The sequence below is a fragment of the Heterodontus francisci genome, chromosome 9 (genome assembly GCF_036365525.1).
Source record: "Heterodontus francisci isolate sHetFra1 chromosome 9, sHetFra1.hap1, whole genome shotgun sequence".
Classification (NCBI taxonomy): domain Eukaryota; kingdom Metazoa; phylum Chordata; class Chondrichthyes; order Heterodontiformes; family Heterodontidae; genus Heterodontus; species Heterodontus francisci.
In genome coordinates, this window is record NC_090379.1 from 9,562,864 (window position 1) to 9,707,042 (window position 144,179).

The 144,179-nt window shown below is 45.5% G+C and overlaps 1 protein-coding gene across 1 annotated transcript; it reads right to left on the reverse strand.

The window, feature by feature from the left end:
* Positions 1 to 7,482: 7,482 nt before the first annotated feature.
* On the reverse strand, positions 7,483 to 90,901 carry LOC137373305 (cytosolic carboxypeptidase 2-like). The gene is made up of 19 exons (XM_068038127.1): positions 90,884 to 90,901; positions 83,991 to 84,045; positions 77,086 to 77,268; positions 74,656 to 74,811; positions 73,963 to 74,070; positions 67,929 to 68,076; positions 55,830 to 56,612; positions 54,788 to 54,947; positions 35,909 to 36,035; positions 29,910 to 30,010; positions 25,775 to 25,902; positions 23,944 to 24,001; positions 16,633 to 16,728; positions 15,228 to 15,350; positions 12,950 to 13,078; positions 11,136 to 11,324; positions 8,410 to 8,507; positions 8,252 to 8,361; positions 7,483 to 7,595 (listed from the first exon to the last, which is right to left on the reverse strand). The coding sequence occupies exons 1-19, from the start codon at positions 90,899 to 90,901 to the stop codon at positions 7,483 to 7,485; spliced, it is 2,883 nt and encodes a 960-aa protein (XP_067894228.1).
* Positions 90,902 to 144,179: the final 53,278 nt, after the last annotated feature.

Consider the following 144,179-nt stretch of genomic DNA (forward strand, 5'->3'; position numbering starts at 1 on the left):
TTTTCTCATCGCCCTACTAGTTGTTTTGCCAATTATCTTAAATGAGCCTCTTCTGGTTATTGACCCTCCTGCCAATGGAAACAGTAAAGAATGAAAGAATGTCTCAAGGTGCTTCTTGCAGTGACACATAAAACTATATTGAAGTTACAATGCAGAAACAGGCTATTGGCTCAACCAGCCCATTTTGTTTACCCTCTCACAAGCAAATAGCCCTAACTACATTTGTCCACCCTATTCCCCTATCCTTTCAACCCTTTTTCTCCAGCTACCTATCCAATCTAATGAAGGTTGGCAAAAGTCGAGAATTTCCTTGGAGATGCTCCATCTCCACTGCCAAAGTGAGCAGGGTTTCCAATGCACTTCCAATGAAATTATGTCAGTGAAGTGGGAGTGAGAAAAGTCTCAGCCAAAGGGCTAGATTTTCAATCCAGGGTCAGGAACCCAACACCCAGATCATTTTCAGGTCCTGACCCCACACTGTGTCTGCATCGCTGATGCAACGCTATCTTCAAATGCAGATCAACTAATTGGGCTGGAGGCGAGCTCAGCAATGGCCTAACTTTAATGACTATTCTTATGTTTTTTGGAAGTTTTGACTAAATTATTTCTTCCCCTTCCAACATCTGCTTCGACCCTATCTTTTTAATACTATCAATGATCTCCGGTCACTACCAAGAACAAAGCTGGTGTCTTACTATTTGTACAGTGATGTAGTCTTATGCTTATTCCTCCAGACACGGAGTCATCACACACAGAATCTTCACCTGTCCCGTGCCTAGCCTGCAGGATAGAGGAAAAGATAAGTCGAAGAATAGAAATATATTGTACCTTTCCAATGTCCTAAAGCATTTTACAGCCAATTAAGTTTTTGAAGTGTAGTGTTACAACCAAGGCTGAAGTAATGCACTGTTAATCCAGTCCCACTATTCCACAGGTCACAGCATATTAGTAAAGTTTCCCATCTACTGGAATATAGCCAAATTAAACACTTTTTTTGCCCCCCAGAATAAAACATACAAAACCAGGTTTCTTTAAACAACAACAAAATTAACTATTTATTAATAAAGCAAGTCTTAAACAATAATGAGATAACTCTATATGTGAAAGAATTCTTTTCAAACTTCTTATTCTTCCTAACACACACACACACACACACACACACACACACACACACACACACACACACACACACACACACACACACACACACACACACACACACACACACACACACACACACACACACACACACACACACACACACACACACACACGGTTAACCGGTTTTTAAAAGGATGTTTTGGATTACAACCGTTTCTTAGAAATAATAAAATAATTAGGTTTCACGTTCTAGTAGGATATTTCCAGGTCAGTGAGGTATCCCAGAATCGAATAGTCAGATGCCACTCGAAGTCTCTCCAGGCAAGGTTGATGAACAGTCTGTGATGTGTCTGCAGCAGGCGACACATAGATCTTTCAGCAAAGGGTGTAGCAACAGGTCTACTTGGGTTTTGAAATAGCAGTCAAGCAATAGAAGCTTTCTTGAGCTTTCAGGATCTCCCAAAACACGAGGCAACAGGAATCACTCCTGAGAAAGAGATTTTTCAGGGAGCAGTAACTCTTCTTTTCCTGGTGTTTTCCTCTCCAGGGGTCTTTATTCACTCTCCAGGCAGTCCACAGCCACCATCTCAAATGTAGAATTTCTTTTTAGAAGAGAGGAAAGCCTTCTTTTTCAGGGAGTGGTCTTTTATCTGGTCTGCAAAACACAGGTCCTAGTCAGTGTGTTCTGCCTCCTGCCTGCCCAGGTTACTGGTCTTTTACACAGAAAAAGTGAAACTGAATGCTAACAATAAGTCATGTGACCTGACATTTCCCTTGCTGGTGTTTGGAAAGATCTCTTGCAGTCTGTCCCATTCAGTTCAAACACCAAGTTTCAGCATTCAATATTCACAGAAAAATCCAGTTTTTAAACACACACAGAATTCTCAGCTTTCAATAAAAGAAACAAAACTCTTGTGACAGTAGTCACTGATGTAATGCAAGAAATGCAGCAGTCAATTTGCACACAGCAAGCTCCCACAAACACTGATTTGAAAATGGGCAGACAATCTGTTTTAGTGACATTGGTTGAGGGATAAATATTGGCCAAAACACCACGGAGAATTTCCCTACTCTTCTACAAAATAGTGCTATAGGACCTTTTACATCAACCTGAGTCAGCAGTCAGGCCTCAGTTTAATGCCTGATCTGAGAATGCTGCACTCCCTCAGGACTGCAATCAAGTGTCAGCCTGAATTATGTGCTCAAGTCTCTGGAGTGAGATTTGAGCCCACAGCCTTAGAGACAATATTGCTATCAATTGAGCCACAGTTATACACAGAATCAGGACTGCAATGCAATAATCCATCTTCTAACCAGTGCTTCCTTTGACTGCAGCTCCCTTCGCGTGTTATTGTCTTTTAATTTTCACATTAGCCATTTACATTTCTTCTGTTAAGATTTCAAACAGATCTAACAATTCAAAACTGGGCATCCATGAGGAGCTGTGGGCCATCAGCAGCAGCAGAATTGTACTCAACCACAATCTGTAACCTCATGGCGCAGCATATCCCCCACTCTACCATTACCATCAAGCAAGGGGACCAACCCTGGTTCAATGAAGAGTGCAGGAGGGCATGCCAGGAGCAACACCAGGTATACCTCAAAATGAGGTGTCAGCCTGGTGAAGCTACAACACAGGATTACCTGCATGCCAAACAGTGGAAGCTTTAGGGAAGGAAATCTGCTGTCCTTACCTGGTCTGGCCTACATGTGACTCCAAACCCACAGCAATTGGTTGACTTTTACATGCCCTCTGAAATGGCCTAGCAAGCCACTCAGTTGTATCTAACCGCTACGAAGTCAATAAGACATAGCCATATTCACCGAATCATACCTTACAGACAATGACCCAGACACCGCCATCACCATTCCCGGGTATGTCCTGCCCCACCGGCAGAACAGACCCAGCAGAGCTGGCGGAACAGTGGTATACAGTCAGGAGGGAGTTTCCCTGAGAGTCCTCAACATCATGACATCAGGTCAAGCATGGACAAGGAAACCTCCTGCTGATTACCACCTACCGCACCACCCAACCCCCAGCCCCCCTCAGCTGATGAATCAGTACTCCTCCAGGTTGAACAGCACTCGGAGGAAGCACTGAGGGTGGCATGGGCACAGAATGTACTCTGGGTGGGGAACTTCAATGTCCATCACCAAGAGTGGCTCGGTAGCATCACTACTGATCAAGCTGACCAAGTCCTAAAGGACATAGCTGCTAGACTGGGTCTACGGCAGGTGGTGAGGGAACCAACAAGAGGGAAAAACATACTTGACCTCATCCTCACCGATTTGCCTGCTGCAGATGCATCTGTCCATGACAGTATTGGTAGGAGTGACCACCGCACAGTCCTTGTGGAGACCAAGGCCCATCTTCACATTGAGGATACCATCCGTCTTGTTGTGTGAGACTACCACCGTGTTAAGTGTGGTAGATTTCAAACAGATCTAACAATGCAAAACTGGGCATCCATGAGGCGCTGTGGGCCATCAGCAGCAGAATTGTACTCAACCACAATCTGTAACCTCATAGCGCAGCATATCCCCCACTCTACCATTACCATCAAGCCGGGAGACCAAGCCTGGTTCAAAGAAGAGTGCAAGAGGGCATGCCAGCAGTAGCACCAGGCATAACTCAAAATGAGGTGACAACCCGGTGAAGCTACAACACAGGATTTACCTGCATCCCAAACTGCATAAGCAGCATGCAATAGACAGAGCTAAGTGATCACATAACCAACCGATCGGAGTTAAGCTCTGCAGCCCTGCCACATCCAGTCATGAATGGTGGTGGACAATTAAACAACTAGCAGGAGGAGGTGGCTCCACAAATAGCCCCATCCTCAATGATGGGGGAGCCCAGCACATCAGTGCAAAAGACAAGGCTGAAGCCTTTGCAACAATCTTCAGCCAAAAGTACCAAGTGGATGATCCATCTTGGCCTCCTCCTGAAGTCCCCAGCATCACAGATGCTAGTCTTCAGCCAATTCGATTCACTCCACGTGATATCATGAAATGACTGAAGGTACTGGATACTGCAAAGGCTATGGGCCCTGACAACATTCCAGCAATAGTACTGAAGACCTGTGCTCCAGAACTTGCCGGGCCCCTAGCCAAGCTGTTCCAGTACAGCTACAACACTGGCATCTACCCAGAAATGTGGAAAATTGTCCAGGTATGTCCTGTACACGAAAAGCAGGACATATCTGGGCAATTACCGCCACATCAGTCTACTCCCAATCATCGGTAAACTGATGGAAGGTGCTATCAAGCGGCACTTACTCAGCAATAACCTGCTCACTGATGCTCAGTTTGGGTTCCACCAAGGCCACTCAGCTCCTGACCTCATTACAGTGTTAGCGGGAATGAATCTAGAAGAATCACTCGACACTCAGGTCTGCTCCAATGTCAAACAGTTTATTACGCCAGCCAGCGGGGAGCAGGTCATTGGGCTGTCCAGATGCCTCTCCACCGAACAAAGGAAAATCCACAACAGATATACAGTTACTCAGCCCATCCTGGCTGGACATGATCCAATCATAACGGTTATTGATTACATACATTACACATATTACCAATTAGATTACTCATTAGGCATCATGTGGCTACGTGATCAGCTCATGCAAGCCCCCTGATCATCTTGTGATGTTTCCCAGACCCCCTTATCAACTATCCCTGAGTCTTCACAATGAATCCTTTTACCTTTATCAAGCCTGCATTCCTGATTGCTTCGTGCAGTCTGCAGTTACACAAAGCAGCTGTCTTATACACTGATAAAAGGGGTCCTTTTTGGTCAGGCTGATTGTCTGTGCTAAGCAGTACCATGCTCAAGGCTGCAAGCTAACAAACTTGTCCCACAACGCCTGGGGTAAATACTCCATTTTGTAACAATATGTGGCTATACTTTCAACTTGTATATGAGTATATATATATATATATATATATATTCACTAGGATTATATGAATCTACTTATTCAAATAACATTTAAACAGTATGATATTTACTGCAGGTGCCTCTGCGCTTGGGAATACCCTACAACAACAGCCATGGTTCAAACATAGACAAAAGAACTGAACTCAAGAGGCAAGGTGAGAGTGACTGCCTTTGACATCAAGGCAGCATTTGACCGAGTATGGCATCAACGAGCCCTAGCAAAACTGGAGTCAATGGGAATCAGGGGGAAATCTCTCCACTGGTTGGAGTCATTCCTAGCACAAAGGAAGATGGCTGTGGTTGTTTGAGGTCAATCAGTCAATCATCTCAGCTCCAAGACATCACTGCAGGAGTTCCTCAGGGTAGTGTCCTAGGCCCAACCATTTTCAGCTGCTTCATCAATGACCTTCCTTCAATCATGAGATCAGAGGTGGGATGTTCGTTGATGATTGCATTATGATAGCACCATTCACGACTCCCCAGATACTGAAGCAGTAAAAATGCAGCAAGACCTGGACAACATTCAGGCTTGGGCTGATAGGTGGCAAGTAACATTCGTGCCATACAAATGCCAGGCATTGACCATCTCCAACCAGAGAGAATCTAACCATCTACCCTTGACATTCAATGGCATAACGATCGCTGAATCCCCCACTATCAACATCCTTGGAGTTACCATTAACCAGAAACTGAACTGGCATAGCCATATAAATACCATGGCTACCAGAGCAGCTCAGAGGCTAGGAATCCTGCTGCGAGTAACTCACTTCCTGACTCCCCAAAACCTGTCCACCATCTACAAGACACAAGTCAGGAGTGTGATGGAATACTCTCCACTTGCCTGGATGGGTGCAGCTCCAACAACACTCAAGAAGCTTGACACCATCCAGGTCAAAGTAGCCTGCTTGATTGGCACCCCATCCACCACCTTCAATATTCACTCCCTCCACCACCGACGCACAGTGGCAGCAGTGTGTACCATCTACAAGATGCACTGCAGCAACTTACCAAAGTTCCTTTGACAGCACAGTCCAAACCCACAACCTCTACCACTTAGAAGGAAAAGGGCAGCAGATGCATGGGAACACCACCATGCAAGTTCCCCTCCAAGCCAGACTCCATTCTGACTTGGAGCTATATCTTTGTTCCCTCACTGTGGCTTGATCAAAATCGTGAAACTCCCTTCCTAACAGCACTGTGGGTGTACCTACACCCCAAGGACTGTAGCGGTTCAAGAAGGCAGCTCACCACCACCTTTTCGGAATGGGCAATAAATGCTGGACTAGCCAGCGATGCCCACATCGCACGAGCAAATAAAAAATAATTTAATTTTCTGAAGATGTTGTGCCAGAAGAGAAGCTCATTTGCCTGGAGAGTATATCAAAGATTTCAATGCATGCTAGCTATGAGTTTCTGACCATTTAGGTTGATGGTCAGAAAATAGTAAATTTAAAAATATGAATTGCCAGCAGATAATTCTGGAAGTACAAATTACAAAGATTACCCCTTCATACTTTTTTAAGTTATGAAAAAACTTACATTTATTTCACATCTTTCACAACCCCAGGACTTTCCAAAGAGCTCCACACCAAATGAATTAGATATTAAGTGCAGCTGCTCTCTTATTTATAATTGCAGTACATAATGCAGGCTAACACTTCAAGACACATTTGCCGTGGGTGAATAAACAGCGCTTGTTTTAAGCTCTAGTCTATGTGCCAGACCACTGAGTCCTCGGCTTGCTTCAGCTTGTTACATAAGGTATTGATCTTTCCGCTGTTTGGTGTTTGTGGCTGTGTGCAAAATAGCCACCACCTTTACCAAGATGAGAATAGTCACTGCCTTCAAAGTAATGCATTACATTATGCATGAAGTGTCTTGTGGTGAGTATGGGAAACATAATAAAACACTATGGGGGGGGTGCATTTTCTGAAAACCTCTCCTGCTTTGCTGCCATAAAGTCAGCAGAAACCTTGGTTTTCACAGGTGAATGCTGTTTCCACTAAAGTTATGACATCAGAGCTGGACAATCTCGAAGGAAGTTCATCCGCATTATAATTACAAACTTTTTTCTTAAGTCTATTTATTTATGCAATAAAACTTTGATATCCACTTATCCTTGGTAATCAAAGAGAACATAGGAAGTAGGTACCTCTGAAATGGCAGTACTTTCTTCAGTGTTCAAGAACGCAGGGACCTTTGGGAGAAAATGAAGACAGCCCAGGATTAGCCATAGGCTATAATTACCATTGCAGAATGGCACAGACATCTTCATGTGTAGTTTTATATATTACATGGCATTACCTAGAATTTACAGCACACAACAGGATATCCAGCCTAACAGGTTTATACCAGTATTTATGCTCCACATGAGACTCTTTCCTATTCTATTCCTTTATCCTTCATTTGGTAATCTAGCAGGTTCAGCCTGGACCACTTGACTTCTGACCTCATTTGAGCGTTGGTCCAAAACATGGACAAATGAGCTGAATTCCAGAGGTGAGGTGAGTGTGACTACCCATGACATCATGCAGCATTTGATCGAGAGTGGCATCACGGAGCCCTAGCAAAATTCAAATCAATGGGAATCAGGGGAAAACGTTTCACTGGATGGAGTCATATTTCGCACCAAGGAAGATGGATGTGGTTTTGGAGGCCAATCATCTCAGCCCCAGTACATTGCTGCAGGAGTTGCTCCGGATACTGTCCTAGACCCAATCATCATCAGCTGCTTCCTTATTATGTCATAGGTGGAGATATTCAGTTCCATTCACAATCCCTCAGATAAAGAAGCAGACCATGCTTGCATGCAGCAAGACCTGAAGAACATTCAGGCTTGGGCTGATAAGTGATAAGCAACATGCATGCCACACAAGTGCCAGACAATGTCCATCTCCAACAAGAAAGAGTCTAAACACCTCCCCTTGTCATTGATGAATTCCCCACCAACAGTATCCTTGGGGGTCACCACTGACCAGATACATAACTGGACTGACCACGTAAATACTGTGGCTACAAGGAAAGGTCAAAGGCTGGGTATTCTCTCGTGAGTAATTCACCTCCTGACTCCCCAAAGCGGGAGGTGGGGGGTGCCATTCCAGTCAATGGCAATAGTTGTCACCGCAGCAAGATACCACCCCCCACAGCTCTCACCAAACACTCCCCTACCCCTTCAACGGGGCCTGCCTGGCTGGCCCCGGCAAATCCAACCCCACTTACCTTGGCTCCACGGCCTCCTCCATCTTTGTTGCTCTGGGCTTCCTGCAGTTCCAGCGGTGTCCACTGCTCTCAGTGGACTGGCCAGCAGCTCTTGGGGAGGGATCTTTTCCCTTAAAGGAGACACATCTCCGACGGCAGGAAGTTAATTACCTGCCCACTGTTGAATTCGGCCGTGGGTCCGATAAGGGGCCAAGGTGGGGTCGACCCCTTTCTTCCGCTGGAACTGCAGGAATAATCTCGTCCAGCTCCCAGTTTGCTGTAAGAGTTCAGTTAAAAGTCCTGTTAGTTCAAAACTTGGCCCATTTCTGGTGATTGTCAATTTACAAACTGCCTTTACAGAACAGCCGCTTGATCCTTTAATGTCCGTTTACTTTAAGTTAAATGCATTCTTGCTGCAGGACTGACTAGAGGACTGGTGGATAGCTAACGTAACACCTATATTTAATAGAACATGTCCAGGGAATTATAGACCAGTCAGCTAAACATTGGTGGTAAGAAAAATAATGGAATCCCTACTAAAGAAGAAAATAGAAGACTACCTAGAAACAAAAACTATAATGAATAGTCAGCATGTATTTCAAAAGGGAAAAATCTTGCTTAACCAACCTTATTGAATTCTTTGAGGAGGTGACAGAGAGAGTAGATAATGGTAATGTCATAGATGTAATTTATTTGGATTTTCTAAAGGCCTTTGATAAGGTGCCCCATAATGGACGAATGAATAAGGTCAGAGAATGTGGAATCAGGGGACAAGTAGCAGAATGGATTGTTAGTTGGCTCGAGAAAGAAAGCAGAGAGCGGGAGTAAAGGGTAGTTTATTCACAGTGGCAGGGGGTGGGTAGTGGTGTTCCACAAGGATCAGTGCTGGGACAGCTGCATTATATTAATGATTTGGCCTTTGGAATCAAAAACACAATTTCTAAATTTGTGGATGACACCAAATTGGGGGAGATAGTCAATACTGAGGAGGACTGCAACAAATTGCAGGTGAACAAAAATAGATTTGCAGAATGGTAAATAATTGATAAATGCAGTTCAACACAGATAAATGTGAGGCAGTAAATTTTGGTAGAAAGAATAAAGAGATCACTTATTACTTGGAAGCTGTGAGTCTCGGTGGGGTAGATGAACAAAGGGATCTCGGAATACAAATACACCAGTCACTAAAAGTTGCACCACAGGTTCGCAAGGCTATAAAAAAAAACATGTAATAGGCTTTATTTCTGGAGGAACAGAATTGAAAAGTAAGGAGATTATGCTAAACCTGTATCAAACTGTGGTTAAACCACATTTAGAGTACTGCGTGCAGTTCTGGTCATCATATTATAAACAGGATATAGAGGCATTGGAGAGGGTGCACAGAAGATTTACAAGGTTGATGCCAGAAGTGCGTGGGGATACATATCAGGAAAGGACAAACAGGCTGGGTGTCTTTTCTCTTGAAAAAGGAAGGCTGAGGGGTGACCTGATAGACGTCTTTAAAATTATGAAAGGTTTTGATAGAACGGATACAGAGACAATGTTTCCACTTGTGGGGAAGGATAGATCCAATTACCCCCAGCAGCAACTACACCTTCACTTGTACCCGCTGTGGGAGAATCTGCTGGTCATGGATAGGCCTGACTAGCCACCAGCGGGCCTGCCGCCTGCGAAGAAATGCCAAGAGATCCAAATTTAAGGGACTTATCTCAACCATTGAACTCCTGTAGCCAAACTGTAACTAGCACTTACAAGCTAATGATCCGTGGGTTCTAGTGTTTTCGGGTGGACACCCACATCCCTTGGAAATGCTAATCTCAAATACAGTTTCATGAGGGCAAAGCTCATTCACCAATCTGATGATGCTGATAAACCAGAATCTTACCCATCGAAACACCTTCATGTGTTAACGGACTATTCACGAACCCAAGATGTGGAATTGTTGCAAGATTTTAAAAGTTAGAATTAAAAGCAGGATGAGTTTGTGTCTATCGTTGTCGTGGTGTGATTTTTGTACTATAAGAAATGTATGTTCATGGAGAAGAGCAGTGACTTGCAAGGATAATCATGGGCAGACTTGATCATCTGCACAGATGGAAACGTAGTTCTCTGAGTGCTCGACAAAGTGAGTGCAGTTCAGAAATTAAGGGACAGCATTTGTGAGTATTGATTTAACTTAAAGGGAGCAGGGTACTGATGTCTGTAAGTTATCCATGGCACAATAAGCTGTTAAAAAAAATACCGAGTGTACTGAGTTGTGAACCTTGACCATTTTCCACACCTGGAGGGGTTCAGGTTGGAATTTAGAGTTAGGAGTATAAGAGGGAGAGGTGGGGATTCACCTGCCTATAGTACTACACCTTTTCTAACAAATTATTAAATATATGTAGTAATGCCCCTGCCAGCTCTTCCCTAGATTCTTTTAACATGCATTGATGCAATCCATCTGAAGCAAAGGTTTTATTCTTTTTGAGTTTGATTAGTTTGTTTAATGCATCCCTTTTTATTTTAAATGCATTTATCTCATCTCATCATCCAATGTCATGTTTAGTGGACAAGACAGACAAGGCTATTACATCCAGCACAAGGTATACTGCAGACCTGCTGCTCAAGCACCCCATATGACACTCTTTCAGGATAGACCACCATTTTTAAAATTGGTTTATGAGGTGAGGGGCGGACTTTCTTTCTGTGTCATTTCCTAAGCCGTTGGGTATGGTTGGATAGCTGCACCTCCTCCAACTTTCCCTTGGTTTGCACTCTCAGGGCCTCCCTTTATGACTGTAACCTCCATGAATAACAAAGCGCCATATCAGTGCGCAGTCTATTTTATTACAATGAAGTCCAAACTGAAAACAAGCCTACTCTTCTTTAACACTGTGCTTCTCCAAATGACTACAAGTACCTTTCCTTCATCCATTGTACTGTTTCTCCGAGGTAAAACCTCAGGACCAGGATTCGATAAGGTGGTTGGTTGCTTTTTCTCTTGCCTATGTTCATACACATGCTCATGCTTTACAAATTGGTCATGGGACTGAGGTTGTGCTCTTATTGTGGCACCTTCCACCTGGCAAGAAGCTGTTTCTGGCTGCATCTATAAGAAAGACAGATTTAAGGTAATTGGTAGAAGGATTAGCGGGGATATGAGGAAAAGCTTTTTCACCCAGAAGGTGGTGGGTGTCTGGAATTCACTGCCCGGATTGGTAGTGGAGGCAGAAACCCTCAACTCATTTAAAAGGTACCTGGACATGCACCTGAAGTGCTGTAACCTGCAAGGCTATGGACCAGGTGCTGGAAGGTGGGATTAGAATGGGCAGCTAATTTTTTCAGCTAGCGCAGACACAATGGGCTGAATGGCCTCTTTCTGTGCCGTAATGTATCTATTGTTTTGTGGTTCTATGGACAGACTTGCATTTCAAAAGCACCTTTCACGACCTCAGTACCTCCCCAAGCATTTTACAGCCATTAAATTACTTTTGAAGTGCTGTTACAATTGTACTGTAGGAAACACAGCAGCCAAGATTCACACAGCAAGATCCCACAAATAGCAATGAGATATTGATCAGATCATCTGTTTAATGATTTTTGGTTTAGAGATAAATATTGGCTAGGACACCAGGGAGAATTCCCATGCTCTTGTTCAAAGAGCACTGCAGCATCTTTTATGTCCATCTGACAGGGTAGAAGGAAACTCAGTTTAACGTCTCATCTGAAAGATGGCACTTCCGACAGTGCAGCGCAACCTCAGTACTGCACTCAGTGTCAGCCTAGAACACTCTTAAGTCTCTGGTGTGGGATTTGAACCTACAAGCTTCTGACTCAGAGGCGAGTGCTACCCACTGAGTCAGTGCAACCTTTGAGCCAATGGTTTGCTGTGGGCACCTTGGTAAATGTTCACACATGTAGTGTTTAGAGGGTGAAGGCCAAAACCTGGCTTGTGCTAGTGTCCTGAGAGATGGCAGTTCAAGCAGGTGGACTCCAACCGTTACCATTCCACTGGGCCCTGGATCTGTGTCCCCACTACTCAGTGAGATGACTGAGACCTATAAGATTCTGAAAACACAGAGACAGCATACATCACAGCTGCCATGGTTTTGAAGCTTTTGGCAAGCTACTCTGAGCAAAGCAACCCTTACCGCTGCTATGGTGCCAATATCCAAGTCACCAACATATTGGTGAGGGGTTTGAAATGAATGACCCAGACGCAAACCGGAAAGAGGCATGAGCCTCATTAGCCCATGCAAATTGGGGGCTGATGACCTCAATAGTGGTCCTAAAAGGGTCTGCTCTGATAACATAAAACAGGCTGGTAATTTAGTTTTTTTATTGGGGGGGGAGGGGAATCAGCCCACCGAAATTGGTACCTGTGATATCCATGCCTGCATGGCTCTCCCACAGGACTGCCTTCCCCCCTTTCCCTTTAACTTCCCTGGATATCCTGAACTCCGTAGTGGAGCAAGTGGAGCAGCCAAATTTTTGAGCCTCTCTGATCAACGAGTTGTTACAACAGCATGGTAATGAGGCCCCATCATTACATTTGTTCAAGTCTCAGTTAAGGTCTCAGACAGTTCTTGCAGGAGGGTTGGGTTGAGTGAGAGGGCAGACTCACTCTGCCCACCTCGTGCCCAATGGACGCAGTCAAGTGACAATTCATCCCTAGGAATGGTAAAAATCTAGAATTTGCAACATTTCTATCTGAATAGTTAAGCATGCTCAAACCTTTTGGAAAGTCTGATGATTGGCGATCTGTACATCCTCTGTCCTTTTGCATTTGCCCCTATTTCTCGAACATTCCTGCTGCTGAGGGACAAACTCTACTGAAGAAGGTTTAAAGTCTTGACAGTCAGCCTAATACAAAGGGAAGGAGGAGAGAATAGTTCAGAGTGGATTGTGGCTAAGCACTGAGTGGTTCAGTGCACGATGCCATGGCGTGGTACAGTGCATTCCCCAGTTCTGGGCATGTCTATGTGTCAAAGAAATCATGCACCTGCCCACTTGGTCGGGTGTACAGACTTAAAATCATTTAAAAGACAAATGATGAAAATCCAAATTGCAATCAATGGGCTGGAAAAATCTAGGGACGAGCTGGGACCTGGGGGGTGTGGGGGAGTCTGTAAAATGGTATGGGAAGGCAGTGGGTGGAATGCCTATCATTCTCCCGCCACCATGCCACTTTACCTGTGGTGGGGAAGGTGAAGGATGGTCCACCACCCAGAAGCAATTTGAGACACTTAACGAACCAATTAAGGGCCACTTCCCACCACCGCTGGCATTTTACCAGCTGTGGGTGGGTCCTCCGTCACGTGGGTGACTGCCTGGTAAACACTGGCAGCCGCCCTGCAGGAGTGGGTTGGGGAGGTTCCCTCTTCTTTGGGCACTCAGTGGCCCATGGAGGGGCTCCCCCCGGTGGTAATGGCCACCCCTGCAACAACCCAACTCCCCCCACAACTACCCTCACCACTTTCTAGCCCATTGTCGGAATCCCAGCCGTAATGGCAAAATTCAGCCCCATGTTTGCAAAACACCTAAGAAACGAATACAAGGTAGGAATTACTGTTGCCGTTAGTTATGAACAAACATTTAACATGGTTGTCTGACATTCTTCTATTTTATTATAAAAGAGGGGTTAATCTGAGTTGGATTAACAACTTCATTACAGCAGCAAATAGATAAATGTTAATTGGGCACATTAGATGTTTCTCTGTCACTGTCAACAACACTACCTTCAATCATTCCAAGTGTTATTTAGTTGCACTGTTGTAACACTTGAATTGATTGGTTTTCCAATTCATGTTACTGCCCAAGTGGGTCAAGTGGAATCTTGTAATTCCATACTAGAACTGAGACAACCATTGTGTTTGATGAGTAAGTTCTTGATCCCTAAGAAAATGTATTTGTAACAAGAAAAGGAAAATCCCCTCAATCCTGTTTCTTCCACAGGCCATGTACAATCTACACCCCGGTATGGATGCTATCCTGAGTCTCTATGCAGAGAAATATTTCTGATTCCCGAAGGCAATCTGCAAATTTCTTGAATATTCATCCATCAGGTACCCTGGTTTGGAGAAATCGCAGCAAGTGTTTGAAAGTGATGACTCCTTATGCTAAGAGAGTCCAAAAGCAGAAGAAAAACAGCTAGGGTCAGAAAAGAAAGAGCTTACATTTTGTACATAACATCTTTCACGGCCTCAGGACATCCCAAAGCAGGATGAAGTACAACCAATGAAGTACTTTTGAAGTACTTATTATGTAGTGGGAGGGCAGGCAACATCAGAAGCCCAGCCACCCTGGATCTTTTTTTGCGAAGCCCAGTGAGCTGGATACAGAGCTGCAAAGCAATAGGTATCAACCCTTTGCTTTCAGCCAGGGAACACAGGGCGGCACAGTGGCACAGTGGTTAGCACCACAGCCTCACAGCTCCAGTGACCCAAGTTTGGTTCTGGGTACTGCCTGTGTGGAGTTTGCAAGTTCTCCCTATGACTGCATGGGTTTCTGCCGGGTGCTCCAGTTTCCTCCCACTGCCAAAGACTTGCAGGTTGATAGGCAAATTGGCCATTGTAAATTGCCCCTAGTGTAGGTAGGTGGTAGGAGAATTGTGGGGATGTGGTAGGGAATATGGGATTAATGTAGGATTAGTGTAAATGGGTGGTTGACGGTCAGCACAGACTCGGTGGGCCGAAGGGCCTGTTTTGGTGCTGTATCTCTCTATGACTGAACAGAGGTACAAGTAGACCTGAGAGGGAGAGAGTAAAAGGGGAATGTGGTGGTCTGGGAGCAGGAGAATGCATAGTTGTCCTCAAGGAGAAGAAAAATTGCAGGGATTATGGCGAAAGAGTGGGACTAATTAAATTGTTTTACAAAAGAGATGGCTCGATGCCCCTCCTTCTATTCTATGTCCTGTGTTCCTGGGCTGCACACTAAAAGCTGAGGGACTGATTTGCATCCTCCTTTCCAAGCAAGAAGAGGGGACTTGTACAATTTGTAATGCTGCACTTACCACCACAATTGCGGCAGAGTCCAGGTCACTGCTATTTTGATAGGGAACTTGAAACAAGCGGTCCTGCTGTTTTCCTGCATTTATTTGTTTTGGTTCCTTGGGTGTCTGTGGTTGCTGTACAAGCTAAACATGAGACATGATGAAAATGTTAATCTGTACTCAGGATATGGGTGTTACTGGCAATAACAGCATTTTTGCCCATCTCTACATTTCCCTGATTCAAGGTTACAACATAGTAAGGTACTGAAATAAAAACAGAAAATGCAAGAAATATTCAGCAAGTTTTATTCTTCTGCCATCGACCTGAAACACTGACTCTGTTTCTCTCTCCACAGATGCTGCCTGAACTGCTGAGTATTTTCCCACATTTTCTGTTTTTATTTCAGATTTGCAGCATCTGCAGTATTTTGATTTTTTTTGGTGTGGACTTGGATCCACATGTCAGTCAGATCATCCCTTACCTGAAGGACATTAGTGAACCCATTGGATTTTTTATAACAAACTGGCAGCTTGAAATGGCCAGTTTACCTGGTGCGACTGTGGGATTTAAACTCTGGAATATTAGTTCAATACCATAACCATTACACTATCATACCCAATAAAGCGGCAGAGCTCACAAATTAGCACTCCCAATGTACAGCTTTTGCACATGCAAAATTTGGTCACAGAAGTTGGTACATTTCTCGTGTTTCCATTCTTTTTCTTGTAGTCATGATTAAAATCGTACTGAAGGTTAACCTTTCCCATCTATGAGTATCTTCTCTTTTTTTTTAACATGTTCTTAGATGAAGGGTGAGACATACAAGCCAGTATTTATTGCCTGTACCTAGTTGTACTGAAGTTATTAAGAGTACAAGACTAGAGTCACATGTCGACCAGATTAGGCAGGGTTATTGTAGGTTCCCTTTGCTTAAGGAACCCACTGCATTTTTACAACTTTTATTTGCCTTATTTCATGGTCTTTGATTTAAGCACCAACCCACAAATTACCAGATCCATTGAATCCAATATCCCCTGCTCTTTCCTCAATTTTTCCACATTCAAGCATTTATCCAATGCCAATTTGAAAGTTACTATTGAACCTGCTTCCACCACTCCGTCAGGCAGTGGATTATAGATTGCAACAACTCACTGCGTAAAACAAATTATTCTTATCCCCCTCCCTTTCTCTCTTTCCATTCATTTGTGTCACCATTCCTCCACATTCTCTCTATCTCTGACCCGTTCTCTTCCTCTTTCTCTCTCTCGTTCTCTCTGTATCTCCCTCACTGTATCGCTCGTGTCTTTCTCTCCCTGTATCTCCCTTCTTGTCTCCCTAATTTTGTATCTCTCCCTCTAGGTCTCTCTCTGTACATGTCTTTCTCTGTATCTCTCTATCTATATCTCTCTCTCTGAGATTCCGCACCTGGTAATGCTTTGCAGTATCCAACACTTTACGGATTAAATAGGAATCTTGTCTTTGTTGTTTGGTTTTCAATTGTTTTTTCCTGTTTGACGCATTCTGCAAAACAGAGGGTGATGCGGCTTATTCACAGTTCAAATGGTGCAGTCAAAGTTTTCTTATTGTCAAAGCCAGTGTATCTCTCTATAAATACTGAGTGTAAAAGTGCCCCAGGTGTTAACTCCATTCAATAATAACACAATGATGTTATAACAATGACACTGCAATGCTAGAACTACAGGGTCCAGCAACCATATTGCGCTATGACAGACCCACTGCAGTCACTCTCTTTCACTCCTTCCCCAGTCTCTGGTGGAGCCCAGGGAGCCTGCTAAAATTATGAAAGATGTACTCATCCCAGCAAATTGGTTACTCAACTACAGTGGCATCACTACTGAGCTTGACCTAGTCCTCAACCAATCTTCAGCTCTAACAGGAGTTGTTGAACAGTAATGAGGATCCGGATGATTTACTCTTGCTTACCTAGCTGAGATCAGCTAGCTGGGCATTTAACCTGGGTTCTTCTGATCTAAATGAGCCTACTGGTGCCATTTAGTCACCTGAGTCTCCAGGGGAGCTGTGTAAATGTTTTAATTAATCCAGGTAACCATGTGAATTCTTCCTTGAGAAAAAAACTCTACACTCTTACAACAGCCTTGCAATGAGTGTGTTAGTGAGCAATTACTTCCACCAGAGTCCAAGTAGAAGTGATCAAGTAGGGCATCACAACAGTGGCCCTAATGCGCAAATTTTGTCAGGGACTCATATTCGAGTTACTTAGCTGCTTAGTGCAGTGGTATGTTTATCTTTGATTGACCTACCAAGCTGAGCCCATCCTGTTTGGCTTTGCCTCTCATCCAATGCCTCTTTCCTGGATGCCCAGTCAAGCTAAGTGCAACAATGCACAACTTCAATGTCCTCCTCAACCCTGAGCTGAGCTTCAAATCTTCACATCCAGTCCATCACTAAGATTGCTTATCTTCCCCTTTGAAATATTGCCCAGATCTGTCCCTACCCCACCACCAGTGCCTCTAAAACCCTCAATCATGCCCTGATCAACTTTATACTAGACTTTTACTAACACTGTCCTCAGAGAGCTTCCAAGCAGCACTCTCGATAAACTTCATTGCATTCAGAACTCTGCCAACTACTTCCTGTCCCAAACCAGCATCCCTGTTCTTGATGACCTCCATTTGTTCCTTGTCCCTTAGTGCATTGAGTTCAACATTACTTTTTGTCAACTACAAATTCCTCCATGGCATTGCTTCTGCCTATCTCTCAAAACTTCACCCAGCTCTGTGCATCCTCCACTCTTTGAACTCTGGTCGACTGTGCACTCCCTTCACTATTTCACCATCAGAGAATCATAGAAAGTTTAAGGAACAGAAAGAGGCCACTTGGCCCATTGTGTCTGTGCTAGCCAAAAAATGATCCACCTATTCTAATCCCACCTTCCAGCATTTGGTCCGTAGCATTGCAGTTTACTGCACTTGAGGTGCATATCCAGATTCCATTTGAATGAGTTGAAGGTCTCTGCCTCAACTACCCTTTCAGGCAGTGAGTTCCAGACCCCCAACAGCCTCTGGGTGAAAAGGTTTTTCCTCATCTCCCCTCTAATTTTTCTACCAATCACTTTAAATCTATGCCCCCTCGTCACTGACCTCTCTGCTAAGGTGAATAGACCCTTCACCGCTACTCTATCCAGGCCCCTCAACATTTTGTACATTTCAATCAGATCTCCCCTCAGCCTTCTCTGTTCCAAGGAGAATAACTGCACCCTATCCAATCTTTCCTCACAGCTGCATTTTCCCAGTCCTGGCAACATCCTCGTAAATCTCCTCTCTACCCTCTCTCGTGCAATTACATCCTTTCTGCAATGAGGTGACCAGAACTGCACAAAGTACTCCAGTTGTGGCCTAACCAATGAGTTATACAGTTCCAGCATAATCTCCCTGCTCTTGTAGTCTATACCTCGGCTAATAAAGGAAAGGATTCCATATGCCTTCTTAACCACCTATTGAGCTGTCCTGCTACCTTCAGGGATCTATGGACATTCACTCCAAGGTCCCTCACTTCCTCTACACTGCTCACTATTTTCCTATTAATCGTGTATTTCTTTGCCTTGTTTGACCTCCACAAATGCATCACCTCACACTTAGAGTCATAGAATTACACAGCACAGAAACAGGCCCTTTGGCCCATTGTGTCTTTGCCGGCCATCAAGCACCTATCTATTCTAATCCCATTTTCCAGCACTTGGGCCCGTAGCCTTGTATGCTATGACATTTCAAGTGCTCATCTAAATACATCTTAAATGTTGTGAGGGTTCCTGCCTCTACCACCCCTTCAGGCAGTGTGTTCCAGATTCCAACCATCCACTGGGTGAAAACACTTTTCCTCAAATACCCTCTAAACCTCCTGCCCCTTACCTTAAATCTGTGCCCCCTGGTTATTTACACCTCCGGTAAGGGAAAAAGTTTCTTCCTATCTACCCTATCTATGCCCCCATAATTTTGTATACCTCAATCAGGTCCCCCCTCAGCCTTCTCTGCTCTAAGGAAAACAACCCTAGCCTATCCAGTCTCTCTTCATAGCCAAAATGCTCCAGCCCAGGCAATATCCTGGTGAATCTCCTCTGCACCCTCTCTAGTGCAATCACATCCTTCCTATAGTGTGGTGACCAGGACTGTATATAGTACTGCAGCTGAGGCCTAACTAGCATTTTATAGAGCTCCATCGTAACCTCCCTGCTCTTATATTCTATGCCTCGGCTAATAAAGGCAAGTATCCTTCATGCCTTCTTAACCACCTTATCTACCTGTGATGCTGCCTTCAGTGATCTATGGACAAGTACACCAAGGTCCCTCTGACTCTTTGTACTTCCTAGGGTCCTACCATCCATTGTATATTCCCTTGCCTTGTTAGTCCTCCCAAAATGCACCACCTCACACTTCTCAGGATTAAATTCCATTTAAATGCCACTGCTCTGCCCATCTTACCAGCCCATCTATATCGTCCTGTAATCTAAGGCTTTCCTCCTCACCATTTACAACACCACCAATTTTCGTGGCATCTGCAAACTTACTGATCATACCTCCTATATTCATGTCTAAATCATTGATGTACACTACATACAGCAAGAGTCCCAGCACCGATCCCTGTGGTATACCATTGGTCACAGTCTTCCAATCGCAAAAACAATCCTCGACTATCACCCTCTGCCTCCTGACACTAAGCCAATGTTGGATCCAATTTGCCAAATTGCCCTGGATCCCATGGGCTCTTACCTTCTTGACCAATCTCCCAAGCGGGACCTTTTCAAACGCCTTACTGAAGTCCATGTAGACTACATCAACTGCTTTACCCTCATCAGCACACCTACTCACCTCCTTGAAAAATTTGTGAGGCATGAACTCCCCCTGACAAAGCCATGCTGACTATCCTTGATTAATCCCTGCCTCTCCAAGTGGAGACTAATCCTATCCCTCAGAATTTTTTCCAATAGTTTCCCTATTACTGATGTTAGACTCACTGGCCTGTAATTACCTGGTTTATCCCTGCTACCCTTATTGAATAATGGTACCACATTCGCTGTCCTCCAGTCCTCTGGCACCTCTCCTGTAGCCAGAGAGGATTTGAAAATTTGTGTCAGAGCCCCTGCTATCTCCTCCCTTGCCTCACATAATAGCCTGGGATACCTCTCATCTGGGCCTGGGGATTTATCAACATTCAAGCCCACTAAAACCACTAACACCTCCTCCCTTTCAATGCTAATTTGTTCAAGTATATCATAATCCCCCTTCTTGATCTCTACAACTACATCGTCCTTCTCCATAGTGAACACAGATGAAAAGTAATCATTTAGAACCTCACCTACGTCCTCCAGCTCCACACACAGATTGCCACTTTGGTCCCTAATGGGCCCTATTCTTTCCCTGGTTATCCTCTTGCCCTTAATATACTCATAAAATGCCTTGGGATTTCCTTTATCTTACCTGCCAGTGTTTTTTCATGCCCCCTTTTCGCTCTCCTAATTACTTTTTTTAAGTACCCCACTATACCTTCTGTACTCCTCTAGTGCCTCTGCTGTTTTCAGCTCTCTGAATCTGCCATAAGCCTCCTTTTTTTATCCTTATCCAATCCTCTATATCCCTTGACATCCTGGGTTCCCTGGACTTGTTGGTTCTACCCTTCACCTTTACGGGAACATGTTGGCCCTGAACATTCACTATTTCCTTTTTGAATGACTCCTACTGATCTGATGTAAACTTTCCTACAAGTAGCTGCTCCCAGTCCACTTTGGCTAGATCCTGTTTTATCATATTGAAATCGGCCTTTCGTCAATTCAGTACCTTTATTTCGGGTCCATCTTTGTCCTTTTCCATAACTACCTTAAATCTTACAGAGGTATGGTCGCTATCCCCGAAATACTCCCCCACTGACACTTCTAGTACTTCTCCGGCTTCATTCCCTAAGATTAGATCCAGTGCTGCCTCTTCTCTTGTAGGACTTTCTAATTGCTAGCTCAAAAAACTCTCCTTGTTGCACTTTAAGATTTCTGTCCCCTTTAAGTCTTTTGCACTAAGACAATCCCAGTTAATATGGGGAAGTTGAAATCCCCTACTATTATTTCTCTATCATTTTTACACCTTTCTGAGATTTGCCTACATATCTGCTTCTCTATCTCTCCCTGACTATTTGGAGGCCGTTAGTGCACTCCCAGCCAAGTGATTGCCCCTTTTTTGTTTTTAAGTTCTACCCAAATGGCCTCATTTGAGGAACCTTCTAAGGTATCATCCCTCCTTACTGCAGTAATTGACTCCTTGATCAATAGTGCAATTCTACCTCCTCTTTACACCCCCACCCTGCCTTCATATCAGCAGATTCTATACCCTGGAATATTGAGTTGTCAGTCCTGCCCTTCCCTCAACCATGTCTCTGTGATAGCAATAATATCACATTCCCATACGTTAATCAATGCCCTCAATTCATCTGCCTTACTTGTAAGACTCCTTGCATTAAAATAGATGCAATCCAGCCTTGCATTATTCGCTTGTGCCGTAACAGGTCTATATTTGCTCTGCCTTCCAGACTGACTTAGTTTCTCTTCTATATTTGACTGTGCATCACCCCCTACTGTACCCCCACTCTGTATCCCATCCCCCTGCCAAATTAGTTTAAACTTCTTAAACCTCTCCAAGTTGAATTCCATTTGCCACTTTTCTGCCCATCTGACCAGACCATCAATATCTTCCTGCAGGCTACAGCTATCCTCCTCGCTATCTACCACATGGCCAATCTTTGTGTCATCTGCAAACTTCTTGATCATGCCCCCTACATTTACATCCAAATCATTAATATATACCACAAAAAGCAGGGGACCCAGTACTGAGTCCTGTGGAATGCTACTGGAAACAGCCCTCCTGTCACTAAAACACCCGTCAACAATTACACTTTGTTTCCTGCCACTGAGCCAATTTTGTATCTACTTTGCTGCATTTCCCTGGATCCCATGGGATTTTATTTTTTTAACCAGTCTGCCATGAGGGACCTTGTCAAAAGCTTTGCTAAAATCCATGTAGACCACATCAACTGCACTACCCTCATCTATCTTCCTTGTTACTTCTTCAAAAAATTCGATCAAGTTGGTCAAACAAGATCTTCCCTTAACAATTCCATGCTGACAATGCCGTGCTTTTCTAAGTGACAGTTTATCCTGTCTCTCAAAATAGATTCCAATAATTTGCCCACTACTGAGGTTAGATTGACTGGCCTGTAATTATTCAGTCTATTATTCACTCCCTTTTTAAACAGAGGTACAACGTTCGCAGTCCTCCAATCCTCCGGCGCCACACCCGTATCCAGTGAGGACTGGAAAATGATGGTCAGACCCTCTGCTATTTCCTCTCTTGCTTCTTTTAACAGCCTAGGATACAGTTCATCTTCCCTGGTGATTTATCAACTTCCAAGGATGCTAATCCCATTAATACTTCTTCTCTCCTTATGTTTATCACATCCAATACGTCACAATCTTCCTCCTTATCTACAATATCTGCATCGTCCACTTCTTTTGTGAAGGTGGACGCAAAGTATTCATTGAAAACCATACCAATATCTTCTGCCCCTACACATAGTTACCTTTTTGGTCTCTTATGGGCCCTACTCTCTCCTTAGTTATCCTCTTACTCTTAATAATCAGTGGCAAACGCTTTATCCATCTCAACCCCAAACAATAAAACTCCTTCACTGCCCCACTCACTGTTTCTCTCCCTCCACCTTCCATAAAACTATCTCTTTGACTGTGTCTGAATGCATCACCTCCACTCCCTCGAGTTCTAAATAGTGCAACGTGTTTGCAACAATTAGTTGCTGATGGGCCAGGGTCCATAGTGCAAAACACTACCAAGGTTTTCTCCTTTATCTCCCAAGAGGCATGATCCAGTTTCGGGTACAATTCCTAAGCTTCCTGCATCCTTCATGTGCCTCGTCTTTACATATGTGCTCAAAGAGTAAGCATCAGCAAAGGATTCAACCACGCAGTGGCATCACAACCAGGCCCAGTCTGGCTCTCATTCATCGCTATACACTGAAGATGCATATCATTCAGGAGTGGAAACCCTAAATGATTTTCCCCTCACTAGCTCAGACTAAGATCAGCTAACTTAGCACAGAGTCGAATGAAACCTGGGAACTTCTCCTCTGTATGACTTTTATTCATTCTCAAGATGTATCTTCCTGGCAAGGCCAGCATTTATTACCCATCCCTGGTTATCCTGATAAGTTGATGGGAGGCTTGCTCCTTGAACTGCTGCAGTCCATTTTGTATTCTATGTTTCATATACAACATTCGTATGAGACTGGAACTACATATAGGTCTAGACGAGGTAAGAACAGCAGACTTCCTTCCCTTTAGGGCATTAATGACCCAGTTGGGTTTTTATGACAACTGACAGCTTTATGGTCATTTTTACTGACTTTGTGCTTTCAGCTGTTCTTTTAAAGACTGATTTTCCTGGGATGTCATGGTGGAATTTGAACTCATATTCTACTGGATTATTGGTTCAGGCCTCTGGATTACTAGCCCATCAACATAACCACCACACTACTCAATGGCACAGCAGGCAAAGCTTTTATCCAGTAGACCATTTGGATCAGTTGGTACCACCATCGATGAAAAAAGTAGGAGAGAAGATGAGGTAAATCAAGAAAAAGTAGGCATGTTTGTTGAGCAGAGGGCCAACGTTCCTGGGGAATAGGCAGCAATTCAGTGCGTACCTTGCTTCCAAAATGCAAAGGCGGGTCATCAGACTCGGAGCTGTTTGAGCCAGTGGTGCTGCAACGAGAGAGGAGAAAGTAACAAGCTTTTCACCAACAACAACAACTCACATTCCAAGGTATCAGCTGTGGCTCAGTGGGTAAGACTGTCATTGCCTACTCAGAAGGTTGGGGGTTCAAGTCCCACTCCTGAGACTTGACTGCATAATTTAGCTTGGTACTGTACTGAGGGAGTGCTGCACTATTAGAGGTGTAATCTCTCAGATGCGATATTAAACCAAAGCTCTGTCTGCCCTCTTAGCTGTGATCCAGATTATTTATTTATTATTTTATTTTTTATTTAGAGATACAGCACTGAAACAGGCCCTTCGGCCCACCGAGTCTGTGCCGACCATCAAACACCCATTTATACTAATCCTACACTAATTCCATGTTCCTACCACATCCCCACCTGTCCCTACATTTCCCTACCACCTACCTATACTAGGGGCAATTTATAATGGCCAATTTACCTATCAACCTGCAAGTCTTTGGCATGTGGGAGGAAACTGGAGCACCCGGAGGAAACCCACACAGACACAGGGAGAACTTGCAAACTCCACACAGGCAGTACCCAGAATTGAACTTGGGTCGCTGGAGCTGTGAGGCTGCGGTGCTAACCACTGCGCCACTGTGCCGCCCTGTGTGCAAAGATTGAATGGCACTATTTCAAGGAAGAACAGGGAAGTTCTCCCCAGTGCCCTAACCTATAATTAATTCTTCAACAAACATCACTAAAATGATCATTATCATGTTGCTGTTTATGGGAGCTTGCTGTGTGTAAATTTGCTGCTGTGTTTTCCATATTACGACACTTAAAAAGTTCATTGGCTGTAAAATACTTTGGGACTTGCTGAGATTGTGACAGATGCTATGTAAATGCAAATTCTTTATTCCTTTCTACTGAGCAAAGCATGTTTAAGCAGAAAGCTTTACTCTTTTTAATGTAAATCATTCTGAAGCCATTAAAAAAGGCATTTAATGATATGAAAATACACTGTAGATCTCAATAAGGAGAAATTTTTTTTAATTACAAAGAAGGGTAAAACGCAGCAGAAATAGAAACATCACGTCTTGCTGCACTTAAGTTTGGGCATAAATTTACACCCATTCAGAAATAGCATAAATGCATTGCTTGGCCTTTTGCATGGAGAGGACGAACTCGGTTAATGAGCTCAGTAGGGTTTCAGCAGATGTTACTAGGAAACAATGCAAACGATCGAGGAAATTTGCCCATAGGGATGTCCCGGCGTAAAACCAGCATAAATCAGTTGTGCAAGTATTTCCTCGGTGGGGCAGAGGAGGGGGTGATGAAATAGTGCCATTAAATCTTTGTACATCCAGGGGAATGTTAAACTTTTATATCTTGAACATGATACTGAAGCATCAACCATGTGCATGGTGCATGATGTTCGTCAGGTTGGGATCTAGTGCTGTTCCCTCTCCTCTTGCTCTCCTTCACAAGGTGACAACAGAATACTATCAGGAGGAAATGTAATCCAGCTCCCATATAGCATGTGAAAGAGCAACTTAATAGAACTTCTTTTCCCCCCCAAACTCCATTTGGCAAGATGAAAATCAGGAGCTCACTGTATGAGGAATGAACGTGCAACCAGCAACCCATCAATACATGTTACAAAGCGCTCTACAATTCCTAAGACTAAGATATTGCTTGGTATTGTGGCCCTCAAAAAAACGCTAGTGAGTAATACTAGACTAGATGTACAGTAATTGAAGGAGAGCTTTCCCAGTAAGTCATTACTGTAACTTGTAAAGAAATATTGTCATGTACCTGGATTCAATATAGGAGAGGATATCGACAAGCGATGCATCGGAATCATATTTTGCACCAGACATCTCCATGTTGGCAGCAATATCTGCTTTTATTTGATTCTGCAACTGCCTTTTGCATTGGATGTACTGGAGAGAAGACATAGAATCAATTATTTCACTTCGATAAATGAGGGTCAAATTAGTCTTCAGTCATACAGCAAAATGGATGATAACGAATGGGCAGCTCACTTTACACTCAGCCCAATATTTGGGGTGTAAAAACTGATGTCGTTTAATTTTTGTTTTGAAGAGGTGGATATGAACTATGGATAAATCTATATGGGAAGAGAGATTAAGTAGTATGGGATATGAGGTTAGATAGATATTGGGGTAATAGTATGGGATGTGAGGTTAGATACATGTTGGGGTAATAGTACAGAAAATGAGTTTGGACAGGATTTGCAATGGTAGTATTAGATGTGATATTCGATAGCTGTTGGAATGAAGACTATGGGATGTGAAGTTGGCCTAGTCTTAAGGCTGAATAGTATGAGTTGTGAGAATAGATAGATGTTGAGATGAATAGTAAGTGATGTAAGGCAGGATGGATGTTGGGATGTGAGGTTGGGTAGATGATGGAATGTAAGGTTGGACAAATGATGGAATGTGAAGTTAGGTGGATGTTGGGATGTGAGGTTGGGTAGACAATGGAATGAATAGTATGTTGCATCAATATTCTGGAGTTTCTCGACTTGTCCACTGTTGTTAATGTAAAGAACAGTGGGAGGTGGTGTGGGTGACTTCCGCAGATAGTGTTTTAAAAAGTGTTTTAGTTCCCGTATGTTTTAAGGGTCAAATAAATAGACAAACAACAGGTTTTCTTGTAAGTTTTTTAAAAAAAGATAAATATCTTTTTATATAATAACTGAAAATTATTTGTGACTTCACCCACTCACGCATTCACACACAAGAAAAGATAGAGATGGGAGGATAGCATGATATTAGAGTCCAATTGTAAAAGAATTCATTTTTTTTTAAAACCTTTCGAAGCTTTTTGGGAGGAAATCTTTCAGTGGTGCAGGTCTGAATGTTCATTGTCTTGAAAAGGAAGAAGTGTCACAGGCTCCTAGTGGTTAAGCCTCAATCTAAAGTTGATGGTGGAAATCCTGGTTCACTTTCATAGATGGGGAGTTCCAAATCACCTTGCAAGTGTTCTGCTACAGTAGCTAAAAGATGTTATCAGCAGGGCTCATGCTTAGCTGGAACTGTCGCACAGCTGTTCTGGTTGGAAAAGGCTGCTGTTCTCTTTCGCCCTTTCCAGAAAGATACCTTTTAAGGTAGAAACTTATCAGGTTGGTCAGGTGACCAAGGGCTCTCTCTGGGGTGATTCATACAATGTTCCAGGATATGGGAACCATTGTTACATGATGGTGTCTGAATGTGATGCATTCTGCTAAAGTGGTGCTAGTTCACACATATTACTTTAGTCTTGGCTGCAGAGTCAGTCTGTTTGTAAAAGTCTTTGTTAGCTCCATTCCTACAGGTAGGAGTTGTTAGCATGAAATGGGCTGTTTTCCGTTTCAATGTGTTTTCCCCAAAGTTAATTCAGATGTGGATAATTGGTTTAATCTTCAACAGCCAAACATGTTTATTGACAGGAGGGGTCTTCTGACCTCTACTCCATCTTGTCTGTAGCAGTTCAGTTCAACAGTTGTCTTTCATTTCATAATTCCTCCAGTTCATTTCATATTTAACCTCTGTTCCCTCCGTTAGCATGACATTAAATTATCTGACTGTTTATCTGACATCCAGTACTGGATAAGCAGAAATTTCCTCCAATTAAATATTGGGAAGTCTGAAGCCATTGTTTTCGGTCCCCAATCCAAACTCCATTCCCTAGCTACTGACTCCATTCCTCTCCCTGGCAACAGTCTGATATTAAGCCAATCTGTTCGCAACCTTGGTGTCACATTTGACTCCGAGATGAGCTTCCGACCTCATATTCATGTCATCAGTAAGGCAGCCTACTTCCATCTCAGTAACATCACCACTGTCTCAGCTCATCTGATGCTGAAACCCTCATTCATGCCTTTGTTACCTCTAGACTTGACTATTCCAAAGCACTCCTGGCTGGTCTCCTATATTCTACTCCGTAATGTTGAGGTTGTCCAAACCTCTGCTGCCTGTGTCTTAGCTCACGCCAAGTCCTGGTCTTCCGACACCCCTGTGCTCACTGACCTACATTGGCTCCTGGTCAAGCAACATCTTGATTTTAAAATTCCCATCCTTGTTTTCAAATCCCTCCATGGCCTCGGCCCTCCCTATCTCTGTAATCTCCTCCAGCCATACAATCCACGAAGGGATCTATGCTCCTCTAATTCGGGCCTCTTGTGCATCCCTGATTTTGAATCATTTCACCATTGGTGGCCGTGCCTTCAATTGCCTGGGCCCCAAGCTCTGGAATACCCTCCCCTACACCTCTCCGCCTCTCCACCTCGCTTTCCTCCATTAAAACATTAGTCTGACCAAGTTTTTGGGCTAATATCTTCTTTTGTGGCTCGGTGTCATACTTTGTTGTTATAATGCTCCTGTAAAGTGCCTTGGAACATTCTATTATGTTAAAGGTACTATATAAATATAAGTTGTTGTTTCATTTGATATACATTTTGAAGGATAGGGAGGCACTTACAGGAACATATTTTAAGAATGTATATGGGGTCCCCCTAGGAATTAGTTGATAAATGCATTCTCCAGCATGGAACAAAGCCTTGTGCTTGGTTCAGATGTTCTCAGTGCAGCAGTAGAGGTAATACAATTGGCTTCATCAGCCAGAGCTGGGAATGAGAAAAATCACCCCATTGCTGTTCAGTAAAAGAAAGTACACTTGTGTAGACTGTGGAAGGAGCACTGGACTGGGTTAGCTTTTGATCTCCTCCTCCCCCACACACAGAAAGTCTGCTACCATACCTTTTTTCTATCAAGTGAAGAATAGTCAGTGGAGCCAGATACATACAGCAGCTGAGTAAGAGCCAGTCACTTCAGGAAAAGAGGCAAAAAATTGGAGGGGGAAATATTTTTTAAAAGAGGATAGTTATATTGTGGTGATTCTAAGACAGAGAGCAATGTACAAGGTCAATGAAGGGAAGTGGCTTAAAGGGGTGAATATTCTTTCTCCATTCTGTTTTCTTGTGTTAGTTCTGTGCCATTAATCAATATTTCAATTACTTGGAACATTTACAGAATCGCAGAATTACAGAATTGTTACAGCACTGAAGGAGGCCATTCGGCCTATCGTGTCTGCACCAGCTCTCCGAGTGAGCAATTTACTTCGTGCCATTCCCCCAGATTTAAAGAAAGAAGGAAGTTGCAATTATATAACATCTTTCATAATGTCAAAACATCCCAAAGTGCTTTACAGCCAAATAGCGAGAGACTTGAATCCATAACCTTCTGAGGAACTAGTGCTACCACTGAGTCAAGGCTGACACCTCGTTCTGCAGAAGCACTTCCCTTCTCTCTCATAGCTGTCCTCCCCCAACATCAGCCTTCATTTTCTCCTCCAATTTGTATACAGTGCTGGTTTCAGATTCACTGCGGCCTGAGACGATTGGAGGTACTTTGCATTATTTTAATATCACTCATGTCGTCTCAACAATATGGTTCCTTAAAACCTAACTTTACAACAAAATCCTATACAGCCTCTAAAGTGGCATGACTGAGTACTCAGTCTATGGATTGGACCCAAATCCACTGAAAACCAAAAGATCCAATCTCATTTCACAGAGGGTAGGAAATGGTTTCAAAAGGAAATGGACACAAAAGGCTATGCCCAAATTCAGAGATCCAAGAGCAGGCATCAAGCACCAATCAACTTTCTTAATGAGGCAGACAACCTTTATACTCAAAGATATATCCAATATCTGTTCTAACAGATTAGACATTTAATAGGTCAATTAGACAGGGAGAAGTATTTTTTTATCCTCTCTGAACTTAATCCTAAACCTAAAGTGGATAGGCAATGAAGACAGTCCAGTAAATAGACAAATGCCTCCCGTTGTAACATTCAGGAATATGGGGAAGCTTAGAACGCTGTTTCTTTTAACTTAATCACAGCAGGCAGACTACATGAACACATCTTCATTCTGCAAGTTTACCTTGGATTGATCAGGATCGCAGTAGTCCAACAGAGTGTCACAAAACTCGAAACCCACTGACTCCAGATCGTTCACATTGAAATGGATATCCTTACTGTTCCCTGCAATTAAACAATCGGAGTAAAGACTCATATAGCTTCTTTTCAATATCTTGTTCTGTCGGTGGGTAGAGGAAGAATGGAGACTGGGCTTCCACCAAATGTTCACTACCAGTCTAATCAGATATGCCTTAACCATGAGTTTGCTGTATGGGCTTGTGGGGGTGGGGGGGGGGGGGGGGCTGTCAAGCCTCTTCATACCCCTGTGAGACCATTGATATTATGGGGGTAGAGCCAAAGGGATAGGAACTAATACCCCAGGACAAGCATCTCCTGCTCCTAGGTCCTTAGTCAGAACCAAGAGTCTATCTCACCAGGTGCACCTGAAGGAAAGCCCCACCTCGCGGTCTAGGCCAGGGTAGCAGGGGAGCAAGGGACTCCCTGAGGATTTGGGGGCAGAAGAAAGCCACAGTGTATTTATGTAATAGGACCACAATTTGTGTACATTTGCTTCAGGCAGTCACCTGAACAACAGGTAAGACCAGATTAACATCGCAAATAGTCAGAAATGGTCTGGATCTGTGCGAGTTTCTTAACCACTCATTTTTAACTGCCCAGGTTCCCAGTTTCCACGAGGCAACAACTCCATTGTTTAGGTGAATATTGGTAAGAGCGGGCTTCACATTACATAGAATATAAGAAACATAACTAATTTGATTGAGCTTTTTGAAGAAGTGACAAAGATGATTGATGAAGGAAGGGCAGTGGATGTTATCTATATGGACTTCAGTAAAGCCTTTGACAAGGTCCCTCATGGCAGACTGATACAAAAGGTGAAGTCACATGGTATCAGAGGGGAGCTGGCAAGATGGATACAGAACTGGCTCGGTCATAGAAGACAGAGGGTAGCAGTGGAAGGGTGTTTTTCTGAATGGATGGATGTGACTAGTGGTGTTCCGCAGGGATCAGTGCTGGGACCTTTGCTGTTTGTAGTATATATAAATCATTTGGAGGAAAATGTAGCTGGTCTGATTGGTAAGTTTGCAGACGACACAAAGGTTGGTGGAGTTGCGGACAGTGATGAGGATTGTCAGAGGATACAGCAGGATATAGATCAGTTGGAGACTTGGGCGGAGAAATGGCAGATGGAGTTTAATTCGGACAAATGTGAGGTAATGCATTTTGGAAGGTCTAATGCAGGTGGGAGGTATACAGTAAATGGCAGAACCCTTAGGAGTATTGACAGGCAGAGAGATCTGGGTGTACAGGTCCACAGGTCAATGAAAGTGGCAACGCAGGTGGATAAGGTAGTCAAGAAGGCATACGGCATGCTTGCCTTCATCGGTCGGGGCATAGAGTATAAAAATAGGCAAGTCATGCTGCAGCTGTACAGAACTTTAGTTAGGCTACACTTAGAATATTGCGTGCAATTCTGGTCGTCACACTACCAGAAGGACGTGGAGGCTTTGGAGAGGGTACAGAAGAGGTTTACCAGGATGTTGCCTGGTCCGGAGGGCATTAGCTATGAGGAGAGGTTGGATAAACTCGGATTGTTTTCACTGGAACGACGGAGGTGGAGGGGCAACATGATAGAGGTTTACAAAGTTATGAGCGGCATGGACAGAGTGGATAGTCAGAAGCTTTTTCCCAGGGTGGAAGAGTCAATTACTAGGGGACATAGGTTTAAGGTGAGAGGGGCAAAGTTTAGAGGGGATGTACGAGGCAAGTTCTTTACACAGAGGGTGGTGAGTGCCTGGAACTTGTTGCTGGGGGAGGTGGTGGAAGCAGGTACCATAGAGACGTTTAAGAGGCATCTTGACAAATACATGAATAGGATGGGAATAGAGGGATACGGACCCCGGAATTGCAGAAGGTTTTAGTTTAGGCAGGCATCAAGATCGGCGCAGGCTTGGAGGGCCGAATGGCCTGTTCCTGTGCTGTACTGTTCTTTGTTCTTTGTATACAAAATAGGAGCATGAGTCGGCCATACAGCCCCTTGAGCCTGTTCAGCCATTCAATAGGATCATGGCTGATCTTTGACTTGAACCCCACTTTCCTGCCCAATCCCCATATACTTTGATTATTGAATATACTCAAAAACGGCATACGCAATCCTCTTGGGTCGAGAATTCTAAAGATTTACAGCCCTCTGAGTGAAGAAATTTGTCATCTCAGTCCTAAATGGCTGACCCCTTATATAGAAACTGTGCCCCTAGTTCTAGACTCTCCAGCCAGGGGAAACAGCCTCTCTGCATTTACCCTATCAAACCCCTCAGAAGCTTATGTGTTTCAATGTGATCACCTCTCTCTTCAAAACTCCAGAGAGCATCGGCCCATTCTACTTAATCTCTCCTCGTAGGCCAACCCTCTCATCCCAGGACCCCACCTGAGGCAAATATATCCTTCCTTGAGTCCGGAGACCAACTCTGTACACAGTACGCCAGCTGTGGTCTCACCAAAGTTCTATAGCATTACAGCAAGACTTCCTTACTTTTGTACTCCAACCTGCTTGCAATAAAGGCCAACATACCATTTGCCTTCCTAATTGCTTGCTGTACCTGCATGCTAACTTTGTGTTTGATGTAGAAGGATAATCAAATGCCTCTGAACACCAGAATTTAATAGTTTCACATTGTTTAAAAAATATTCTGTTTTTCTATTCTTCCCATCAAGGTGAATAACCTCACACTTTCCCCACATTTTTTTTGATTTATTTGTTCATGTGGGGATTGCTGGCTAGGCCAGCACTTATTGCCCATCTCTAATTGCCCTTGAGAAGGTGGTGCTGAGTTGCCTTCTTGAACTGCTGCAGTCCTTAGCTTGTAGGTACACCCACTGTGCTTTACGAAGGAAGGGAGTTCCAGGAATTTGACCCAGTGACAGTGAAGGAACGGTGATATAGTTCCAAGTCAGGATGGTGTGTGGCTTGAAGGGGAACTTGCAGGTGGTGGTGTTCCCATGCATTTGCTGCCCTTGTCCTTCTAGTTGGTAGAGGCCGCAGGTTTGCTAGGTGCTGTCTAAGGAGCCTTGGTGTGTTGCTGCAGTACATCTTGTAGATGGTACACACTGCTGCCACTGTGCGTCGGTGGTGGAGGGAGTGAATGTTTGTGAATGGGGTGCCAATCAAGGGGGCTGCTTTGTCCTGGATGGTGTCGAGTTTCTTGAGTGTTATTCTAGCTGCACCCATTCAGGCAAGTGGAGAGTATTCCATCACACTCCTGACTTGTGCCTTGTAGATGGTGGACAGTCTTTGGGGAGTCAAGAGGTGAGTTACTCGCTGCAGGATTCCTAGCCTCTGACCTGCTCTTGTAGCCACGATATTTATATGGCTACTCCAGTTCAGTTTCTGGTCAATGGTAGCCCCTAGGATGTTGATAATGGAGGATTCAGCGATGGTAATGCCATTGAATGTCAAGGGGAGATGTTGACATTCAATGGCATTACAATCACTGAATCCCCCACTATCAACATCCCCCACTGTCAACATCCTGGGGGCTACCATTGAACGATAAGGAGAGATGGTTACTCTCTTGTTTGCGATGGTCATTGCCTGGCACATGTGTGGCGTGAACGTTACTTGCCACTTATCAGCCCAAGCCTGGATATTGTCCAGGTCGTGCTGCATCCGAGCATGGGCAGCTTCATTATCCGAGGAGTCGCGAATGGTGCTATACATTGTGCAATCATCAACGACCATCCCCACTTCTGACCTCATGATGGAGGGATGGTCATTGATGAAGCAGCTGAGGATGGTTGGGCCTAGGACACTACCCTGAGGAACTCCTGCAGTGATGTCCTGGGACTGAAATGAGTAACCTCCAACAACCACAACCTTTGTGCTAGTTATGACTCCAACCAGCAGAGAGTTTTCTCCCACCCAATTCCCATTGACTCAAGTTTTGCTAGGGCTCCTTGATGCCATACTCGGTCAAATGCTGCCTTAATGTCAAGGGCAGTCACTCTCACCTCATTAAACCCCATATGCCTCCTTCTTGCTAACTCACTTAACCTGTCTATGTCCTTTTGCTGACTCTTTGTGTCCTCCTCATGGCTTACTTTCCCAACTCACTTTGTATCACTAGCAAACGTTTTTTTTATTCATTCATGGGATGTGAAAGTTGCTGGCAAGGCTAGCATTTATTGTCCATCCCTAATTGTCCTTGAGAAGGTAGTGGTGATTTCATCGATTGATGTCAGACTAACTAGCTTGTAGTTCCCTGTTTTTTCTCTCCCTATTTCTTGAACAGTGGGGTTGCCTTTGCTGCCTTCCAATCCATGGAGATGATTCTAGAATCTAGGGAATTCGGAAGATTACAACCAATGCATCCACTTTCTCTACAGCCATCTCTTTAAGAACTGTAGGATGTGGGCCACCAGGTCCAGGGGATTTGTCAGCTTTTAGTTCTATTAATTTCTACAGTACTTTTTATTTACTTTAAAATTAATTACTTTAAGTTCCTCACACTCATTAGACCCTTGGTTCCCCACTACTTCCATAATTGTTTTTTGTGTCTTGTGAAAACAGACAGAAAATATTTGTTTATCGTCTCTGCCATTTCCTTATTCTCCATTATAATTTCACCTGTCTCAACCTTTAAGGGACCCATGCTTACTTTCCCTCTTCCTTTTTACATACTTGTAGAAACTCTTACAATCTGTTTTTATATTTCTTGCTAGTTTATTTTCATTCTATTTTCTCCCTCTATCATGTTTTGGTCATTCTTTGCTGGTTTCTAAAACTCACCCAATTCAGAGGCTTACTACTCTTCTTGGCAACACTTGGCCTCCTCTTTGAATCTAATACTACCCTTAACCTCTTTAGTTAGCCACGGATGGATTACTTTTCCCGTGGAGTTTTTATTTCTCCTAAATATATATTCATTGAGAATTATGAAATATTTCTTTAAATATTCACCATTGCTTCTCCAGCTTCATACATTTAAATCTGATTTCCCAATCTATCTTACCCAACTCACCCGTCTTACCTATGTAATTGGATTTATTTAATTTTAAGACTCAATTTTGGACTTAAGAACATCACTTGCAAACAATATGAAACTTTATCAATTATGATCACTCTTCTCCAAAGGTCCCTTAATATGGCATTATCAATTAACCCTGTCTCATAACACAAGTCAAGATTAAAAATAATCTAGTCCCTACTTGGTCCTATGATGTATTGTTCTAGGAAACTGTCTCAAATGCATTCCACAAACTTGTTCCCCCATCTACAGTTGCCAATTTGATTTGTCTAGTTTATATGAAGATTAAAGTCCCCTACGATTATTGCATTATCTTTGTTACAAGCTTTTCTCATGTCTGGATTTATACTCCATCCAACAGTGTAGCTACTGCTCGTTACTCCCACCAGTATTTTCATAGAATTTGCAGCACAGATACAGCCATTGGGCTCAACTGGCTTATGCTGGTGTTCTTATGCTCCATGTGAGCCTCCTCCAACCCTACTTCATCGTACACTATCAGCATGTATCTCTATTCTTTTCTCTCTCCTGTACCCATCTAGCTTCCCTTTAAACTCCTTTATGCTATTTGACTCAATTACTCCATGTGGTAGCGAGTTCCACATTCTAATCACTCTGGGTAAAGAAATCTCTCCTGAATTACCTATTGGATTTATTGGTGACTATCTGAAATTTATGGCTCCTAGTTTTGGACATCCCAATAAGTGAAAACATCTCCTCTTCCTCCACCCTATCCAACCCCTTCATCATTTTAAAGACTTCTATTAGCCCTTAACCATCTCTGTTCTAGTGCAAAGAACTCAGATCGTTTGTCTAATTATGTCATAATGGTATGTTTGTATAAATTATGATAGTTTCCTCCCTATCCTCAAGTCCTCTTCACCAAATATTTTATCTCTCTACACCCTGATTTACAAACCCCTGATTTCTAATCTCATAAACAGATTGAGGCTGTTCTGCTCAGTCATGCTGCTCTTACCCAATGTGGAGCCACAGAAAGTTGCCTCTAGGGTGTAACTGTTGGTGATGCCCATTCTCCATGCCACCACACGGCCCGTTCCTTCCTTAGCCCGCTTAATGTGAAATTTACAGTGTTTGAAGGAGAACTGAAATGAAAAGCAGCCAGCAGGTAAAAGTCATATTCATGCTTACTTGTCCCTTTCAGACTGCAGGAAGAAACATTTGAGTGTCTGAGGTTGGCACATTTTAGCACACTCCCAAACATCCTATTTTGTCGCAATCACTATCCAGTTTCTACTAAGCAGCTAGCACTAACAGAGCATAGACAGCAACATATCTGAGTGTATTAAGCTTTAGAGATTGATAGATTTTGGTAGGTAAGGGTATCAAGGCATATGGAGCAAAAGTAAGTGAAGGAGTTGAGATACAGATCAGCCATGATTTAATTGTGTGGCAGAACAGGCCTGAGGAGCTGAATGGTCTACTCCTGTTTCTAATCTGGAATGGGGGAATTCATAAATTATCGAATCTTATAACACAGAATGAGGTAATTCAGCCTATTGTGCCTGCACAGTCTCTTTGAAAGAGCTATCTAATTAGTTTCACGCTCCTATTCTTTTGTCTTGCCAATCCACCACCACCCCCACCCCCCCCCACTTCAAACCTAAACAATTCAGTTCTATTTTTCTCAGATCTCTTATTTGCTGGCTAGTCCTTCTTGAACTATGTAGGCCTGGACATTTGGAAAGGGCTGTTCTTAGCACTGCTGTCTCATTGGTGGATGAATCCTAACTCAGAGGATTGTGATCTGTTGTCATGAACCTGAGATACATGGAAATAATGAGAACACCGATGTCTATATAGCCTATCAGATCACGTAGAACATGAAAACAATGTTGGGTGAAGTAATGGACAATCCAACAATCCTGTAAAAAGCAAAATACTGCAGATGCTGAAAACCTGAAGGCAAAAAAGCTGGAATTACACATCAGGTCAGGCAGCATTAGTGGAGAAAAAGAAGTTACGCCAAGGGCAGTTTCAGGTCCGAAACCTTTCCTTGGGACAAGAAGATATTACAGATGAATAGCATTTGATGAAAGGGACACAACAAGGGAAAAGTTAGAAGGAAACAGAGAAAAAATATACACTCAGGAAAATAAATACTATGACTACAATTCGATAACCCCTGAAAACAGGCTCAAGGATCATGATAAAAGAAAGACTTGCGTTTATATAGCATCTTCCACAACCACTAGATATCTCAAAGTGCTTTGCAGCTAATGAAGAACTTTTGAAGTAAACTCACTCTTGTAATGTAGGAAACACAGCAGCCAATTTGAACACAGCAAGCTCCCATAAACAGCAATTTGATAATGACCAGGTAATCTGCTTTTTTTTATGGTGATGTTGACTGAGGGATAAATATTTGCCAGGAGACCAGGGATAACATTTCAGCTGAAAGACAGCACCTCCAGCAGTGCATTAGTCTTGACCTTTGTGCCTAAGTCCGAGGATTGGTTTGAACCCAGAATCATCTGACTTTGTGGTAAGAGTGCTACCAACTGAGTTACAGCTGCTGGTGATGCTGCCTGCCACTTGCTCTCATACTTACAGCCACCAGCTCAGATACTGACACTGTGCCTACTTTAGAGGGTAGCTTAGAACCGGAATATGCAGTAAGACACCGGACACAGCCAAGACAGGGAACAAGGGTAGCACTCATACAGGAGAGGGAGGTTTCACAGGAGATCTGCTGCAGAGCACTCAGATGAGGACTTGAGGGCCTACAGGAGAGTGCTGATGGGTATGCACAATGAAATGATTGGTACATTGGCAGGCCTGCCAGAAACCCTGCAGTCAATGTCAAGGAACAGGGAGGAATTCCAAACTAAATTGGCACAGGACTTTGAGCAGAGATTGGAGCACATCTTTCCCAGCATGAAAGTGGTGGCCAACTCCATGAAGAACATTTGCAGATCCAACCATGATGCAGCATCTGATGTCTCAGCTTCCATTGCAGCACAAACAGAAGTCACCCAACTGCAGTGGAAGCTCAGACTGAAGTCATGCAAGCTCAGCTTTTTTCCACGCAAGCACAGACTGCTCTTATGCAAGCTCGGCCTGATCAACAGGCACATCTTGCTGCCATCATAGCTGAAGATACCAATATTGACAGGGGCTTGCAGGGTGTCACAGCAGTCCAGCAATCTGTCTTCCAATCCATTGTTAGGGTTGCTGAAGCACTGGCTCAGGGGTAGTATGAAATGGCAGTATGGAGCATGAACTTGCTGTCCTCTCGCGGATGATTCAATCTCCCACCACTGCCAATCCGCAAGTGCCCTTGCTGTTACCTGTCACTCATGTAAAGATAATGCAGTCAACTGCCGAGCTTTCCAGGGCCACAGCCGCTCAAGGTCATCCTGCAAGGCCATCTGTTGTCTCTCTCCTCCATCGAAAGATAGCAGCCTTCCATCAACTGTGTTGCAGGCCCTGGGGAATGACTGCATAGGAGCACTAGGGCAGGCAAAGGCACATGAAAAACAGACACGAAGGGAATGCACAGAGTAATTAGTTGACTTTTGCATAAAATATTGGATGATTTGATTGATAAATTTGGCTTGGAATGTTTATTTTGTGGTGGCTTTAATTTTTGCATTGTGACCAGGTGAACACTATGATGGTCAGTAACAGTGGAAAGGGAAGGTGTGAGACGGTTAGTGAATGGAGAACTGGTTTTATGTTTACTGGATGCATTCGAATGAGTCACTCACATACAGCGTGGCTAGGAAAGGCTGTATTGCTTGCCTCCTCCCTTTCTCCTCCTCCTCCTTCTCTTCCTCCTTCCTCCTTCTCCTCAGAGGGTCAGCTTATATCTGTTGGCAAAGGTAGCATTCAGCAGACCACCATGAATCTGGACAATGCTCATGCACTGAATACTACAGAGCACCTCCATAGTGGCCCTGGCAGCAGAAAGTTTAATTGTTTAAGCATCCCAATGATCTATTCCATCACATTTGATGTGGCAGTATGGTTTTCACTATATGCATGCTAAAATGGTTACAACACAGACACTGTGGGTTACACACCAGTCAGGAAACATGCTACCAAAGGATATCCCTGGTCATCCATTAGCCACACCCTGTTTTGTTGTGATAGCTCAAATGCAGATGGCACAGCAGACTGCCACAGACTGAAGTCATCGCGACTGCCAGGCAGTGATGCTCTGTGGATGGTCACACACAAGCTGGATGTTGAGGGAGACAAATCCCTTTTGGTTGTGGTACATCTCCAGTTGACATGCAATGCTCACAAAGTGATGTGCGTGCAGTCAATGATAACATGTACCAAGGGGAAGTTTGCAATCCTCAAAAAGCTATGTGCTCACTCCACTGCTTCTCTCTATCAATAAAATGAATTCAGCTGCCTTGAAGAAGAGAGCCTCAGTGACCTTCCTAATGCAACAGTGGATGGCAAACTGGGAAAAATTGCAACTATCACCTGCTCCAGTGTGAAAGAAACCAGACAAATAAAAGTTTATGGCCACGGTCACCTTCACTGACACTGGCAATGTCGTTCTCACCCTGCTCTGAGGCTGCGGTTATAGCTGCAACAGGAGATGGATTTTTTTTTATTCATTCATGGGATTTGGGCGTCGCTGGCCAGGCCAGCATTTATTGCCCATCCCTAATTGCCCTTCAGAAGGTGGTAGTGAGCTGCCTTTTTGAAACTCTGCAGTCCATTTGGGGTAGGTACACCAACAGTGCTGTTGGGAAGGGAGTTCCAGGATTTTTACCCAACGACAGTGAAGGAACGGCGATATAGTTCCAAGTCAGGATGGTGTGTGACTTGGAGTGGAACTTGCAGGTGATGGTGTTCCCATGCATTTCTGCCCTTGTCCTTCTAGTTGGTAGAGGCCGTGGGTTTGGAAGGTGCTGTCTAAGGAGCCTTGGTGCATTGTTGCAGTGCATCTTGTAGATGGTACACACTGCTGCCACTGTGCATCGGTGGTGGAGGGAGTGAATAGAACATAGAACAGTACAGCACAGTACAGGCCCTTCGGCCCATGATGTTGTGTCAAACCTTTAACCTACTCTAAGATCTAAGTAACTACCTAACCTTCATTCTACTATCATCCATGTACCTATCCAAGAGTCGCTTAAATGTCCCTAATGTATCTGCTTCTACTACCACCGCTGGCAGCGCATTCCACACACCCACCACTCTCTGTGTAAAGAACCTACCTCTGACATCTCCCCGAAACCTTCCTCCAATCACCCTAAAATTATGCCCCCTGGTGATAGCCCTTTCCACCCTGGGAAAAACTCTCTGACAATCCACTCTATCTATGCCTGTCATCATCTTGTACCCCTCTATCAAGTCACCTCTCATCCTTCTTCGCTCCAATGAGAAAAGCCCCAGCTCCCTCAATCTTTCTTCGTAGGACATGCCCTCCAGTCCAAGCAGCATCCTGGTAAATCTCCTCTGCACCCTCTCTAAAGCTTCCACATCCTTCCTATAATGAGGCGACCAGAACTGAACACAATATTCCAAGTGTGGTCTAACCAGGGCCTTATAGAGCTGCAGCATAACCTCGCGGCTCTTAAACTCAATCCCCCTGTTAATGAAAGCCAACACAACATACACCTTCTTTACAACCCTATCAACTTGGGTGGCAACTTTGAGCGGTCTATGGACATGGACCCCAAGATCCCTCTATTCCTCCACACTACCAAGAATCCTGTCTTTAAGCCTGTATTCTGCATTCAAATTCGACCTTCCAAAATGAATCATTTCACACTTTTCCAGGTTGAACTCCATCTGCCACTTCTCAGCCCAGCTCTGCGTCCTGTCAATGTCCCGTTGCAACCTACACAGCCTTCCACACTATCCACAACTCCAGCAACCCTCGTGTCATTGGCAAACTTGCTAACCCAGCCTTCCACTTCCTCATCCATGTTGATAGTGGGGGATTCAGCATGGTAATGCCATTGAATGTCAAGGGGAGTTGGTTAGATTCTCTTTTGTTGGAGATGGTCATTGCCCGGCACTTGGGTGGCACGAATGTTACTTGCCACTTATGCCAAGCTGCATTTCTACACGGACTGCTTCAGTATCTGAGGAGTCACGAATGGTACAGAACATTGTGCAATCATCAGCGAACATCCCCACTGCTGACCTTATGATTGAAGGAAGATCATTGATGAAGCAGCTGAAGATGGTTAGGCCAAGGACACTACCCTGAGGAACTCCTGCAGTGATGTCCTGAAGCTCAGATGATTGACTTCCAACAACCACAACCATCTTCCTTTGCGCTAGGTATGACTCCAGCCAGCAGAGGGTTTTCCCCCCGATTCCCATTGACCTTAGTTTTGCTAAGGCTCCTTGATGCCATACTCGGTCAAATGCTGCCTTGATGTCAAGGGCAGTCACTCTCACCTCACCTCTTGAGTTCAGCTCGTTTGTCCATGTGTGAACCAAGGCTGTAATGAGGTCAGGAGCTGAGTGGCCCTGGCGGAACCCAAACTGAGCGTCACCGAGCAGGTTATTGCTAAGCAAGTGCCACTTGATGGCACTGTCGATGACACCTTCCATCACTTTACGGATGATTGAGAGTAGGCTGATGGGGCGGTATTTGGCTGGGTTGGACTTGTCCTGCTTTTTTGTGTACAGTACATACCTGGGCAATTTTCCACATTGCAGGGTAGATGCCCGTGTTGTAGCTGTACTGGAACAGCTTGCCTAGGGGCGCGGCAAGTTCTGGAGCACTGGTCTTCAGTACTATTGTCGGAATATTGTCAGGGCTCATAGCTTTTTGCAGTATCAAATGCCTTCAGTTGTTTCTTGATATCATGCGGAGTGAAGCGAATTGGCTGAAGTCTGGCATCTGTGATGCTGGGGACTTCAGGAGCAGGCCGAGATGGATCATCAACTCGGCACTTCTGGCTGAATATTGTTGCAAATGCTTCAGCCTTATCTTTCTCACTGATGTGCTGGGCTCCCACATCATTCAGGATGGGGATATTTGTGAAACCACCTCCTCCAGTTAGTTGTTTAATTGTCCACCACCATTCACAGCTGGATGTGGCAGGACTGCAGAGCTTAGATCTGATCCGTTGGTTATGGGATCGCTTAGCTCTGTCTATCGCATGCTGCTTACGCAGTTTGGAACGCAGATGGTCCTGTGTGTGTTGTAGCTTCACCAGGTTGACACCTCATTTTGAGGTATGCCTGGTGCTGCTCCTGCACTCTTCATTGAACCAGGTTTGGTTTCCTGGCTTGATGGTAATTTCGGTGAGGATGTCCTTAGTGAAGTGAACTTATCTGATGTATTGTTCCTCGCTAAGGTTGAGTTTGGGGAACTGCTCTGTGAACAACCTGGGTAGATATGGCCTCTTGCTGAGAGCCCTTCTTCTCCTCTTTCTTCTTTTAACATCTTATTCTGCTCTGTGTCACCTCTGCTCATTCTTCCTGCCAAGGTGCCGGCAAAGTGGGATGCAAACTACTGCACCCATGTCTGGCAGCAAGCGAATCCTTGAAGTCAGGACAAAGTCGTGCAGCCTGTGCCACACCACTCCCTGCAGACTTCAGCAACTTTAAACAACTGCAAACACCAAACACTTCTACAATTGCAGCAAGAGCCAGTAGAAATCATCAGCAACCAACATCTGCTTCTCAATTTCATTTCTTATATTTGTGGGCGGCACAGTGGCGCAGTGGCTATCACTGCAGCCTCACAGCTCCAGCGACCCGGGTTCGATTCCGGGTACTGCCTGTGTGGAGTTTGCAAGTTCTCCCTGTGTCTGTGTGGGTTTCTTCCGGGTGCTCCGGTTTCCTCCCACAAGCCAAAGACTTGCAGGTTGGTAGGTAAATTGGCCATTAGCAATTGCCCCTAGTATAGGTAGGTGGTAGGGAAATATAGGGACAGGTGGGGATGTGGTAGGAATATGGAACTAGTGTAGGATTAGTATAAATGGGTGGTTGATGGTCGGCACAGACTCGGTGGGCCGAAGGGCCTGTTTCGGTGCTGTATCTCTAAACTAAACTAAACTAAACCTGAAAGTACTTGATAATCCCTTTAGATAGCACTGGTGGCAGGTTGTTCAACCTTGCCCGTCTTAGAGCAAAGACCAAAGTATGGAAAGTCCTCATCAGGGAACTCCTCTTTGCTGACGATGCTGCATTAACATCCCACATGGAAGAGTGTCTGAAGAGACTCATTGACAGGATTGCGGCTGCCTGCAATGAATTTGGCCTAACCATCAGTTTCAAGAAAACGAACATCATGGGACAGGACGTCAGAAATGCTCCATCCATCAATATCGGCGACCACGCTCTGGAAGTGATTCAAGAGTTCAGCTACCTGGGCTCAACTATCACCAGTAACCTGTCTTTCGATGCAGATATCAACAAGCATACGGGAAAGGCTTCCACTGCTAGGTCCAGACTGGCCAACAGGGTGTGGGTAAATGGCGCACTGACACGGAACACAAAAGTCTGAGTGTATCAAGCCTGTGTCCTCAGTACCTTGCTCTACGGCAGCGAAGCCTGAACAACGTATGTCAGCCAAGAGTGACGTCTCAACTCATTCCATCTTCGCTGTCTCCGGAGAATCCTTGGCATCAGGTGGCAGGACCGTATCTCCAACGCAGAAGTCCTCATGGAGGCCAACATCCCCAGCATATACACCCTACTGAGCCAGAGGCGCTTGAGATGGCTTGGCCAAGTGAGCCGCATGGAAGATGGCAGGATCCCCACTGTACAGCGAGCTTTTCACTGGTATCAGACCCACCGGCCGTCCATGTCTCCGCTTTAAAGACTTCTGCAAATGCGACATGAAGTCCTGTGACATTGACCACAAGTTGTGGGAGTCAGTTGCCAGTGATCGCCAGAGCTGGCAGACAGCCATAAAGGCAGGGCTAAAGAGAGGCGAGTGGAAGAGACTTAGCAGTTGGCAGGAAAAGAGACAGAGGTGTAAGGAGAGAGCCAACTGTGTAACAGCCCTGACAAACAATTTTATCAGCAGCACCTGTGGAAGATTCTGTCACTCTAGAATTGGCCTTTATAGCTACTCCAGGTGTTGCTCTACAAACCACTGATCACCTCTAGGCGCTTACCCATTGTCTCAAGAGACAAGGAGGCTAAAGAAGGTGGCGGGGGAGGAGTCCTTCCTGCTGCTGAACAGATGTCCAGCTGAGCGTGTTTAAAAGACAGTGTTGGCTGGAATGTTAGCTCCAAAGTCGTAGCACTGGTATCAAATCAGCATCACTATCTGCCAAATCTGCATACTTATGACCAACACTTCCCATGTGTGCTAATTTCTTTTTATTCTTTCATGGAATGTGGGCATGACTGGCAAGGCCAGCATTTGTTGTCCATCCCTAACTACCCTTGAGAAGGTGGTGGTGAACTTCCTTCTTGAACCGCTGCAATCCAGCTAATGCCCTCACCAAAATGGCATTGGGCGTGGCTAGCACCAGAAGTGTTTGCTCGTGCAGTGGATGCCATTTTGATAACTAAACGGCACTCGTAGTGCCAGAAAAAGCTATGAACTTGAATTTCGTGGCCTATGCTTTGTGAAATGCTTGGATAGAGATCAGGAGTTGGTTAAATGGCAGAAGTGGTCATAAGACAACATGATAAAAGAAACAGAAGACATATAGATACATAGAGATACCAGGGTCCATCCAATTTGCCTTCCACCATCCTGGTAGTCACATGATACAAAGATAATGGAATTGTTGATTCATCCTAGCAATCAATGAGTTTACAACAGACCCAGACATACAGTGAGGAAAATCCCCTGATGGTGAAGACCTTTGGGGATTATAGGCCCAAACTCACCTGTTCCTCCTGAGCCTGTTATACTCACCACACATCACAGCCCGGATTTCACGTTGGGCAGACGGGAGCTGGCCACTGACTGAAAAGTTGGTGGCGAACCCGCTTCCACCTCACCTGGGGATCTGACCCGCATTTTATGTGTCCCCAGGCTTTAACTGTTCCAAGGCGGGACTTCCACCCACTTGAGGGAGGAAGTCCCGCCTCATTGAGCTGCTGGCCAATCAGCGGGCTGGCAGCTCTTAGTCCCTGCTGCTCCACCGGGAACCGTGGCCACTACTGGGACTGCAGCCTAGCCAGGTGCAGAGGAAGACATGGGGCCGGGAGTCCAGGTAACTTTTGGCTGCCTCGCGGGGGTAATCGGTCGGACACCAGCGAGGCAAGGGTGATCGTTCGGAGGGGAGTGGGGGCGTGTTGTTTCTTGGGGGTGGTTGGGGGAGCGGGGGCGGCCCTCCATCCTGAAGCTGCCTGCTCTTCCGAGGCGGCTTTTCTCGGCTCCAGGACGCCTGCTTGCCAGGCATAAAATCCGCGTGGACGCGGACAAAGGCCTTAAATGGCTGTTAAATGACCACTTAAGGGCCTTGATTGGCATGGGGGCGGGCGGGGTGTTTTTCACCTCCCCGCCCCCACCCTACATAAAGGGGGGGGGGCGGAGGCGGGAGTGGGTTGGAAAAGCCTCCCGGAGCCTCCCGCTCCATTTTACGTCACCCACCTGCCACCATCCGGCTCGTTAGGGTGGCATAAAATTCTCAAATTATTCACATACTGTAACGCAAAATGTAACTTTCTGAAATAAATCTATCTAATTGCATTTGAATGAATCAACTCTACCATCTGCTTAGGGAGCCTGTTTCACAGATTGACCACTCAGTGACTGAAATATTCACCCTGATATTTAAAAGGGGCTGGACTTCCAAGCGGGGTGGAGGAATTCTGGTCTGAAAACCTTAAAGCCGAGGTTTATTTCTCTTTTAGCAGGATCCCTGCCCAAAAGTCAGTCTGATTGACAAGCTGGGCTTCCTATAGGGCAAGGACCATGTTGGAGGAGGCTGCAGGTGGGGTAGATGGAGCGCTGGAACACACTGTATAGCTTGGAGGGTTGTGGGAGGGGTGGTCTTGGGGTCAGAGAAGAGGGGAGGGGAGCCTCGGTGATCATGGGGGTGTGAGGTAAAATCTGAGGCACACAGCCTCATTAATATATTTAAATGAACCACCGCCTGGGCAGGTTCAAGGTGGAATGGGCTCGGGTTTGAGATTTTTAAAATTTTAATAAGCCATCTGACTAAAACGCACCTGTTTTGGTGGGGGGGGGGGGGGGGGGGGTAGCATTAAAATTAACTCTATTGTTTCATGTATGAAACACAGAGCTTGACTAGCTAAGGGGGAATAGGCGGAAAGCTAAGAATGTAAACCCGACTGTCTCCAGTGGCCCTGACTGGTGTGGTCCTTCTGAAGTTTCCGGGACACATGTTTGACAGAGGAGCACTTGTTGGACTGTTATGCAGCCCCATGCACACTCTGCCAAGATTGCTGCATTTCATCACCCATTCTTCATATCTCGCACACCGGTTGCCACCATCCAGGTTTGGATTAAATACAGTCGTTCTTTTTAAATAGGCTGTATGGAAATTTCTAAAATCTAACGAGAAGGTGAGTATAATAAAAGCAAAATATTACTATTTTGTTTTTCGTCAACCAAGGATTCCTCCCCCCCACCCCACTGTGGTTGACAGGGCGCTCAACCATGTACGACCCATTTCCCGCACTTCTGCCTTCACCCCTTCCCCTCCCTCCCAGAACCATGTCCTCACTTTCCACCCCACCAGCCTCCACATCCAAAGGATCATCCTTCGCCATTTCCGCCACCTCCAGCGTGATGCCGCCACCAAACACATCTTCCCTTCCCCTCCCCTGTCAGCATTCTGAAGGGATCGTTCCCTCCGCCAAACCCTAGTCCATTCCTCCATCACCTCCGACACCTAGTGCATTTACCTTCCGGGAACAGAGCGGAGAGGAGCGGACCTGTGGGGAGAATGCCGAGCGAGAGAAGAGGATAAATTGAGCCCAAGGATCGCGGCCCAGTCACTTACCTTCCGGGAGAGCAGCTGAGAGCAGTCCAGGCATGCTCGAGTTTGAAAACAAAGTGAGCAGTGATGTCACAGGAAAGCTACAAGGTGATTGGTTGGTGAGTAACTGCAGTTAGGAAATAACTCTAAATAGCTGGGTAAGTAACTAAAAGTAAAGAGAGAGGTCTACAGTTTTTTTTTATTATAGGTAGTGTTTTTTTTATGGAATCAAGGTCCCTTGTGTAAATAATCTAATTGTTGGGTAATTTAAGGGAATAAATTAAGGGTAGGTTATGGCAGGGCAGCTCGGCAGCGTGGAGTGCTCCTCCTGTTCAATGTGGGAAGTCAGGGACACTTCCAGTGTCCAGGGCGAACTCATGTGCAGGAAGTGTCTCCAGCTGCAGCTACTCGAAATCTGCGTTTCGGATCTGGAGCGGGGGCTGGAGACATTGTGGAGCATCCGTGAGGCTGAGATCATCGTGGATAGCACGTCCAGGGAGGTGGTCACACGGCAGGTAAAGACTGACAGCTCAGGAAGAAAGGGAATGGGTGACTGTCAGGCAGAGTAGAAGAACTAGGCAGGGAGTGCAGGAGTCCCCTGGGTCCATCTCCCTAACTAACAGATTTTCCACTTTGGATACTGTTGGGGGAGATAGCTTCTCAAGGGAATGCAGCAAGAGCCAAGTCTGTGGCACCACGGGTGGCTCAGCTGCACAGGAGGGGAGGAAAAGGAGTGGAGGGACTATAGTGATATGGGATTCTATCGTAAGGTGTACAGATTGGCATTTCTGTGGCCGCAAACGTGACTCCAGGATGGTACGTTCCCTCCCTGGTGCTATGATCAAGGATGTCACGGAGCAGCTGCAGACATTCTGAAGGGAGAGGGTGAACAGTCAGAGATCATGGTACACATTGGTACCAACGACATAGGTAGAAAGAGGGATGAGATCCCGCAACAAGAATTTAGGGAGCTAGGGAGCAGATTAAAAAGCAGAACCTCAAAGGTTGTAATCTCTGGATTACATCCGGTGCCATGTGCTATAGTGAGTATAGGAATAGGAGGATAGAGCAGATGAATGCGTGGCCGATGAGATGGTGCGGGAGGGAGGCCTTTAGTTTTCTGGATCACTGGGTCTGTTTCTGGCAAAGGTGGGACATGTACAAGTTGGACGGGTTACACCTGAACCAGAACAAGATCAACATCCTTGCTGGAAGGTTTGCTAGTGCTGTTGCGGGGGGTTTAATCTAATTTGGCAGGGGGATGGGATGCAGAGTGGAGGTACAGTAGGGGGTGATCCACAGTCAAATATAGAAGAGAAACTGAGTTAATCTGGAAGGCAGAGCAAATATAGACGTATAAAGACACAAGTGAAAAATGCAAGGCTGGATTGCATCTATTTTAATGCAAGGAGTCTTACTAGTAAGGCAGATGAATTGAGGGTTTTGATTAGCACATGGGAACATGATATTATTGCCATCACAGAGACATGGTTGAAAGAAGGGCAGGACTGGCAGCTCAATATTCCAGGGTATAGAATCTTCAGACGTGACAGGGGAGGGGGTAAAAGAGGAGGTGGTATTGCACTGTTGATCAAGAAGTCAATTACTGAAGGAAGGAGGGATGACATCTTAGAAGGTTCCTCAAATGAGGCCATATTAGTACAACTTAAAAACAAAAAGGGGGCAATCACTTGGTTGGGAGTGTACTACAGGCGTCCAAACAGTCAGGGACAGATAGAGTCATAGTCGTACAGCATAGAACTAGGCGCTTCGGCCCACTGCGTCCATGCCGACCACAATGCCTATCTATACTAATTCCGCCTGCCTGCATTAATTCCATATCCCTCTATGCCTTGCTCATTCAAGTACCTGTCCAGATGCCTCTTAAATGTCGCTACTGTTCCTGCCTCCACCACCTCCTCAGGCAGCTCATTCCAGATACCCACTATTCTTTGTGTGAAAAATTTACCCCTTTGATCCTCTTTAAACCTCCTCCCTTTCACCTTAAATCTGTGCCCTCTAGTTTTAGTCACCCCAACCTGGGAAACAGACTCTGGCTATCTACCCTATCTATGCCTCTCATAATTTTATATACCTCTATCATGTCCCCTCTCAGCCTCCTTCGCTCCAGGGAAAACAGACCCAGCCTATCCAATCTCTCTTTATAACTCAAGCCCTCCAAACCAGGTAACATCCTTGTGAATCTTTTCTGCACCCTCTCCAGTTTAATCACACCTTTCCTGTAGTGCGGCGACCAGAACTGCACATAGTACTCCAAATGCGGCCTAACCAACGTTATGTACAACTGTAACATGACGTCCCAACTCTTGTACTGATTGCCTCGGCCGATGAAGGCAAGCATGCCATACGCCTTCTTCACCACCCTGTCTACCTGTGTTGCCACTTTCAGGGAACTATGTACTTGCACCCCAAGGTCTCTCAGCTCAACAACACTCCGCAGGGCCCTGCCATTCACTGTATATGTCCTGCCCTGGTTTGACTTCACTTCACACTTGTCTGCGTTAAATTCCATTTGCCAATCCCTTGCCCACTTTCCCAGTCGATCTATATCCTATTGTAACCTTAGACAACCTTCTTCACTGTCCACTATACCACCAATTTTGGTGTCATCTGCAAACTTACTAATCATGCCCCCTACATTCACATCCAAGTCATTAATATATGACAAACAACAGAGGGTCTAGCACCGATTCCTGTGGCACACCACTGGTCACCGGCCTCCAATCTGAAAAACAACCCTCCACTACCACCCTCTGCCTCCTATCACTAAGCCAATTTTGTATCCAATTGGCTAGCACACCCTGGATCCCATGTGTTCGAACCTTCCGGACCAGCCTACCATGCGGGACCTTGTCAAAGGCCTTGCTAAAGTCCGTGTAGACAACGTCCACCGCCCTGCCCTCGTCAATCCTCTTGGTCACCTCCTCAAAAAACTCAATCAAATTCGTGAGACATGATTTCCCACGCACAAAGCCATGCTGACTATCCCTAATCAGACCTTGCCTTTCCAAATGCATATAAATCCTGTCTCTCAGAATCCCTTCCAATAACTTTACCACCACTGATGTAAGGCTCACCGGCCTGTAGTTCTCTGGCTTATCCCTGCTGCCCTTCTTAAATAAAGGCACAACATTAGCTATCCTCCAGTCTTCCGGTACCTCACCCGTGGCTAACGATGATACAAAAATCTCTGCCAGAGCCCCAGCAATCTCCTCCCTTGCTTCCCATAGCATCCAAGGATACACCTGGTCAGGCCCTGGGGATTTGTCCACCTTAATGCCCATAAAAACCTCCGACACCTCCTCCTTTGTAATGTTGATATGCTCCAGGATATCGCTGTTCCCTCCCTTGAACTCACTAGCTTCCATGACCTTCTCCACGGTAAATACAGACGAGAAGTATTCACTTAAGACCGCGCCCATTTCCCGTGGCTTCACACATAGATTACCACACTGATCCTTAAGGGGACCTACTCTCTCCCTAGCTATCCTTTTACTCTTAATATACTTATAGAATCTTTTAGGATTCTCCTTTATCTTACCTGCCAGGAAAATCTCATGGCCCCTTTTCGCCTTCCTAATTTCCTTCTTAAGTGTACTCCTACATCCCTAATAGTCCTCGAGGGAGTTGCTTGATCCCAGCTGCCTATACCTGACATATGCCTCCTTCTTTGTCCTGACCAGACCCTCAATATCCCTCGTCAACCAAGGTTTCATAAACTTGCCAGCCTTGCCCTTCAATCTAACAGGAACATGCCGGCCCTGAACTCTTCCTATCTCACTTTTAAAAGCCTCTCACTTGCCAGACGTCCCTTTACCTGTAAACAGCCTCTCCCGTTCAACTTTTGAGAGTTCCTGTCTGATGCCATCGAAATTAGCCTTCCCCCAATTTAGGACTTCAACTTGAGGACCAGTCCTATCCTTTTCCATAACTATATTGAAGCTTATAGAGTTATGATCACTGGTCCCAAAGTGCTCCCCCACTGACACATCAACCACCTGCCCAGCCTCATTTCCTAAGAGGAGGTCGAGTGTAGGGCCATCCACATACTGCTTCAGAAAACTATCCTGGACACATTTAACAAATTCTTCCCTGTCTGATCCCTTAGCACTAAGGCAGTCCCAGTCAATATTAGGGAAGTTAAAATCACCCACTATTACAACCCTATAATTCCTACAACTATCTGTGATTTCCCTACATGTATGCTCCTCCAATTCCCTCTGACTATTGGGGGGCCTATAGTATAATCCCATCAAAGTGATCACCACTTTCTCATTTCTAAGTTCTACCCATATGGCCTCACTGGACGTTCCCCCTGGGATATCCTCTCTAAGTACTGCCGTGATGTCCTCCTCTCTTATCTCCACCTCTGCACGCTGGAAGGATCGGTACCCCGGAACATTGAGCTGCCAGTCCTGCCCATCCCTCAACCACGTTTCCGTAATAGCTATAATATCACAATCCCATGTACCGATCCATGCTCTGAGTTCATCCCCTTACCTGTAAGGCTTCTTGCATTAAAGTAAATGCAGTTTAGCCTACCAGACCTTCCATGCTCCCTGTCCTGCCCCTGCCTGGCCTGCCTACTGGACTTACTTGCTTTAACCTCTACATTTGCCTCAACTATCTCATCGAAGAGACTAGTACTTTGGGTTCCACCCCCCCGCCACCCCCCGCCAGACGCGTTTAAACCCTCCCGAGTAGTACTAGCAAACCTCCCTGCAAGGATATTGGTCCCCTTCCAGTTCAGATGCAACCCATGCCTCTTGTACAGGTCATCTCTGCACCAGAAGAGATCCCAATGATCCAAGTAGCTGAAGCCCTCTCGCCTACACCAGCTCTTCAGGCACGTGTTCATTTGCCTAATCCTCCTATTCCTACCCTCACTAGCATGTGGCACAGGGAGTAATCCTGAGATTACAACCCTAGAGGTCCTGCTTTTTAACCTTCTGTCTAACTCCACTGTGCAGGACCTCATCTCTCTTCCTGCCTATGTTGTTAGTACCAATATGGACCACGACCTCTGGCTACTCAACCTCCCCTTTCAGAATGTTCTGCAGCCGCTCCGAGACATCCTTGACCCTAGCACCAGGGAGGCAACACACCATCCTGGAGCCTCATTTGCGGCCATAGAAACGCCTATCTGCACCCTTTATGATAGAATCCCCTATCACTATAGCTCTTCCACCACTTTTCCTCCCCTGCCTGTGCAGCAGAGCCCTCCATGGTGCCATGAACTTGGTTATCGCTGCTTTCCCCTGGGAGGTCATTCACCCCCAACAGTATCCAAAGCGATATATCTGTTTGAGAGGGGGATGGCCACAGGGGACTCCTGCACTACCTGCCTGTGCCTATTACCCCGTCTGGTGGTCACCCATCCCTTTTCTGCCTGTGCAGACATTACCTGCGGTATGACCGCCTCACTAAACGTGCTATCCACGACGTCCTCAGCATCGCAGATGCTCCACAGTGAATCCATCCGCAGCTCCGTAATGTGGGTAGTCAGTAGCTGCAGATGGATGCACTTCGTGCACACATGGTCACCAGGGACATTGGAAGCGTCCCAGATTTCCCACATAGCACAGGAGGAGCATATCACGGGGCTGAGTTCTCCTGCCATGACTTACCCTTTGATTAATTAGTTACTCCCTTAATTAAAAAATACCAATTGCACTCGGGGCCTTGTTCTACCCACAACAATCTAAAGTCCTTCATAAGCTACACTGAATTTTTAAAAAACACTTTAGTCGTACTCACGTTATCACCAGAGGTTTTTTTTTCAACAAAAAAAACCTTTCCCCTTATTTTTTTTAAATATTTAAATGCACTAACAACAGTGACTCACCCAACCAATCACCTTGCAGCTCTCCTCTGACGTCACTGTTGGCTTTTTTGTTATTTTCAAAACTCCGGCATGCTGGAAGAGCTCCTCTCTGCTCCGCTCCCGGAAAGGTAAGTGCAGATATGTAGGCAAATCTCAGAGAGGTGTAAAAATAATAGGGTAATAATAGTAGGGGATTTCAACTTCCCCAAGTACAAAAGGCTTAAAGGAGGCGGAATTCTTAAAATGCATCCAGGAGAGCTTTTTGAGCCAGTAAGTAGAGAGTCCTACAAGAGAAGGGGCAGTGCTGGACCTAATCCTGGGGAATGAAGCTTGACAAGTGGTAGAAGTGTCAGTGGGGTAGCATTTCGGGGATAGTGACCATAACTTTGTAAGATTTAAGGTAGTTATGGAAAAGGACAAAGATGGACCCGAAATAAAGGTACTGAACTGGGGGAAGGCTGATTTCAATATGATAAAACAGGATCTGGCCAAAGTGGTCTGGGAGCAGCTACTTGTAGGGAAGTCTACATCAGACCAATGGGAGCCATTCAAAGAGGAAATAGTGAGAGTTCAGAGCCAACATGTACCCGTTAAGGTGAAGGGTCGGACCAAGAAGTCCAGGGAACCCTGGCTGTTAAGGGATATAGAGGATTGGATAAGGGAAAAAAAGGAGACCTACGGCAGATTCAGAGCGCTGAAAACAGTGGAGGCACTGGAGGAGTATAGAAAGTGTAGGGGGGTACTAAAAAATGTAATTAGGAGAGCAAGGAGGGGACATGAAAAAACACTGGTGGGCAAGGTAAAGGAAAATCCCAAGGCGTTTTATAAGTATATTAAGGGCAAGAGGATAACCAGGGAAAGAGTAGGGCTCATTAGAGACCAAAGTGGAAATGTGTGTGTGGAGCCGGAGGTTTTAAATGATTACTTTTCATCTGTGTTCACTATGGAGAAGGACGATGTAGGTGTAGAGATCAGGGAGGGGGATTGTGATATACTTAAACATATTAGCATTGAAAGGGAGGATGTATTAGCTGTTTTGGCGGGCTTAAAAGTGGATAAATCCCCAGGCCCAGATGAGATATCCCAGACTGTTATGTGAGGCAAGGGAGGAGATTGCAGGGGCTCAGGCACAAATTTTCAAATCCTCTCTGGCCACAAGAGAGGTACCAGAGGATTAGAGGACAACGAATGTGGTACCATTATTCAAGAAGGATAGCAGGGATAAACCAGGTAATTACAGGCCAGTGAGTCTAACATCAGTAATAGGGAAACTATTGGAAAACATTCTGAGGGACAGGATTAGTCTCCACTTGGAGAGGCAGGGATTAATCAAGGATAGTCAGCATGGCTTTGTCAGAGGGGAGATTGTGTCTAACTAAGCGCAGCTTGGGTGACAGCTTTGTGGAACACCTCTGTTCAGTCTGAAAGCATGACCCCGAGCTTTCTGTCACCTGCCATTTCAACACCACCCCCCCCCCCCACCCCCACCAGCTCACATGCCAACATTTCTGTCTTTTGACCTGCTCCAGTGTTCCAGTGAACATCAACGCAAGCTCGAGGAGCAGCACCTGATCTTTCAATTAGGCACTCTACAGACTTGCAGACTGAATATTGAGTTTAATAACTTCAGAGCATGACTGGCCATTTTTTAATATTTTCTTTTATTTTTTAACCATGTGCCTGTTTTTCATGTAGTCAGAGCTGCTCATTATTCTGCTATTAACACACTCTCTGGACTAACGTTTTGCCTTTCACCACAAGCATTAACACACTCTTTGCCTTTGTCCCAGGACAGCTTTGTTATTTAATCTCCCTCTGCCCTATCAAACAGCTTTCCATTTGTTCTCTTCCCCACGCACACGACCACCCTTCACAAGCTTGAAACATAATTCTTTTCTGACCTTTGCCACTTCTGCTGAAAGGTCACAGACCTGAAACATTAACTCTGATCCTCTCTCCACAGATGCTGCCTGACCTGCTGAGTAATTCCGTCATTTTTTGTTTTTATTATTATAGAAGGTGAGTATGCCCCGTTGTACTGATCAGTAGAGACCCAACATTCAAAAGATTAGACATCTAACAAGAGGACTTGGTTTCCCTGTTGGAGAGTTGAAGGATGTATCAAAATCCTGGCATCATTAGATTGTACCTTGTCACAGCAGTTCTTACAAAGCATGAGGGGGAAGATTCGCTGTTTGGCATATGATGACACTGTGTGCCTACTCTGACAGCCATACATGAAGATGTTCTGCTTCCGACTGTGTCCGTGGAGATCACAGTAAATAAAAACTGTCCGCTCCTCCATCAACCTGAAAAGAAATAAGAAACGTAACAGCAGTGCAAATGGAGCAGTGACAAGCTTCCCTCTTCTAGCATTAAAAAGCTTTACACCCTGACAGCAACTTGAAAATCTGTTCCATGATGGCTGGTGTGGGATATGTGAAGTATCACATTGGTGTAGGAGACAATGCTCTTCTGAGGTTGGGGCATTGTGGAGGGAGCTTTACTCTGTATCTAACCCGAGCTGTACCTGACCTGGGAGAGTTTGATGGGTGAATGTAGAGGGAGTTTTACTCTGTATCTAACCCGAGCTGTACCTGACCTGGGAGAGTTTGATGGGTGAATGTAGAGGGAGTTTTACTCTGTATCTAACCCGAACTGTACCTGACCTGGGAGTATTTGATGCTTCAGTGTTGGGGGAGCTTTACTCTGTATCTAACCTCATGCTTGACCTGAGTGTTTTATGTGGCAGAGATGTCACCAGAGCAGTCCCAAAATGGTGAATATTTCTTGGGTTGGAAATGGAGTTTTATTTTTAAAAGGGTGACGTATTTTTTATTCTGTACCTCCCACAGCACTGTCCTAGCCATGAGGCAGTGCTCAATTGTACTTCCGCCCTGTGCTCTGCATCTGCATTTCTCATACTGTCCCTTGCTGTACAAGTCACACTCAGGCCTGAATCCCATCAATCACACTCCCCCCTCAATCGCACATTCTTCGACTGAGTTTAGTCAGCTCATCATGGTACAGTGATCGACCCTCAGACCTTCCTCATCTGAATAGTCAATTATATACTGGATAATGTGTTTACCTCATCAGCTGAGATATGACCTACATTGGATGAGAAATGGGGACCGTAGAACTAATCTGCATCTTCTAAGATGCACAGCACCTGCAGTGCTCCCTCTCACCGTTTGATCAGTTTCCGGATGTACCACACAGTGGGGTAGGTCTCCTTCAAAAAGGTCCGGTACTTCCGATTTAAATCCTGGCCGGAGAGTGAGCATCGATAATTCCCTACGATGACCCCGTCAGGGTTCAGCATCGGCACAATTTTGAAGAGGAACATATCCCGCAGCAGCTTGGCATCCATCGAGTTTCCAAGAAGGCAATCGAGGAAACCCTTCATCATCCAGGAGCTGTTGGTCTCACCCGGGTGGACGCGGGCGGTCAGAATCACTGCCTTCTTTCCTGCCGCCGCCTCAGGGCTATCGGAGGGATTGGTTACAGTTAGGACATAAACCATGTTCCCGGCCAACGACCGGCATAGCACCCGGACTTTGCAGTACTTGGACTTGGCTGGATCGGTGGCCACGCCCATCAGATAGCCCTGGAGGTCGGAGTAGGTGTAGGGATAGCAGTGGGCAAAGTAGCAAGTGTCCGCGTCATGAGGAAACTCGAATGTCCAAGTGAGTGAGTAGTACTGGTGCTTCTCATCGCCATAGTTGTTTCTGTAGTACTTAATCTGGTTACCCACCCTGCGCCACCCTATCTGGTACAGGTCAGCATCCTTTGTGGAATACATCAGTGGCTTCATTCCCGTGTTGTAGAGGCTGGTCGACTTCATCAGGTTGATGATGGTGAAACGGTACGGGACAGCCCCCCGCGTGTTCTGTACCTGGAAGTAATACCATTGGGTGTGTTTTTCCGTATAGAGGTCCGTGCGTAAGATCAGGTTGTACTCATGTTCTCCACTGTAGAAGAAGGGAAACAACCAGCAGATTAAGAGGCAGGAAAGTATTAAGTGCACAATGGCCTGAGAATTTAAGCTGTGTGAATATTAGCTAAAGAACATTCTATATGTGTACTATAAAGCTATTTATTTTGAATCGTGTTAATCCATAGCTCAATATGGTGCTTGGAGGAATTGCAAACAAACATGATATTGTTAGCTCACTTATTGCAAGCTGACTACAATTTCAAAGGCCAATGCCTTTTGTCACAATCAGCTATTTGCTTAAAATGAATGGTGGTTCCTTCTATGCTGCCCCATCAAACAATCCCAGAGCATGTACAGTACAGTTTAAATACTGAGTAACACTCCCCCAACACTGTCCCACTAAATGCTCCCAGGGCAGGTACAGCATGGGTTATACAGAGTAAAGCTCTCTCTACACTGTCCCATCAAACACTCCCAGGGTAGGTACAGCATGTATTATATACCGAGTAAAGCTCCCTCTACACTGTCCCCATCAAACACAAAAAAAAGGGGTTAGATACAGAGTAAAGCTCCCTCTACACTGTCCCCATCAAACACTCCCAGGACAGGTACAGCACGGGGGTTAGATACAGAGTAAAGCTCCCTCTACAGTGTAAAAAAAAAGAAAAAAAAAAAAAACGGGATTGGTTGGTCTCCTCGTCGGTCTGCTCCTGGGCCTGGCCAAGGTGGCAATTCACAGGTCCAGGCTGCGGGCCGTCGGGGGTTCCATCCTCCCCGATTGCCTGCCCCTCTTCCACGGTTACGTTCGCTTGAGGCCTTCCGCGACCGGTGGGCACCGCAGGGACTGGAGTTCATTGTCGACGCCGAGAATGGCATTTTAATTTGAGTTTTTGTTTATTTCTGTTTTTAATAAAGTTATTTTTAAAATATTTTTTAAAAAACAGGATTAGTTGGGCAATTTGTGAAGCAGTTCCTGCCTGCAATCAGGGGGAGCAGTTGCACCTGTGCTGCTGCAACTGGAGTGGAGTAACTGGAGAGGAGACAGCTGAGTGGAGTAACTGGAAAGAGGTGACTGCACAGTGACGAGAGCTGCATTTACTGTGGAATTGTTGCACTTTTTCAAGGTCTAAGAAGACCTGCAAGTCATTTTGGAGAGGTAGGTGTTGGAGCACCAGAGAACTGTTTGTTGTTTGGACTGTGGGGGAGGGAAGAGGCACTGGAAGATCCAGGGGTGGGGCTGCCAAATTCTATAGGGAGCCCCTGTACTTGCTCTTGTGTTCACTTTCCATCCTGCACAAAAGGGGCTCCCTCCACAACCCCAACTATGTGGCATGGGACGGCTGGAGCTGCCCGGCTGAAGACAATCTTTATACAACAGCAGAAAAGGGAGAGAACCGGGCAGCTCTATCCGACCCGGGCGAAGAACTCTCCCTTAACTGGAAGACTGAACTGTAGACTCTGCAGCAAGGTGCTCCAACCACCAATTGAACTGTAACATCCTCGCAGCTGTTCTCTCCCTTCCATCACTTGGCCACCTATCCTCTCCTCTCCTTGTCCTTTTCAGCCCTATCCTCCTCTACTCCCATTCCCCTCCCCCCATCATATTGCTTGTGTTAAAGGGAAAACTGTTGTGCGCTTTGTTTCTTGGGGGTGGGCGTAGCTCTGCGACCCCATGGCAAGCCCCTCTTCGCCGGTGATGGGGCCTTCACGCACATATGCTGCTGCGGCTGCTGCAGCTGCACCTGTTGCCCTGTCACCGTTTGCACTAATAACATCGAAGCATGGGGTCAAAAGCTGCGTCCACCCAAACATGTCAATAGAGGTATGTGTAAAGGCAATGGCCGAGGTTGTCGGCCCTTCGGCCATTGTTGCTGCCTCAAAAATGTACGGGAAGGCGATGTTTTTCCTGAAGACCAAGCGGGCAGTATCCCTGGCTCTGAGCAAGGGGCTCATCGTGGGCGGGACTTTTCTGCCAGTGGATCCCCTGGAGGCCACTGCGCAAAGGGTCATTTATCGAATGTCCCGCCCTTCATTCCTGGTGAGCTCCTCCTTCCCCACCTGCACCATCTGGGGGAGGTAAAGACGGGGCTCACCCTTCGGCCTTCGGGAGAACAGCCTCCAGCACGTGTACTCCTTCCGCCGCCAGTTATTTATGCGGCTGGCACAGGAGGAGGTCACGGATGGCCACTTCAATGTGGAGTTCCAGGTGGCGGCCTACCGCATCTTCTGGACCTTGGACGGGGCGCGGTGCCATGTCTGCAAGGGAGTGGGGCATGTTCGTAAGAACTGCCCCAACCTCCCAGCTGCCAGTTCCACCTCAGCAGTTCAGGGTGGCGCCACTGCACCTCCTCCCACTCCCCCTACACCTCCACCAGACACTGTTCAGTTGGTTCTGGAGGCTTTGATCTTCACGGCCTACAGCGGGGTGGGGAGTGCCCGTCCAGGTGGAAGGAAGGCGCGGAGGAAAAATAAACATCAAGAGACGCGTCCCACGGACTCATTGACACAACCCGAGCCTGAGCTCAGCCCAAGACCTGATCTCGGGGAGCCCACTTGCCCCAGGGCTGGGCTCAGGCCCAGGGTGACTAAAAAAAAAAGAGGGCGGAGGCCTCTGATGGCATGGAGGTCTCTGAGCCTCCGCACCCAACTGGGAAAAAGAGGAGAAGGCACCCCTCCGCAGAGGTAACACAGGGCCCTGAGGTGCAGGGCCAATCTGTTGGGGGGGAGCTGTCTCCTGGTTCAGGTCCCCAGGTTTCCCCTACCACCACCATCATCAAAGCTGCAAAGTCTGGGCAGGAGCTCCCTACCCCACAGGATGGAGGGGAGGGGGAGGCACTTGTACATGAGGCCCTCCTGAAGGAGTAAGCAGAGCCCTGCTTGTGGTGGGGGAGCCTGGGGACGCGTCCCATTCTGCCACTGCCACTTGGTCGGGTGCCCTGAGTGGAGGGGAGGGCGAGGCCCCAAACGGTTGGCCCTCCCAGCAAATATCCGCCACCAACCAGGACACAACCGACCCAGTTGTAATTGAAAATTTTGCCCCAATTGCTGGGTCTGCTGGCGGGGCAGGAGATGGCCTCCTCTCTCCACCTCCGTTCCTGGCTCTGGCTGGATTTCCGGAGTCGGGTGCTTCCATCTCCCCAGACCACTCGTTGGCATGGGGATGGAGGTGGAGGGGGGTCCTGAACCGTTGGTACCCACAGGCTGCAGTTCTATCCTAGAACCCAGAGAGGACTCTTCCGCCATCGATCCTGGGGGTGGGATCGTGACGGAGGTGGGACCAGCTGGCGCAGCTGGGACGTCCGCCCCACAGTGTGTGTGGTGGGTGTGTCGGCCACTGGCGGTAACGACCCGGAGGAGGATGGAGACTCGGTGTGGGGCATGGAGGACGACCTTGATTCCATTGCCAGTGAGGTGGTGGAGTCCCTCGTGCCTCCCATCGAGTCTCCTCTCATCCCTACGGCGGATCTCCGGGATTTCCTTGCGGCATGCAGGGGTTGCCGCAATAAAATTCAGCTGGCCCTCGATTGAATCTGGTGCATTCAGTCCGTCCGTAACGCCTCCAAGAAAGCGGGGAAGGGCACGGGCGTGAAACTGGTTGAGAGGCGCCGATTTAATGTGGTCCTCAATGGGTTGCTGGGGGAGTGGAAGGCCAGGTGTACTTCCGCTCCCTCCTCACAGTGAGGTGTTGGTGACAGTTTTTAAGTACCTTTGACATGAAGATAACCAGCCTCAACATCAACGGCAGCAGGGTGTCTCACCGCAGATTTCACAATCTCTCAGTCCTCAGGGAAGGGAGATATGCAGTGAGCTTTCTGCAGGAAATCCACACTGTACCGGGAGTCGAAGCCACCTGGCTCCTGGAGTGGCAGGGTGGGGTTTACATGAGTCACCTCACCCCTATTTCTAGTGGGGTGGCTATCTTGTTGGCCCCGACTTTTCAGCCGGAGATCTTGGGGGTCAAGGAACTAGTGCCGGGGGCCGCTTGCTCCACCTCGCCGTTCGCCTGTAAGGCGTGCCGCTCCACCTTGTGAACTTGTACACGTCCAGGCCCGGCGTGTTGCAAGTGCACTTCTTTGAAGAAGTGTCCGCTCTCTTGAGCTCCATCGGCGAATGCATCATCCTTGGGGGGGGTGGATTTTAACTGTACCCTCGAGGTGGGGGAATCGCTCCGGTCCCCAGCACGGCCAAGTGTCAGTGGAGAAGTTGCGGGGACTGATCAGCTCCCTCAACTTGGCGGAATCTGCATCCCGACTCCAGCGCCTTCAAGTGGAGGTCTGGAGGAGGTGGGTCCCAAATCGACCGCCTCTACGTTTTGCAGGCATACGTCTCCCGCGTCTCGGCGGCCTCCATGCGGTCGGTGCCGTGCTCAGACCACCACCTGGTGTGGGCAGAGTTCACTCTGCTCCGCACGCGGGCGGGGTCCACGTACTGGCACTTTAACAACCGGCTGCTGGAGGATGAGCGATTCCGGGACTCGTTCCGTCGATTCTGGGCCGACTGGAGAAGGAAGCGGGATGTGGGCAAGACTCACATCCGTGCCTTCTGTCAGAAGTACGCAAAGGGGTCGACCAAGAGGTGGGAAGCGGAGATCGGGCGCCGACTTGGAAGGTGCTCGACTTGGAGTCCCGCTTCGGTCATGTGGCAGGCGTACAAAGAGAAGGGCGCACTGAGGGACCTGCAGCTCATAGGGTCCCAAGGCGCGGACGTGAGGTCGCAGATCCAGATCCTGGAAGATTTGCACTGTGCCTCACCCTTTTTCTACTCGCTGGAAAAATGGCGGGAGGTCCTTAAGCAGCTCATCAAGCTGCTTGCCAATGACGGATCCTCCATCATGATTCCAGAGGGAATGGGCCTCATGGTCCGTACTTATTACAGTGCGTGGGGTTCTCTCCGGATCCGTCCAGCAAGGATGTGCGCAGAGTTTTGTGGGAGGACCTGCCGCACGTCAGCCCAGAGGGCGCCGAAGGATTGGAGGCTCCGCTCACGTTGGCGGAGCTGACCGGCGCCCTCCACCAGCTCTCGAGGGGCAAATTCCCGGGGCTGGACGGGCTGACCGTGGAGTTCCTCAGGGCGTTCTGGGACGGCCTGGGGGACGATTACGCGCGGGTCCTGGGGGAAAGCCTGGCGACAGGGGAGATGCCCCTCTCCTGGCGCAGGGCGGTCATTCTCCTGCTGCCGAAGAGGGGCGATCTCCGCCTACTTAAAAACCGGTGTCCAGTCTCCCTCCTCAGCACGGATTATAAGATCTTTGCCCGGGCTATGTCTATTCTGGGCTCCGTGCTGGCCCACATGATCCACCCTGACCAGTCGTACACGGTCCCGGGCCGGTCCATCCAGGCAACATCCACCTGGTCCGGGACCTGATCCATCTTTCCCAGAGGACTGGTCAGTCGATCGCCTTTCTCTCCCTCGATCAGGAGAAGGCATTCGACAGGGTGGATCATGAATACCTTTTCGGGACTCTGCGCGCTTTCTGACTCAGGCCGCGGGTCCGACATTTATTCGCCGCCGCAGAGTGTCTGGTCAAAGTTAACAGGTCCTTGACGGCACCCCTTCGCTTTGGGAGAGGAGTGCGTCAGGGATGCCCCGTGTCTGGCCTGCACGAGCCGGCCATGCGGGTCGTCCTCTCGGCTTACGCTGATGACGTGCTCCTCGCAATCACACATCCCGTTGACTTGCAGAGGATGCGTGACTGCCAGCAGACCTTTCCTGCCGCGTCCTCCGCGAGGATCAATTGGGAGAAATGTTTCGGTCTCCTGGTGGGTCAGTGGCGGGTGGACTCCCTGTCGGAGGAGTTGACGCCTTTTGCGTGGAGCAACACGTACCTCCTCTATCTAGGAGTCCACCTTAGCCCCACTGAGGAAGCCTGGCCGGCAAACTGGCAGGATTTGGAGGCGAATGTCACCATTCGGCTGGGGCACTAGACAGGACTGCTCCACGAGTGCTTTCCTCCAGGGGCCGAGCGCTGGTCATAAACCAACTGGTGGCCTCGATGCTTTGCACCGGTTGGTCACTTTGGCCCAGCCCCCTGCATTCGCCACCAAGATCCAGAAGAAACTCGTCGATTTCTTTTGGGGCAAGAGGAAACACTGGGTCTCTGCCGCGGTCCTGAGTCTCCCGATCGAGGAGGGCGGCCAGTCGCTTGTGTGCGTCTACACCCAGGCTGCGACTCTCCGCCTTCGGACCCTGCAGAGATACCTGTACGTCGAGTGTCCTCCAAGATGGTGTGCGCTGGAAACGTATTTCGTCCACCAGTGTCACTGCCTTCAAGACGACACGCAGCTCCCAGCGGAGACCATTAGCTGCGCCTCTCTGAGGGAGTTGCCTGTCTTTTACTGGGATCTATTCCGAGTCTGGAACATGGCTGCCTCCAGTCAGGGCGTTCCCCCGCCGGCTTAGGAGAGTGCCTCGGCTCCAGGGACGGACCGATGGGCGGAGGAGTAGCTGAAGCCCCTGGGATGCCCCTCACTGCGGGTGACGAGGGGGCTCAGGAGAGCGGAGCGCTCCCGGCCGAGCTGACTCCCGCTCGGCTGGAACTGCTCATCGGACCCAGGCCTCAAAACTCTCTTCGGCAGCCGGTGCCGCACAACTCGAGCCGTCTCTTGGTAATGCCCTCCGTGCCATTCCAATCGGCGCGGAGGGGTTTCCTGTACGGGCTGCTCCTGCACACTCTCCACTTCCTCGCCCTCATCAGCTGGCCGGACACGCCCTAGTGGTCCGCATTGCCATCTGGCGGTGAGGGGAAACCCCGATGGAGGTCTCTCTACGTGGGAGTCGTCCTCCTTTACATCGGGGACCTGGGGTGGAGGGTGCTGCACAGGGCAGTCCCGTGCAATAGACTTTTAAGTCGGTTCACAGACTCCCAGGCCGCCTGTACTTTCTGCACTATGAGAAACATCAGGTTTTTTAAGGGGATACAATAATGTCCTGATTGGGTAAACTGCAGATCTACTGACTTTCCAAAAATAATTGCCTTATCATGCTTCATGTCAAGTTTCATATGTGCCTTTTTCATAGAAGGTTTACTCAGCAGCAAAGGTCTCTCACTAGTGACTACATCAGCACTTATAAAATGGCTTACTCCAGCTATTTTACACGGAATTACAACTCCCTTTAATGACCTCAATGTGCTGTCATCACCAAACCTAAAGCAAGTAGTACTTTTATACTCCTTAATCTTGCATCAATTCTACCTTGGCTCAACTATCACCAGTAACCTGTCTCTCGATGCAGAAATCAACATGCAGATGGGAAAGGCTTCCACTGCTATGTCCAGACTGGCCAAGAGAGTGTGGGAAAATGGCGCACTGACACGGAACACAAAAGTCCAAGTGTATCAAGCCTGTGTCCTCAGTACCTTGCTCTATGGCAGCAAAGCCTGGACAGTGTATGTCAGCCAAGAGCGATGTCTCAATTCATTCCATCTTCGCTGCCTCTGGAGAATCCTTGGCATCAGGTGGCAGGACCGTATCTCCAACACAGAAGTCCTCGAGGCGGCCAACATCCCCAGCATATACACCTTACTGAGCCATCGGCGCTTGAGATGGCTTGGCCATATGAGCCGCATGGAAGATGGCAGGATCCCCAAGGACACATTGTACAGCGAGCTCGTCATTGGTACCAGACCCACCGGCCGGCCATGTCTCCGCTTTAAAGACATCTGCAAACATGACATGAAGTCCTGTGACATTGATCACAAGTCATGGGTAGTCAGTTGCCAGCCATCGCCAGAGCTGGCGGGCAGCCATAAAGGTGGGGCTAAAGTGTGGCGAGTCGAAGAGACTTAGCAGTTGGCAGGAAAAAAGACAGAAGCGCAAAGGAAGAGCCAACTGTGTAACAGCCCCGACAACCAATTTTATCTGTAGCACCTGTGGAAGAGTCTGAGACTCTAGAATTGGCCTTTATAGCCACTCCAGGCACTGCTTCACAATCCACTGACCACCTCCAGGCGCACACTCATTGTCTCTTGAGACAAGGAGGCCAAGAAGAAGTGTATCTAGGTAATAATTTAAGCAAAAACAAGAAATGCTGGATTCACTCAGCAGGTCTGGCAGCATCTGTGGAAACAGAAGCAGAGTTAACGTTTCGGGTCAGTGACCCTTCTTCGGAATTTAAGCATACTGTTCCACATACTGTTGTAGTGCAAACACTATTTAGCACTGCCCAGTTAAACAAGTCTACAACTAACACATTCATCACAGGTCTAAAACTCCTTGTGACCAGTACAAATTTGTTCAGATTCATCATTATCTTCATCCTCTTCCTCACAATTCTTTGTGTCATGTGTTATTTCAAAGAACAAAGAACAAAGAAAATTACAGCACAGGAACAGGCCCTTCGGCCCTCCAAGCCTGCGCCGATCCAGATCCTCTATCTAAACATGTCGCCTATTTTCTAAGGGTCTGTATCTCTTTGCTTCCTGCCCATTCATGTATCTGTCTAGATACATCTTAAAAGACGCTATAGTGCCCGCGTCTACCACTTCCGCTGGCAACGCGTTCCAGGCACCCACCACCCTCTGCGTAAAGAACTTTCCATGCATATCCCCCCTAAACTTTTCCCCTCTCACTTTGAACTCGTGACCACTAGTAATTGAATCCCCCACTCTGGGAAAAAGCTTCTTGCTATCCACCCTGTCTATACCTCTCATGATTTTGTACACCTCAATCAGGTCCCCCCTCAACCTCCGTCTTTCTAATGAAAATAATCCTAGTCTACTCAACCTCTCTTCATAGCTAACGCCCTCCATACCAGGCAACATCCTGGTGAACCTCCTCTGCACCCTCTCCAAAGCATCTACATCCTTTTGGTAATGTGGCGACCAGAACTGCACGCAGTATTCCAAATGTGGCCGAACCAAAGTCTTATACAACTGTAACATGACCTGCCAACTCTTGTACTCAATACCCCGTCCGATGAAGGAAAGCATGCCGTATGCCTTCTTGACCACTCTATTGACCTGTGCTGCCACCTTCAGGGAACAATGGACCTGAACACCCAAATCTCTCTGTACATCAATTTTCCCCAGGACTTTTCCATTTACTGTATAGTTCACTCTTGAATTGGATCTTCCAAAATGTATCACCTCGCATTTGCCCTGATTGAACTCCATCTGCCATTTCTCTGCCCAACTCTCTAATCTATCTATATTCTGCTGTATTCTCTGACAGTCCCCTTCACTATCTGCTACTCCACCAATCTTAGTGTCGTCTGCAAACTTGCTAATCAGACCACCTATACTTTCCTCCAAGGATCCTGCCTCTCTGCTTTGGGAAGTTCACCACATAATGTTACTTTCAGTCACACCCGAAGCACCTGCTAACTGTCCTTGGGAATTCTTGGGATTCATTCACCTATTATTGTCGATATAATTCTGTCTTCTGCTGTAATAGCCAGATCTGCGAATGGTGCTTTCATCCTCATTCTGCCTGTCTTTAACTCTTCCATTGTATTGATGCCTGCATCCAGTATTTGGACCATTTCGAAATCTGGCAATTATTGAATCCTCTGTTCTTTGCATAACCGTGTAATGTCCCATTTGTTCCATGAAGGCTGAAGGAAAGGAATGTTTCCCCAGAATTTTTTTCAAGGTAGCAGACATCTAATCCACCAGGGTCTCCCTCTTTGAGAACCGAATACCAGTTAGAACCAACAGCCTGTCCATCTGAGACAACTGATCACAAATCCAGCAATTTAAATGCTGGTACTGATCCAGGGATCCCAAATTAAAGTCCATGGTATATTCCTCCATAGAACGACTATCTGTTTTTCGAAATCTATCAAAGTCTGACCATGCCTCATAGGGATTTAACAGATTATCATTCTTGTAAATTTCATTCAAGAACCCGAATAAAATGGCCAAACCTTCATCACTATCCAACTGACCAGATCCAACTCACAAAATACTTTACTTCTGATTTTACTTCTTGTAGGAAGCAACAACACCAAGGCCATACCTCTTTAGTACCCTCTTTAGTAGGGATGTAACTGTTCCACAAATCCACTTCGATCTTCCACTGGTCATATGGTTCAGACTCCAAAAACATTGGAGGGTAACCATATCCCAATAATTTACACCTACTTTTTGCCATTTTTCACAATGGCTACTAGGATTGTAGTTTTCTATCTCATTATTTTTCTTTGCTTCCAAACTTCACCTTTAGGCAACCATCTTTTGCTACCATGTTCTAATCCAGAAAGCCAACAACCACCGTCTATTTATATGGGCTCAAGTGAATGCCCACCACTTGAATACAATTAAATACAATTAGTAATGTTTGTTGAGGGACAATTATTGGCCAGGATACCAAGGAGAACTCTTCTGCTCTTCTTCAAAATAGTGGCCATGGGATCTTTTACGTCCACCTGAGAGGGTAGACAACACCTTGCTTTATGTCTTCTCTGAAAGACAGCACCTCAGACAGTGCCACATCCTAAAGGCCTTTCTACCCGACCCAAACCCGACAGGACCAGACGACATGTGTCGGGTTCGGGTCAGGTCGGGCCCCTCAACCGGGCCCAGCTTTCGGGCTCGGGTCGGGTCGAGTCCCGGTCAGGCTCAGGTCAGGTCGGGCTGGACACACACGGTAAGTGCTCTGCTGATAAGTATTAAAAATAAAAAACTTACCTGAGCTGGGAGTCGGGGACGAAACTGAGTCTGCGCAGTGAGCGAGTGACATCACAATGACATCATCACACACGCGCTGCAGCTTCCTGGAGGTTCTGAGTCCGAAGGTAAGTAAATCGATGGTCGGGTCGGGTCAGGTTGGGTCAAGTCGGGGTGGGCTCGAGTCGGGTTGGGCTCAGGGCAAAATCGGAGGGACTCAGGCCGGGTCGGGCCCGGGTCCTCTGTGGTTCGGTCGGTTTCAGGTCGGGTTCTCTTTCCTGACCTAAGCAGGCCTTTACCACACCCCCTCAGTGCTGCACTGGGAGTGTCAGTCTGCATTATATGCTCAAGACTCAGGAGACTGACCTTCCGACCTAGAGGTGAGAATGATACCACTGAGCCACGGCTGACACACAGATACCCAAAGATAAATTCCCCTAACCTGTGCTCCCAGTGGGAAGTTGCACTTGAAAGGTCCCATAACGCATTGGTCTACAGGTTTCAACTGCACTTAGTGAAGGCATATATAATAGACAGATATAATGGACTGGATACAGTTGATCTATGCAGAATGTGTAAGGACAGCACAGGACAGACATAGGTGGAGTTCCATGGCAGTCAACCTTCTGGAAAAACGATGACGCCAATAAACGAACGAACGAGTGAAGGCATTACCGAACTCAACACACTCAGATACTGGTGCTGAATATTTCCTCTTGCACTGTACGGAAAAATCTTACGCACACTTTAAAAACTTTTTGAAGATTCCCACTCTCAAATCGGGCTTCAAATATCAGTGTGTTGTCCTGCCTGTCGAGGTTAATGGCTGCCGGCTTCAGGGGCTTGGGACTGCCGCCCACTCGAGAAAAGGTGAAGTGGGGTTCCAAATAGTCTGCAAGACAAATGCATCACAGGCTTTACTTTCAGTTCTTTTTATTTTGACATGAAAGGGTAAATTGTGTCATCTCAAGCTCCTGGGAGGGAATATTACATGCGCAAGTGCTCATCGAAAAATCACTTGTGCAACTGTGATTTTCTGTCCATTGTGAGCAGAAAATTGTGGGGTTCCTGCTTGCCATTTCCTGACACCCACCGCCCCCCCCCCCCCCCTCAAACAGGTAATGCTCAACAATGGGAGTGTGTGCTCAGAACATGTTCCCCAAAACATAAAAGCAATCTGTTTAATTCTCTCATGTTTTCATTTGTTTCCCCTCTCAAATATTTCTCTCTACTCCACTCTTGAAGGTGCTCATTGCAATTAGCAGCTCATGCCAAGTGGCCATTAGTCATGTGGTAGATTATAATGATGACCGTTAGCAGGCATTTAACCAGGGGGTAGTGGAGGGAGGGTGATGGTGCTATAGGGTATCTGATACTGTCCTCACTTGACATCTTGGAAAACAATCAGGTGTAGGAAAACTCTATTTTCCTTGGATGAAGCATGGGTCTAATTACACTGGCCCAAAATTTCATGGAGGCTCACACCATTTGCAAATCTGCAGCATTGGATTCGTCTCAGGAAATTACGGGATTAGCAAATTATGCCACTACTTAGGCAGTGCAAAGATTTTCCAAGATCTTTTCACCGTTCCGCCAATACCACCACCACCCCCCCATCACAACCAAATTGATAATAGCTCCACTGCTCCCCCTGTCAAGTCAATGGCAATTGCAAATTTCCTGGATTTAGGCTAATTTTCTCGCCACAGCTACTTAGCATGAAAATTAACAGCGCAGGTGAATTTACTGATATAACTAAATTCAAAATTATTGATTAAAGTAAAATTAAATCTCTGCTCTTTCTTGATAAATTTAATTCTTTTCAAAACCCATCATCATACACATATGTGCATGGTGCAGAGCTCTGAAGTGCCTGCATCTGCTATTAATTATTATTTCATTTAATTTCAGGTCCAAAATGGTCAGTGAAATCATTGCATGCACCAGAAGCTGGGGGATCAAGGCTCAACCAAAATTGGGCCTCATCTTAATAATTCCAAAGACAGGCCTCCTTACATAGCTACATACCAATTTGGGAAGGGTTGTGGCCCATTCTGTGACCTTCAGTTATGTCCTGGGCAGGAGGAGCACTCTCTTTAAAGACCCAGCAGGCCCAATTTCAGAGAGATCCTCAAACATGAGTTAGGTCCCTCATTTGCAAGTAGTTGACAGGGATGCCACTTTCATCCCAGGTAGTATGGCGTCAGAAGTGTTTCAGGTGCCATCGAGGTGCGGGACAGAAAATCATGTAGTTTGATAAAGAAATGGATGAGATAAGGTCCAATTTTGCCCATTGGCATAGAATTTCCTGGAAATGTGGCATCAGCCCTAAATTACACCGAACGTACTCCAAAATTTCCTGGAATTAGGCGCAATGAGCAGCATAGAGAATCAGGTACCTCAAAGATATCCAGAAAATGACTTATGTGATCTGCATTAATTAAATAGATCAATGTTGCCATGATCTCAGTCATAGAATTCTGAATTTCAAATCCTTACACTATGTTGAATTTGATACTCATACTGTTACCGAATGATACAGCAGAGATGGAAGCCATTCTGCCCTTCTATTCCTTTCTCCCTCGTGTGCTCATTTAGTTTCCCCTTAAATGCAACTATGCTATTTGCTCCAACTACTCCATATGGTAGTAACTTCCACATTCTAACACCTCTCTGCGTAAAGAGGTTTCTCCTGAATTCCCTACTGAATTTATTATCTTATATTTATGACCCTCAGTTTTGGTCTCCCCGCTGTGATAGTCTATTTGTCAGTATTTTAAACATAATCATTTAAATATATATTTCTACTCTGTATGTCATCACAGGAAATGATGCAAAATAATGTAATTCAGTTCTCTTGCAGTCAGTTAACCCTTGTTAGCTGAAGCAACAAGTCATCATTAATGCTCTGCGTTCAAATTTTTATGCCTGCCTTTCAGCTTTGTTTGTATTAGTCTAGAGATAAATCATCCCCCACATTTTCTCTACATCTACCCTATGAAACTTGTTCATAATTTTAAAGGCATCTATAAGGTCAGCCCTCAGACTTCATTTTTATAAAGAAAAGAGCCCCAGCCTATTCAGTCTTTCCTGATAGTTATGACCTTTCAGTTCTAGTTCAGTTCAGTTCTAGTATCATCCCTTGTAAATCTTTTTTGCAGCTTCTCCAATGTTCAATGCCTCTATCTCCAGAGATCAGAATTGTACAGAGTAGTCAACAGCACAGAATCATTTTCTCAAATACCCTATTTGCTGATTCCAACCCTTGCAAACTCAAACGCATCTCTGTCCCTCCCACACATCTATCCATTCCCACTCTTCATCATGATCCAGCAAATAATCTTCAGATTCTCACCATTTCCAATTCTACTATCGATTCACCCCATTTCTCCAGCCCACATCTCCAGTCACACATCCCAGCCAAAAGACTTCAGTTTAATTCTTGTTCCTCGCCCCACCATGGTAGGTGTCATTGAGTAACTATGTCTCTGATCTCTGGAATATAGCTTACAAAGTCCCTTAGATGTGTCACCTCTTCATTTGTCTTCAAAAGTCTCCTAAAAACTCAGCTCTCTGACTGCACTTTTAGTCATTCCTCTTCAGTGTCTAGCTCACCACCCACCACCACCCCCACCCCACAACCTGGTAAAGGCTCCCTCACCTGAGGAGCACTATATAAGTTCTTATATTTGAGAGCTTTATAAGAATAGGAAGGGTCATATGCACTGTGCCTGCTTGGCTTAATTGGTAACAGACTTGTCACTAAGTCAGAATGTTAGTGGATTTAGGCCTACTCTAGAATCCTTTGATTGAGATGTTAAACTGAGGCCTCCTTGACCTGTTTCAACGATTCAGGTGGATGTCGTAGATGTCATGGGACTACTGGAAGAGGGGCAGGGGCGTGCTCCCAGTGTCCTGGCCAACATTCTCCCTCAATAAATATCAGCAAAAGACAGATTAACTGACCATTCATCTCATTGCTGGTTGCAGGATATCACTGTGCACAAAATGGTCACTGCTTTTGCCTAGATAACAATAGTGTCTGAACTTCAAAGTTACTCAATGTACATGAAACGTTTTGAGAGTTTTCCAGAGATGTGATAAAGTGCTATATAATACAAGCCATAAACGTTAGATTATTAGGGATTAATTTTCAACTGGTGGCTGCTCATTTCTCGCCTGAGAAACAGACGACCGGCAAGCGATAGGAACATAGGACAGGAGGAGACCATCTAGTTATTCGAGACTGTTCCACCAGTCAATGAGATCATTGCTGATCTATGGCCTAACACCACATACCTGCCTTTTCCCAATATCCCTTAATACCTTTAGATAACAAACAATCTATCAATCTCAGATTTAAAAATTAACAATTGATCTAGCATCAATTGTCATTTGCGGAAGAGAGTTCCAAACTTCTACCACCCTTTGGGCTGAATTTTAACAGCTCGCCGCCATTCTCGGCAGAGAGCTTGGAAAAAGGTTTGGCGCACGCGCAACTTGTGCACCACTGAGCCGCTGTGATATTTCACACAGGGGCTCATTTACATGGACAGGGCAGAACGCCCGCCCCGATGAAGTGGGGGCAGCCACTCCGTCCCCAGAAATGACATCTGGCACCATTGGTGCCATTTTTAAAGGGCTTCAAGCCCTTCAGTTACATTTACAATTTTAAAGTGCCACATCTTCCAATCAATTAAAATTTAAAAAATGTTCACACTTCCAATCCCCTCACCCACTTCCCCAATTAATAATTCATTTGTTACTTGTCCTCTCCACCCCCAAAAATTAAGTTTCAGATTACGACCTTTCCCCCTGCAACTTCTGTTGCTTTAACCTTCAAACCCTTCCCACCATCCCCTCAACCAATCAAGTTTGTTTTTGCTGCTCCCACCCCCACCATGAAAATTTCACTCGTTTCCCCCCTCCCCACCAGTCCCAGTGTTACGCCTCGGATCTCCGAAAGGAGATCCGAAGGGGCGGGACATCCAACTGATGGCCAGAATATCAGCGTGGGACGGCCGTTGTTGAAAGGTAGATTAATTTGCATTCATTAAGCTTCATTAACATATGTAAATGACATTTTTTTGTTGAGCGGTGGAGGGTCGCCCCGAGGTCTTGCTGCCACGAGTAAAATGGGGCGGGGCCTTCTCAGCATCGGGGAGCGTGGCGGGCCTCTCCTGGAAGTATTTTTCGGACCCCCCCACCACGACCCCCGATGTTGAGGGGCTGGTAGAATCCAGCCCTTTGTGTGTCCTAATTTCACTCCTGAAAGGTCTGGCTCTAATTTTTAAACTATGCCCTCTAGTCCTAGTCTCCAGCTCGTGGAAGTAATTTCTCTGTAACTCCCTCTTTGTTCCCCTTAATATCTTGAAAACTTCGATCAAATCACCCATAAATCTTCTAAATTCCAGCGAATACAACCCTATTTTGTGTAATCGCTCCTTGTAATTTAACCCTTGGAGTTCAGGTATCAGTCTGGTAAATCTACACTGCACTCCATCCAAGGCCAATATATCCTTCCTAAGGTGTGGTGCCCAGAACTGCTCACAGTAACTCCAGATGTGGTCTAACCAAGGCTTTGTATAGCTGAAGTATGATTTCTCCCCTCTTGTTTTCTAGTCTGCTAGATATAAAAACCAGCATTCCATTAGCCTTTTAGATTGTTTTCTGTACCTGTTCATGGCATTTTACTGATCTGCGTATCTGAACCCTCAAGTCTCTTTGGACCTTCACTGTTTCCACCATTTAGGAAGTACCCTGTTCTTTTTTTTAGGTTCAAAGTGGATGAGCTCACATCTGCCTACGTTGAAATACATTTAATATCTCTTGGTAATTTTATGCTTATAATAACTGGGGACGAGCACCTCGGTCACCCTACTGATGGTCAGAGCCTATCTCATGCAAATTTCAGGCATGCATGAAAATGGGTGAACCAGCTAAAGAAGGCTTAAGACTTAAATATTAAATATGCTAATTGGGCTCGAACTCACCCCAATTGCAATTTTCAGATGCAAACGGGCAGAGTGTGTGCCATGTGCACTATTGTCCAGCTGTGCTGAGCACTGAACAGCTTAACCAATGGTTATTAAAGGAACAACTAGAGGCTGCTTCAAAAACGGCCCATTCAAGTGCTAGGTCCCACCCTGCTGGCCAGCCCAGCTAGCCCATTCCCACCTGTCCACAACTGGCAAACGTGTCAGTCTGAGCTGTTCATCTGCATGTTAATAAGGCTCATGGGACTCAAAATGTCTCCAGCTGCACAGGCATTGTAGGGGTGCCAATGCTCCAAGATTACCCTGGAATTTTCAAGAATGAAAGATTAATCTCCTGGACACTGCTGTTCGCAAAATTTCTGGGAGAAAAATTATGAAGGCATTAAAAAAATGTTTTTGCAATTTTCTTTGAACACGCTTGTTTTACTAGTGATAAAAATATTTGAGATTTTAAAAAGGCTGTTTAGGTAGGGCAGTTTGGAGGTGAGAGGTCATGTGATAGAAGCTCCAGTAGTACATTCAACCACAGCTGGCAACCCTAAGACATTGCGTCAACACTCTGGCTTTACACAAGTTTTGAACATATCGAAGATCGCCCCACTAGGCCCAGAACTGCACCAAACACCACGTTCAAGTTCCGTACCAACATTGAGACAAGTAACACCTAGCATCAATTGAAATTATTGGCTTTTATTTGAACAGTTAAGAATTTAAGAATCATCGCTTTCATTTTATCATTTCTTCTCTGTACAGACTGTGAAGTGCATCTTAAGTTACCATACCTTTATTGGCACTATAAACCACTTCACCCTCTTCAGGACTTATGTAAATTGGTGCATGCTCCAACCCTGTTGCTCTGTACAGAGGCTCTGGGCCTAATGAAACACCCTCTGTAAAAAGAGAGAACAGTCGAAAATGCAACAAGACTCTGCATTGTATTATACGCAAGATATATGGGCACATTAGCAGTGAGTTTCCTCGGTGCTTCTCTCACTCTGCCAACACAACTTCAGTAGCAGTCGAATGAAAACACTGAGGAAGATCACTCCCATTGTAGTGTCCAAATAAGAGAAAAGCAGAAGAACTTTTACTGGTGTAACCCCTATTTGCAAGGATTGCAATAACCTGTCATTACATCACAGTGGTTAGAATGTGGAGCTTGTTACTACAAGGAGTAGTTGAGGTGAATCAAATAAATGGATTTAAGGGGAAGCTAGATAAACATATGAGGGAGAAAGGAATAGAAGGACATGCTGATAGGGTGGGATGAATTAGCGTGGAAGGAAGCTAATGTGGAGCATAAACACCAGCATAGACTAGTTGCACCCAATGGCCTGTTTCTGTGTTGTAAATACTGTATAATGAATAGGTTCCCACTCACCCACAGCCAAAGCAAAAAAGTGGCGACAACTGGAATTGACTATAGAATAATGATGCTTAGAATGCAGCTTAAGAACCAGCTATTTATTGTTCACCTCCTTTCAGCTGGATTGCCAACTCTGGTTGAACATATTCCATGATTTTTTTTTTAATTCCTTCATCGAGTGTGAGCATCACCAGCAAGGCCAGCGTTTGTTGCTCATCCCTAAATGCCCTTTGAGAAGGTGGTGGTGAGCCGCCTTCTTGAACCCCTGCAGGCCATGTAGATAACTGATTTGCTTACTAGGCCATTTCAGAGGGTAGTTAAAAGACAAACACATTGCTGTGGGTCTGGAGTCGCATGTAGACCAGACCAGGTAAGGACCACAGATTTCCTTCCTTGAAGGAGATAAATGAACCAGACTGGTTTTTATGACAATCCGGTAGTTTCACTGTCACCATTACTGAGACTTTTCAATTCCAGATTTATTAATTAATTGAATTTAAATTCTATCTACTGTAATGGTGGGGTTTTAACTTGTGTCTCTGCAGCATTATTCCAGGCCATTGGATTACTGGTCCAGTAACATACTACCACACTACCATTCCCCTTACTGTCGTGTCGTAGGTCGTATCAATAAGATAGTAGTGAGAAGGAGCCATTCAGCCAATCGAGTCCATGCCTGCTCTCTGATAGAGCAATTTAGCTAGTCCCACTCCCCTGCCCTTTTTTTCCCAAAAGACTCCAGCAGTGTTCGTAATCTGAGTCTCTGAGCCTGCATCCATAACCATATGGCAAAGCTGTGGATACAGAGTTGTTCTCGTTGCTGTAGAGGAATGCTTTTAGGAGGCAAGAGTATCTCAGCTTTGAGACAGAGCTATGCCAGCGTCCTTAGAGCAAGTGAGATAGATAGCTTCCACACCTCTCTCAAGCAACAAACCTTCTTCATGCACACTTACAGAGGGGGTATTGGTGTTATCTATTTCCTTTGCCCCTAATTATTTGCAAACATTTCCCTTCTTGGTATTGTCTGTCCCTCTCTTAATGTGGTGCTAGAGAACCAAAGAAGATTAAAGCACAGAAGGCAGCTATTCGGCCCATAATTTCTGCACTAGCTCTTTGAACATTCCTTCTGTGGCAATAACTATCCTTATATCAGCAGATTGTCCTATACAATGAAAGGGTTTCATGAGCTCCCATGACCTACATGAGGAGGGTTAGGGTGTCACTTACACTCACCAGACGTGAGTATCCTGCTGAATGTCAAACCAGATTTCACAACCAGGGATCTGGGACTGCCTGGAGTGGAGTTTAAATGCTGCATCTTCTGACTCAGAAACAGGATTGCTATCACTAAGCCAAAGACCAGTTCAGTCTGGAGTTAAAAGGCAATAGCATCAACTCAAAATTGCAACAACTCAAAATAACACATAAATACAAAGGGAGCTTGGACCAAGAACAGAATTACAGAAATACTGCAAATATGGAAATCTGAAATCAAAAGAAGTAGATTTATTTTCCCATTCCTGCTCCTGGGTGAATTGAATTTCCTAGTCAGAGTGCAGAGAGAAAAATCATGCAGGGAGGATCAACTGACAGGAGCAGAGTCCAGGAGATTTTCCCTTTTCCCTTACAGCTAATTAAGTACTTTTGAAATGAAGTCACTGTTGTAATGTAGGAAATGCAGCAGCCAATTTGCACACAGCAAGCTCCCACAGACAGCAATGTGTTAAATGACAGGATAATCTGGTTTTAGTGATGTTGGCTGAAGAATAAATATTGGCCAAAAGCACGGGGGAGAACTTCCCTGCTCTGTGGCTCAATGGGTAGCACTCTTACCGCCACAGGGTTCCAGATTAAAGTCCCACTCTAGGACTTCAGCACCAGAACCAAGGCTGACACTCCAGTGCAATACTGAGGGAGTTCCCATCTGCCCTCTCAGGTGGAGGTAAAAGATCACATGGCACTACTTGAAGAACAGGGGAGCTCTCCTTGGCGTCCTGGCCAATATTTATCCCTCAATCAACATCTCAAAAAAGCAGATTATCTGAACATTATCAAATTGCTGTCTACAAATTGGCTGCCATGTTTCCTACATTATAACAGTGTCCACAATTCAAAAGTACTTCATTGGATGTAAAGCACTTTGGGCCATCTGGTGGTCGTGAAAAGCGCTATATAAATGCAAGTCTTTCTTTTTCTTTTCTCTTCTTCAGGGATATTTTATGTTCACCTGAGAGGGAAAATGGGCCACAGTTTAATGTCTCATCCAAAAGCTGGCACCTCCAACACCGTGCTCAAGTGAGACTTGAACCTCCAGCCTTCTGAGGTAAGAGTGCAACCATTGAGTCAGGGCTGACATGTAGTTCTGTGGGGGTGCTGGCCTTGATTATGTGCTCAAGTCTCTGGAATGGTTCTAAGCAATAATAGACTGCTTGAGTGGCACAGGCATCAACTTAAACACCACCTGCTTTGCATCCTTTTAGCCACTGCTTGCACATCCATTGCCTGACACATTCTGACACACACTACAGCCAGAACTCACTAATGTGCCTAATGAGTTCTTTGATCACTTCGCACTCCTGTGGCCAGCAGGGCAGTTGGCCATTCTGTTTGGTGGAAAGGCCATATAGGTCCGAAGGCTCACGCAAACGATGGACAAACCCTCCAAAGCTATCCTCAATCACGATCTGCGTCGTACGAGGTAAAAGCAGCTTTTGTTGAAACCCTGTGGGGGAAGGGAGGGAAGGAAGATAAGAGATTTTTGCACTACCAACAAACTTCTTAGTTAAAACATAAATCGACAAGAAAAGACTAATTTATATATTAAGCCTGTCCTGTACAATCCCTTATGCATTGCTACCAGAGCTGTATAAAACGCTGGTTAGGCCACAGCTGGATACTGTGTACAGTTCTGGGCACCACACTATAGGAAGGATGTGATTGAACTGGAGAGGGTGCAGAGGAGATTCAACAGGATGTTGCCTGGCTTGGAGCGTTTCAGCGATGAAGAGCGACTGAAAAGGCTAGGGTTGTTTTCCTTAGGGCAGAGAAGGCTGAGGGGGGACATGCTTGAGATATACAAAATTATGAGGGGCATTGATAGGTTAGATAGAAAGAAACTTTTCCCCTTAGCGGAGGGGTCAATAACCAGGGGGAATAGATTTAAGGTAAGCGGCAGGAGGCTAAGAGGGGATTTGAGGAAAAATCTTTTCACCCAGAGGGTGGTTGGAGTCTGGAACGCACTGCCTGAAGAGGTGGTAGAGGCAGGAACTCTCACAACATTTAAGAAGTATCTAGATGAGCACTTGAAATGCCATAGCATACAAGGCTATGGGCCAAGTGCTGGAAAATGGGATTAGAATAGGGCCTGTTTCTGTGCTGTATGACTCTATGACGCTATGACTAACACAGCCTTGCACTCATGCGGCCATGTCACTCCATCCACTTCCTGGTAGCCAATAACCTCGAGATTTTCATCTGCAATCATCATGGTGCCACACCACTAGTATTTGCAAAACTGAGAGGAGTACTTCCCCTACCTAGCCACAACCATGTAATCTCTTAAGAAAGGAAGTCAAATTGACCTCTACAAGTTCTCAGAGTAGGTTAAGATGAAGAAAGCCCTTAATTCACAGGATTGCCTTCTTCCAGAATAACAGTCCTGCCATTTTGTCTCTTAAATGAGTTGCATCCTGGACTCCACTATCTTTTCTGGTAACCTGCTCCAACTGTTCATCGTTTGCATAAGGAGATACCTCATGACATCTTCTCCTTTATCAAGGCTCCCTGTTCATGCATAAGACTGGACAGTGAGTGTCGGTAGACTAGTGCACCATTAAGAAGGAGCATCACAGCTGAACCTGACTCTGTCCTCAACTGAAATCCACACTCATAATCTTTGAACCAGTGAGGGCTGTGAGAAGGAATTTTCTTGATTTCTCCCCTCCCTGGACATGTGATTGAGTGAGGGCAACTGTAGCCCCTCCATTCCTTGAGGAGGGAAGAGAATTGGAAATAAGGTAAACAGGGAAACCGTTTTAAACTCAATTATTAGTGTATCTGAGTCACCTTAGCTGTCCTGTTTTTGGCTCTATTTTGTCTTGATTAGAGCTAGCATGAGAACAAGCATCTTGTGCATAGTGCCTCCTGCTGGTACATTGAAGAGACCACCAAACAGATATTTGGCTGAGACAGGAGTTGAGAGATAGTGGATTCACCAGATAGATGGTCCTATACATCTTTATGAAGTTGCTCATATGAACATACGAATTAGGAGCAAGTATAGGCCATTCAGCCTTTCAAGCCTATTCTGCCATTTGATAAGATCATGGCTGATCTGATTGTAGCCTCAACTCTTCTTTCCTGTCTGCCTGCTATAACCTTTGACTCCCTTTCAATCAAGAATCTATCCAACTCAGCCTTAAAAATATTTAATGACTCTGCTTCCATTGCTTTCTGGGGTAGAGAATTCCAAAGACTAACAACACTCTGAGAGAAAAAAATTCTCCTCATCTCCATCTTAAATGGGAGATCCCTAATTTTTAGACTGTGTCGCCTAGTTCTGGTCACTTCCATATAGGGAAACATCCTTTCAGCATCCACCCTGTCAACTCCCTTCAGGATCTTACGTATTTGAATAAGATCACCTCTCATTCTGTAGAGTTCTGCAATCACCCTCCATTTAAATAATATACTGATTTTCTATTTTCCCTGTCAAAGTGGACAAGTTCACATTTTCTCACATTATATTCCATCTGTCAAATTTTTGCCCAATCACTTAACCTATTTATAGCCCTTTGCGGACTCTTTATGTCCTCTTCACAACTTACTCTCCTACCTATCTTTGTGTCATCAGCAAACTTAGCATCCATACATTAGGACCCTTCATCCAAGTCATTGTTGCAGACTGTAAATAGTTGAGGCCCCAGCACTGGCCTCAGCAGTGACACGCCACTAGTTATAGCTGCCAACCCGAAAATGACCCATTTATGCCTACTCTGTTTCCTATTAGCTAAGTAATCCTCTATCCATGCTAATATATTACCCCCTACACCATGAGCTCTTATTTTGTATAGTAACCATTGATGTGGCACCTTATCAAATGCTTTTTGGAAATCCAGGTACACCACATCTCCAGGTTCCCCTTTATCCACCTGGCTTGTTATTTCCTCAAAGAACTGTAATAAATTAGACAAACACAATTTTCCTTTCACAAAACCATGTTGACTCTGCTTGATCACATTAAGAGTTTCTAAATGCCCTGCTATAACCTTCTTAATAATAGATTCTATCATTTTCTCTATGACAGATGTTAGGCTAACTGACCTGTAGTTTCCTGCTTTCTGTCTCCCTCCTTTCTTGAATAGTGGAGTTACATACTTCAGTAACATGAAAACTATGAGCAATTGGCAGCACAGTTGGTGAACTTTGCCTGCTGTAAGTGTGAAGGATGCTCATTACATTTTACGTAGTACTTTGTGTATTCCCAATTCCACATTGCTTCAAGTCTGAGTGAAAGAAAGTAGAGGGGTTGACCCTCTGAGACTAACTGGACTTTTCTTTTTAATTAGCAATAGATCTCCTGTGGTATTGCTCATCATCAATCAGAGGATACACTATTTTATAAAGGTAGGAGTGTTATCAATATGAGTGTCATTACAAGCAGTGTTACAGCCAGTGAATGTGAAGGAGACAGTGTGACGAGGAAAATTACAGGAAGAAAATGTGATAAAATGTGATGAAGAAAGTGTTACAAGAAGTAAATGTGACAAGGAAAGTGTGAAGTGTGACAAAGAAGTGTTACAGGAAGTAAGTATGGTCAATATGCAAGACTTTTCATGTAAATTGAGAAACCAGGTGAAGGGTCAGCTTTCACACCAAGGAAATCACACGAAAGCTTGGGCCAGCTGCAGCAAAGGCTAAATGGGGAAAGACCACTGTGTAAGGTCCCCCCACCAAGCTGAACTGAGGGGCTGGATCCATGGGAAACCCCTCGAACTGTATCGGGAAAATTTTCATTTGCTGTAAAATGTAAAAATGTATCTGGCACGACAAATGTGAAATGGAAGGGTTGTGAGGCAACTCATGATTGTCTTGAAGCAAACGGACCTCCTTTGCACTGTTTGTAATTTTTGACTTGATGCTGTTTGAAACTGTTTGGTAATGTATTTTTTACAAATTTTTATGAATAAAATATATTTTGGAAATAAAAAAACCCAAGGAAATCACAGATTCAGAATCACAGAATTGTTACAGTGCAGAAGGAGGCCATTTGGCCCATCGTGTCTGCGTCAACTGTTCGAAAGAGCAATTCACTCAGTTCCATTCCCCCGCCTTCTCCTCGTAACCCTGCACATTCTTCCTTTTCTTATAACAGTCTAATTCCATGATGAATGCTTCAATTAAATCTGCCCCACCACACTCTCAGGCAGCGCATTCCAGACCTGAAACACTCGTTGCGTCAAAAAGTTTTTCCTCATGTCACTTTTGCTTCTCTTACCAAATACTTTAAATCTGTGCCATCTCATCCTTGATCCTTTGACAAGTGGGAACAGTTTCTACCTACACTGTCCAGACTCCTTATGATTTTGAACACCTCTTTCAAATCACCTCTCATACTTTCCTTCAAGGAAAACAGTCCTAATGACTGAAGGTCCTCATCCCTGGAACCATTCTCATGAATCTCTTCTGTACTCTCTCCAATGTCGTCACGTTTTTCCTAAAATGCGGCGCCAAGAACGGGACGCAATACTCCAGCTGAGACCGAACTAGTGTCTTATACATGTTGCCCATCCCTAATTGCCCTTGAGAAGATGGTGGTGACCTGCCTTCTTGAACTTCTGCAGTCCATGTGAGGTAGGTACACCCAATATGCTGTTTAGGAAGGGAGTTCCAGGAATTTGACCCAGCAACAGTGAAGGAATGGCAATATAATTCCAAGTCAGGATGGTGTGTGGCTTGGAGGGGAGCTTGCAGGTGGTGGTGTTTCCATGCATTTGCTGCCCCTGTCCTTCTAGGTGATAGAGATCATGGGTTTGGAAGGTGCTGTCTAAGGAGCCTTGGTGTACTGCTGCAGTGCATCTTGTAGATGGTACACACTGCTGCACTGTGCATCGGTGGTGGAGGGAGTGAATGTTTGTGGATGGGTGCCAATCAAGCGGGCTGCTTTGTCCTTGATGGTGTCAAGCTTCTAGAACATTGTTGGAGGTGCACCCATCCAGGCAAGTGGAGAGTATTCCATCACATTCCTGACTTGTGCCTTGTAGATGGTGGACAGGTTTTGGGGAGTCAGGAGGTGAGTTACTCATCACAGGATTCCTAGCCTCTGACCTGCTCTTGTAGCCACGGTATTTATATGGTTACACCAGTTCAGTTTCTGGTCAATGGTAACCCCCAGGATGTTAATAGTGGGGGATTCAGCGATCATAATGCCATTGAATGTCAAGGGGAGATGGTTAGATTCTCTCTTGTTGGAGATGGTCATTGCCTGGCACTTGTGTGGCACGAATGTTACTTGCCACTTCTCAGCCCAAGCCTGGATATTATCAAGGTTTCTTGATAATATGTTATAAATGCACCACCATGCATTTCTACATGGACTGCTTCAGTCTCTGAGGAGTCGTGAATGGTGCTGGACATTATGAAATCATTAGCAAACATCCCCACTTCTGACATTATTGAAGAAAGGTCATTCATTGATGAAGCAGCTGAAGATGGTTGGGCCTAGGACACTACCCTGAGGAACCTCTGCAGTGATGTCCAGGAGCTCAGATGATTGACCTCCAACAACCACAACCATCTTCCTTTACGCTAGGTATGACTTCAACCAGCCAAGATTTTTCCCCCTGATTCCCATTGACTTCAGTTTTGCTAGGGCTCCTTGATGCCATACACAGTCAAATGCCGCCTTGATGTCAAGGATAATCATTCTCACCTCACCTCTTGAGTTCAGCTGTTTTGTCCATGCTTGGCTGTAATGAGGTCAGAAGCTGAGCGGCCCTGGTGAAACCCAAACTGAGCATCACTGAGCAGGTTATTGCAAATCAAGTGCCGCTTGATAGCACTGTCGACGGCACCTTCCATCACTTTACTGATGATTGAGAGTAGACTGATGGGGTGGTAATTGGCTTGTTTGGACTTGCCCTGCTTTTTGTGTAAAGGACATACCTGGGCAATTTTCCATATTGCTGGGTAGATGCCAGTGTTGTAGCTGTGGCTAGGGGCACGACAAGTTCTGGAGCACAGGTCTTCAGGAATCTATTGTAGGAATGTTGTCAGGGTCCATAGCCTTTGCAATATCCAGTGCCTTCAGTTGTTTTTTGATATCACGTGGAGTGAATCAAATCAGCTGAAGACGGGCATCTGTGATGCTGGGTACTTCAAGAGAAGGCTGAGATGGATCATCAACTCGGCACTTCTGACTGAAGATTGTTGCAAATGCTTTAGCCTTATCTGTTGCACTGATGTGCTGGGCTCCCCAATCATTGAGAATGGGAATATTTGCGGAGCCACCTCCTCCCGTTAGTTAATTGCCCACCACCATTCATGACTGGATGTGGCAGGACTGCAGAGTTGGTTATGGAATCGCTTAGCTCCGTCTATCACATGCTGCTTACACTGTTTGGCACGCAAGTAGTCCTGGATTGTAGCTTCACCAGGTTGACACCTCATTTTGAGGTATGCCCTCCTTCATTCTTCATTGAACTAGGGTTGGTCTCCTGGCTTGATGGTAATGGTAGAATGGGGGATATGATGGTCCATGAGGTTACAGATTGTGGTTGAGTACAATTCTGTTGCTGCTGATGGCCCACAGCGCTGCATGGATGCCCAGTTTTGCATTGCTAGATCTGTTCAAAATCTATCCCAATAAAAATCTAAAAATCTCGATTTTTAAGTCCTGTCAAACGGAAAAAAGTAAAGGTTGAGTCTATGATTGAGTTGAATGAACATGGTCCGTGGAAGGAATTGGTTTGATGAGCCAAATGGCTTTGCCTTGCTCAATGCACGAATGTTCCAAGTACCATTAACACAAGGAACATTCTAAGAGTCTCCATCTATATCAAATATATTGAAACATTCCAAGTGCTCCCTAGTATCAAACACTAAGACGAGGCAACAGTACCTCCTACATAAAACATATAGAACATTTCAAGTGCCCCTCCATATAAAACATATAGAACATTTCATGCACCCCTATAAAATAATGGAACATTCTGTGCACCCCCCACCCCCCCTTCCTTCCCTTCCTCCCTCCTCCTCCTCCTCCTCCTCCACGACGCTCCGTATAAAACACTTAGAATGTTCTGAATTTCTTTATTGAATGCATGGAGTGTTTAAGTGCTTGTTAATAATATGTCATGACTACCATCCACGCTTGTGCATAAATTATAACACTCTAACAAATGGTCATAGAGTAGAAGAGGGAAATGGAACAGTTAGGTTACTAACCTGTAAAGACCTGCGGAAAATTATTTCTCATAAATCGGACATATACATCTTCAGCCTGTCATGAGAGAAACACCATTACTTTTCACAATATTGTATGGTCAATATTTGTGTTTATCAAGCTGAAAGAGTTGAGAATAGGAGATTGGAATCAAACTCATTAAAGGTATTCCCAGGTCAGTACAGCTTGGGTTAGATATAGAGTAAAGCTCCCATTAAACTGTCCCAACAACCACTGCTGGAGGAGGTACAACACGGATTAGATACAGAGTAAACCTCCCTCTACACTGTCCCATCAAACACGCCCAAGTCAGGTACAGCACTGATTAAATACAAAGTAAAATTTCCTCTACACTGTCCCAACAAACACTCCCAGGGTGGATTCAGAACGGTTAGGTACAGAGTAAAGCTGCCTTTACACTGTCCTGACAAATACTCCTAAAGCAGGTACAGCATGGATTAGATGCAGAGTAAAGCTCCTTCTACACTTTCCCATCAAACACTCCCAAGACATACAATAAAAGCAAAATACTGCGGATGCTGGAAATCTGAAATAAAATCAAGAAATGCTGGAACCACTCAGCAGGTCTGGCAGCATCTGTGGAAAGAGAAGCAGAGTTAACGTTTCGGGTCAGTGACCCTTCTTCGGAACTGAAAAATATTAGAAATGTCACAGGTTATAAGCAAGTGAGGTGAGGGTGGGGCAAGAGATAACAAAGGAGAAGGTATAGATTGGACAAGGTCAGAAAGCTGACCAAAAGGTCATGGAGCAAAGGCAAACAATATATTAATGGTGTGTTGAAAGACAAAGCATTAGTACAGATAAGGTGTTAACGGACTGAATATTGAACAGCAGCAAGTGCAAACATTGCACTTGCTGCTGTTCAATATTCAGTCCATTAACACCTTATCTGTACTAATGCTTTGTCTTTCAACACACCATTAACATATTGTTTGCCTTTGCTCCATGACCTTTTGGTCAGCTATGTGGCCTTGTCCAATCTATACCTGCTCCTTTGTTATTTCTTTTCCCACCCCCACCTCACTTGCTTATATCCTGTGACATTTGTTAATGGATGTTGCTTGCAGCAGTGTCCGGGAGATTAATCTTTCATTCCTGGAGATTCCATGGCAATCTTGGAAGGTTGGTACATTGTCCTGTCTCCACTTTCATTCAGCTCAGGGTGAGTTCCATGTTAACTGAGTCTGAGGCAGTTTCAAGCCATTTCCTAGTTTGACCACAATACAAACTATTCCAATTTGTACTGAATTTGTACTCTCACTCAGAGTGGCCACTGGATATTGTGAAATAAAGAGGAAGATTAGACTGACACACTAGAGAGTGCTGGTAGAACATAAGAATATTAAAAAATAAGAGCATGGGTAGGCCCTTTGGCCCTTTGAGCCTACTCCGCTATTCAATAAGATCATGATTGATCTTTTACCACAACTCCATCTCCCTGAACTATGCCCATATCCCTTGATTCTCTTGGTATCCAAAAATCTATCAATCTTTGTCTTGAATAAACTCAACGACTGTATCCACAACTCTCTGAGGCAGAGAATTCCAAAGATTCACAACTCTTTGAGTAAAGAAATCTCTCCTCATCTCAGCCTTAAATGGCTGACCCCTTATTCTAAGACTGGGACCCTTAGTTCTGGACTCTCCAGCAAGGAGAAATATTATCCAGCATCTACCCTGTCAAGCCCCTTAAGAATTTTATATGTTTCAATGAGATCGCCTGTCATTATTCTAAACTCCAGAGAATATAGGCCCAGTCATTCAGTCTCTCCTCATCGGACAATCCCATCATCCCTGGAATCAGTCTAATAAACCTTAGTTGCATTTTCTCGAAGGCAAGTATATCCTTTCTTAGGTAAAGAAACCAGAGTGTACACAGTACCCTAGGTCTGATCTCAGCATTGCCCTATACAATTGTGGAGGGTGAAGTTGCAACAGGTTGTTGAGACTGACAAGTGTACCTGATCTGGGTGTGTTGGACAACACTAGTTGTCTGAATGTAAAGGGTTTAATTCCTTGGCACTATTGTTATTGAGCTCTTTTTAAGTTTTGTTTTATGCTTACCAAGGCAAGGGATGTTACTGCTATGAAATGAAACAATTTTCCTATTTCAGGCAACCGCTAGAAGGGGCAGGCAGATGGGTGACCGCTGAAAGGGGCAGGCAGTCAGTGCAGGAATCCCCTGTGGCTATCCCCCTCTCTAACAAGTATACCGTTTTGGATACTGTTGCAGGGGATGGCCTATCAGGGGAAAACAGCAGCAGCCAGAGCAGTGGCACCACGGCTGGCACTGTTATTCAGCAGGGAGGGACAAAGCGCAGAAGAGCAATAGTTATAGGGGCCTCTATAGTCAGGGGCACAGATAGGCTCTTCTGTGGACGTGAAAGAGACTCCAGGAAGGTATGTTGCCTCCCTGGTGCCAGGGTCAAGGATGTCTCTGAACGGAAAGAGGGCATTCTGAAGGGGGAGGGTGAACAGCCAGGTGTTGTGGTACACATCGGCACCAATGACATAGGCAGGAAGAGTGATGAGGTCCTGCAGGGGGAGTTTAGGGAGTTAGGTAGTAAGTTAAAAAACAGGACCTCTAGGGTTGTAATCTCTGGATTACTCCCTGTGCCACGTGCCAGTGAGGCTAGAAATAGGAAGATAGTGCAGCTAAACACGTGGCTGAGCAGCTGGTGTAGAAGGGAGGGTTTCAGATATCTGGACCATTGGGCTCTCTTCAGGGACAGATGGGACCTGTACAAGAAGGACGGGTTGCATCTAAACTGGAAGGGCACTAATATCCTGGCTGCAAGGTTTGCTAGCGTCACTCGGGAGGATTTAAACTAGTGTGGCAGGGGGGTGGGAACCAGAGCAGTAGGACAGCTAGTGAAGTAAATGAGGAGGACATAGTAAGTAAGGCCAGTAGGACTAAGAGGAAGAGCAGGCAGGGAGATGTTGCTGAGCACAGCGGGACTGGTGGTCTGAAGTGCATTTGTTTCAACGCGAGAAGTATAACAGGTGAGGCAGATGAACTTGGAGCTTGGATTAGTACTTGGAAATATGATGTTGTTGCTATTACAGAGACTTGGTTGAGGGAAGGGCAGGATTGGCAGCTAAATGTTCCAGGCTTTAGAAGCTTCCGGCGGGATAGAGGGGGATGTAAAAGGGATGGAGGAGTTGCATTACTGGTTAAGGAGAATATCACAGCTGTACTGCGGGAGGACACCTCAGAGAGGTCATGCAGCGAGGCAATATGGGTGGAGCTCAGGAATAGGAAGGGTGCAGTCATGATGTTGGGGGTTTACTACAGGCCTCCCAACAGCCAGCGGGAGGTGGAGGAGCAGATATGTAGACAGATTTTGGAAAGATGTAAAGGTAACAGGGTTGTAGTGGTGGGTGATTTTAACTTCCCCAATATTGACTGGGACTCACTTAGTGCTAGGGGCTTGGATGGGGCAGAATTTGTAAGGAGCATCGAGGAGGGCTTCTTAAAACAGTATGTAGATAGTCCAACTAGGGATGGGGCCATTCTGGACCTGGTATTGGGGAATGAGCCCGGCCAGGTGGTCGAAGTTTCAGTGGGGGAGCATTTCGGGAGCAGTGACCATAATTCCATAAGTTTTAAGGTACTTGTGGATAAGGATAAGAGTAGTCCTCGGGTGAAGGTGCTAAATTGGGGGAAGGCTAATTATAACAATATTAGGCAGGAACTGAAGAATTTAGATTGGGGGCGCCTGTTTGAGGGTAAATCAACATCTGACATGTGGGAGTCTTTCAAACGTCAGCTGATTAGAATCCAGGACCAGCATGTTCCTGTGAGGAAGAAAGCCAAGTTTGGCAAGTTTCGGGAAGCTTGGATAACACGAGATATTGTGAGCCTAGTCAAAAAGAAAAAGGAAGCATTTGTAAGGGCTGGAAGGCTAGGAACAGATGAAGCACTTGAGGAATATAAAGACAGTAGGAAGGAACTTAAGCAAGGTGTTAGGAGGGCTAAAAGGGGTCATGAAAAGTCATTGGCAAACAGGATTAAGGAGAATCCCAAGGCTTTTTATACATATATAAAGAGCAAGAGGGTAACCAGGGAAAGGGTTGGCCCACTCAAGGACAGAGATGGGAATCTATGCGTGGAGTCAGAGGAAATGGGTGAGGTGCTAAATGAGTACTTTGCATCAGTATTCACCAAGGAGAAGGACTTGGTAGATGATGAGCCTAGGGAAGGGAGTGCAGATAGTCCCAGTCATCTCATTATCAAAAAGGAGGAGGTGTTGGGTGTCTTGCAAAGCATTAAGGTAGATAAGTCCCCAGGGCCTGATGGGATCAACCCTAGAATACTGAGGGAGGCAAGGGAAGAAATTGCTGGGGCCTTGACAGAAATCTTTGCATCCTCATAGGCTACAGGTGAGGTCCCAGAGGACTGGAGAATAGCCAATGTTGTTCCTTTGTTTAAAAAGGGTGGGAAGGATAATCCAGGAAATTATAGGCCGGTGAGCTTTACGTCAGTGGTAGGGAAACTATTAGAGAGGATTCTTCGGGACAGGATTTACTCCCATTTGGAAACAAACAAACTTATTAGCGAGAGACAGCATGGTTTTGTGAAGGGGAGGTCGTGTCTTACTAATTTGATTGAGTTTTTTGAGGAAGTGACGAAGATGATTGATGAGGGAAGGGCGGTGGATGTTGTCTACATGGACTTTAGAAAAGCCTTTGACAAGGTCCCGCATGGCAGACTGGTGCAAAATGTGAAGTCACACGGGATCAGAGGTGAGCTGGCAAGATGGATACAGAACTGACTCAGTCACAGAAGACCGAGGGTAACAGTGGATGGGTATTTTTCTGAATGGAGGGATGTGACTAGTGGTGTTCCGCAGGGATCAGTGCTGGGACCTTTGCTCTTTGTAGTATATATAAATGATTTGGAGGAAAATGTAGCTGGTCTGATTAGTAAGTTTGCGGACAACACAAAGGTTGGTGGAGTTGCGGATAATGATGAGGATTGTCAGAGGATACAGCAGGATATAGATCGGTTGGAGACTTGGGTGGAGAAATGGCAGATGGAGTTTAATTCGGACAAATGTGAGGTAATGCATTTTGGAAGGTCTAATGCAGGTGGGAGGTGTACAGTAAATGGCAGAACCCTTCGGAGTATTGACAGACAGAGTGATCTGGGCGTACAGGTCCACAGGTCACTGAAAGTGGCAACGCAGGTGGATAAGGTAGTCAAGAAGGCATACGGCATGCTTGCCTTCATCGGTTGGGGCATAGAGTATAAAAATTGGCAAGTCATGTTGCAGCTGTACAGAACCTTAGTTAGGCCACACTTAGAATATTGCGTGCAATTCTGGTCGCCACACTACCAGAAGGACGTGGAGGCTTTGGAGAGGGTACAGAGGAGGTTTACCAGGATGTTGCCTGGTCTGGAGGGCATTAGCTATGAGGAGAGGTTGGAAAAACTCGGATTGTTTTCACTGGAACGACGGAGGTGGAGGGGCGACATGATAGAGGTTTACAAAGTTATGAGCGGCATGGACAGAGTGGATAGTCAGAAGCTTTTTCCCAGGGTGGAAGAGTCAGTTACTAGGGGACATAGGTTTAAGGTGCGAGGGGCAAAGTTTAGAGGGGATGTGCGAGGCAGGTTTTTTACACAGAGGGTGGTGAGTGCCTGGAACTTGCTGCCAGGGGAGGTGGTGGAAGCAGATACGATAGCGATGTTTAAGAGACATCTTGACAAATATATAAATAGGAAGGGAATGGAGGGATATGGGCCCCGGAAGTGCAGAAGGTGTTAGTTTCGGCAGGCATCAAGATCGGCGCAGGCTTGGAGGGCCGAATGGCCTGTTCCTGTGCTGTACTGTTCTTTGTTCTTTGTTCACTGTCAGCATCAAATACCTCCAGGTCAGATTGAATACAGGGTAAAACTCCTTTCAGCTTGTCGAGCGTATTTTGCTATTCAATCAGATCACAGCTGATCTGTACCTCAATTCCATTTCCCCACCTTGCTCTACATCCCTTGATACCATAGCCCAACAAAAATTATTGATCTCAGTCTTGAAAATTTCAATTGACCCTCAGCATCCACAGCCTTCCACATGTGGAGAATTCCACATTTCTGCAACCAAATTTCTGAAAAAAATCCTTCCTAAATGACCTGGCTCTAATCTTCAGATTGAGCACCCTTATTCTGGATTCGACCAATCAAATTCCTCTATCATTTAAAAGCTCAGTTAGATCATCCTGCAATCTTCTAATTGCAAGGGAATACAATCCCTTTATGTAACTTGTCCTCAGAATTGAGCCCTTTAAGACCTGGTATCATTCCTTCCATCACCTTCCTGAGGTTCAGTGCCCAAAACTGAACACAATACTCCAGATGGGGTCTGACCAAGCTCTGTAAAACTGAAGCATCACTTCCTCCCCTTTAATATTCCAACCCCCTTGAGATAAAGGCTAACAGTTCATTCTTGATTCCTACGTCAACAAAGTGATTCAGCCCCAAGCTTAGACGTGCCCCTCAACTATGCCTGTGTAACATTTTTCCAATTCTCACACAAACAATTGTGTTGTCTCAATTTTGTACTAATTTAATAACAAACTCTGCTGTGGATTATTCTGTAGTAGTGCCCTATTAGGTTTCATTAGTTTGGTGGTGTCCTGGCCAATATTTATCCCTCAACCCACATCACAAAACAAAATTATCTGGTCATTATCACATTGTTGTTAGTGTGAGTTGCCGTGTGCAAATTGGCCGACTTGTTTCTTACATTACAACAGTGACTACACTTCAAAAAGTTCTTCATTAGGTGTAAGTTGCTTTGGAACATTCTGAGGTCGTGAAAGACGCTACAGAAATGCAAGTTCTTTCATTTTGATTGCCAAGGAGCAGCATACTCACAAACACAGCATTCTCCATGGCCACATAAGCTGTCCCTATCGCAGCTCCTTTCTGCTTAAAATTTCCTTCTTCTGTTCAGCTGATTGACATGTTGGACAAAAATATTTAAATATAGAAATGACAGATCCATTATCTGCTTGAACATAGCTTTCCAGGATTGACAACTGGTGAGTCAGGCCAGTTGGAGCAAATAAAAGCCACCACAAAACTGTACCCCCATCGATGCATTTTCATTTTTGATTGGCTAACAAAGACTTGCTAATGCAGCTACGATTGAAGTCAGAAGTTTTGTCGTTACCGTAGAGACTGCATCTAACCAATCAGAAAGCGTGTTCATGAATTACAATTCATTCTTACACAATCAGCATGCATTACCTGAAATGGGGCACTTGTGAGTTCTGCAGCCTGTTTATCTACTGTAAGCAGAAGGCATCTCACCCAGTAGCTTGCAGGGTGAAAACACTTTGTGGTACTGAATAATCCTGAGATGGCTCCGAGTTCAATCCGTGATTGGTGCCAGGTTCACCTGCCTCAACTGAGTTGGGGATAGGTGCCAAGGGTGAGGTGAGGTGCGCAGGGAATAAAGTCAACCAAGCTTCATATTTCTGATTGCTGTATAGCGGTCTGCTTAACTCAGTGGGTAGTAGGCTCAACTCTGAGTCAGAAAGTTGTGGGTTTGAGTTCCACTCCCAGAGACTTGAGCACATAGTGTAGGCTGGTGGAATGCTGCACTGCCAGAGGTGGCATCTTATGGATAAGATTTTAAATTGAGACCCCTCACATTGAGGTAAAAGATCTAATGGCACTGATTCCAACAAGACAAGGGGAGTTCTCCCCGGTGTCCTGGTCAATATTTATTCCTGAACCAACATCACAAAAACAGAAGATTAGCTCATTCCTGTTTATGGGTCTTTCATGTGTGCTAATTGGCTGTAGCATTTTCTACATTACCACTGTGGCTACACTTCAAAGCTAGTTCATTAGCTGTAAAGTGTTTTAGGATGCCCTGAGGTTGTGAAAGGTGCTATATAAATGCAAGTCCTTTCTTCATTCTTACTGGAAATTGCATCAGATATGGTCCATAGTTTCACAGATGTGACATCACAATGACAACTGGCAACATGCTTTTATTTGTTCATGGGATGTGGGCATTGCTGACAAAACCAACATTTATTGGCCATTCTTTATTCCCTTGAGAAGGTGATGTTGAGCCACCACCTTGAATCGCTGCAATCCATCTAATGTAGGTACACCCACAGTGCTGTTAGGAAGGGAGTTCCAGGATTTTGATCCAGCAACAGTGAAGGAACTGCGATATAGTTCCAAGTCAGGATGGTGAGTGGCTCGGAGGGGAACATACACCTGCTGCCCTTGTTCTTCTAGGTGGTAGAGGTCGTGTGTTTGGAAGGTGCTGTCAAAGGAGCTCTGGCAAGTTGCTGCAGTGCATCTTGTAGATGGTACACACTGCTGTCACTGTGCTGCAGTGGTGGAGGGAGTGAATGTTTGTGGATGGGATGCCAATCAAGCAGGCTGCTTTGTCCTGGATGGTGTCGAGTTTCTTGAGTGTTGTTGAAGCTGCACTTATCAAGGCAAGTGGAGAGTATTCCATCACACTCCTGACTTGTGCTTTGTAGATGGTGAACAGGCTTTGGCAAGTCAGCAGTGTTAGACTTCAGAAAGCCAGGTGGTGATGGATAGAACCACCTGCATACAATTAAATATATTTAATATACAATGAACAAGGAGGTGAGATATTCACCACAGAATTCCCAGCTTCTGATGTGCTTTTGTAGCCACAGTATTTATGTGACTGGTCCAATTAATTTTCTGGTCAATGGTAACCCCCAGGGTGTTGATGATAAGTGACATCACAAAGCAGCTTCAACTCAACTGCCCTCACCAATTCTGGGAATTGGGATTTCAGCCAAAGGAAGTTAGTTGGCTGTGCTAAGTGTTCATACTAGCCATGGTTTTCTGCTTCTTCACCCGAAATCCCGCGATTTTATGCTCACCAACTCCCATGAATGCACTGTTAACAGAGAGCAAAAGTGCTTTGGGGCATCCTGCAGTTGCGAAAGGCACTATAAATACAAGCTCTTTTGTTTTATTTCTAACTGGAGTCGGCAGTGAGACAACGAAACATTCACTCCCAGTGGCCTTTTTCTAAAATTAAAGCACCTTCAGTTTGATGTATTGTATATGTTACACTTTGTAGCTAAGGTTTCTCCTCTCTACTTTGCCACTAAAGCTACAAGAGCAGTGTTGCTAATTTGATCCATCCTCAAAGGTACAAATTCTTGCTGGTTCTACAGGCTTTTGTCTGGCGCCTTACTTTAGTTGACATTACTCTTGTGTTGCTAGACAGCACTGGAGAAATGGTAGCTGAGCCTAAATTTGTCTTTTCCCGATGTTTATGTGCACAGGAGTTGGAGCTGGAGCCCAGTTTGAAGGGTAATAGTATATTGCTCCAGTTAGTGACCTGGCTGAGGGCAGCAAATCTAGCACAGATTGGACATCAGACCTGGGGCCCTCTGCTCACTGAGTTTACCCACCAAACTACTGGGCAGGAGGAAAGAAGATAAATGTTTGAAAAAATATAACAATAGAAAGGACCTCTTTCCTTTTCAGATTCACCTAACCACATCAATTCTTTCTCAAGATATTGTCCCTCTAGTTACTCTAAGAAAGGCCTGATTGGCTTTCTTCTATGTACAGCTGAGAGGCTGGTTAAGAACACTTTGGTAGCAGTAAGAGTCAACCATGTAATGGGAACTGGAGCATATCACCACACTTCCCTAATGGATATTGGTGAACCAGTCTACACATCAATCTTCACTCAACCACAAATTATCAGCATTCCTAAATTAAATTCCACACAGCAGAATTTGAGCTCATGAGATCTAGGTTGCTAGCCAACTCCTTGATCCACTACACCACTCTACCTATATCGTTGAAAAGGGAATTAGCCATCGCAGAGGTAGTGTGTCATGATTTATGGTATGACATGCACTGGTATTGGTGAGAATCCGATCGTGAGGAATTTTGATTCAGTAAATAAGAAGAAAGTGATTTCACTGGCATATGGGTCAGTAACCAGAGGACACAGATTAAGATGATTGGCAAAAGAATCAGAGAGGGAGCTTTTTGTTATGCAGCAGGTTTTTGTGAACTGAATGCACTGCCTGAAAGGGTTGTGGAAGCAGATTCAATAGTCCCATTCAAAAGGGAATTGGATAGGGGAAAACCTGCAGGGCTATGGGGAAGAGCTGTGGAGTAGGATTAATTAAATATCTCTTTCACAGACATGATGGGCCGAATGTCTTCCTTCTGTGCTGTATGATTTTATGTTATGTAGCTAATCCTAACAACTAAATATAACACCCTCCTGACCAGGGGTTGGCAACATGTCCGTACACTGATACCCGTATCCATGGTGAAAGATTTTGAGGTCCGTGACTGGTAATTTCAGGGACAAGAAATTTCCCAATTGCTTCTTCAGGGCTGCTTTTATTATAAAAAGCGCAACTGTCAGTTTCACAGCTGACACGTGCTGAGAGAGGGAACAACACTTCTGAACTTATTCGGACAGATTCGGGCTTTTCCGGCGGGTTCCGATTTTTTTTTTAAAGCCTGCCAGAAACCCCCAATCTGTCCAAATAAGTTCAGAACTGTTGCCACTCTCAGTAATGGTCAGAGAGAGAGAGAGAGAGCGGGGGGAGGAAGAGAGAGGGGTGGAGAAAGAAGCAGAGATGGGGGTCAGAGGGGGGTTTGGGGGAGTGAGGAAAAGAGATGGGAAGAGAGGGGGAGACAGAGAGTGGGGGAGAGAGAAGGGAAGAGGGAGAGAGGATAGAGGGATGGACAGAGAGAGGAGAGGGATGGACACAGAGAGGGGACAGAGGGAGAGACAGAGGAGAGAGAAGGGGAGAGAGGGAGAGAGAGAGGGAGAATGGAGAGGGGAGCGGGAGAGAGAGGAGGAGAGAGGAGGGAGGGAGGGAGAGAGGGGGAAGAGAGAAGAGAGAGAGAGGAGGGAGAGGGAGGGAGCGAGGGGAAAGAGAAGAGGGAGAGAGGAGAGGGAGGGGGAGGGAGGGGGAGGGAGGGGAAAGAGAGGGGGGGTAAGAGAGGGAGAGGAATGGACACAGAGGAAGGAGAGAGAGGGGGAGAGGGGAGAGAGATGGACACAGAGAGGAGACAGGGATTTACACAGAAAGGGAGAGAGAGTGAGATGGGAGAGAAAGAGCTCAAAATCACTCCTGACAGATTGTCATCTATCCAGATTCTCCACATCACTACATCAAGTGCGGGCAGACAGTTGACTACTTTTGCGAGCAAAACCAATGCCAAGTATCTCACAAAAAGGGATAAATGTATTTTAAATGTCTTTTGATGGCATTAGATTGGGTATACACTTTATATATAGATTAATTGCTCCCATGTCCGTGGCTGTGTCAATAATTTTGTCAAATGTCCGTGGTGCAACATGTTGGTGCATATCCCTGCTCCTGATGATGATGGACCACAGCCCCAGATCAGTGGATAAAGTTTATGTTGCAAATTACCTCTCTCTCTCTCTGTGTAACAGTAAGCCCGGTACAAGTGATGTTTCCCCTTTAGGATAGATAGCCCAGTTTAGTCAGAGGTGTTACAGTGAGGTGGATTAAGGAGGGAGGACACTACTGTGGAGCATAAACACTGGCATAGACTTTTTTTTTATTCACTCACAGGATCTGAATGAATCACTGGCCAGCATTTAATATCCATCCACCTTCTTGACTTGATAGACCATTTGAGGGCAGTTAACTGTCATATTCTGATCCTTTTAAGGCTTAGAACAAAATATCTAAGAGATTGACGGTTACAGGAGCAGGAGTTTATTTATATACGTCTGACATCTATGGCTTCCACTTCCACTCTACATGAGGTTCTGTACAAGCTGTTATATCAATTCTTGTGACAACACTCACAAGAGGAGACAGTGGCATAGTGATAACGTCACTGGACTAGTAATCCAGAGGTGCAGACTAATGCCTTGAACACGGGTTCAAATCCCACCATGGTATCTGGTGGAATTTAAATTCAATTAATTATTCTGGAATTGAAAGCTAGTCTCAGTAATTGTGCCATGAAACTATTATCGATTGTAAAAACCCATCTGGTTCACTAATGCTCTTTCGGGAAGGAAATCTGGCATCCTTACCTGGTCTGGCATCCAGCAATGTGGTTGACTCTTAACTGCCCTCTGAAATGGCCTAGCAAGCCACTCAGATCAAGGGCAATTGGGGATCTGCAACAAATGCTGGCCTTGCCAGCGATGCCCACATCCCATGAAAGAATTTTAAAAACTCACAGACTATTTACATATTCTGCCATTAATATCCCTATATTACCTTATACTACATCTCCCCCCAGGTCACTGACTTCTTTTAGAATTAACTGCTGTGGTGTTTTACAAGTCTGCCATAATGCGTTCTCTCTCTTTCAAATGTATTTGAGGTTTTGAGTCTTCTAGTTCCTCCTTTTTATTCTTTTGGACTTGAGTAGAACTATTTGATGACTCAAGTTCTTCACTCGGGTTCTGCTCTGGGTTGTTGGCTGATTGCAGCTCTGTGAGTTCATCAATTTCTTGAGATGATTGTTCCTCTTGTATTTGCTGCTGCTTTAGTATCACCACTAATGACCTTCTGTTTCTTCTTATCATCCCTTGGTCAGTTTGGACAATGTGTGATCATGGATATGTTGATTGTTCTGTCACTTCTCTATACCTTCTCTGATCTCTAACTCAAACTGATTCTCCAGGTTGTATATTTGCCATGTTTTTGGTTCTGTGACATCTGTCATAATTTTCTGATTGGTTAGATCTTTCTCTATCCTCTCCCTCTCTCTCTCTCTCTCTCACTCACTCTTTCCAAGTCTTCTGCACTCACTTGTGGTTTGAGTGTTCTTGGAAGAATAGGAAGTGGGGTCCTCAACCTTCTTCCCATCAACAATTCGCATGGGGCTAAACCATTCTGAAGAGGTGTCGATCAATAACTAAGAAATGCTAACTGAAGATTTTCATTCTTTTTTTAATAATGCTTTCACAGTCCTTACACCTCTCTCTGCTTCACCATTAGTCTGAGATAAAGCATGGCTACCCGACCCGAACCTAACCAGACCCGACGACATGTGTCGGCTTCGGGTCGGGTCAGGTCTCTCTTCCGGGTCCGGCATTCGGGCTCGGGTCGGGTCGGGCTGGATGCGGACACAATGCTGCCTTGCTCAGGGAGGGAACTTCTGTACAATTCTGCAGGAATAACCTGCTGCCGGAAAGGAGGATCACAACATTTGGACAAGGTATGTTTGATATAATTAACTTTATTACGGTAGTCAGGTCGGGTCGGGTCGGGTCGGGTCGGGCGCGGGAAAAAAATCAAAGAACTTGGGCCCGGCCGGATGTGGATTGGATGTGGTCGAATCGGGCCCGGGTCGGGTTTCAATTTCATACCTGAGCAGGTCTTTAGCCTGAGGATACCTCGGTGAACTAGTGATGTAAGTAAAGCCAAATGCTTCAGCGAACTCTCTGAAGCATTCATTCATAAATTGTGGCCCATTGTCCGATATCACAATATCTGGGAGTCTGTGTGTAGCAAAGATTTCTCTCAAGGATATGATTACAGATTCTGAACTTTGACCTTGTAGTTGTTTCACTGCAAACCACCTAGAACAGTAATCAATAATGATTAAGAACATCTTATTCTTATGCTCGAAAAGATCCATACCTAGATGCTCCCATGATCTAGACGGAAATGATGATGACGTGAGTGCCTCCTTTGTCTTATTCATAGCACATGTGAGACACCTCAATATCATCTCTTCAATTTCTTTCGATACAAGGCCACCATACTGACTGTCTTGACCTGGCTCTGCAATTTGTTATTCCAACATATGAACATACGAATTAGGAGCAGAAGTAGGACATTAGGCCCCTCAAGCCTGCTCTGCCATTCAATAAGATCATGGCTGATCTGTTTGTGTTTCGAATTCCACATTCCTATCTACCCCCGATAACCCTTGATTCCCTTACCTAACAAGAATCTATCTACCTCTGCCTTAAAAAATTCAATGACTTTGCCTCCACCACCTTCCAAATGTCCTTGGTATAAACTTTACAAGATCGTTAATCTTAGTATCCTAGGAATAACTAATCACTCAGCGAACATCAATAAATCATCGATGATGCTCAGATGACCCCTTTGTTCACAATGTTGCCTTAGCATTGAGTTGTGTGGCATGTACGTTGGCCATCCCTGCAAACAATATTCTCTGATTGCTGCACATACTTCATCTTCTTTTTGAGCACTCCTAATTTCACTCAATTTCTGAGTTCTAGCAGGTAAAGTGTATGTCGTTGTCAGAGCAAACATTTCTACCTCAAGAAATAAAATGTCTCCTTCTTCAGGTCCTGCTGATGAAATACATGATAATACATCTGCTGGGACTTGCTGTTTCCCTGGAACATTCGGTTTTAGCGTCAAATCTCTAATCTAAACCTCTTAATCTTGGAGGTAATTTTGCTAGTTCTTTTCTATTTAATAAAGTAACTAATAGCTTGTGATCTGTTTCAATCTTAAATTGAAGACCTAGCACATAGTCAGAAAATTTTTCACATGCCCAAGTTGCTGCTAATGCTTCCTTTTCTATGACTGCGTATCTCTGCTTCTGCTAATAAACGAGATGCAAAATATACAGGTCTGCATCTCCCATCTCTTTGTACCTGACAAGAATGCACCTAACCCTATTGCTGATGCATCCGCTGCTGTGATTGTTGGTAACTTTGGGTCATTATGTGTTAAAACGTCTGAAGAAAGTAACATCTTCTTGACCTTTTCAAAAGATCCTTGTTGGACCTTGCTCTAACACCAAGCTTTGCCATTCTTTAACAACAGCCATAATGGCTCATTTATCACGGCTAGATTCAGAAGAAACTTCCCCATCTGATTGACCATGCCCATAAACCTTTGCAACTCTGTGATGATTTTAGGCTCAGGAAAGTCTTTTATGACTTTTGTCTTTTGAGGATCCGCTCTGATGCCGGACCCATCAATAATATGACTAGAAATCTCACCATTTGTTGTGAAAAGACACATTTCTCATTCAACATTAGACCTGCTTCCTGAAATTTCTGCAACACTACTCGCATTGTGTTCCTGCTAATTTGCACTGTGGATCGACATGTTGTCCATGTGGCAGATGATCCCATCTAAGCCTTCCAGGATTCTGGACATCATTCTTTGGAAAAGTTCCAGTGCTGACATAATTCCGAATGGTAATCTGTTAAAACAGAATCTTCAAAATGGGGTTATAAAGTTGTCAATAGTTTAGATTCTTCATCCAAAAGTACATAATCTGCTGTTAGCATCTAGTTTAATGAAAATTGTGCTTTTCCTAGCTTTGCCAAACTCTCATCTACTGATGACATTGGATATATTTCTCTCTCCATTGCCTTGTTCAGTTGTGTGTGATCTACACAAATCAGACCCACCGGCCGTCCATGTCTCCGCTTTAAAGACATCTGCAAACGCGACATGAAATCCTGTGACATTGATCACAAGTCATGGGAGTCAGTTGCCAGTGTCCGCCAGAGCTGGCGGGCAGCCATAAAGGCGGGGCTAAAGTGTGGCGAGTCGAAGAGACTTAGTAGTTGGCAGGAAAAAAGACAGAGCCGCAAGGGGAGAGCCAACTGTGTAACAGCCCCGACAAACAAATTTCTCTGCAGCACCTGTGAAAGAGCTTGTCACTCTAAAATTGGCCTTTATGGCCACTCCAGGCGCTGCTTCACAAACTACTGACCACCTCCAGGCGCTTATCCATTGTATTTCGAGATAAGGAGGCCAAAGAAGACACAAATTTGAATGGACCCATTTGGTTTCTTCACTGGAATCATACCTGACCATCATCCTGTAGATTTTGTAACAGGCGAAATGACTCCCTGTTTGGTCATTAACTCGATTTCTTTCTTAATATTCTCTCCAAGTGGGTGTGGAACCTTTTCGATGTATATAAACACAATGGTTCTGCATCCGCTCTTGAAGTGTTGTGGTATGCTGTTTTTCATTTTCCTAATCCTTTGAATAATTTTGGGAATTCAGCCCTAAAATTCCTTGGCTGTTCCTCTATACCTTTAAGCTCTTCGACTCTGCATGTTAACGGTAGATCTATGTAAGCCTTTCTGCTTAGGAGTAGACAACTCTGATTCTTGATAATATGTAATGTCTCAGGAATTTCTTTTCCCCAGTAACTCAGAATCATTTTCAACTCTTCTATTACCTTCAACTTTATCCCTCCAGGCCTGTACAGTTTTTTAGCTGTAAGTTTAAGGCTTATCTTCTTCAGCCACGGTTCTGTGTCTGCCAGTACTGAAACTACTGCTCCAGTATCCAGTTTGAATTTAGTCTGATGGTCTCCTACAAGAATCTCTGTCATCCAGGTGTTGTATGATTGCCTTTAAGAGGGATGTCCCTTTAAGAACCTTGTATGTTAATGAGCTGAGTACGAGTATGTGGTCATGTGACTCAAAGCCAGACTCACTATGCAATTGTAACACCTAGAGGAAGGTTCTGTAAATAGTTTGCTCTGTATTGTATATAATAGTTTAGCTGTTAATAAACCTGTTAGAGATATTCAGCAAACTGGACTCCATGCATTTCATTTATGTTGCATCAGAGAACATAAAGAACTCATTCCACCAGGAATCTTCACTTGCTCCGTGGATTTCTCCTAGAAACGATACTTCAACACATTGTACATCCTGTACTTCATTAACTTTTTTACTTTCTTTGGATTTCCTTTTTATATTTTGCAGCCCTAGTTTCTTGCTGCAGTATACCAATTGGAAGTGCCCCCTCCTACATAAGAAACATTCCACTTCTCTAACTGGACAATGTTCCCGCTGGTCCCAAACTCGGCCACACCTACAGCAATTAGATGCTGCTGTCTCTAGATGCTCCTCCCGCCTTTCCTGTCTTTGACTACCATTTTTTGCTTTCTCATTCTTTAATTATTTAATGGAGTCTGCTACTTTTGAGATCAGACTCTCCCTGTCCCCTCAAACAACAACACGGTTACATTTTCTAACCTCTGCTTGCCTGCTTAACTGCATCGGCTTGGTCAATGTAAGATCATCCCTTGACTGCAGATGATCCGAGAGAGCGTTGTCTGCTACTCCGACCACAACTCAGTCTCTAACTAACTCTTCCTATAAACTGCTGTATTTGCAATCTTCAACGAGTTTAGTTAAGTGATTGATAAATGAATCAAAACGCTCTCCTCTCTGCTGAGAACACATATTGAATTTGGCACATTCGACGATTACAATTTTCCTTATGTTAAAGTAAGACTCCAGAGCCGTCGGGCTGAACTTTACGCCACCCCTGCGGCTCAGATGGTGGAGTGGGGGCGGCACAAAATTGAGTGGGAGGCTCCGGGAGGCCTTCCTGCCCCGCCCCTACCTCTGGCCAACTTTACGGCAGTCGAGCGGGAGGGGTGGGGAACAGCCCACCCACCTGAGGCCTATCAAGGCCCTTAAGTGGTCACTTAACAGCCACTTAAGGGACCTTGCCGCCTCCACGGGTATTTTACCCATGGCAAGCGGGCATGCTGGCGTCATGGAAGGCTGCCCAGCGATAGCTGCCAGCCTTTCCATGCTCCGGGGGTGGGGGGGGGGGGGGGTGCCATGGCAGTCAGGCACAGGCTGCCCGATTGAGGGCCAACCCCGCCTCCCAACCTACTCCCGGGACCCAAGATGCCCCTCCCCCCTCCCCCCAAACCACTACCTTTGCCTCGCCGCCACAATCGATCAACCCCCCGGCGAGGCAAGCCCAACTTACCTGAAGTCCTGGCTCCATTGCGTTGGCTGGGCTGCAGTCCCAGCAGTGATCACCGCTCCGGGTGGCGCTGCTGGGACTAAGAGCTGCCAGCCCACTGATTGGCCGACAGCTCGCTGAGGCAGGACCTCCTCCCTCAAGTGCATGGAAGTCCCATCTTTGGACAATTAAAGCCCGGGGACTCGTAAAATGTGGGTCGGATCCCCGGGCTAGGCAGAAATGGGTTCGCCACCGACTTTCACGTCAGTGGTGAAGTCCCGTCCACCTATGGTAAAATCCAGCACAAGATGACTTCTTTGTACATAGCTTTGTCTTCATCTATGCCCTGTGTTATGAGGATGTCCATCTCCCCTAGCATAGAACCTACTGACCTGCTCCTTGTCTAGCTTCTGCATGAGACCTGATACAGTACAGTACCATTTTGGCCAAGCCTCTGCTTGTTTCTGCCCAGCTACTTTCTCAAAGTTCTCCAGTAAGGGCAGTGATTTTTTTCCATTTTTTTTCTTCAGTTTACCATTGCCAGCATGTAATATTCTGATCTTATAAAGGCTTAGAACAGAATATCTAAGGGATTGACGATTACAGGCACAGGAGTTTATTTATATACATCTGTCATCTATGGCTTCCACTTACACTCTACACAAAGTTCTGTCCAAGTTCTGTTACATCACTTCCTGTGATGACCCTCAGAGATTATTTACATATTCTGCACAGTAAATACCCTATATTATCTTACACTACATTAACAGTCAACCGCATTGCTGTGGGACTACAGTCACAAAAGACCAGACTGGGTAAGGAAGGTAAATTTTTTTCCCGAAAGGACATTAGTGAACTCGATGGGTTTCCTTTTACAAAAATTCTGTCATTTTATGGTCACCATAACTGAGGTCAGCTTTTTAATTCCAGATTTATTTAATTAACTAAATATAAATTTCCCAGCTGCCATGATAGGATTTGAACTCATACCCCAGACCACTATAACCACTATGCTACCATTTCCATCTAGTTACAACACTATGCTACTGTTGCCATGTATGTTAGTTAAGCCGCACAGTAAAAATCTGCACTGTAAAATTCCATATACCTGACAGGGCACTATTTGGAAATAAGATGCTTATATAAGAACATGAGAAATAGGAGCAGGAGTAAAGATGGCCCCTTGAACCTGCTCCACCATTCAGTATACTCATGGCTGATCTTCTGCCTTCAACTCCACTTTCCCAACCAGTCCCCATGTCCCTCGATTCCATGAGATTTTACCAGCCCTCTAGGGAACGTCTAGGGACTGGCTGGGAGGCAGGTGGGGTGTAAAATGGCAAGGGAAGATGGAGAGTGCAATGCCCGTCCAATTCCCGATGCCATGGAATTTTATCAGGGGCAGAGAAGGTCAAGGACACCCCTCCCATCCAGGGGCCAATTGAGGACCTTAAGAGGCCACCATCAGCAGCTGGTGAGACCCCCACCACTTTGGCAGACTGCCCAGTGGAACCTGTGGGCTTGAGGTGGGGTGTTCTCCTGTTTGGACACTCTGTGGCCCAAGACAGACCCCCTGGTGGAAAGGGCTGAACCTGCAGAAACCCCATCCCCCTGCCCTCACCAATACCCCACATACCACCCCTTACCTTTCTGTGGCCCATCTGATTGGCCCCAGCAATCCCGGATCCCACTTACCTTCTTGGCAAGCCGGTATCCATGTTGACAGCTGCAGTTCCAGCAGTGGCTGCCGCTCCTAGTGGCACTGCTAAGGCTGAACAGCTGCACCAGCAGCTCTTGGAAGCGGGCTCCCATGTTTTAAAGAGACTGTATTCATTGGTACCAGTCACTAAATTGCTTAAGCAAAAAAAAATGCGGCTCCCTCAGCTTTCTGCCCTGGCATCAGGACCTCTGCCGCCCCAACAAAATCCAACCCCAAAAATCTCTCCATCCCAACTTTGAATATACTCAATGATGGAGTATCCACAACCCTCTGGTGTAGACATTCCAAAGATTCACAACTCTCTGAGTGAAGAGATTTCTCCTCATCTCAGTACTAAATGATCAATCCCTTATCCTGAGGCTGTGCCCCCATTATCTAGATTCCCCAGCGAGGAGAAGCAAGTTCTCAGTGTCTACCCTGTCAAGCCTCTTCAGAAACTTGTATCTTTCAATGAGATCACTTCTCATTTTTCTAAACTCCAGAGAATATAGACACAATTTACTCGGCCTCTCATCATAGGACCACACTTTCATTCCAGGAACCAATCTAATGAACCTTTGCTGTACTATTTAAAGGCAAGCATATCCTTCCTTAGATATGGAAACCAAAACTGCACACAGTATTCCAGATGTGCTCTCACCAAAGCCCTATACAATTGTGGCAAGACTTCCTTTTTCTTGTACTCCAGTCCACTTGCAATAAAGGCCAACATACCGTTTGCCTTCCTAATTCCTTGCTGTGCCTCCATGCTGATTTTCTTTCTTCCTTGTGTAAGTACATCTAAGTCTCTCCAAACATCAACATTTAATTGGTTCACACCTTTTAAAAATATTCTGCTTTTTATTCTTATTACCAAATGAATAACTCATACTTCCCCACATTATACTCCATTATACTGCCCATTCAATTAACTTATCTATATCTCTTTGTAGCCTCTTTGTGTACTCCTCACAGCTTACATTCCCGCCTAGCTTTGTATTGTCAGCAAACTTGGAAACATTACTCACTGTCTCTTCGTCTAAATCATCAATACAGATTGTAAATAACTGAGGTGCCAGCACTGATCCTTGCGGCACTCCATTAGTTACAGCCTGCCAGCTTGAAAATGTCCTGTTTATCCCTACTCTCTGCTTCCTGTCTGTTAACCAATCCTCCATTCATGCTAATATATTACCCCCAACTGCGAATTAACCTTTTGTGTGGCATCTTATTGAATAATCTTTGGAATGCCTTAATAAGCCTCGCATTCTCAAGAAAGAAAAGGAACAACATTCCTTCGAACATAATCATACAGATATTGAGAAAGACTGTAAGCTCCAAAATCCATGCCTCACAGTCTCTCATGTTAGTCCAAGGCGAAGGATCTAACAGTCACCAAAACAAAATGACTGACTCTGTTTTGCTAGCATGAATTAGTAAACCCGTCCCAAAGCTCGGCTTCTGCTGTCACCTAAATCAGATTAAGTCCTAATTCAATCAGGGTGCACTCCATTAGACTGGATGCCTATTTCTGTACATATTACCAACACCTGTACATAACGAGTGTTGACAAAGTCAGGCTTCAGAAAATAGACCAGCAAAGCTCAGAAATAGATTCCCAAAGGGAAATTTTACTTACAATCAAGCAAACGCAATCCGATAAACACCAGACCAGATGAGACCCTGTCTTGTTTTTCTTAAGAGCTTTCATCAAAGCTTATCCCTGTGTTACTGATGGTAATTAAACACACATTTATTTGACACAAAGTCCAGCGTCAGACTCTGACATCACAGCAGTGGGGGAAGGGGAATGGAATTTCATCATCCTTCAGAGAGTTTGTAAGAAAGTCTGCATATGTACGGCACCTTTCACAACCTCAGGACATCCCAAAGGGCTTTACAGTTAAGTACTTTTTGAAGCTTAAGTCCCTGTTGTAATATAGGTGACACAGCAGCTAATTCGCACACAACAAGGTCACACAAACAGCAATGTGATAATGATCAGATAACCTGTTTTTAATTATGTTGATTAAGGGATAAATATTGTCCAGGATACCAGGGAGAATTCCCCTCCTCTTCTTTGATATAGTGCTGTGGGATCTTTTACATCCAACATGAGAGGGCAGGCAGGGCCTCGATTTAATATGGCATCTGAAAGATGGCACAGCCAGCATTGCACTGGAGCATTGGGCTGCATTATGGGTTCAAGTCTCAGGAGCAGAGCTTGAACCTATAACCTACTGCATGAGAGGTGACAGTCCCACTCAATGACCAAGCCTGATACTGGCATTTAACTATACACGGCAGGAGAGTCCCAGATTCAATCCTGCTGTCTGCTGATTCAGCTCTTCTCAGCCAGGAAAAAGCATCCTGGGTGATGTGGGAACTCAAGGACACTTCCCATGTCCTGGATAACCAAATATGCAGGAAGTGGTCAGTTGCAGCAGCTCGAACTCCGGGTTTCAAAACTTGAGCAGCAGCTGGCATCACTGCGGCACATCCAGGAGATTGAGAGATTTGTGGATAGCACATTTATAGATGTGGTCACCCCGCAGCTTAAGTGTATGCAGGGATAGAGGGAATGGGTGATCACCAGGCAATGAAGAAGAAACAGGCAAGTAGTGCAGGAGACCCTAGAGTGCGTCTCACTATCCAACCAGTATTCAGTTCTGAATACTGAAGAAAGTGATGATTCATCTGGGGAGTGCAGCCAGAGCCAGGGACACGGCACCATGGCTGACTCAGCTGGACAGGGGGACACAAAGAAGATTGGAAGAGTGATAGAGATAGATTCGATAGTTAGGGGAATAGTTTCTGAGGCCACAGACCTGAATCTAGGGTGGTCTGTGCCTCCCTGATGCCAGGGTCAAGGATGTCACTGAACAGCTGCAGAGCATCATGATGAGAGAGGGTAAACAGCTAGCAGTCATGGTCCACATTGGTACGAATGACATAGGTAGAAAGAGGGATGTGGTCCTGCAGTCAGAGTTTAGGGAGCTGGCTAAGAAATTAACAAACAGAATCTCAAAAGTAGTTTTGGGCGGCACAGTAGCGCAGTGGTTAGCACCGCAGCCTCACAGCTCCAGTGACCCGGGTTCAATTCTGGGTACTGCCTGTGCGGAGTTTGCAAGTTTTCCCTGTGACCGCGTGGGTTTTCGCCGGGTGCTCCGGTTTCCTCCCACAGCCAAAGACTTGCAGGTTGATAGGTAAATTGGCCATTATAAAATGCCCCTAGTATAGTTAGGGGAATATAGGATTAGTATAAATGGGTGGTTGATGGTCGGCACAGAATTGGTGGGCTGAAGGGCCTGTTTCAGTGCTGTATCTCTAAATAAATAAACAAATAAATAATCTCCTGATTACTCCCAGTACCACGCGCAAGTCAGGATAGAAATAGGAGGATAGAGCAGATGAATGCATGGCTGGAAAGATGGTGCAGGAGGAAGGGCTTTAGATTCCTGAGACACTGGGACCAGTTCTGGAGAAGATGGGACCTGTATAGGCTGAATGGGTTGCACCCGAACAGAGCTGGGACAAATTTCCTTGCAGGGCGATTTGCTAGTGCCATTGGATAGGATTTAAACTAACTTGACAGCGGTGTGGAAACCAGTAGATAATGCTAGAGTGGAACACCAAGGTGCACAGAGAATTGGGAGAGACAGCTAGCACTAAAGTAGGAAATAGTAAAGTATTTGGTGGGGTCACAATAAGAAGGAAAGTAATAAAGTCTAATATAAAAGCAAAATACTGCGGATGCTTGAAATCTGAAATAAAAACAAGAAATGCTGGAACCACTCAGCAGGTCTGGCAGCATCTGTGGAAAGAGAAGCAGAGCTAACGTTTCGGGTCAGTGACCCTTCTTCGGAACTGACAAATATTAGAAATGTCACAGGTTATAAGCAAGTGAAGCGGGGGTGGGGCAAGAGATAACAAAGGAGAAGGTGTAGATTGGACAAGGCCACATAGCTGACCAAAAGGTCATGGAGCAAAGACAAACAATATGTTAATGGTGTATTGAAAGACAAAGCATTAGTACAGATAGGGTGTTAATGGAGTGAAGATTGAACAGCAGCAAGTACAAACATGAAAAGAAACAGTGGGTTAGCAAACTGAACAAACTAAGATGAAATGAAATAAACTTTTTAAAAAAATTTGTAAAAAATTAATTCGGTTTGCTGTGCATGTATGTGAATGCGTGGAGTGTGGTAAATAAGGTTGGTGAGCTGCAGGTGCAGATAGTCAAGTGGAAATATGATGTTGTGGCCATAATGAGACCTGTCTCAAAGAAGGGCAGGACTGGGTACAAGGTGTTCAGGGAAGCTAGGAAAGGAAGGAAAGAAGGAGGGGTGGCTGTTTTGATAGCAGTGCTGGAAATAGAGGATGTCCCAGAGAGGTTAAGGACAGAATCTATTTGGCTGGAGCTGAGGAACAAAAAGGTAGAATTACATTGCTCATTGGCCAATAAATATCAGGAAAGATGTAGAGGAACAAATTTGCAAGGAAATTACAGAGAGGTGCAAGAATTATAGAGTGGTTATAACGGGGAACTTTAGTGATCTGAATATATACTGGGATAGTAGTAGTGTAAAGGGCAGAGAGGGACAAGAAATCCTAGGGCCGGAGTTTGTTCTCATCCCGATGGTGGGTTTCGAGGCAGGGGGAGGCCGGAGAATCTGGGCAGAATCGTCTGCCACGGAACACGATGCCAGGATTCTTGGGTCCAATTCTCCCAGGGGTGAGATAGGCCAATGAGATAACCCACGCAGACACAGGGAGAACTTACAAACTCCACACAGGCAGTACCCAGAATTGAATCCGGGTCACTGGAGCTATGAGGCTGCAGTGCTAACCACTGCGCCGCCCTCACTGTCTTCAATACCCAGAGCCGTCACTGTCTCCAATACCCGGAGGTCTCACTATCTTTCAATACCCAGAGCCCTCACTGTTTCCAATACCCAGTCTTCACCCTTCACTGTCTCCAATACCCAGAGTCTTCACTCCTCACAGTCTCCAATACCCAGAGGCCTCACTGTATCCAAAATCCAGAAGTCTCACAATCTCCCAATACACAGAACCCTCACTGACTCCAATACCCGAAGCCCTCACTGTCACCAATGCACAGAGCCCTTACTGTCTCCAATACCCAGTGTCTTCACCCCTCATTGTCTCCAATATCCGGAGGGATCACTGTCCAATACCCAGAGCTCTCACTGTCTCCAATACCCAGAGTCTTCACTCCTCACTGTCTCCAATACTCAGAGGTCTCACTGTCCAATACCCAGAGCCCTCACTTTCTCCAGTACCCAGACCCCACGCTGTTTCCAATACCCAGAGTCTTCACCCCTTACTGTCTCCAATACGCACAGTCTTCACCCCTCACTGTCTCCAATACCCAGAGGCCTCACTGTCTCCAATACCCAGAGTCTTCACCCTTCACTGTCTCCCAATTCCCAGAGCCCTCACTTTCTCCAGTACCCAGACCCCACGCTGTTTCCAATACCCAGAGTCTTCACCCCTTACTGTCTCCAATACGCACAGTCTTCACCCCTCACTGTCTCCAATACCCAGAGCCCTCACTGTCTCCACTACCCAGAGCCCTCACTGTCTCCACTACCCAGAGCCCTCACTGTCTCCACTACCCAGAGTCTTCACCCCTCACTGTCTCCAATACCCAGAGTTTTCACCCCTCACTGTCTCCAATACCCAGAGCCCTCACTGTATCCAATACCCAGAGTCGTCACCCCTCACTGTCTCCCAATACCTAGAGCCCTCACTGTCTCCCAATACCCAGTGCCCTCACTGTCTCCCACTTCTCGGAGCCCTCACTGTCCAATACCCAGAGCCCTCACTGTCTCCCAATACCCAGTGCCCTCACTGTCTCCAACACCCAGAGCCCTCACTGTCTCCCAATACCCAGTGCCCTCACTGTCTCCAATACTCAGAGCCCTCACTGTCTCCAATACCCAGAGCCCTCACTGTCTCCAATACCCAGAGCCCTCACTGTCTCCCAATACCCAGTGCCCTCACTGTCTCCCAATACTCAGAGCCCTCACTGACTCCAATACCCAGAGCCCTCACTGACTCCAATACCCAGAGCCCTCACTGTCTCCCAATACCCAGTGCCCTCACTGTCTCCCAATACCCAGTGCCCTCACTGTCTCCCAATACCCAGTGCCCTCACTGTCTCCAATACCCAGTGCCCTCACTGTCTCCAATACCCAGTGCCCTCACTGTCTCCAATACCCAGAGCCCTCACTGTCTCCAATACCCAGAGCCCTCACTGTCTCCAATACTCAGAGCCCTCACTGTCTCCAATACTCAGAGCCCTCACTGTCTCCAATACTCAGAGCCCTCACTGTCTCCAATACTCAGAGCCCTCACTGTCTCCAATACTCAGAGCCCTCACTGTCTCCAATACCCAGAGCCCTCACTGTCTCCAATACTCAGAGCCCTCACTGTCTCCAATACTCAGAGCCCTCACTGTCTCCAATACTCAGAGCCCTCACTGTCTCCAATACTCAGAGCCCTCACTGTCTCCAATACTCAGAGCCCTCACTGTCTCCAATACTCAGAGCCCTCACTGTCTCCAATACTCAGAGCCCTCACTGTCTCCAATACTCAGAGCCCTCACTGTCTCCAATACTCAGAGCCCTCACTGTCTCCAATACTCAGAGCCCTCACTGACTCCCAATACTTGGAGCCCTCACTGTGTTCAATACTTGGAGGTGAGGTGAGAGCGACTGCCCTTGACATGAAGGCAGCATTTGACCAAGTGTGGCATCAAGCAGCCCTAGCCAAATTTAAGTCAATGGGAATCAGGGGGAAAGCGCTCATCTAGTTGGAGTCATATCTAGCACAAAGGAAGCGGGTTGTGGTTGTTGGAGGCTAAACATCTAGTCCTAGGATATTGCTACAGGAGTTCCTCAGGGTAGTGTGCTAGACCCAGTCATCTTCATCTGCTTCATCAATGACCTTCTATCCATCATGAGGTCAGAAGTGGGAATTTTAGCTGATGATTGCACCATTCGCCACTCCTCAGATACTGATGTCGTCCATGTCCAGATGCAGCAAGACCTGGACAACATTTATGCTTGGGCTGATAAGTGGCAAGTAACATTCATGCCACACAAGTGCCAGGCAATGACCATCTCCAATAAGTGAGAATCTAACCATCTACTCTTGACATTCAACAGCATTACCATTGCTGAATCCCCCACCATCAACATCCTGGGGGTTAGCATTGACCTGAACTTAACTGGAACAGCCATACAAATACTATAGCTACAAGAGCAGGTCAGAGGCTGGGAATCCTGTGGCGAGTAACTCACCTCCTGATGCCCCAAAGCCTGTCAACCCCAAGGCGCAAGTCAGGAGTGTGATGGAATATTTTCCACTTGCCTGGATGAGTGCAGCTCCAATAACACTCAAGAAGCTCAATAGCATCGAAGACAAAGCAGTCCACTTGATCCGCACCCCATCCACCACCTTAAGCGTTCACTCCCTCCACCACCAACACACAGTGGCAGCAGTGTGTACCATCTACAAGGTGCACTTCAGCAATTCACCAAGTCTCCTCCAACAGCATCTTCCAAACCCTCTTAGAAATACAAGAGCAGCAGACACATGGGAACAATACCACCAGCAAGTTCCCCTCCAATTCACACACCTTCTTGCCTTGCAACTATATCGCTGTTCCTTCACTGTTGCTGGGTCAAAAACCTGGAACTCGTTTCCTAACAGCACTGTGGTTGTATCTGAATCAGATGGACTGCAGTGGTTCAAGAAGTCGACTCACCACCGCCTTCTCAAGGATCATTAGGGATGGGCAATAAATGTTGGCGGAGCCAGCGTCCTCATTTCTCATGAGATGAATAAAAAAACCCTCACTGTTACCAATATGTGGAGCCTTCACTGTCTCCAATACCCAGAGCCCTCACTTCTCAAATACCCAGAGACCTCACTGTCTTCAATACCCAGAGCCCTGTCTATTAAAACTCCTAACCCCATGAGCGCTGATAATTTAAAGAGAATGGTCAGCTCATGCCATCCAGCTGGGGCTGGTTAGGGTTGGGGAAAAAATGTTGGGAGAGAATGGTAATAAATCTAAAATCACGCAGTCATGAAATAACATTTAATTATTGCATCTAGACAGTAAAAAATGTCTTAAATGTATTGTTGGCTGTTTAGTTTTAATGTTGCACTTTGTAAGTGAATTGCTGGCTCATGAGAGAGAAGTGAGAGGTCAGATAGGTGACATGACTGGTCTGGTGCTGACTGTGATGGCTGCCTGTCAGAAGTTGGTAAGAGCTGAGCCAATCAGGGATCTGTATTGATGGTTTTAGGAGAAGCTCCTTCTCATGGACTCCTAAGAGGCTATAGATCCCCTCCCGATTGAGAACCTCTGTAATATGAAACAGTCTACTATTTACAAAGCGTGTCTTATTACATTACTGTGAAAGATCTCAAACATTTGCAATGAATTACTTTGCGATGCAAACTGCATTCAGCAAGATTCCATGAACAGCAAATAAAGTGAACGACTAGTTAATTTGTTTTGGTTAATGGTTGAGGGAGGAGTACTGACTAGGAGTCTGGGAGAACTCCCATTGTTTCCATCCCCAGCAGGTTGACCCAGGCTATTCAGAACCGCGACCTCTACCACCTCTAAGGACAAGAGCAGCAGATGCATGGGAACATCACCACCTGCAAGTTCCCATCCAAGTCACACACCATCTGACTTGGAACTATATCGCCGTTCCTTCACTGTCGCTGGGTCAAAATCCCGGAACTCCCTTCCTAACAGCACTGTGGGTGTACCTACCTCAGATGGACTGCAGTGGTTCAAGAAGGCAGCTCACCACCACCTTCTCAAGGGCAATTAGGGATGGGCAATAAATGCTGGCATAGCCAGTGACGCCCACATCCCATGAATGAATATTTTTAAAAAACTTCAGCGTCGTATTCAATCCCAGGCTGAGTTTCTAACTCCAAATCCTCTAAGTCACAAAGACTGCCTATTTCCACCTCCTTAACATCATCTGTCTCTATCTTTCGCCTCAGCCAATTTGTTGCTGAAACCTTCATCCATGCCTTTGTTACGTCCAGACTCGAATGTTCCAATGGTTTCCTGGCTGGCCTTCCATCCTCCATAAAGAAAGAGTTTGCATTTATGTAGCGCTTTTTGTCCAGCTGGGTGGGACTGCTCTCACCTGGTTCCATTCTTATCTATGTAATCGCAGCTAGAAAATCACTTGCAATGGCATCTCTTCCTGCTCCCACACCATTATCTCTGGTGTCCCCCAAGGATCTATCCTTGGCCCCCTCCTATTTCTTATCTATATGCTGTCCTTTGATGACACCATCCGGAAGCACAGCATTAGTTTTCACATGCATTTTACGACAACCAGCTCTACCTCACCTCCACCTCTCTCGACTCTTCCACTGGTGCTAAATTATCAGACTGCTTATCCGACACCCAGTACTGGATGAGCAGACATTTCCTCCAATTAAATATTGGGAAGACTGAAGCCATCATTTTTGGTCCCCAGTCCAAACTCCGTTCCCTAGCTACCGACTCCATCCCACTCAATGGCAACAGTCTGAGATTAAGCCAGTCTAATAGCAACCTTGGTGTCACATTTGACCCTGAGATGAGCTTTTTTTTTTATTCATTCATGGGTCATGGGCTCCAACCGCATATGCATGCCATCACGAAGACCTCTGTAACAACACCCAACTTTGCCCCTGTCTCAGCTCATTTGCTGTCCAAACCCTCATTCATGGCTTCATTACTTCTAGACTTGACTATTCCAACACACTCCTGACTGGTCTCCCACATTCTACCCTCCATAAACTTGTGGTTGTCCAAAACTCTGCTGCCCGTGTCTTAACTTGCACCAAGTCCCGTTCCCCTATCACCCTTGTGCGTGCTGACCTACTTTGGCTCCCACTCCACAATGCTTCATATTTAAAATTCTTATCCTCGTGCTCAAAACCCAGCAGGGCATCCCTGGATGGTGATCAGGAATAGCAACCCTGTCTGCTTGCTTACCCTCTCCCTAACAACCAGAGCACTGGTGCCAATTGTAATGAACCATAGAACCGCAGAATTCTTAAAGCACAGAAGGAGGTCATTTGGCCCTGCGAGTCTGTCCTGGCTCTTTGAAAGAGCAATTTACCTATTGCCACTCCCCGGCCATCTCCCATAGCCCTGCATATTCTTCCTTTTCAAATAACAATCCAATTCCCTTTGGAATCCCTCTATTGAACCTGCCTCCACTACATTCTCAGGCAGTGCATTCCAGATCCTAACTACTAGCTGTGTGAAAAAGTTTTTCCTCATGTCACTATTGCTTCTTTTGCTCATTACCTCAAATCTGTGCCTTCTTGTTCTCAATCCTTCCACTAAAGGGAACAGTTTTTCCCAATCTAGTCTGTCCGTATCACTCATGATTTTGAACACCTCTATCAAATCGCCTCTCAACCTTCTCTCCTCCAAAGAAAACAGTCCCAACTTCTCCAATCTATCTACATAACTGAAGTTTCTTATCCCTGGAACTATTCTCGTGAACCTTTTCTACACTCTCTCCAATGCCTTCAAATCTTTCCTAAAGTGTGGTGCCCAGAACTGGACACAGTACTCCAGTTGCGGCCCAACCAAGTTTAACATAACTTCCTTACTCTTGTGCTCTATGCTCCTATTAATGAAGCCTAGGATGCTGTATGCTCTATTAACCACACTCTCAACCTGTCCTGCTGCCTTCAGTAATTCATGCACATATACACCACGTTCTTCCGCTCCTGCACCCCCTTTAGAATTGCACCCATTATTTTATATTGTCTTTGCGTGTTCTTCCTACCAAAATGAATCACAACACACTTCTCTGCACTAGATTTCATCTGCCACTTGTCCGCCCATTCCACCAACCTGTCTATGTCCTTCTGAAGTTCTACACTATCCTCCTCACAGTTCACAATGTCTCCAAGTTTTGTATCATCTGCAAATTTTGAAATTGTGCCCTGTACACCAAGTCATTAATATATAATCAGGAAGAGCAGAGGTCCTAACACTGATCCTAGGGGAACTCCACTACAAACCTTTCTGCAGTCCAAAAAACATCCATTAACCACGACTCTCTGTTTCTTGTCATTCAGTCAATTTTGTATCCATGCCTCTACTTTTGTTCCATGAGCTATAACTTTCCTCACAAGTCTATTGTTTGGCACTTTATGTGTCCTAGGCCCAACCATCTTCAGCTGCTTTAGCAATGACCGTCCTTCAATCATAAGGTCAGAAGTGGGGATGTTCGCTGATGATTGCACAATGTTCAGCATCATTCGTGACTCCTCAGATACTGAAACAGTCCGTGTAGAAATGAAGCAAGACTTGGACAATACCCAGGCTTGGGCTGATGTGGCAAGTAACATTCGTGCCACACAAGTGCCAGGCAATGACCATCTCCAACAAGAGAGAATCTCACCATCTCCCCTTGACATTCAATGGCATTACCATCGCTGAATCCCCCACTATCAACATCCTAGGGGCTACCATTGACCAGAAACTGAACTGGAGTAGCCATATAAATACCGTGGCTACAAGAGCAGGTCAGAGACTAGGAATCCTGCGGCGAGCAACTCACCACCTGACTTCCCAAAGCCTGTTCACCATCTACAAGGCACAAGTCAGGAGTGTGATGGAATACTCTCCACTTGCCTGGATGGGTGCAGCTCCAACAACACTCAAGAAGCTCGACACCATCCAGGACAAAGCAGCCCGCTTGATTGGCACCCCATCTACAAACATTCACTCCCTCCACCATCGATGCACAGTGGCAGCTGTGTGTACCATCTATAAGTTGCACTGCAGCAATGCACCAAGGCTCCTTAGACAGCACCTTCCAAACACGCAACCTCTACCAACTAGAAGGACAAGGGCAGCAAATGCATGGGAACACCACCACCTGCAAGCTCCCCTCCAAGTCACACACCATCCTGACTTGGAACTATATCGCCGTTCCTTCACTGTCGCTGGGTCAAAATCCTGGAACTCCCTTCCTAACAGCACTGTGGGTGTACCTACCCCACATGGACTGCAGCGGTTCAAGAAGGCAGCTCACCGCCACCTTCTCAAGGGCAATTAGGGATGGGCAATAAATGCTGGCCTGGCCAGAGATACCTACATCCCATGAATGAATAAAAAGAAATATAGTGAGGGATCTGGGTATTGGAGACAGTGAAGGCTCTGAGTATTGGGAGATATTGAGGACTACGGGTGTTGGAGACAGTGAGGGCTCTGGGTATTGGAATCAGTGAGGGCTCTGGGTATCGGACAATGTGACCTCCGGGTATTGGAGACATGAGGATTGAAGACTCTGACTACGGGAGACAGTGGGGACTCCGGGTATTGGAGACAGTGAGGCCTCCGGGTATTGGAGACAGTGAGGCCTCCGGGTATTGGAGACAGTGAGGGCTCCCGGTACGGGAGACAGTGAGGACTACGGGTACGGGAGACAGTGAGGACTACGGGTACGGGAGACAGTGAGGGCTGTAGGTAATGGGAGACAGTGAGGGCTCTGGGTATTGACAGACAGTGAGAGCTTTGGGTATTGGGAGACATTGAGGCTCTGGGTATTGGAGACAGTGAGGGCTCTGGGCATTGGAGACAGTGAACGCTCTGGGCATTGGAGACAGTGAACGCTCTGGGCATTGGAGACAGTGAGGGTTCCAGGTATCGGGAGACAGTGAGACCTCCAGATATCGGAGACAGTAAGACCCCTGAGCATCGGAGAAAGTGAGGGCTCCGGGTATTGGGAGACAGTGAGACCTCTGGATATCGGAGACAGTGAAGGCCCTGAGTATCGGAGGCAGTGAGGGCTCCGGGTATTGGGATACAGTGAGGCTGTGGGCATGAGAGGTAGTGAGGACTCCTGGTGTGAATGCTCTTATGAATACAGCACTGCTTCTTCTGCAGCACTGAAAGTGTTGGTCCCATTTAGTAGAACCTACTTCTGTGAAGCTGGATTTTCAGCAATGAAAACAATGTACCAAGGTAGAATGAATGATCATTGACCAAGGCAGTGTGTGCTTGAGAAAGATCCCTCCATGTCGTAACAGAATTGTTGCTCAGCACAGCAACAAGTTTCACATTATGTAAATGTGATGCAGTACAGTTCTTTGAGACAGTCGCTGATTTGGGGCTGGGGGCTTCCAGGTTAGAGTCATAGAGTCATAGAATTATACAGCCCATCGTGTCTGTGCTGGCCATCAAGCACCTATCTATTCTAATCCCATTTTCCATCACTTGGCCCATAGCCTTGTATGCTATGGCATTTCAAGTGCACATCTAAATACTTCTTAAAGTCGAGTCTGGAGTCAAATCTGGATTAGACAATCAAACTATCTTGTGACTGAGGAAAAACAACAAAATCATTTTTTATTAACCAAGGACATGTGACTGGGAGGTTAAGTTACAGTTTCAAGAAAACTCTACAGAGTGTTAAGTCAGCAAAGATGCTGTGTGTGTTTCCCAAGAAGCCAGCTGAAAAAGCTGGGAAAGTGGTTGTTTAGAGATTGCAAAAACTGCAAAGCTGACTGTTGTTTTAAAAGAGTCCCAGAACTGCTGAACTGAATCTGTTTTCTGAGAGATACAATTTGTAAAATAAAAGTTGTTACCATGTTTCCGGTGCCTTGAAGAGTTATGTAAGTTGGCACCAGTGAAGCTACACCACCAGGGCTGTTGTAAGCAAAACCACAGAAGTTCCAGAAGTTACGTGGTTTTGGTAGGGCTCGGATTGAAGAGAAACAGCCATCGTGTGGAAGCCGACATTTGCATCTTGGGGAAACGGGATCTGGAGATCTACTTGAAACGCTCAAAGACTTGAAGGACTTTTGGACTGTTCAGTGCCATTTTTCTGAAAGAATTGTCAAAGGACTTGTGAGATTTCTCCTTGTTGCATCTGATAATTAATGTGTAACATTTTAGATATATATCGACTTAGTTTAGTGATACAGCACTGAAACAGGCCCTTCGGCCCACCGAGTCTGTGCCGACCATCAACCACCCATTTATACTAATCCTACACTAATCCCATATTCCTACCACATCCCCACCTATCCCTATATTTCCCTACCACCTACCTATACTAGGGACAATTTATAATGGCCAATTTACCTACCAACCTGCAAGTCTTTTGGATTGTGGGAGGAAACTGGAGCACCCGGAGAAAACCCACGCAGACACAGGGAGAACTTGCAAACTCCACACAGGCAGTACCCAGAATTGAACCCGGGTCGCTGGAGCTGTGAGGCTGCGGTGCTAACCACTGCGCCACTGTGCCGCCCTGTGTTGTGCTTTAACCATTAGTTCATGCTTAATTTATATTGGTTTGGGTTTGAGTGTTAAAGTAAAATTTATAAAAGTGAAATCTTGTCTGTTTTTTTTGTTTTCTGAAATTGGGGTCAGTCGTTGGAATCGAATTCTTTTCATTTGTTGGTGGTCTCCACGGTCGATCATATCATAAAGAAACAAAAATAATAAATATCTATGTTTAATTGTGTATCTATAGAGCATAGATTTAAAGTGATTGGTAGAAAAAATTTAGGGAAGATGAGGAAAAATTTTTCACCCAGAGGATGGTGATGGTCTGGAACTTGCTGCCTGAAAGGGTAGTTGAGGCAGAAATCCTCAACTCATTCAAAAGGAGTCTGGATATGTGCCTCATATGCCGTAATCTGCAGGGCTACGGACCAAATACTGGAAGGTGGGATTAGAACGGGTGGATCGTTTTTCGGCCGGCACAGACACTGATGGGCCAAGTGGTCGCTTTCTGTGCCTTAAACTTTCTATGATTGTATGAATCTAACTAACTTTTATACAGTAAAAATACTTGTGTTATAAGGGGTGCATGGATTTTTTTAATAACATGGAAGAGGGGTCCTCAGAAGCAAAAAGTTTGAGAACCCGTGTTATATTTGGATGTAAGAAATCTGTGCCAAGCCAGCTGGGATCCTGGTACAATTCATTACCGGCAACAACCAGGGCCAAAGCTGTAAAGCATCAACTGCTGGGTCACTTAACATACATGGGGTAATTTTCGACTTTACACTCCCAGCAGGAGCATTGTCAAGCAGAGGAAGTATGAGGAATCCATATTTGGGCTGTGCTTGCTTTTCAGGAAACTTCATTGAATGATTGGAAAATCATGCACAGCGCATTCTTGAATTTACAAAGCATGTTCCTGGTATGTGGGACGCTCCCAGCAAAAGTGGAGAGGTGGTAAATTACTGAAAAATACATAAATAACTTGCATTTATATAGCAACATTAATGTGGTAAAATGTCACAAAGTGTTTCACTTTCAGACAAAACTTGACATCAAGCCATGTAAGGAGATATTAGGAAGGGTGACCAAAGGTTTGGTCAAAGAATTTTAAGAAGTATCTTAACGGAGGGGAGACAGCTTGAGAGGCAGAAAGGTTTAGACTGAAGACAGTCTGGAGACTAGGCTGAAAGCACAGTTGTCAATTGTAGGATCGGAATCCCCTCCAATTGGGAACATTTATGAACTATAAAATCCAGACCCACAGACATGCTTTGACCTCATGTTTGGATTACAATACAAAAAGCCAAACTGTGGCCAGCAGCACAGGCTGGGCAAAAAAGGGTTAATTTGGACATTCAGAAAAGACAGGGTCTCATCAAAGGGAATTCAAACATTGACTGAGTGCTTTCAATGGAACAATGGTACCAAAGGAAAAGCCACCAACTGCCATCAGCTAATATAATCAAGAGACTGATTACCCTGCACAATGGTACAAGGAGCATGCCTTCGAAATGATAATAAGGCGACTATTATAGACAATAGTACTGGAATCTGGCCATTAATTCATCTCAAGGAGAGGGATGAGACATTCACACCTTCCAGCAACTTCAGACCCAGGTGCTGTTACTGTATTGCCTCAAAACAGCAGGAGCATTTGTTTAAGCAACATGAGAGTTTTGAAGTAAAAACAAGAAATGTTGGAAAGACTCAGCAGGTCTGATAGCATCTGTGGAGAGAGAAGCAAAGTTAACGTTTCAGGTCAGTGACCTTTCATTAGAAGACAGTTCTGATGAAGGGTCACCGACCTGAGACATTAACTCTGCTTCTCTCTCCACAGATGCTGCCAGACCTGCTGAGTATTTCTAGCATTTCTTGATTTTATTTGAGAGTTCCAGCATCTGAAGTATTTTGCTTTTATTTATATGAGAGTTTGAAGATTTGTTTGAGTTATTTCTGTCACAGAAGGACTGTATGGTTGCACCCAGTATGAATTAATCATATTCGTCTGGGTTATGCATGAAATAAACTAAAGGGTGTTTACCTACTGGACATTGCACAGCATGAACAATAGGACATATGTCTTAGATGTCCTGAATCATTTTATTATAAAAAGAAAGCACATCAGAGTGACTGGGCTGCAGTCATGTGAAGAAGGACAAGGACTGGTCATCTCTAGATCCAGGCCTACAATCAACATCGGTAATGACCAGCCATGTGGGTGATTGTAAAACCATGGTGTTTTGCCTGTATTTGTGTTCAGCCAATTCGAGTGATATTGGTCTAAGGGTTTGGGAGTGTAGTGTTTTGTTTTATTTCTGTTTCTAATTATAGAGGTGTCTGTATTAAGGATATTATTGGATTCAATAAAACAACAATTCATGGTTAAGCCAAACCCTGTGCCGTGTACAATTTTGTTCCTGTAATTACTGAAGTCCAAGAACTGAAGTAAGGGGGTATGGGAAGGGAACCTCTTACACAATGGTGGAGCAATGAAAATCAAGAGGCCAGAATTAGAGGAACACAGAGATCATGGAAGATTGTGGGGCTGGAGGAGATTACAGAGATAGGGAGTGGCGAGGCCGTGGAGGGATTTGAAAACCAGGATGAGAATTTTAAAATCAAGTTGTTGCCAGACCAGGAGCTTTCTAAAAGGATCTGGCATCAGTACTTTCCTCTCGCCTCAAGAGGGCACCAATTCTTAGTTCATTGTTAACTGCAGTATAATTTTGCATGTTTACTTTCTAGTTATGTTTTCCTGAGTATGAAATGAATATCTCAGCATGTGACTCACTAATGTAATTACATTAATTCCAAGTTATTAATTTAACAGAGGCTTAAATGTCAGCTCTGTTATTAAGGACTCTGGGTGCAGGACCAAGTAGTGTTTAAAGTGCAATTTGACATGAAAAGCCACGCATTTTCCTCAACCCTCCCATCTTATATAACCTTTGACACTGCTCTGTAACCTTTGACCCCACAACCTTTAAGATTTCATAACTACTCGGTCATATATGCAGAATGAGGTCAGATTCAATTTATTAATTTATGGGAAAATATAGTTTGTATAGACGGTGCAATGCAGTTTTTGTTTCAAAAATACTAAAAATCCTTTCATTAAATGACACCCCCACCAGTTTGACAGGTTCAGTTTCTAAATTTCTTTCTCCGCTTGTCTGCCTTGTTGTTGTTTCTCAGCCTCCCCCAATTTCAGCCTCCCAGCTCCCTCCTGCAGAATTCCACAGAGATTTTTCCTTCAGAAAATCTCCCCAGGTTAAGATTAGAGTTAGGGTAAGTTAGCTTTAGGTTAGGGTTAGTGGTAGGTTAGCTTTAGTTTAGGGTTAGGAGCAGGTTAATATTAGGTGAGGTTAGGGCTACAGTTATGCTTAGGTTATGTTAGATTAGGGAGTGCGGGCAGGAAGGTGATTGTCCATTCTTGTGTTCATATTCTCATTTCACTGATTTTTTTGTTTCATTTGTTTCACCTGCCACTTTTGTTTGGCTTACACTTTCTATTGCTTTTTACATCATTTAGAGTCATTTATGTCATTTATGGCATAGAAGGAGGCCTTTTGGCCCATCCAGTCCATGCCAGCTCTCCATAGAGCAATCCACTTAGTCCCATTCCCCGGCTCAGTCCTCTTTTACTCATCATGATATTTGTTTTCTTATTCCTAGCTGGGGTTATGGTAGTGGGGTGGAATTTAGCTGTTGTCAAACTGTAACTTCACATATTAGGACTATTTGCTCTATAGGTGATATTTATTTGAGCGTTGTGTGTTGACTTCAGCACTGGCAGTTGAACTTAGAGGCATTTTCTGGATTCTTGAAAGTGGGTAGATCTGCTTTGGGTTAGGATCAAGATAAGGATCATAGTTGCTGGTATTTCAGGATGAAGTAGTTTAAGGTTAGAGTTAGGGTTAGGGTTAATTTTAAAATTAGAGTTCAGGTTAGATTAGCTTTAGTTAGCGTTAGAGTTACAATTAGGTTAGGGTTAGGGTCCCCATTTATTGGAAATTCTGTTGCTCTGGGGCCTGGGACTCCATTTAGCTTACGCTTTCTGGTACTTCTTGTCCTGTTTCTCTTGATAATATCTAGGTTTTTTAAATCCCTGTCTAGGGTTATAGTAGTGGGATTGTTCCTGGTTTCCTGGTCTCTATCAGATTCTAATTTTCTATATTAGAATTGCTTACTCAGGGCTTGCAATTTTATTCAGTATTGTAGTTTGGTTTTGGCAGTAGCAAGTGGGGTTGGGCAGATTCTGGAAATGTGAAAAGAGTAAATCAGAATTTGCTTGCTCCATAAATGCAAGTTCTTTCTCTTGTCCCAAGTTCCAGCCTCCAAATCGCAGTATGCTTAATTCTTAAACTTTAAACTAACTTGTGCCAGCTGTGGGTAGCACTCTTGCCTCTGAGTCAAAAGGTTCTGGGTTCTAAGTCCCACTCCAGAGACTTGAGCACGAGGCTAACACTTCAGCGCGGCACTGAGGGAGTGCTGCATTGTCAAGCTTTTACCTTTCAGATGGGATGTTAAATTCTTTGCCTTCTCAGGTGGATGTCAACAATCCCATGACACTATTTTGAAGAAGAGCAGAGGAGTTCTCCCTGGTGTCATGGTCAATATTACAAACACTACTGTTTGTAGAGGCTTGCTGTGCACAAATTGGTTGCCTCGTTTCCTACATTGCAACAATCATGACAATTCCAAAGTAGATAGTTCATCTTTGAAGGTGGCAGGACATATTGAGAGAGTGGTTAGTTAGTAAAGCAAATGGAATATTGGGCTACATAAACAGATGTGTGGAGTACAAAAGCAGGGAAATTATGCTGAACCTTTATAAAGCTCTGGTTAGGCTCCAACTAGAGAATTGCATTCAGTTCTGGTCACCACACTTTAGGAAGGATGTGAGGGTCCTTGAGAGGGTGCAGAGGAGATTTACCAGAATGGTTCCAGCGGTGGGGGAGTTACAAGGCTAGATTGGAAAAGCTGGGATTGTTCTCCCTGGAACAAAGGAGATGAGGGGAGATTTGATAGAGGTGTACAAGATTATGACAGTTTTCAATAAGTTAGACAAGAAAAACGTGTTCCTATTAACTGATGGTACAAGGACTAGGGGAAACAGATTGAAGATTTTGGGCAAGAGTTGTAGGGGGAATGTGAGAAAGAACTTTCTTATGCAGCGAGTGGTAATGAACTGGAACTCGCTGCCCACGAGGGTGGTGGAAGCAGAGACAATCAATGATTTCAAAGCAAAATTGGTTGGGCACTTGGAAATAAACTTGCAGGGCTACGGGAATTGAGTGGGGGAGTGGGACTGACTGGATTACTCCATGAAGAGCCGACATGGACTCAATGGGCCAAATGGACTCCTTCCATGCCATAAATGACTCTATGACTCTAGTTCATTGTCTGTAAAGCCTTTTGGGACATCCTGCAGATGAAAAGGCACTGTAAAAGTCTTTCCTTAAAGAGAGGGCACAAACCCTAACAAGGCCAGAGTGACAATCACACTGACTGAGAGCTGGCTGTATTTCCTGAACCTCTCAGAAGTGGAAGGTAACTATGACTGGCAAATGGAATTTTACAGTCTCTGGATGAGCCTTAGAGATCCCCCAGCACAATCAATAATTACAAAGTTACATTTTATTTCTCTCATTTGAGTTTAATCCCCCTCAGGGAGGCCTGTATAAGTTGCAGGTGTTATGCACAGGTGCTATGTTGAACATTGTGCTGTGTATGGAGCAGTTTAATAGTTCAATGATTCATTTTACTGCTTTCCTCCCATCAATTGTTAACAAGAATCCCGATGTCTGTTTCATGTGCATGCCAGGAGCCACTGCAATTCGGTGAATTATGGTAAACCTTTAGTCCAATGGTTCTACCAATGCTGTCAAAAGCTGATGAATGCACAGGATGGTGTAAGACTAAACCCCCTCACCCTGCCACCCTGAAACAGGGTGTCAAGTTGGATTCTGTTCTGCGCTGTGTTGACTGAACTCATTAAAAAGAGTTGCTCCTTATCACATAGTCCAGAAAAATGTCAAAAGTGCTTCCTGTACCTTGAAGTGCGGTGACTGTTGTTAAGCAGATAAAAATGGCAGATATTTTTATTTTATACAGTAGGATCTCCCAAACAGCAATGTGATGAATGACCAGTTCATTTGTTTAGGGTGGAATTGCCTGAGCAAGGAATGTTAGCTAGGACACCAGGAGAACCTCTTCATCAAATAGAGCCATGGGATCTTTAACATTCACCCAAGCCAATGGACAGGGCCTTGGTTTAATGTTATATCTGAAAGATGGCATCTCTGACCGTACAGCTCTCTCTCAGCACTACCTGAAGTGTTGGCCTGGACAATGAGCTGAAGTCCTGGAGTGGGACTTAATCTGAGAAGCTACCTCTTTGGTTGGTTTCCGCTTCCCTTTGGCTAAGAAGGGGAAAATTCATTAGATAGAATGAGTATCCCACTATAAAGGGCATGTGTGAGAAATAGACAATCTAGCTTGGCTGTGTCACTCCCTCTGAGCTAAATGAACTGGACAATAGTGGGTAGTGTTTCTGCTATATGGCAATGGTTTTTGCAATGCAATTCGCCCATAACTGGTCAAACCAGTGCAAAAGATTGAGAAACTTCAAATGCAAGTTACATCCAGTGCAAATTTGGCTTCTGCAATCCTTTTGCACTGGTTTAAAAAACATTGTGCTGGAAGCTGGCCCCACTCACAAAACTGGCCACACCCATGGATCGAATTAATCACCATGGCAAGTTTCTCCTAATTATGCCCATTTGCAGGCCTTCTTTTAAGTGCAAGTGCACTTTTAGGCATGTGCTAAGAGACTGATTACAGTTTATTAATGGAACTAATAAACTGTTTTCTATAGTTTATTAAAATCATTTTCAGTTATTTAAAGTCGGATTACCCACAGCCCATGCACCAGACACTCTGATTAGAAAATAAAAGCAAAATACTGCGGATGCTGAAAATCTGAAATAAAAACAAAAAGTGCTGGAAATACTCAGCAGGTCAGGCAGCATCTGTGGAGAGAGTATCAGAGTTAACTGAGTTTGAATGAAAGGTCACAGACCTGAAACATTAACTCTGCTTCTCTCTCCACAGATGCTGCCAGACCTGCTGAGTATTTCTAGCACTTTCTGTTTTGACTCTGATTAGAAAGCCTTTTTTTTGTGATAAATCTATTTCAGCTGCACCAGATAACCACTCTTGAATACATCAAGAAATAGTTCTTAATGCAATGAAAGCAAAACATTTCTAAAATGCTGCCTGATTGCGCTGGGTCAAAGAAGATTTTATGTATGTGATTATGCAAGTGAGTTTGAATGGAAACTGTAACCATAACTTTACGTTAGGAAACCAGTGCCCAAATTGTTGATTCTGACCATAGTGGAAACTCTGCCCCTAGATGTTGGTCACTGCCTGTAGAATCAGACGCCAAAACAAATCAGCACCTTCAGTAAAGGAGGCGAGAAAGAAACGTGACTGGTTCCCAGGTGATTTCCTCATAATAAATAGGGCCCATTTGGAGGCTAGAGCTGGTAAGTGTTACACCTGACAAGGTCACACCATTCAGATTGCCAACCACACCACCTATCCATGTTTCAGTTTTTTTAAATAAATCCAGAGTCCAGCCTCAACCATGCTGCCCAATAACCCATTTCCAGTCAATTGATCATAACTCTGCATAAAGAAAACATATGTCTGTCCCAAGTTCCGAGTTCCGAAGAAGGGTCACTGACCCGAAACGTTAACTCTGCTTCTCTTTCCACAGATGCTGCCAGACCTGCTGAGTGATTCCAGCATTTCTTGTTTTTATGTCTGTCCCAAACTTGTCCTTCACAGCACTGGACCTGCACCCCCTTATTCCTCAGTCCTAGGTCCTAGTGTCAATCAGCCGGGCTGTCAGGTGGGAAGCATGCAAGAAAAATGTAAAGGGCATCCTGCTGTTAATACCTGTACAATGTGTGGAAAACCTGTACTTACGGGTTTCTCATCCAGAACTCCTCCTCTCTGCTCCCTCCCTGTAAATATCAGGACATGGGGCTGGATTTTCCCTCTCAGGGCAGGAAATAGAGTTTGGGACAGTTTTCAGGTCATGAACCTGCTCCTAGTGGGGAAAAAGTCACTAACTGGAATTTTCAAAGGGGCATCCAATTAATTGGCATGGGCAGTGAGCAGGCATTCGAAGCTGGAAGGCCAATCAGAGACTTTGCTGCTTGAAAGGAGCAGCAGATTGCAATGGAAGGTAAGTAAGAGAGACGGCGCTTCAAAATGGAAACGCCCTCTCTCCAACTTTTTTCAATCATTAATTTAAAAATAGATTCAGCAGCCAGGCCTACACTGTGCAGGGAGGAGGGGGATGGAACCCCTCTACAGGGTGGCCTGTGGCTGCTGCCACATCCAGGCAGCCAGGGAGGGCCTCTAGGCCTGCCTGGAGTGCTGCCACCCTCCCCCCAACACCCCACCCCCGGTCTGTCTCCAGGTACCTAAACTTACCCCTGCCGGTGCAGAAACCTAAAGGCTGACTGGAAAATTCCAGTCGGACTCCTTTAATTAGCCTCAAAAGGTCCCAATGAGCCTGATCAGCTATACGCTGCATGTGGGCAGGTAGCCGAGCCAGCCTCCCACCAATCCCAGCTCCCCAAAAATGGCCCAGAGGCGGGATGAAGCCGGAGAACAGCACACCAGCCAGCTGGACCAATTTCCGGCCCTGCCCTCTTTGGGGATAAAAATCCAACCCATAGAATCATACAGCACAGAAGGAGGACATTTGGCCCAGCGTGCCTGTAACATGGGTTGAGGGATAAATATTGCCCAGGGCATGGAAAGAATTCCCCTGCTCTTTTTCAAATGGTGTCATAGGACATTTCACTCCACCCTCAACGTAACGCTCTCAGTTATAACACTCTCTGTTGCACCCACCTTCAGTCTCATAGCATCAAATCAAACATGGGCAAGGAAACCTCCTGTTGATTACCATCTACCAATCACCCACCCCCACCCTCTCAGCTGATGAATCAGTGCTCCTCCATGTTGAACACCAATTGGAAGAAGCAATGAGGGTGGCAAGGGCACAAAATGTACTCTGGGTGGGGGACCTCAAAGTCTAAAACCAAGAGTGGCTCGGTAGCACTATTACTGACCGAGCTGGCCGAGTCCCCAAGGACATAGCTGCTAGACTGGGTCTGTGGCAGGTGGAGAGGGAAACAACAAGAGGGAAAAACCTACTTGACGTCGTCCTCACCAATCTACATGTTGCAGATGCATCTGTCTATAACAGTATAGGTAGGAGTGACCACTGCACAGCCCTTGTGGAGACAAAGTCCCATCTTCACATTGAGAGTACCCACCATCGTGGTGTGTGGCACTATCACCGTCCTAAATGGGACAGATTTCAAACAGATCTAGCAACTCAAAACTGGGCATCCATAAGGCGCTGTGTGCCATCAGCAACAGCAGAATTGTATTCAACCACAGTCTGTAACCTCATGGCCCGGCATATCCCCCACTCTACCATTACCATCAAGCCGGTGGACCAACCCTGGTTCAATGAAGAGTGCAGGAGAGCATGCCAGGAGCAGCACCAGGCATACCTAAAAATGAGTGAAGCTACAACCCAGGACTACTTGTATGTCAAACAGCAGAAGCAACATGCAATAGAAAGGGCTAAGCGATCCCACAACCAACGAATCCGATGTAAGCTCTGCTGTCCTGCCATATACAGTCGTGAATGGTGGTAGACAGTTAAACAACTGACAGGAGGAAGAGGCTCCACAAACATCCCCATCCTCAGTGATGGGGGAGCCCAGCACATCAGTGCAAAAGGCAAGGCTTAAGTATTTGCATCCATCTTTAGCCAGAGTAGATGATCTCAGCCTCCTCTGGAGATCCCCAGCATCACAGATGCCAGTCTTCAGCCAATCTGATTCACTCCATGTGATATCAAGAAATGGCTGAAGGCACTGGATACTGCAAAGGCTATGGGCCCTGACAACATTCCAGCAATTGTACTAAAGACTTGTGCTCCAGAACTAGCCATGCCCCTAGCCAAGCTGTTCCAGTACAGCTACAACTCTGGCATCTACCCGGCAATGTGGAAAATTGCCCAGGTATGTCCTGTGCAAAAAGGAAGGAGGACAAATCCGATCCAGCAAATTACCGCCCAATCAGTCTACTCCCGATCATCAGCTAAGTGATGGAAGGGGTTGTCAATAGTGCTATCAAGCAGCACTTGCTCAGCAATAATCTGCTCAGTGACGCTCAGTTTGGTTCTACCAGGGCCACTCAGCTCCTGACCTCATTACAGCCTGGGTCCAAACATGGACAAAAGAGCTGAACTCCAGAGGTGAGGTGAGAGTGACTGCCCTTGACATCAAGGTAGGGTTTAACTGAATATGGCATCAAGGAGTCCTAGCAAAACTGGAGTCAATGGGAATCGGGGGAAAACTCTCCACTGTTTGGAGTCATATCTAGAACAAAGGAAGATGGTTGTGGTTGCTGGAGGTCAATCATCTCAGTCTTAGGACATTACTGCAGGAGTTCATCAGGATAGTGTCCTCGGCCCAACCATTTTAAGCTGCTTCATCAATGACCTTCCTTCCATTATAAGGTCAGAAGTCAGGTTGTTTGATGATGATTGCACAGTGTTCAGTATCATTCGCGACTGCTCAGATACTGAACATACGAAGATAAGCACATACGAATTAGGAGCAGGAGTAGGCCACTCGGCCCTTCGAGCCTGCTCCACCATTCAATACGTTCATGGCTGAAATAATTATTCCACATCTCCCCCTATCCCCAATATCCTTCCACCCCCTTGCTTATCAAGAATCTACCTACCTCTGCCTTAAAAATATTCAAAGACTCTGCTTCCACCGCCTTTTGAGGAAGAGAATTCCAAAGACTCATGACCCTCTGAGAGAAAAAATTTCTCCTCATCTCTGTTTTAAATGGGCACCCCCTTATTTTTAAACAGTGACCCCTAGTTCTAGATTCTCCCACAAGGGGAAACATCCTTTCCACATACACAGTGTCAAGACCCCTCAGGATCATGTTTCAATCAAGTCGCCTCTTACGCTTCTAAATTCCGTCATAAGGTCAGAAGTGGGGACATTTCCTGATGATTGCACAACGTTCAGCACCATTTGAGACTCCTCACATACTGAAGCAGTCCATGTAGAAATGCAGCAAGACCTGGACAATATCCAGGCTTGGGCTGATAAGTGGCAAGTAACATTCGCGCCACACAAGTGCCAGACAATGACCATCTCCAACAAGAGAGAATCTAACCATCTCCCTTTGACATTCAATGGCATTATGATCACTGAATCCCCTACTATCAACATTCTAGGTGTTACCATTGACCAGAAACTGAACTGGAGTAGCCATATAAATACCATGGCTACAAGAGCAGGTTAGAGGCTAGGAATCCTGTGGCAAGTAACTCACCTCCTGACTCCCTAAAGCCTGTCCACCATCTACAAGGTACAAGTCAGGAGTGTGATGGAATACTCTCTCGCCCCCTTATGTCCTCTTCATAAGTTACTTTCCTACCTACCTTTGTGTCATCAGAAAATGTAGCAACCATACCTTCGGTCCCTTCATCTAAGTCATTTATGTAAATTGTAAAAAGTTGAGGCCCAGCACAGATTTCTGTGGCACTTCACTCGTTACATCTTGCCAATCAGAAAATAACCCATTTTTGCCTACTCTATGATTCCTGCTAGTTAGACAATCTTCTATCCATGCCAATATGTTACCCCCTACACCAATAGCTTTTATTTTCTGCAATAACCTTTGATGTGGCACCTTATCAAATGTCTTCCCAAAATCTAAGTACAATACATCCACTGGTTCCCCTTTATCCACAGCACATGTAACTCCCTCAAAGAACTCCAATAAATTGGTTAAACATGATTTCCCTTTCACAAAACCCTGTTGACTCTGCCTGATTATCTTGAATTTTTCTAAATGCCTTGCTATAATGTCTTTAATAATAGCTTCTAACATTTTCTCCAAGACAGATGTTAAGCTAACTGGCCAGTAGTTTCCTGCTTTCTGTCTCCCTCTCTTTTTGAATAAAGGAGTTCCAGTCGCCATTTTCCAATCTAACGGAACTTTCCCCAAATGTAGGGAATTTTGGAAAATTAAAGCAGCAACTATCTCACAAGCCACTTCTTTTAACACCCTAGGATGAAGTCCATCAGGACCCGGGGACTTGTCAGCCTGCAGCTCCAACAATTTGTTCAGTACCACTTCCCTGATGGTTGCAATTTTCTTGAGTTCCCCCCTCCCTGTGTCCTGATGCAGCAAGACCTGGACAGTATCCAGGCTTGGGCTGATAAGTGGCAAGTAACATTCATGCCACACAAGTGTCAGGCAATGACCATCTCCAACAAGAGAGAATCTAACCAACTCCCCTTGATGTTCTATGGCATTACCATCGCTGTGTAAACCATGGCGTGGAGTCAACTCCCCCTTGGCCCCTTTATTCCCTTCACCCACTTGATCCTGGCCGTCACGTGGGACTAAGTCCTCTTAATTCAGGCTCAGGCTGGGTGTTTGGGATATCGGGGTTACAGGAGAGCCACCCTCCACTTAATCCACCGGCTATGGTTAATGGCTTAGTACAAAGAGGAGGAAACTCAGTCCTTTCTTTAACTATCAATTTACTTTATTCACGTTGTTGTACAATGTAAGAATAAGGCTTATACACTTGGTTAGACAAAAGCATGCAACTCAAACTGGGTTATACAGTTAATAACAAAGCTAACTAGAATCTATAATCACACCCACTAGGTTCCTCTGACCTTTCCCTGACCTAGTCACAGAAAACAAAGGATAATACCCAAAAAAGGGGAGAGCTGACTCTGGCCAGGCGTTCTGTTCTCTCTCTCTTTTACGTCGTTGCCACGTTGCTCACGCAGGGTCTTCCACTTCCGCAATGGTTGGTCTCCAGCTCTATGCTCAAGATTCTCCATACTTATTCTCTTTCTTATCTCTTCAAAACTGTGCTGTTTCTTTCCGGTTGGTTTAGGCTTGCTTACCTCATTTATATCATCTCCTTATTGGCCCAGGCCCAAAGACCCCGGTATCACACCTTGTCCAAATAAGGCTCTATTCCTGTGATCTCACTCCTTGTCTTGTCACATAAATTAATTAGTTCAAACTGGTTTTTACCAGCACAGGCCAGTGTCTGAGCTCCGGTTACTATAATTCATGAACTATCCAGTAGTTTGTAACAGACTCTATACTTCTGGCAGCCCTTGGCCAACAGCTGAATCCCCCAATATCAACATCCTGGGGGTCAGCATTGACCAGAAACTGAACTGGACCTACCACATAAATACTGACAAGAACAGGTCAGAGGCTGGGAATTCTGTGGCGATTAACTCACCTCCTGTCTCCCCAAAGACTGTCCACCATCTGCAAGGCACAAGACAGGAGTGTGATGGAATACTCTCCACTTGCCTGGATGGGTGCAGCTCCATCAACACTCAAGGAGCTCGATACCATCCAGGATAAAGCAGCCCACTTGACTGGCACCCTATTCACAACCTTCAACATTCACTCCCTCCACCACCGACACACAATGACTGCAGTGTGTACCATCCACAAGATGCACTGCAGCAACTCACCAAGGCTCCTTCGACAGCACCTTCCAAACCCGCTATCTTTGACACCTAGAAGGACAAGGGCAGCAGATGCATGGGAACCTGCAAGTTCCCCTGCAAGCCACACACCATCCTGACTTGGAACTTTATCGCTGGTCCTTCACTGTCAGTGGGTCAAAATCCTGGAATTCCCTTTTTAACAGCACTGTTGGTCGACCTACACCCTAAGGATTGCAGCGATTCAAGAAGGCAGCTCACCTTCTCAAGGTCAAATTAGGAATGGGCAATAAATGCTGGCACAGCCAGTGATGCCCACATCCCACAAACGAATTTTAAAAGGTATAAAGCTTTCAGTTATAACACTCTGTTACACCCCACCCTCAACAGGTCAAGCTGTTAACATAGTTTTAAGATGTTGTTTACATGTTTTAATTTGCAGATGTTTGTAATTACCATTTTCACTGATGATCTATGCAACAACCTTGATACAAGGCTCTCAGTTATAACACTCTCTAGTTGCACACCCTACCCTCAGTAAAAAGCTCTCAGTTATAACACACTGTCTGTTACACCCCACCCTCAGTATAAGTCTCACAGCTATAACATTCTCTCTTTTGCATTTCCCACCCTTAGTATCAGACTCTCAGGTTTAACTCTTTTCAACTCTTAGTCCATTGTTCTTCCTCTGAAGCTAACAACTGCACAGCTACATTTAGCCTCTGGATTTGATTTGATGTGTATTTTTGGCTGATTTTCAATTTATAAAAAACAGGAAAAGTGAAGCAAATAACCAGACCTTGCACGGCGCAGGGGCTTTCATTTACCTTCAGGAGCGGAGAGCAATCGGACCTGTGTGGAAATACAGAGAACCGGGAGCAAATAAATTCAGCGCGAGGCTCAGGGCCTTCACTTACCTTCAGGAGTGGAGAGCAATCAGACCTGTGTGGAAATACAGAGAACCGGGAGTGAATAAATTCAGTGTGAGGCTCAGGGCCTTCACTTATCTTCAGGAGTGGAGAGCAATCGGACCTGTGTGGAAACACTGGGAAGGGATAAATTCAGCGCGAGGCTCGGGGCCTTCACTTCCCTTCAGGAGCGGAGAGCAGTTGGACCTCTTCAAGTGCACCGGAGTTTTGAAAAAAAAAGCCAACAGTGACATCACAGGAAAGCTGCAAGGAGATTGGTTGGTGAGTCACTGATGTTAGGGAATAACTCTAAATAATTGGGTAAGTAACTAAAGTAACGGGAAAGGTTACAGTTTTTTTCATATAGTAGGTAGTTTTTTTTTAGGGAATCAAGGTCCCTAGTGTAAATAATCTAATTTTTGGGGAATTTAAGGGGATAAATTAAGGGTAAGTCATGGCAGGGCAGCTCGGCAATGTGGAGTGCTCCTCCTGTGCAATGTGGGAAGTCAGGGACACTTCCAGTGTCCAGGGCGAACACGTGCAGGAAGTGAACCCAGCTGCAGCTACTCGAAATCCGCGTTTTGGATTTGGAGCGGCGGCTGGAGACATTGTGGAGCATCTGTGAGTCTGAGAACATTGTGAATAGCACATACAAGGAGGTGGTCACACCGTAGGTAAAGACTGCTCAGACAGAAAGGGAATGGGTGACCGCCAGGCAGAGTAGAAGATTTAGGCAGGTAGTGCAGGAGTCCGCTGGGTCCAGCTCCCTTTCTAAAAGATTTTTCACTTTGGATACTGTTGGGGGAGATAGCTTCTCAGGGGAATGCAGCAAGAACCAAGTCTGTGGCACCAGGGGTGGCTCAGCTGCACAGGAAAGGAGGAAAAGGAGTGGGAGAGCTATAGTGATAGGGGATTCTATCATAAGGGATACAGATAGACGTTTCCGTGGCCGCAAATGTGACTCCAGGATGGTATGTTGCCTCCCTGGTGCTAGGGTCAAGGATGTCATGGAGCGGCTGCAGGACATTCTGAAGGGGGAGGGTGAACAGTCAGAGGTCATGGTACAGACAAGGTAGAAAGAGGGATGAGGTCCTGCAACAAGAATTTAGGGAGCTAGGTAGCAGATTAAAAAGCAGGACTTCAAAGGTTGTAATCTCTGGATTACTCCCGGTGCCACATGCTAGTGAGTATAGGAATAGGAGGATAGAGCAAATGAATATGTGGCTGAGGAGATGGTGCAGGATGGAGGGCTTTAGTTTCCTGGATCACTGGGACTGTTTCTGGCAAAGGTGGGACCTGTACAAGTTGGATGGGTTGCACCTGAACCGGAACGGGATCAACATCCTTGCTGGGAGGTTTCCTAGTGCTGTTGGGGGGTGGTTTAAACTAATTTGGCAGGGGGATGGGATACAGATTGGAGGTACAGTAGGGGGTGATGCACAGTCATATATAGAAGAGAAACTGAGGCAGTCTGGAAGGCAGAGCAAATATCGACCTGTTAAGGCACAAGTGAAAAATGCAAGGTTGGATTGCATCTATTTTAATGCAAGGAGTCTTACTAGTAAGGCAGCTGAATTGAGGGCATTGATTAGCACATGGGATTATGATATTATTGCTATCACAGAGACATGGTTGAAAGAGGGACAGGACAAGCAGCTCAGTATTCCAGGGTATAGAATCTTCAGGCATGACAGGGGAGGGGATAAAAGAGGAGGTGGTATTGCACTGTTGATCAAGGAGTCAATTACTGCAGTAAGGAGCAATGATATCTTAGAAGGTTCCTCAAATGAGGCCATATGGGTAGAATTTAAAAACAAAAAGGGGCAATCACTTGGCTAGGAGTGTACTACAGGCCTCCAAACAGTCAGGGAAAGATAGACGAGCAAATATGTAGGCAAATCTCAGAGAGGTGTAAAAATAATAGGGTAATAATAGTAGGGGATTTCAAAATCCCGAATATCAACCGGGATAGTCTTAATGCAAAAGGCTTAAAGGGAGCGGAATTTTTAAAATGCATACAGGAAAGCTTTTTGAGCCAGTACGTAGAAAGTCCTACAAGAGAAGGGGCAGTACTGGACCTAATCCTAGGGAAAGAAGCCGGACAAGTGGTAGAAGTGTCAGTGAGGGTGCATTTCGGGGATAGTGACCATAACTCTGTAAGATTTAAGGTAGTTATGGAAAAGGACAAAGACGGACCAGAAATAAAGGTACTGAATTGGTGGAAGGCCGATTTCAATATGATAAAACAGGATCTGGCCAAAGTGGACTGGGAGCAGCTACATGTAGGTAAGTCCACATCAAACCAGTGGGAGTCATTCAAAGAGGAAATAGTGAGAGTTCAGAGCCAACATGTACCCGTTAAGGAAGGTAGGACCAACAAGTCCAAGGAACTCTGGATGTCAAGAGATATAGAGGATTGCACCAGGAAAAAAAAGGAGGCTATGGCAGATTCAGAGCGCTGAAAACAACGGAGGCCCTGGAGGAGTATAGAAAATGTAGGGGGGGGTACTTAAAAAAGTAATTAGGAGAACGAAGAAGGGACATGAAAAAACACTGATAGGCAAGATAAAGGAAAATCCCAAGGCATTTTATAAGTATATTAAGGGCAAGAGGATAAGCAGGGAAAGAATAGGGCCCATTAGGGACCAAAGTGGCAATCTGTGTGTGGAAATGGAGGACGTTGGTGAGGTTTTAAATGATTACTTTTCATCTGTGATCACTATGGAGAAGGACGATGTAGGTGTAGAGATCAGGGAGCAGGATTGTGATATACTTGAACATATTAGTATTGACAGGGAAGAAATATTAGCTGTTTTAGCAGGCTTAAAAGTGGATAAATCCCCAGGCCCAGATGAGATGTATCCAGGCTGTTATGTGAGGCAAGGGAGGAGAAAGAGTTGGGGCTCTGACACAATTTTTCAAATCCTCTCTGGCCACAGAGAAGTACCAGAGGACTGGAGGACAGCAAATGTGGTACCATTATTCAAGGAGGGTAGCAAGGATAAACCAGGTAATTACAGGCCAGCGAGTCTAACATCAGTGGTTGGGAAACATTTGGGAAAAAATCTGAGGGACAGGATTAATCTCCACGTGGAGAGGCAGGGATTAATCAGGGATAGTCAGCATGGCTTTGTCAGGGGGAGATCATGTCTAACTAACTTGATTGAATTTTTCGAGGAGGTAACTAGATGTGTAGATGAGGGTAAAGCAGTTGATGTAGTCTACATGGACTTCAGTAAGGCTTTTGATAATGTCCCACATGGGAGATTGGTCAAGAAGGTAAGAGCCCATGGAATCCCGGGCAACCTGGCAAATTGCATCCAAAATTGGCTTAATGGCAGGAGGCAGAGTTTGATGGGCGAGGGTTGGTTCTGCGAGTGGAAGCCTGTGACCAGTGGTGTACCGCAGGGATCGGTGCTGGGACCCTTGCTGTTTGTAGCGTACATTGATGATTTAGATTTGTATATCGGAGGTATGAACAGTAAGTTCGCGGTGACACAAACATTGGTGGTGTCGTAAATAGTGAGGAGGAAAGCCTTAGATTACAGGATGATATAGATGGGCTGGTAAGATGGGCGGCGCAATGGCAAATGGAATGTAATCTTGAGAAATGTGAAGTGATGAATTTTGGGAGGACTAACAAGGCAAGGGAATATACAATGGGTAGTAGGATGCTAGGAAGTACAGAAGGTCAGAGGGACCTTGGTGTACTAGTCCATAGATTACTGAAGGCAGCAGCACAGGTAGATAAGGTGGTTAGGAAGGCATATGGGATACTTGCCTTTATTAACCGAGGCATAGAATATAACAGCAGGGAGGTTATGATGGACCTGTATAAAACACTAGTTAGGCCACAGGTGAAGTACTGTGTACAGTTTTGGGCACCACACTATCGGAAGGATGTGATTGCACTGGAGAGGGTGCAGATTCACCAGGATGTTGACTGGGCTGGAGCGTTTCACCTATGAAGAGAGACTGAAAAGACTAGGGTTGATTTCCTTGGAGTAGAGAAAGCTGAGGGGGGACATGATTGAGGTATACAAAATTATGAGGGGCATGATAAATTAGATAGGAAGAAACTTTTTCCCTTAGTGGAGGGGTCAATAACCAGGAGGCATAGATTTAAGATAAGGGGCAGGAGGTTTAGAGAGGATTTGAGGAAATAAATTTCACCCAGAGGGTGGTTGGAATCAGGAACGCACTGCCTGAAGAGGTGGTAGAGGCAGGAACCATCACAACATTTAAGAAGCATTTAGATTTTTTTTTTATTCATTCATGGGATGTGGGCATCGCTGGCCAGGCCAGCATTTATTGCCCATCCCTAATTGCCCTTGAGAAGGTGGTGGTGAGCTGCTTTCTTGAACCGCTGCAGTCCATTTGGGGTAGGTTTACCCACAGTGCTGTTAGGAAGGGAGTTCCAGGATTTTGACCCAGCGACAGTGAAGGAACGTCGATATAGTTCCAAGTCAGGATGATGTGTGACTTGGAGGGGAACTTGCAGGTGGTGGTGTTTCCATGTATTTGCTGCTCTTGTCCTTCTAGTTGGTAGAGGTTGCGGGTTTGGAAGGTGCTGTCTAAGGAGCCTTGATGCATTGCTGCAGTGCATCTTGTAGATGGTACACACTGCTGCCACTGTGCGTCAGTGGTGGAGGGAGTGAATTATTGTAGATGGGGTGACAATCAAGCGGGCTGCTTTGTCCTGGATTGTGTCGAGCTTCTTGAGTGTTGTTGGAGGTGCACCCATCCATCACACTCCTAACTTGTGCCTTGTAGATGGTGGACAGGCTTTGGGGAGTCAGGAGGTGAGTTACTCGCCTCAGGGTTCCTCGCCTCTGACCTGCTCTTGTAGCCACGGTATTTATACGGCTACTCCAGTTCAGTTTCTGGTCAATGGCAACCCCTAGGATGTTGATAGTGGGGGATTCAGCGATGGTAATGCTGTTGAATGTCAAGGGGAGATGGTGAGATTCTCTCTCGTCGGAGAGGGGCGGCACAGTGGCGCAGTGTTTAGCACCGCAGCCTCACAGCTCCAGGGACCCGGGTTCGATTCTAGGTACTGCCTGTGCGGAGTTTGCAAGTTCTCCCTGTGACCGCGTGGGTTTTCGCCGGGTGCTCCGGTTTCCTCCCATAGCCAAAGACTTGCAGGTTGATAGGTAAATTGGCCATTGTAAATTGCCCCTAGTGTAGGGAGGTGATAGGGAATATGGGATTACTGTAGGGTTAGTATAAATGGGTGGTTGTTGGTCGGCACAGACTCGGTGGGGCGAAGGGCCTGTTTCAGTGCTGTATCTCTAAATAAAAATAAAATAAAAATAGTCATTGCCTGGCGCTTGTGTGGCGTGAATGTTACTTGCCACTTATCAGCCCAAGCCTGGATATTGTCCAGGTCTTGCTGCATTTCTATACGGACTGCTTCAGTATCTGAGGAGTCACGAATGGTGCTGAACATTGTGCAATTATCCGCTAACATCCCCACTTCTGACCTTATGATTGAAGGAAGGTCATTGATGAAGCAGCTGAAGATGGTTGGGCCCAGGACACTACCCTGAGGAACTCCTGCAGTGATGTCCTGGAGCTCAGATGATTGACCTCCAACCACCACAACCATCTTCCTTTGCGCTAGGTACGACTCCAGCCAGCGGAGGGATTTCCCCCTGATTCCCATTGATCTCAGTTTTGCTAGGGCTCCCTGATGCCATACTCGGTCAAATGCTGCCTTGATGTCAAGGGCAGTCACTCTCACCTCACCTCTTGAGTTCAGGCCTTTTGTCCATGTTTGAACCAAGGCTGTAATGTGGTCAGGAGCTGAGTGGCCCTGGCGGAACCCAAACTGAGCGTCACTGAGCAGGTTATTGCTAAGCAAGTGTTGCTTGATGGCACTGCTGATGACACCTTCCATTGCTTTACTGATGATAGAGAGTAGGCTGATGGGGTGGTAATTGGCCGGGTTGGATTTGTCCTGCTTTTTGTGTACAGGACATACCTGGTTTTCCACATTGCTGGGTAGATGCCAGTGTTGTAGCTGTAAAAGGAACAGCTTGGCTAGGGGCGCGGCAAGTTCTGGAGCACAGGTCTTTAGTACTATTGCCGGAATATTGTCAGGGCCCATAGCTTTTGCAGTATCCAGTGCCTTCAGTCGTTTCTTAGTATCACACGGAGTGAATCGAATTGGCTGAAGTCTGGCATCTGTGATGCTGGGGACTTCAGGAGGAGGCCGAGATGGATCATCAATTCGGCACTTCTGACTGAAGATTGTTGCAAATGCTTCAGCCTTATCTTTCGCACTGATGTGCTGCGCTCCCCCATCATAGAGGATGGCGATATTTGTGGAGCCACCTCCTTCAGTTAGTTGTTTAATTGTCCACCACCATTCACGGCTGGATGTGGCAGGACTGCAGAGCTTAGATCTAATCCGTTGATTATGGGATCGCTTAGCTCTGTCTATCGCATGCTGCTTACGCAGTTTGGCATGCAGATAGTCCTATGTTGTAGCTTTACCAGGTTGACACCTCATTTTGAGGTATGCCTGGCGCTGCTCCTGGCATGCTCTCCTGCACTCTTCATTGAACCAGGGTTGGTCTCCTGGCTTGATGGTAATGGTAGAGTGGGGGATATGCTGGGCCATGAGGTTACAGATTGTATTTGAGTACAATTCTGCTGCTACTGATGGCCCACAGCGCCTCATGGATGCCCAGTTTTGCATTGCTAGATCTGTTCGAAGTCTATCCCATTTAGCACAGTGATAGTGCCACACAACACTATGGACTGTATCCTCAATGTGAAGGAGGGACTTCATCTCCACAAGCACTGTGCGGTGGTCACTCCTACCAATACAGTCACGGACAGAAGAATCTGCAGCAGGCAGTTTGGTGAGGACGAGGTCAAGTATGTTTTCCCCTCGTGTTGGTTCCCCCACCACCTGCCGCAGTCCCAACCTCGCAACTATGTCCTTTAGGACTCGGCCAGCTCGGTCAGTAGTGGTGCTACCGAGCCACTCTTGGTGATGGACATTGAAGTCCCCCACCCAGAGTATATTTTGTGCCCTTGCCACCCTCAGTGCTTCCTCCAAGTGGTGTTCAACATGGTGAAGTACTGAGTCACCAGCTGAGGGAGGGCAGTAGGTGGTAATCAGTTGGAGGTTACCTTGCCCATGTTTGACCTGATGCCATGAGACGTCATGGGGTCCGGAGTCGATGTTGAGGACTCCCAGGGCAACTCCCTCCCTACTGTATACCACTGTGCCACCACCTCTGCTGGGTCTGTCCTGCCGGTGGGACAGGACATACCCAGGGATAGTGATTGCAGTGTTTGGGACATTGTCTGTAAGGTATGATTCCGTGAGTACGGCTATGTCAGGCTGTTGCTTGACTAGTCTGTGGGACAGCTCTCCCAACTTTGGCACAAGCCCCCAGATGTTAGTAAGGAGGACTTTGCAGGGTCAACGGGGCTGGGTTTGCCGTTGTCGTTTCCGGTGCCTAGGTCGATGCCGGGTGGACTGTCAGGTTTCATTCCTTTTTATTAACTTCGTAATGGTTAGGTACAACTGAGTGGCTGGCTAGGCCATTTCGGAGGGCATGTAAGAGTTAACCACATTACTGTGGGTCTGGAGTCACATGTAGGCCAGACCAGGTAAGGACAGCAGATTTCCTTCCCTAAAGGACATTAGTGAACCAGATGGGTTTTTACAACAATCGACAATGGTTTCTTGGCCATCATTAGACTAGCTTTTAATTCCAGATTTATTAATTAAATTCAAATTTCACCTTCTGCTGTGGTGGGATTCGAACCCATGGCCCCAGAGAAATACCCTGGGTCTCTGGGTTACTAGTCCAGTGATAATACCACTGTGCCACCACCTACCCTTGAGCACTTGAAATGCCATAGCAGACAAGGCTACGACCAAGTGCTGGCAAATAGGATCAGAATAGGTAGGGACTTGATGGCTTGCACAGACACGATGGGTCGAAGGGCCTGTTTCTATGCTGTATGACTCTATGACTATGACTATGACTAACAGCAGTGGCAGGTAACTGAGACACATTAAATCCTTCTGTGTCAAAGACCTCAGGAGGTGCTGGCAGGAAAAGTCAAACTCCGTAATGCTGGGTTTTTGCCAGTATTCCAGCTTGGAGGCATAGACAGAACGCGTATCGATCACAAACATAAAGAGGACGTCCTTGTACTCACTCCCTTTAAAGTATTCATTACATATCTGAGATCAAACAGTGGCTACAGCTGCTGAATGTGCAAGTAAATAAATAATGGGAATGGTTGATAAAGAAAGCTGTAATCTCAGAAGTGATATTCAGGACTGGATCCTGTGAATGGAAACAGTACTCATTCATAAGACTGGAGTAACAAGGGGGCATAGACTGAAGATCATCAGTAGGACAACAAAAGGGAAGGTGGAAGAAATGTGTTCACACAGAGGGTGAAAAGCTTCACCCCATCAAACAACAACTTGCATTTGTATAGCACCTTTAACCTAGTAAACCATCCCAAGGCACTGCACAGGAGCAGACAAAAAAAAAGGAGATATTAGGACAGGTGACCATTAGCTTGACCAAAGAGGTCGATTTTAAGGTGAATCCACCGCAGGAGATTGGATATTCTATTTCTGACATAAATTTGAAACTTGTTTTGAATGCTTTATATCAGCTAACCTTCTGTTATCTCCTATTTTGTCCTGTGACATTTGCAGGAGAACAAAACCTTGTAAAAATCAGATTGTAAGTATGCATCAGGAGATCATACTTCCAACATATAAATCTTTAAGTAGGTGAGATGGGCAAATAGCCATCTTATTTTGAATGTGAGCCCCATGTACCATTGAACCTTTCCCTTCTCAATCTGATTGACTCTTGAACCTTGGATGATAGTATGGAAAATAAAATGTACCTTTAGGCCTAGTGACTCAAAAATTCACCTGTTTTTCTTAATTTTCCTGGATCCGTTTGGTCAATTCCTTTTATAACCTTGAAAACTTCAACTCGGTCTTGGAATAATAAATTGCAGCAGGGCCAGGGGCCATTCAGCCCATTGTCCTGGGCCAGAGCTAGCTCTTCAACTGGGACCTATCTCGGTAATGGAGGGGCACTGCATTTGGCAACAGAATCGTTGGACTAGAGAAAGGGAGAATTTACCTGGGTGCCTAATAGCTATCCAGGTTCCCTTTGGGACAAAGTACTTTTAAGTGCAAATGTGTTGGGATCAAGGGCAGGATGGGGCTTGATTGTAACGATTCCCATGAGCGAACAGTCTATTGACATTCACAAGGTAGCACTTTGGAAGAGGACAGGGGAAAACTGCACAGGAGCATGGGATGGTGATGGGGTTATAAAACTATCGGCTTGATTCTCCAATCTATACGCAAAGGCAATGGAACCTTGACAGTTTAGCCCAATAGTGTTAGAGGACAGTTCATGAAATCCTCTAGGCACACTTGCTAGTACTTTGTAATTTTCAATGAAGAGTCTCTTGAGCCCAGATCTGTTTCCTGTGTGTGATTAAGTTAATTTTTGTAAAGGTATTTGCAGGTCACATGTAATCCACAGCCAATTCATGACAAACATCCAAGCACTAGACTTCCTTCAGCTGCTCAGAGTCACATTTTTGGAACAGGATGTGGAGGAGCTTCAGCTACATGAAAAGAATGATTCCCAACTAGAACCTTGTCATGTATATAGTTTGTCTGAATAGACCTTTAATCCTGTCTTGACAACTTCAATGTGGCTTATATACAAGCTAATGCATTTAATTGGGAGTGGCGGTGTGGGAGGCAGTTGGACTGCGTGGGGCAGCTGGAGGTGGGAAGATCATGTGATGAAATCTCCAGAACTACATCCAACCAGAATTGGCAATCATAGTGATTCCATCTGGAAAATGTGCACAGGCACTTTGGGCAAGGAAAGGCTTAGGCTTGGCTGTGAATCCCCTGGTGGTGGAATAACCAACTGGCTGGTCATTGTAGGCCTAAGTATGCAGGGTATCTGACAACCAGGCCTCTGTCAGCATGGCTCTGTTTCTGTGTTGACTCCAAGGAAAATAGTCCACCATTGATTACAAGAAGATTGGCAGCTTAAGTGAACCCTTGATAAAAGGAGGAGACAAAATTAGAGAGAGAAAAACTGATTTCTTTTTGTGAAATAAGTTAATTTGAAAGCTGAGACTGTCTCGAGTCTTTGCTGGAGAATAGAATAAAACATTGTCTGATATGTTGAACTTGACTTCACCCTTTAATAATAACAAGAAATCTTTTTGTACTTTGTTCTATTACACAACTTGCCTCTATGTCTCAGATTAACCCTTTAAGGACCAGAATCTGTTGATTGTATTCTAGCCTGTAACTCACTCCCAGGTATCCGTTATTCTACATGTAAACCACCCGAACACCTCGATTAGATTCCAGCCTGTAACTCACTTGTGGGTACCTGCTTTTCTATATATAAACCCCCTGAATCCCTCAATTATATTCCAGCCTGTAACTCACTCCCAGGTATCTGTTATTCTATATATAAACCACCCGAATCCCTCGAATAGATTGCAGCCTGTAGCTGTTATTCCATATTTAAACCCCTTAACCACTCGATTAGATTCCAGCCTGTAACTCACTTCCGGGTATCTGTTATTCTATATATAACCCCCCCAAAACCCCTCAATTAGTTTCCAGCCTGAAACTCACTCCCAGGTATCTGTTATTCTAAAGATAACCCCCTCGAAACCCCTGAATTAGATTCCAGCCTGTAACTCATGCCTAGGTATTCATGCTTTTATTCTCGAATAAATGATGTAGGTTTCAATGAATTTGTCTTCCTTCTGGCTCCACTTTTTTGTAATTATCCCAAGGGCAATTAGGAATGGGCAATAAATGCTGGCCTTATTAATGACGCCCACATCCTGCAAATGAATAAAAAGAATATGTTTATCCAAATTGGCCATTTTAGTTTATATTTTTCAGATTTTGTGCTACTTGGATAAAGGAGAATAAGGTTTGTTTTGAAGTGCAAATGTGAACTGCTGTCCTATTGGTTCTAGTTTCTAATCAGCGTGTTGGTTTATTTCTTCTCTGTCTCTCTGGCTAAGCTCCAGCTGTGGATAGGCTGGAAATCTACTAGATCCCTGCCAATGTTGCTGAAGAATAGGCTGCTTTAAAAAAAAATACTTCTCAGGATATGAGCATTGCTGGCAAGGCCAGCATTTATTGCCCATCTCTAGCTGCCCTGACAGGATGGTGATGAGCCTTTTTCTTGAACTAATTGTAATGATTTGATACAACTGAGTCACTTGCTAGATCTCTTCAGAGGACAGTTAAAAGGCAACCATGTTGGTATGGGGCTGCAGGTTGGGTAAAGGTAGCGGGCTTCCTTCTGTAAAGAACTTGAGTGAACCAATTGGATTTTATGACAATCCGACAGCTTAATGGACTTTTACTGACATCAACAATTGTTTTATTTGCCAATATCATCACCCTCTATAAGAACAAGGGTGACTGCAGAAACTACCGTGGAATCTCCCTGCTCAGCACAGTAGGGAAAATCTTCGCTCGAGTCGTTTGAAACAGACTCCAGAAGCTGGCTGAGCGTGTCTATCCTGAGGCACAGTGCGGCTTTTGAGCAGAGAGATCCACCATTGGCATGTTGTTCTCCTTCAGCAGCTACAGGAGAAATGCCGTGAACAACAGATGCCTCTCTACGTTGCTTTCATTGATCTCACCAAAGCCTTTGACCTCGTCAGCAGACATGGTCTCTTCAGACTACTAGCAAAGATCGGATGTCCACCAAAGCTATTAATTATCATCACCTCATTCCATGACAATATGAAAGGCACAATTCAGCATAGCGGTGCCTCATCAGACCCCTTTCCTATCCTGAGTGGCGTGAAGCAGGGCTGTGTTCTCGCACCTAAAC

Bases quoted from the DNA above. Each gene is read 5' to 3' on its own strand.
- LOC137373305 (XM_068038127.1), bottom strand. The intron at 74,812-77,085 runs GTGAGTTCTGGC...CATGGCCTGCAG, and splicing joins AGAACTCATTAGGCACATTA to GGGTTCAAGAAGGCGGCTCA. The intron at 74,071-74,655 runs GTGAACAATAAA...CTCTTTTTACAG, and splicing joins GGCAATCCAGCTGAAAGGAG to AGGGTGTTTCATTAGGCCCA.